The 122,810-nt window shown below is 45.9% G+C and overlaps 1 protein-coding gene and 1 non-coding gene across 2 annotated transcripts; one reads left to right on the plus strand and one right to left on the minus strand.

Annotated features, from left to right (window-relative positions):
* Positions 1–21,525: 21,525 nt before the first annotated feature.
* On the minus strand, positions 21,526–94,079 carry RAB7A (RAB7A, member RAS oncogene family). The gene is made up of 6 exons (XM_061197341.1): positions 93,876–94,079; positions 38,253–38,313; positions 35,044–35,170; positions 27,401–27,619; positions 25,797–25,925; positions 21,526–23,013 (listed from the first exon to the last, which is right to left on the minus strand). Exons 2-6 carry the CDS (start codon positions 38,303–38,305, stop codon positions 22,918–22,920), a joined length of 624 nt encoding a protein of 207 aa, XP_061053324.1. The 5' UTR covers positions 38,306–38,313; positions 93,876–94,079; the 3' UTR covers positions 21,526–22,917.
* On the plus strand, positions 68,212–68,318 carry LOC133095863 (U6 spliceosomal RNA). Its single transcript, XR_009701719.1, has one exon. It is a non-coding gene; the product is annotated as a U6 spliceosomal RNA (small nuclear RNA).
* Positions 94,080–122,810: the final 28,731 nt, after the last annotated feature.

Genomic DNA, 122,810 nt, shown 5'->3' on the forward strand with positions numbered 1-122,810 from the left:
TTTTGTTACTGAGTTGTAGAAGTTCTTTATATGTTCGGATATTAACTTTTGCTGCAAAAAAGTCCTTAATTTTGATGAAGTCCAACTTACCTATTTCTTGTTTCCTGTGCTTTTGCTGTCATATCTAAGAAGTCATTGTCAGATCCAGTGTCATGAAACTTTCCCCTGTGTTTTCTTCTAAGGGTTTTATAGTTTTAGCTATGACAGTTAGACCTTTGATCCATTTCCAGTTAATTTTTGTATATGTGTTAAGGTAAGGGTCCAACTTTATTCTTCTGTGTGGCTATCCAGTTTCCCCAGTACAATTTGTTGAAGACTATTCTTTCCCCATTAAGTGGTCTTGGCACCCTCGCTGAAAATTAACAGACCATATATATACCATTTCCAAGTGCTCTGTTCTATTCCATTGGTGTATATGTCTGTTCTTATGCCAGTGCCTCACTGTCTCGATTACAGTGGTTTTGTATTAAGTTTTGAATCAGGAAGTTATTTGTCATCTTAACAGTTATTAAACTTCCAATCCATGAACACAGTATCTTTCCATTTATTTAGGTCTTTAATTTCTATCAGCATTGCTTTGTACTTTTCAGTGTACAAGTCTTTCACCTACCTGGTTAAATTTATTCCTAATATTTTATTATTTTTGATGCTATCGTAAATGGAATTATTTTCCTAATTTTCTTCGGATTGTTTCTTGTTAGCATATAGAAATGCAGCTGATTTTTGTGTGTTGATTTTTGTATTCTGCGATGTTGCTGAGGTAGTTTATCATCTCCAATTATATTGTGGGCTCTTCAGGATTTTTTTTTTAAATTTAACTTTAAGCATTTAGTGTTTTTTTTTTAATATATTTTTCTTAACCATATTTGCTTATTTATTTATTTATTTTTATTTTATGGCTGTGTTGGGTCTTCGTTTCTGTGCGAAGGCGTTCTCCAGTTGCGGCAAGCGGGGGCCACTCTTCATCGCGGTGCGCGGGCCTCTCACTATCGCGGCCTCTCTTGTTGCGGAGCACAGGCTCCAGACGCGCAGGCTCAGTAGTTGTGGCTCACGGGCCTAGTTGCTCCGTGGCATGTGGGATCTTCCCAGACCAGGGCTCGAACCCGTGTCCCCTGCATTGGCAGGCAGATTGTCAACCACTGCGCCACCAGGGAAGCCCCTCTTCAGGGCTTTCTACATATAAGACTGTGCCATCTGTGAACAAAGATACTTTTACGTCTTCCTTTCCAATTTGGAGGCCTTTTATCTGTTTTTCTTCCCTAATTGTTCTGGAAAGAACTGCCAGTGCTCTGTGGAATGTGGTGATGGAAGGGGGCCTCCTTGTCTTGTTCCTCATCTTAGGGAAAAGGCTTTCAGTCTTTAACCGCTGAGTATGATGTTGACTGGGGGGTTTTCATATGTGGGTTTTATTATGTTGAGGCAGTTTCCTCCTATTGCTAGTTTACTCAGTGTTTGTATCACAAAAATGGGTTGAAGTTTTAAACACTGGGATATAATTGACACATACCATGATATTAGTTTCAGGTGTACCGCTGTTTGTATATATTGTGAAATGATCACCACAGTAAGTGTAGTCAAATCCGTCACCATACATCGTTACAAAATTTTTTTTTCTTCTGATGAGAACTTTTAAGGTCTAGTCTCTCAGTGAAGCTGCAGGGACTGCTTAGTTAAATCCATTTCACCTGTAACCTGCCTTGACTCATCAAGGCGGTTTTAATTGTTGCTACAAAAAGACCTGCGTGTCCTCCACGCAGCCTAACAGTGTCCGGAAGCCCAGAGTCAGCTGCACCCGGTTGGAGCTGAGCCGGTTGAAACCGGTTAGGACCGCCGGCCCTCCAACTGGGCCTGCGCAGGTGTCCCCGGGGCGGCCTTGGAACCTGCAGAGGCCGGTGGCCTAGTTCACACCCTTCTTCCGTCACTTTTCTCCACGCACCCCACGCGCAGACGCCGCCCTGCTTCCTTATTCCTGATCCCGAAACCACCCGGGCCCCTTGCCTGCCGGGGCGTTTCTCCTCCTGTCTCCTCGCTCGGCTTGCCGACCTCGGCGTCTCAGCTTGTGGCTTGCCGCGCGTCAGGTAAGACAGCTTGTTTCAGCTACTTTGAAATATGCAGTCGAGTATGATTAACCCTGGTCGCCATCCCGGACGTTACATTCCCAGGACCAACGTTGTAACCGGAAGCCTGGCCCTCTTGACCCATTTCACCCACACCCCCCCGCCAGCTCTGGCAACCTCCAGTCTGTTCTCTGTGTCCGTGGGTTTGGCTTATTTATTTTTAGATTCCACATATCAAGGAGATCATACAGTATTTGTCTTTCTCTGACTTACTTCGCTTAGCCTGATGCCCTCAAGTCCATCCACGATGTCATGAATGTCGGGATTTCCTTCGTTTCTTATGGCGGAGTAAGAGTCCATTGCATCCGTGTACCACATCTTCTCTATCCGTGTGTCTGTTGATGGACACCCAGGTTGTTTCCATGTCTAGACCGTTGTGAACAGTGCTGCGCTGAACGTGAGCGTGCAGCTGTCTCTCGAGTTGTGTTTTCACTTCCTTCAGATAAATACTGAGCAGTGGAATTGCTGGATGGGTTGATAGTTCTATTTTTTTAATTTACTTGTTTGTTCGTTTTACTTTTTCACAAACCCCTGTGTCGAGGGCCGACTTTCAGTAGATCGTGGCGAGGGAGCTGCTCTGCCGCGTTCGAGGCCCGACCCAGAAGCAGCTCGTCTACAGACGGTTCAGCACCAGGTTCCCTGCTAACGTGCGGTGCATCATTCTGTCTTTAATTTCTTGAGGAACCTGCATCCTCTCTTCCACTCCCACCAACAGTGCACAAGGGTTCCCTTTTTTCCACATCATCACCAACACTTGTTATTTCTTGTCTTTGATAAATAGCCATTCTGACAGGTGTGAGGTGATATCTCATTGTGGTCTTGACTGGTTTCCCTGATGATTAGTGATGTTGAGCATCTTTTCATGTCCCCGTTGGCCATCCGTGTGTCTCCTTTGGAAAAATGTCTCTTCAGATCCTTTGCCCGTTTTTAAATTGGATTGTTTGCTCTTTTGCTTTTGAGTTGTATGAGTTTTTTAATTTTAATTTTGGATTTAATTTAATTTATTTAATTAATTTTGGATTTAATTTTGGATTTAATTTTGGATTTAATTTATTTAATTTAATTTTTTAAATTTAATTTTGGATATTAAGCCCTTATCAGCTATATGATTTGCAAATATTTTATCCCATTCAGCAGGTTGTCTTTTCATTGTGTTCATGGCTTCCATTGCAGAAACTTTCTAGTTGAATTTTTTCAAATGCTTTTTCTGCATCAGTTGAGATCATGTTTTTTTGTCTTCATCCTATAAATGTCATGTATCGATAGACTTTCGTATGTTGAATCATCCTTGCATTCTAGGAATAAATTCCACTTGGACATAGTATATAATCCTTTTAATGTGCTTTGGCAGCTTCCTGTTTTCCAGGGAGAATAGCCAGAGAATCAGTGACCTGATAGGATTCTGATGATCCCCAGGGTAACCTGAGTTGATCTCAGAGTTGGAGGATCCTATCCCAGGGCCAGAAATGGGGGATGGCAGGCGGTTTCCCTGTCCTTCCACAACCCCTGGACAAGACAGCCCCCAAACAGTCCTTTCCAGGCGTGGAGCCATGACTGTAGAGAGAGCCAGGGTGCTTTGTTGTTGTTTTTTTTAAGATATCTATATATATTTTTTGATGTGGACCGTTTTGTTTTGTTTTTTGGGGTTTTTTTGTGGCTTTTTCCTCTTATTTTATTTTTTAGGATTTTATTTATTTTTTTATATAGCAGGTTCTTATTAGTCATCAATTTTATACACATCAGTGTATACATGCCAATCCCAATCGCCCAATTCATCACAGCACCACCCCCAACCCCCGCCGCTTTCCCCCCTTGGTGTCCATACGTTTGTTCTCTACATCTGTGTCTCAATTTCTGCCCTACAAACTGGTTCATCTGTACCATTTTTCTAGGTTCCACATATATGCGTTAATATACGATATTTGTTTTTCTCGTTCTGACTTACTTAACTCTGTATGACAGTCTCTAGATCCATCCACGTCTCAACAAATGACCCAATTTCGTTCCTTTTTATGGCTGAGTAATATTCCATTGTATATATGTTCCACATATTCTTTATCCATTCATCTGTTGATGGGCATTTAGGTTGCTTCCATGACCTGGCTATTGTAAATAGTGCTGCAGTGAACATTGGGGTGCATGTGTCTTTTTGAATTATGGTTTTCTCAGGGTATATCCCCAGAAGTGGGATTGCTGGGTCATATGGTAATTCTATTTGTAGTTTTTTAAGGAACCTCCATACTGTTCTCCATAGTGGCTGTATCAATTTACATTGCCACCAACAGTGCAAGAGGGTTCCCTTTTCTCCACACCCTCTCCAGCATTTGTTGTTTGTAGATATTCTGATGATGCCCATTCTAGCTGGTGTGAGGTGATACCTCATTGTAGTTTTGATTTGCATTTCTCTAATAATTAGTGATGTTGAGCAGCTTTTCATGTGCTTCTTGGCCGTCTGTATGTCTTCTTTGGAGAAATGTCTATTAAGGTCTTCTGCCCATTTTTTGATTGGGTTGTTCGTTTTTTTAATATTGACCTGCATGAGCTGTTTACATAGTTTGGATATTAATCCTTTGTCCGTTGAGTCGTTTGTAAATAGTTTCTCCCATTCTGAGGGTTGTCTTTTCATCTTGTTTGTAGTTTCCTTTGCTGTGCAAAAGCTTTTAAGTTTCATTAGGTCCCATTGGTTTATTTTTGTTTTTATTATTACTCTAGGAGGTGGATCAAAAAAGATCTTGCTGTGATTTATGTCAAAGAGTGTCCTTCCTACGTTTTCCTCTAAGAGTTTTATAGTGTCCAGTCTTACATTTAGGTCTCTAATCCATTTTGAGTTTGTTTTTGTGTATGGTGTTAGGGAGTATTCTAATTTCATTCTTTTACATGTAGCTGTCCAGTTTTCCCAGCGCCACTTATTGAAGAGACTGTCTTTTCTCCACTGTATATCCTTGCCTCCTTTGTCATAGATTAGGTGACGATAGGTGTGTGGGATTATCTCTGGGCTTTCTATCCTGTTCCATTGATCTATATTTCTGTCTTTGTGCCAGTACCATATTGTCTTGATTACTGTAGTTTGTAGTATAGTCTGAAGTCAGGGAGTCTGATTTCTCCAGCTCCGTTTTTTTCCCTCAAGACTGCTTTGGCTATTCGGGGTCTTTTGTGTCTCCATTCAAATTTTAAGATTTTTTGTTCTAGTTCTATAAAAAATGCCATTGGTAATTTGATAGGGCTTGCATTGAATCTATAGATTGCTTTGGTAGTATAGTCATTTTCACAGTATTGATTCTTCCAATCCAAGAACATGGTATATCTCTTTATCTGTTTGTATCATCTATAATTTCTTTCATCAGTGTCTTTTAGTTTTTTGCTTACAGGTCTTTTGTCTCCCTAGGTAGGTTTATTCCTAGGTATTTTATTCTTTTTGTTGCCGTGGTAAATGGGAGTGTTTCCTTAATTTCTCTTTCAGATTTTTCATCATTAGTGTATAGGAATGCAAGCGATTTCTGTGCATTAATTTTGTATCCTGTAACTTTACCAAATTCATTGATTAGCTTTAGTAGTTTTCTGGTGGCATCTTTAGGATTCTGTATGTATGGTATCATGTCATCTGCAAACAGTGACAGTTTTACTTCTTCTTTTCCAATTTGGTATTACTCTTATTTCTTTTTCTTCTCAGATTGCCGTGGCTAGGACTTCCAAAACTATGTTGAATAATAGTGGTGAGAGTGGACATCCTTGTCTCGTTCCTGATCTTAGAGGAAATGCTTTCAGTTTTTCACCATTGAGAATGATGTTTGCTGTGGTTTGTCATATATGGCCTTTATTATGTTGAGGTAGGTTCCCTCTATGCCCACTTTCTGGAGACTTTTTATCATAAATGGGTGTTGAATTTTGTCAAAAGCTTTTCCTGCATCAATTGAGATGATAATATGGTTTTTCTTTTTCAGTTTGTTAATTTGGTGTATCACATTGATTGATTTGCATATATTGAAGAATCCTTGCATTCCTGGGATAAATCCCCCTTGATCATGGTGTATGATCCTTTTAATGTGTTGTTGGATTCTGTTTGCTAGTATTTTGTTTAGGAGTTTTGCATCTATATTCATCAGTGATATTGGTCTGTAATTTTCTTTTTTTGTAGTATCTTTGTCTGGTTTTGGTATCAGGGTGACGGTGGCCTCATAGAATGAGTTTGGGAGTGTTCCTTCCTCCACAGTTTTTTGGAAGGGGTTGAGAAGGATGGGTGTTAGCTCTTCTGTAAATGTTTGATAGAATTCACCTTTGAAGCCATCTGGTCCTGGACTGTTGTTTGTTGGAAGATTTTTAATCACACTTTCAATTTCATTGCTTGTGATTGGTTGGTTTATATTTTCTATTTCTTCCTTTTTCAGTCTTGGAAGGTAATACCTTTCTAAGAAATTTGTCCATTTCTTCCAGGTTGCCCGTTTTATTGGCATAGAGTTGCTTGTAGTAGTCTCTTAGGATGCTTTGTATTTCTGCAGTGTCTGTTGTAACTTCTCCTTTTTCATTTCTAATTTTATTGATTTGAGTCCTTTCCCTCTTTTTCTTGATGAGTCTGGCTAATGGTTTATCAATTTTGTTTATCTTCTCAAAGAACCAGCTTTTAATTTTATTGATCTTTGCTATTGTTTTCTTTGTTTCTATTTCATTTATTTCTGCTCTGATCTTTATGATTTCTTTCCTTCTGCTAATTTTGGGTTTTGTTTGTTCTTCTTTCTCTAGGTCCTTTAGGTGTAAGGTTAGATTGTTTGAGAGTTTTCTTGTTTCTTGAGGTAGGCTTGTATAGCTATAAACTTCCCTCTTAGAACTGCTTTTGCTGCATCCCGTAGGTTTTGTATCGTCATGTTTTCATTGTCATTTGTCTCTAGGTATTTTTTGATTTCCTCTTTGATTTCTTCAGTGATCTCTTGGTTATTTAGTAATGTATTGTTTAGCCTCCGTGTGTTTGTGTTTTTTACATTTTTTTTCCCTGTAATTGATTTCTGACCTCCTAGCACTGTGGTCAGAAAAGATGCTTGATGTCATTTCAATTTTCTTAAATTTACTGAGGCTTGATTTGTGACCCAAGATGTGATCTATCCTGGAGAATGTTCTGTGCACACTTGATAAGAAAGTATAATCTGCTGTTTTTGGATGGAATGTCCTATAAATATCAATTAAATCTATCTGGTCTATTTTGTCATTTAAAGCCTGTGTTTCCTTATTAATTTTCTGTTTGGATGATCTGTCCATTGGTGTAAGTGAGGTGTTAAAGTCCCCCACTATTATTGTGTTACTGTCGATTTCCTCTTTTATAGCGGTTAGCAGTTGCCTTATGTATTGAGGTGCTCCTATGTTGGGTGCATATATGTTTATAATTGTTACATCTTCTTCTTGGATTGATCCCTTGATCATTATGTAGTGTCCTTCCTTGTCTCTTATAACATTCTTTATTTTAAAGTCTATTTTATGTGATATGAGTATTGCTACTCCAGCTTTCTTTTCATTTCCGTTTGCATGGAATATCTTTTTCCATCCCCTCACTTTCGGTCTGTGCATGTCCCTAGGTCCGAAGTGGGCCTCTTGTAGACAGCACATATATGGGTCTTGTGTTTGTATCCATTCAGCGAGCCTGTGTCTTTTGGTTGGAGCATTTAATCCATTCACATTTAAGGTAATTATCGATATGTATGTTTCTGTTACCATTTTCTTAATTGTTATGGGTTTGTTTTTGTAGGTCCTTTTCTTGTCTTGTGTTTCCCACTTAGAGAAGTTCCTTTAGCATTTGTTGTAGAGCTGGTTTTGTGGTGCTCAATTCTCTTAGCTTTTGCTTGTTTGTAAAGCTTTTGATTTATTCATCGAATCTGAATGAGATCCTTGCCGGGTAAAGTAATCTTGGTTGTAGGTTCTTCCCTTTCATCACTTTAAATATATCATGCCACTCCCTTCTGGCTTGTAGAGTTCCCTTGTATGTTATTTGTCATTTTTCCCTTGTTGCTTTCAATAATTTTTCTTTGTCTTTAATTTTTTTCAGTTTGATTACTGTGTGTCCCGGTGTGTTTCTCCTTGGGTTTATCCTGTATGGGACTCTCTGCGCTTCCTGGACTTGGGTGGCTGTTTCCTTTCCCATGTTAGGGAAGTTTTCGACTATAATCTCTTCAAATATTTTCTTGGGTCCTTCCTCTCTCTCTTCTCCTTCTGGGACCCCTATAATGCGAATGTTGTTGTGTTTAATGTTGTCCCAGAGGTCTCTTAGGCTGTCTTCATTTCTTTTCATTCTTTTTTCTTTATTCTCCTCCGCAGCAGTGAATTCCACCCTTCTGTCTTCCAGGTCACTTATCCGTTTTTCTGCCTCAGTTATTCTGCTACTGATTCCTTCTAGTGTAGTTTTCATTTCAGTTATTGTGTTGTTCATCTCTGTTTGTTCTTTAATTCTTCTAGGTGTTTGTGAAACATTTCTTGCATCTTCTCGATCTTTGCGTCCATTCTTTTTCTGAGGTCTTGGATCATCCTCACTATTATTATTCTGAATTCTTTTTCTGCAAAGTTTCCTATTTCCACTTCATTTAGTAGTTTTTCCGGGGTTTTATCTTGTTCTTTCATCTGGTGCATAGCCCTCTGCCTTTTCATCTTGTCTATCTTTCTGTGAATGTGGTTTTTGTTCCACAGGCTGAAGGATTGTAGTTCTTCTTGCTTCTGCCGTCTGATGTGGACCACTTTTAAAAAGTCTTTATTGAATCTGGTACAATATTGCTTCTGTCTTATGTTTTGTTTTTTTGGCTGTGCGGCATGTGGGATCTTAGCTCCCCAACCAGGGATCGAACCCTCACCCCCTGCATTGGAAGAGGAAGTCTTAACCACTGGACCGCCAGGGAAGGCCCCAGCGTGCTTTTCTGAACTGACAGCCGTGCTGGCTTCTCCAAGTAGAAGGAACAGATACACGTGCAGACCCCACTTCAGCCAGTTGGCCTTTCCTCCCCTAAAGCGAGGGGTTTATTGCAGCCCTTATCCTTCCTCCCCTCTGGCCTAAAGTAGGGACTAACGGTTCGCCCATGAGCTAGACTCGACCCTAAGTGGTAACGTACTTCCAGCGCTGGCTCCTTTCCCTGGAGCTCCGGCCAAATGGCGAGTGCCCAGCGACAGGGGCGGCTCTAGCCCTGCAGCACCAACTGAGGCAGGACTCCCGCCAGCGAGCTCGCTTCTCCCCAGACGTCAGGAAACTCGGGAGCGTGAGCCCGCCTGGCAGAGCAGCCCCGCCGCTCTCGTTCCGCCACACACCAGGGCTCCGGCAGCACCAGATGCCAGTCACACGCTTCTTGGCCAGCCCGTGCAAGTGGCACACACAGGGAGAAGGCAAGTGTGTAGTGTGGTGGGTCCTCAGTTAGTGATCCATAGGAGCAGGTGGAAAACTGGACTTTGCCTGGTGTCTTCCAATTTCAAAATACTGATGGGGGGACTTCCCTGGTGGTCCAGTGGTTAAGACTTACCTTTCCAGTGCAGGGGGTGCAGGTTCTATCCCTGATTGGGGAACTAAGATTCTGTATGCTGCAGGGGGAAAAAAAAATACTGGTGGGATGTGTGTAGGGGAAGTGGACCAAAGAATACGTGCAGGACTGCAGCCTAGTGGGGGTGGTGAGGAGAGCAAGTGCATATTTGAGATCCTTAATTTTTAAAAATCATTTATTTATTTATTTATTTTTGGCTGTGTTGGGTGTTTGTTGCTGCGCGCGGGCTTTCTCTAGTTGTGGCGAGCGGGCGCTACTGTTCGTTCGTTGTGGTGCGCGGGCTTCTCGTTGTGGTGGCTTCTCTTGTTGTGAAGCACGGGCTCTAGGTGCACAGGCTTCAATAGTTGTGGCATGTGGGCTCAGTAGTTGTGGCGCACGGGCTTAGTTGCTCCACGGCATGTGCGATCTTCCTGGACCAGGGCTCGAACCCGTGTCCCCTGCATTGGCAGGCAGATTCTTGGCGAGTGCGCCAGCAAGGAAGCCCCCTTAATTTTTTTTTGAGGCATAATCTTCTGTCTCTTAGGAACCAGCAGTGAGCCTTACACATACTTGCAGCCTATAACATAATTAGGGAGATATTTTTACACCAGTTTGACTATGGCTGCACATTAGCATCACCTGGAGAGGTTTGAAAAGGACACCTGGACCCCCAGCCCAGCAACCTAAAGTCCAGCAAAATTGGGTGGGGTCCTGGGCCTCAGCTGATTCACAGCCAGGCTTGAGAGAAAGGAACCTTCTCCCAGCCAACTCCAGGCAAGTGCTTAACTTGTTTTCTCCTCTTTACAGAGGGTAGTTCATACCTTACAAGGCTTTTAAGGATTAAAACCAGTCAGGAGTGGGAACCTGCCATTAAGCCAGCTTTAAGAAATAAGGCAAAGTTAGTGACAGACACGGGAGCTAGTACCTAGACAGGATTTGCTACGGGCTGAATGTGTCCCCTCTGAATCCACATGTTGAATTCCTAACACCAGTACCTCACGGTGTGAGTGCATTTGGAGACAGGCTTTTAGAGGGCAGTTAAGTGAAAAGGAGGTCACTTAGGTGCCCTAACCCAATATGACTGGTGTCCTCATAAGAGATTAGGACAAGACAGGCCCTGAGGGACAACATGAGAGGACCCAGGGAGAAGATGCCCATTTACAAGGCAAGGAGAGAGGCCTCAGAAGGAAACAGTGCTGCCGACACCTTGATCTCGGACTTCTAGCCCCCAAAACCATGAGAAAATAAAATTCTGTTGTTTAAGCCACTCAGACTGTGGTATTTGTAGCAGCAGCCCTAGCAAAGTAACATAGGACACGTCCAAGAAATGAGCGAAATGACAAAGAATAAAATGAGATCTGGAAGGTGACAGTAGTTTGGGATCCAGGAAAAGGCCCCTAGGAAGGCAGGCACATTATGGTCAGGATCAGAGTCGGCTTCGTGATCAAGTTCAAGGTGTGGCAGGTCCAGGATCATCAGCCACAGTGAAGGTGAGAGGGAGGATAAGGATCAGGGTCAGGGTTAAGGTCAATTTTAAGGACAAGATCCCTTCAAGGTTGGGGTGGTTCAAACTGTGGATGATGGTCTCTGTCTAAAGGATGGCTAAGGTCAGGGTTAAGGTAAAGTTCAAGGTCAGAATGGATCATTGTCAGTACAATGGCAGAATCAATACGAAGATGAGGTTATTTTGAGGTCAGTCTGAGAACGGTCAGGATGATCGTCAGTGTTAAGGTAAGGATCTAGAGCAGGCGTCAAGGTCAGGTTCAGAACAAAGGCAAGGCGTGGTCATAATGATGTTCAGGGCCAGAATCAGACTTAAGTTAAAGGAAAAACTCAAAGTCAAATGCACTTCAAAGTTAAGGTGGTTCTGGGAATTCTCTGGCGGTCCAGTGGTTAGGACTCCGCGCTCTCGCCGACGGGCCTGGGTTCAGTCTCTGGTCGGGGAACTAAGATCCCAGAAGCCATGTGGTGCAGCGCCCCCAGGAAAAAAAAAAAAACAAACCTAGGATAAGATAAGAATGCTGGTTGGCATCAGGATGAGGGTCCGGTAAAAGGTCTGAACAAGACTAGGGCTTCCCTGGTGGCGCAGTGGTTAAGATTCTGCCTGCCAATGCAGGGGACACGGGTTCGAGCCCTGGTCCGGGAAGATCCCACATGCCGTGGAGCAACTAAGCCCGTGTGCCACAGCTACTGAGCCTTTGTGCCACAACTGCTGAAGCCCACGCGCCTAGAGCCCGTGCTCCGCAACAAGAGAAGCCACCGCGATGAGAAGCCTGCGCACCAAAACAAAGAGTAGCCCCCTCTCGCCACAACTAGAGAAAAGCCCGTGTGCAGCAACGAAGACCCAATGCAGCCAAACATATATAAATAAAATAAAATTAAAACAAAAAAAAAAGGGTCTGAAGAAGGCTAAGGATTAGGGCCAGGGTCGAAGTTATTTTAAGTCTAGGGCAGCTCAAAGTCAGGATTATCACTAGTGAGAGGATGACAGATTCAAGGTGAAGCATAAACGTAGGGCATGACGTGACCAGGGTGATTCAGGTTCAAAGTCATGAAAAGCATCAGTGTCAGTGTTTGGTTCAATATCAGTCAAGGTGAGATTCAAGGACAAGTTAAAAATGAGGGCAAAATATGGTAAGGGTGGTTAGGGTGAGGACAAGGGTCAGAATTAGGGCCTGGTTCAGGACCACTTCTTTTTTTCCTTTTTTTCTTTTTTTTGGCATTTGAATCCAATAAAAATATCTTTACTAACCTTTTTTTTTTTTTAATTTTTATTTATTTTTTTGGCTGTGTTCCGTCTTTGTGGCTGTGCGCGGGCTTTCTGTAGTTGCGTTGGCTTCTCTTGTTGCAGAGCATGGGCTCTAGGCTGCGTGGGGTTCAGCAGTTGTGGCACGCGGGCTCAGTAGTTGTGGCTCGCGGGCTCTAGAGCACAGGCTCCCTAGTTTCGGCACACAGGCTTAGTTGCTCCGCGGCATGTGGGATCTTCCCAGACCAGGGCTCGAACCTGTGTCCCCTGCGTTAGCAGGCAGATTCTTAACCACTGTGCCACCAGCGAAGTCCCTTTTGTTTTGTTTTGAATAATAGCCATACTACTGGGTGTAAAGTGGCTTTGATTTGCATTTCCCAAATGACTAGTGACATTGAGCATCTTTTCATATTCTTATTGGCCACTGGTGTATCTTCTTTGGACAGATATCGAAGTCTTTTGACCATTTTTAAATTGCACTGATTTTTTGTTACTGAGTTGTAGAAGTTCTTTATATGTTCGGATATTAATTTTTGCTGCAAAAAAGTCCTTAATTTTGATGAAGTCCAACTTACCTATTTATTTCTTGTTTCCTGTGCTTTTGCTGTCATATCTAAGAAGTCATTGTCAGATCCAGTGTCATGAAACTTTCCCCTGTGTTTTCTTCTAAGGGTTTTATAGTTTTAGCTATGACAGACCTTTGATCCATTTCCAGTTAATTTTTGTATATGTGTTAAGGTAAGGGTCCAACTTCATTCTTCTGTGTGGCTATCCAGTTTCCCCAGTACAATTTGTTGAAGACTATTCTTTCCCCTTTGAATGGTCGTGGCACCCTCGTTGAAAGTTCATAGACCATATACATACCATTTCCAAGCGCTCTGTTCTATTCCATTGGTGTATATGTCTGTTCTTACGCCAGTGCCTCACTGTCTCGATTACAGTGGTTTTGTATTAAGTTTTGAATCAGGAAGTTATTTGTCATCTTAACAGTTATTAAACTTCCATTCCATGAACACAGTATCTTTCCATTTACTTAGGTCTTTAATTTCTATCAGCATTGCTTTGTACTTTTCAGTGTACAAGTCTTTCACCTACCTGGTTAAATTTATTCCTAATATTTTATTATTTTTGATGCTATCGTAAATGGAATTATTTTCCTAATTTTTTTCGGATTGTTTCTTGTTAGCATATAGGAATGCAGCTGATTTTTGTGTGTTGATTTTTGTATTCTGCGATGTTGCTGAAGTAGTTTATCATCTCCAATTATATTGTGGGCTCTTCAGGATTTTTTTTAAAAATTTAACTTTAAGCATCTAGTATTTTTTTTTAATATATTTTTCTTAACCGTATTTGCTTATTTATTTACTTATTTTTATTTTATGGCTGTGTTGGGTCTTCGTTTCTGTGCGAGGGCTTTCTCTAGTTGCGGCAAGCGGGGGCCACTCTTCATCGCGGTGCGTGTGCCTCTCACTGTCGCGGCCTCTCTTGTTGCGGGGCACAGGCTCCAGACGCGCAGGCTCGGTAGTTGTGGCTCACGGACCCAGTTGCTCCGCGGCATGTGGGATCTTCCCAGACCAGGGCTCGAACCCGTGTCCCCTGCATTGGCAGGCAGATTCTCAACCACTGCGCCACCAGGGAAGCCCGAGATCGTGTTTTTTTGTCTTCATCCTATAAATGTCGTGTATCAATAGACTTTCGTATGTTGAATCATCCTTGCATTCTAGGAATAAATTCCACTTGGACATAGTGTATAATCCTTTTAATATGCTTTAGCAATTTCTGTTTTTACAGTGAGAATAGCCAGATAATCAATGACCTGAGAGGATTTTGATGATCCCCAGGGTAACCTGAGTTGATCTCAGAGTTGGAGGATCCTATCCCAGGGCCAGAAATGGGGGATGGCAGGCAGTTTCCCTGTCCTTCCACAACTCCTGGACAAGACAGCCCCCAAACAGTCCTTTCCAGGCGTGGAGGGCTGACTGGAGAGAGAGCCAGGGTCCTTTTTTTTTTTTTTTTTAAGTTTTTGTTTTGTTTTTTTTTGATGTGGACCATTTTTTAAAAGTCTTTATTGAATCTGGTACAATATTGCTTCTGTCTTATGTTTTGGTTTTTTGGCTGTGCGGCATGTGGGATCTTAGCTCCCCCACCAGGGATCGAACCCTCACCCCCTGCATTGGAAGAGGAAGTCTTAACCACTGGACCGCCACGGAAGGCCCCAGCATGCTTTTCTGAACTGACAGCCGTGCTGGCTTCTCCAAGTAGAAGGAACAGATACACGTGCAGACCCCACATCAGCCAGTTGGCCTTTCCTCCCCTAAAGCGAGGGGTTTATTGCAGCCCTTATCCTTCCTCCCCTCTGGCCTAAAGTAGGGACTAACGGTTCGCCCATGAGCTAGACTCGACCCTAAGTGGTAACGTACTTCCAGCGCTGGCTCCTTTCCCTGGAGCTCCGGCCAAATGGCGAGTGCCCAGCGACAGGGGCGGCTCTAGCCCTGCAGCACCAACTGAGGCAGGACTCCCGCCAGCGAGCTCGCTTCTCCCCAGACGTCAGGAAACTCGGGAGCGTGAGCCCGCCTGGCAGAGCAGCCCCGCCGCTCTCGTTCCGCCACACACCAGGGCTCCGGCAGCACCAGATGCCAGTCACACGCTTCTTGGCCAGCCCGTGCAAGTGGCACACACAGGGAGAAGGCAAGTGTGCAGTGTGGTGGGTCCTCAGTTAGTGATCCATAGGAGCAGGTGGAAAACTGGACTTTGCCTGGTGTCTTCCAATTTCAAAATTCTGATGGGGGGACTTCCCTGGTGGTCCAGTGGTTAAGACTTACCTTTCCAGTGCAGGGGGTGCAGGTTCGATCCTTGATCGGGGAACTAAGATTCTGTATAATGCGGGGGGAAAACAGAAATACTGGTGGGATGTGTGTAGGGGAAGTGGACCAAAGAATACGTGCAGGACTGCAGCCTAGTGGGGGTGGTGAGGAGAGCAAGTGCATATTTGAGATCCTTAATTTTTTTTAAATTAATTTTATTTATTTTTGGCTGCATTGGGTCTTCGTTGCTGCGCACAGGCTTTCTCTAGTTGCAGCGAGCGGGGGCTAGTCTTCATTGCGGTGCGTGGGCTTCTTGTTGCGGTGGCTTCTCTTGCTGTGGAGCACGGGCTGTAGGTGTGTGGGCTTCATTTGTTGTGGCACATGGGCTCAGTAGTTGTGGCTTGCGGGCTCTAGAGCGCAGGCTCAGTAGTTGTGGCACACGGGCTTAGTTGCTTCGCGGCATGTGGGATCTTTCCGGACCAGGGCTCGAACCCGTGTCCCCTGCATTGGCAGGCGGATTCTTAACCACTGCGCCACCAGGGAAGTCCTGTACCACATCTTCTTTATCCATTCATCTGCTGATGGACATTTAGGTGGTTTCCATGTTTTGACTATTGTAATTAATCCTGTTGTGAACACTGGGGTACATGTATCTTTCTGAATTATAGTTTTGTCTGGGTAAATGTCCAAAAATGGGATTGCTGGATCATATGGAAGTCTATTTTTAGTTTTTTGAGGAACCTCCATACTGTTTTCCATAGTGGCTGCACCAACTTACATTCCCACAACAGTGTAGGAGGGTTCCCTTTTCTCCACACCCTCTCCAGCATTTGTTATTTGTAGACTTCTTAATGATGGCCATTCTGACCAGTGTGAGGTGATACCTCATTGTAGTTTTGATTTGCATTTTTCTAATAATTAGAGATGTTGAGCATCTTTTCATTTGCCTACTGGCCATCTGTATGTCTTCTTTGGAGAAATGTCTATTAAGGTCTTCTGCCCATTTTTAAATTGGCTTTTTTAATTTTTTAATTTATTTTTTAGTTTTAATTTTTTTACAAATTTATTTATTTTATTTTTGGCTGCGTTGGGTCTTCATTGCTGCGCGCGGGCTTTCTCTAGTTGCGGCGAGCGGGGGCTACTCTCCGTTTCGGTGCGCAGGCTTCTCGTTGCAGTGGCTTCGCTTGCTGCGGAGCACAGTCTCTAGGCTCACAGGCTTCAGTAGTTGTGGCTCGCAGGCTCTAGAGTGCAGGCTCAGTAGTTGTGGCACACACGCTTAGGTGCTCCGTGGCCTGTGGGATCTTCCCGGACCAGGGCTCGAACCCGTGTCCCCTGCATTGGCAGGCGGATTCTTAACCACTGCGCCACCAGGGAAGTCCCATCAGAGAATGTTTTGCCTACGATCTCTTCTAGGAGTTTTATGGTGTCATGTCTTATGTTTAAGTCTTTAAGCCATCTTGAGTTTATTTTTGTGTGTGGTGTGAGGGAGTGTTCTAACTTCACGGATTTGCGTGCAGCTGTCCAACCTTCCCGACACCACTTGCTGAAGAGACTTTTTTTCCATCGTATATTCTTGCCTCCTTTGTCAAAGATTAATTGAGCATAGGTGTGTGGGTTTATTTCTGGGCTCTCTTTTCTGTTCCATTGATCCATATGTCTGTTTTTGTACCAACACAACACTTTTGATTACTGTAGCTTTGTAGTATTGTTTGAAGTATAGCAGAGTTATGCCTCCTGCTTTGTTTTTTCCCTCAGGATTGGTTTGGCAATTCCTGGTCTTTCATGGTTTCATAAATTTTTGAATTATTTATTCTGTTTCTGTGAAAAATGTCTTGGGAATTTTGTTAGGGATGGCATTAAATCTGTAGATTACTTTGGGTAGTATCGCCATCTTAACAATATTCTTCTAAGAGCATGGGATATCTTTCCATTTCTTTGAATCCTTTTTAGTTTCCTTTATTAATGTTTCATAGTTCTCAGGGTGTAAGTCTTTCACCTCCTTGGTCAGGTTTATTCCTAGGATTTTTTTTTTTTTTTTTTTTGGTTCTATTTTAAAAGCTACTTGTTTTTTACATTCCCTGATATTTCATTGTTAGTGTAAAGAAATGCAACCGATTGTTTTGTTTTGGTTTTTTTGGCCTCACCTCATGGCATGGATAACTTCCCCAATCAGGGATGGAACCCATGCCCCCTGCAGTCGAAGGGTGGAGTCTTAACCACTGGACCACCAGGAAAGTCCCTGCAACTGATTTTTGAATGTTAATCTTGTATCCTGCTACTTTGCTGAATTCATTTACTAGATCTAGTAATTTTTGTGTGGAGTCTTCAGGGTTTTCTATATATAGTATCATAGCATCTGTATATAATGACAGTTTTACCTCTTCCCTTCCAATTTGGATTACTTTTCTTTTCCTTGTCTGATTGCTGTGGCTAGGACTTCCAATACTATGTTGAATTGAAGTGGTGAGAGTGAGCATCCTTGTTTCAGATTTTACCGGGAAGGCTTTTAGGTTTTCACTATTATTATATTGGCTGTGGGTTTGTCATAAATGGCTTTTATTATGTTGAGATATGTTCCCTCTCTTCCAATTTGGTAAGAGGTTTTATCATGAATGGATGCTGAATTTTGTCAAATGCTTTTTCTGCATCTATTGAGATGACCATTTGGTTTTTGACTTTTCTTTTGTTAATGTGGTATATCACATTGATTTTGCAAATGTTGAACCATCCTTGTGAACTTGGGATAAATCCCACTTGGATTCAAACTTGGGATCGTGGTGTATGATCTTTTTTTAATGTGTTGTTGGATTCGGTTTGCTAATATTTTGTTGAGAATTTTTGCATCTATAGTCAAAGATATTGGCCCATAATGTTCTTTTTTGGAGTGTTCTTTTTTATGGCTGAGTAGTATTCCAGTGTATTTATGTACCACATCTTCTTTATCTATTTATTTGTCGATGGATATTTAGGTTGTTTCCATGTCTTGGCTATTGTAAACAGTGCTGCAATGAACATAGGGGTGCGTGTATCTTTTTGAATTAGAGTTTTCTCTGGACATACACCCATGAGTGGGATTGCCAGCTCATATGGTAGTTCGATTTTTCGTTTTCTGAAGAACCTCCATACTGTTCTCCATAGTGGCTGCACCAACTTACATTCCCACGAACAGTGCAGGAGGGTCCCCTTTTCTCTGCACCCTCTCCAGCATTTGTTATCTGTAGACTTTTTTTTTTTAAGATCAGCTCTCTTTTTAAATTTTTTTTTTATTTTTTGCCCCCACACATGCAGGATCTTAGTTCCCCAACCAGGGATTGAACCCCCGTTCCCCTTGCAGTTGAAGCATGGCGTCCTAACCACTGGACCACCAGGGAATTCCTGTAGACTTCTTAATGATGGCCATTCTGACTGGTAGGAGGTGGTACCTCACTGTAGTTTTGATTTGCATTTCTCTAATAGTGATATTGAGCATCTTTTCATGTGCTTGTAGGCCATCTGTATATCTTCTTTGGAGAAATGTCTATTAAGGTCTTCTGCCCATTTTTCTACTGGGTTTTTTTTTGTTGAGTTGTACAGGGCCACTTTCAAATGTGAGGTCAAGTTCTTGCTTATTTGAAATTCAAGGAGGATTAAGACCAGGTGATTTTCAGTGCACAGGTTCAAGGTGAAGTTCAAGATCAAGCTGAAAAGAGCGAGGCACAGAACACTGGATCAAGGTCAGGTTCCAGCTTAATTTGAAAGCTTACCCAAGGTTGCTTCAAGGGGATTATGGTCAGGAACATCACGTATGAAGGACAAGATTGGAGTTGAGAAGTTCAAGGTTAAAATCAGTTTCTCAATGTGAGACATTGGCAGCATGATCTGGATCAGGGGTGAGGGTCAATTTCAAGGTCAACTTCAAGATGATCAAATTCAAGGACCAGTTCAGCTCTGACTTTGGTTAACGTGCAGCATCAGGAGGGTCATTCCAAGGTTGTAACATAAGTGTGACACAGGGTCAAGTTCAGGACAAGGTAAAAATTAGGGCAATTCACGAGGAACACATATCCATAGGGTGAGAGACTGGATCAGGGTCAGGCTCAAGGTCAGTTTCAAGGTAAACATCTGGTTTGAGGCAAAGTAGGAAGTCAACCTAAAATTAGGACATCATGTGGTCAGGTCATTTGGAAGGCAAGGAAGTGCCAACATCAATGTGAGGTCCAGGAAGATCTTTAGGATCGTGACAAGGCAAGAGGTTCAACCTCAGAGTGTATCTGGCTGAGAATCAGGGTCTGGGTCAGGATTAATGAAACAAGATGAATATACTCAGCAATATACTTTCACCTCAACAGCAAGCTCTTGCTGAGAGCTTGAGCCAATTAGGATGAGTCTAATTAGTGGTAATGGGGAGAATCCGTATTAGTGTAAGCAAGCTTAGTCTCAACCATTGCAGGTCAGCGTAAACCGTGACGGACCTACATTCAGCTCTAGGGCACATTCATCTAACTAGTGCTACTGGAAAGCACTACGTGCAGACAAGCTCAGCCTCAGGCATTCTTCTCACAGATAAAACCTTATTGCTGGTTAGTGTTAACTAACATGAACGGAAGCAATGCTACACACCTTCATCTGAAGGCATTTTCTTACTGAGAGGTAGGAGAAATTAGGACCAATCTGAATAGAGGTTTTGATAAGAATTCCCATCAGTGCAACAAAGTCAGTCCCAGACTCCTTACAGCTTGTTGGAGTGAACTGAACGCAAGCACAGCAAGGCACATTCACAGGGCGACAGTGGGTTTGGATCAAGCTGAGGAGTACTGCTGAGATGAATTTGTATCCGTGCAACGAATCATTCCCATTCTTCTCAAAAGTAACTTCCTCTTGTTAGAACAAAGTGAGATGAATGTAAACGCAGCAGCACACATTCGTCTCAATTCACATTCTTACCGGGAGGCACAGCAAATTCAAACGAACTTAACTGTGTTACTGAAAAGAATTTGCATTAGTGCGAACACTCCAAATCCCATTCTCCTCAAGAGCAGATCTTACTGCTTGCTGGAGCAAACTTGTTTCTCTCAGAAGCACCTGACTCTTAGTAGGATTATGGGAAAAGACGCTGTATTAGTGCAGAGTTCAGTCTCAGCCTTACTTCGTACTGTGGAGAAACCAAATCTAGGTAAGTGTAGCTGTATGTATAGAGTTTAGGTAAATAAGGTGAGATCAAGGTCAGCCAGACATTGGGCTGACGGGACATTACATGGATTAGTCTCAGGCTGGAGTAAGGTTGTCACGGTAGGTAGGGTTCAGTGTTAACTTCAAAGTTGGAATATGACAGGGTCAGGAGGAGGGTCAGATTCAAGGTCATTTCAAGGGGGACCATGTTTAGGATGATTGTCAGTGACAAGACGAAGCTGAGAACAGAGTCAAGGTCGGTTGAAAGTCAAATTTCGAATCAGCTAGCTACGGTTGGGATCAGGGCCACAAGGTTATGTTCAAGCTCATTTCAAAATAAAGCAGGTCAGTGTAAGGATGGTCATCAGTTTTAGGGCATGGTTGAGGTCAGAGGTCAAAGTCCATTTCCACGTCATGTTCAGGGTTAGGACCAGAGGGACCCGGTCTGAGAACAGCAGCCTGGTCCACACAGCACGGCCCAGCACTGGGCCGCCAGCTGGGAAGGACGCTGCTCCTCTCGAGGCCAAACAGCATACCCACCAAGCCCAGCCCAGGGTGCAGGGCCCCAGAAGGGGTGAGCCCCACTAGCCGCGGAGGCACTGTGGTTGTGAGCGCCTGAGGACGGTACTTCCACACGTCAAGTACGAGCCAAGAGCAGCGGGGGAAAGACACCAACTGAGGGGCTTGAGAAGTGGACCCAAGTAGAATCCAAAGGCTACGTCTGCAAAGCCTACACTGTCCTGCTGCGGGAAGCATGACTAGTTCCTACAGTTGGTTCTGGGCGGCATCTACTCAGTCCCGGCTGTTGCTTGTCTACGTTGGAACATGGGGCCGGTGCGGCCAGATCTTCCTGTCCTGTGAAAAATCAGAAATCCAGAACTATGTGATGGCCGACCATCACAGCATTAGCAACCACGCCAGTTAAAAACAAGACCGCACAAAGGCCGAGTCACACTCACAGGCTGTGGGTGGTCCGTGGGTCACCAGCAGCTCGTGGTTGCTCCTCTAAAGGGACAATGCTCTCTCCATGCAGGGCGCCCCCCCCAAATACTGTGATCAAAAATGCCAAAGACAAAAGCCAGGGACAGGCACTGCGGGGCTGGAGAGGAGAACGCCTTTCTGCCTCAGAGGCCTGCGGGCCCAGAAAAAGCAGCGGCAGTGATTAGCTAACAGGGTCTCTCCTGAGCCCGAGTCTGGAAGAGGGAAAAAAGACAGGGCGAAGACAGACGGTCTTTGTTCTTGTTACATTTTATTGGCATCACGTTCATCTCTTTACAGAAGAACTCGGCCCACACCCTAGAATGCAGGCCTCTGGAGAGAGGGAGGTGCTCTGAGAAGCAAGCTACAATGCGGGCAGGTCCTGGGGCACAGCTGCCTGGCTCCACACCCAGGACATGGGGAAGGCATGGCGGGTTGTACTGGGAAGAAGGAGAGGAGGTCTGCTCACCTAAGGATGCCACAGCCCCGAAAGGAGCGCCTTCCAGAACAAAGGTAAAGTCACTAGGACAGGTCTGGTAGGATTTTCCTTTTCCTTTCCCTCTTGTACGTGGATGCTGATCTAATAGGGGAGTTTCCAAGTGTGGAGCAGAGAAAAAAAAGAAAAATCAGAGTTTTATATTTCTGAAACAGCCGTTTCTCCACTGCACACACCATGGTATTATGCAAATCAACCTCTTGGAAAAATTTAGACACAGAAGGGAACTAGACAGTTTTCCCCCTGGAGAGATGAAAAGCTTTTTGGCTCCTAAGTCTTTGATTAAAAGGCGTACATGATTCTCGTGTCTACTGTACAGAATGCTGCCTCCAGGCGTACATGATTCTCGTGTCTACCGTACAGAATGCTGCCTCCAGGCGTACATGATTCTCGTGTCTACTGTACAGAATACTGCCTCCAGCTGGATTTCTGAAATCTGAGTGGCTGAACACTCTTGCGATCCAGACAGGCTTCAACCCTCCATCTCTACGCCTGCATCACAGGACTTAAACACGTAATCCAAGAATTTCTTACACTAATTTATACATTTTTAATTGGTTGCATATATTAACATGTACTATAAGATTCTTTTCTAAGAAGCATTACATAATAAATGGATACTGTAAAAAGATCTGATTAGTTAAAAGTAACAAGCATTAACAGATACATACAAAACTCAGCCTGATCAGACTGGGTGTGAGCCTGTAATGAAGCGCAGGGCACCCGCCTTCCCAAGTGGTAGCCTTCACGGGGGTGGGGTGGTGGGGGGGTAAAAAGACCACAAGACAGTTAAAAAAACCAGAACTAATTAGACACGGGTTGACTGTAAACAGTTCTCTCTCTCCAGTGGACAAAAAGAAGAAGCCTCCGAGGCCGACTCCAAACCGGAACGATTTCTACAGCCGGCCCATCCTGCTGCCATCGGAGGGCTGACGCAGGGACCCCGATGGAGCCATCACAGGCCTGGGCTGTGGAGTGAGTCTGTGTCAGGGGTGTGTGTGTGTGTGCAGGGGAGACTGTGTTTGGGGGTTCTTTTGGCAGCTGGATGTGAGAGATGACTGTTGGTGTGGAGAGGAGAGGGGCTCGTGGTGGAAGGCCTACGTGTGTTCTTGGATCGCGAAGGACTCTGTGCTCTGCTCTCTCTGCCACTTCAGCAGCTGCAGCTTTCCGCCGAGGCCTTGGCCCGGTCGTTCTTGTCCAGTTTGATGGGCTCAGGGAATTCATTGTACAGCTCCACCTCCGTTTCCTGGGCAGGGAGAGACAGACAGGCTGGTCAGTCCAGGCTCGGGGAGACTCCCGAGCTCAGCCCGGGCAGATGGGGGGCATGGGCACGGAGGAGGCCCAGCAGTGAAGCGAGGGCCCTGGCAGAAGGCGCTCAAAGCCAAGTGAGCGGAAGACGGGGCAAGGTGACACGGAGCAGGCAGGACAGGGCTGACGTGCCCTCCGTGTGACGTCAACCTGGCAGCCTGGGGGCCACCGCCTGCTCCGGAGGCCTCTACCAACGCCTGACAAGAAGGCAGACGCTCCCGTGGCCTGGATTTGGCCGCTCTGAGCCGGCATTTCCACAAGGTTCCTGGGCACTCCTCCAGCCCCCTATCTGCTCTCATCTTTCTGGACTCAGGGTCTAGCTTCCTTTTCTTATCTCCAAATCTGCACACGCAGAGCCCAGCCGAGGACGGATCCCTCTGTCTGTGGGGATCACAGGACACAGACTGGGGTCAGTTCAGTGGGACTTTCGCTGATTAGCATGTTTCCAGTGAGGAGCAGCTTTCTACTTCCTGATGCAGAAAAGTAATTTGTCACTTAAACACTGAGCACCTGTGCGTCAGGAACTGTTCAAGGATTTGGGAAAGCAGGGACTGGTTCTATCCATCAGAAGTTCTCTAGGAAAAATCATTCCATTCACAATGGCTATAAAAGTAACAACCTCTAGGACTACATATTTTTTAAAAAAGCTCCACTGAATACAGCAGTGTGTGCCGTGTTGTTTAGTATATTCAAAAGTTGCCAGCCGCCACGACGCCCTGATTCCAGGACACTTCTGTCACCCCCAAAAGAAAGTCTGCACCATCGGCAGCCACCCCGGAGCCTATCTGATGCCCTCAGCCCTTCACACACACTTAGCTACTTTCTGTCTTAACAGAGAGTCCTCACCGGAGATCGGATTTGCTGGCACCCTGATTATGGACTTCTGGCTCCAGAACTGAGAGAAAATAAAAGTCTGTTGCTTTAGCCACCCAGTCTGTGGTATTTGTTAAGGCACCCAGAGAGACTAATACAACGGTTGTACTGCAATTCCAATCAGAATCTCAATAAGGTCTTATTTGGGGGGAGGGTGAGGAAAGAAAAAGTTGTACCTGGAATAAAATGAACCAAAAATAGCCAAGAAAAAAGATACAATTAGTGAGGGGAGGCCTGCCTGATCAGGGGTCAGACGCAGAGGCAGCGAAATCAAGAGGGTCCAGGCAAGGAGCACGCAGACGGCCAGGACAGACCCCAACGTATGTGAATACTGGATACTCAACTAAAAAATACTCTATGGCCAAAGGAATTGAAAAAACCACTGCAGTAACAGGTAAAGTGAGGTTCAATTCAAAAGCGCTCTTGAGCACTGCGGGGTCCCGCGGGAGGGCTGCGTATGGGCTCTGCCGTGGAGAGTGTCAGCGGAGCTCCAGGGGGAGGCCCGCAGCGTGCTGGCAGGAACTGAAGGATTACTACTGTCCCCGGGAAAGCCAGGTGGCACTTGCCCGCAAAAATACACACACCTTTCAATCTAACCATCTCACTCCCGAGATGCCAGCTCATCACTATAACGAGGCTCTAGGGACAGCAATATTCAGAGAGAAAATCTCCAACAGTGATTGATGCCAGCCAACAGGGAACTGGCGAAAAGCGACTCCTGTACAGCCCGCAGGCCAGGTGCCCCGACTGCCGAGAAGCACGCCTTCTGTAAACCCGCGCCCAGGAGCTGCAGGACCACCCCACCCTCTGCAGCTGCCACAGGCCCCCTGCCTCTGACCGCAGCCCTCACCTGCCCACTACAGACGACTGACAATGCTGGGACCTGCCGCAACGCACCGGCCCCAACAGAGCTGCTGAGTCAAAAAGTCTTCAACTGGCACTTGCCAGCAAGAAACCACTGTTATTTCGGGGGAACAGTTGAATAAACAAAGTAAGAAAGAAAATGTAGGAAAACTTTATCCAAGGAATACAATTCCTAGAGCTTTGGGTTAACCTTTCCGGGGATCATTTAGGAGAATTCCAAAAGTCAGTGTATCTCATTTAATCTTCACAAGTGCCCCGAAAGCCCGCAGTCTCTTACAGCTCAGATATGATTAAAAAAAACAAACGGGACTTCCGTGGTGGTGCAATGGTTGGGAATCCACCTGCCAATGCAGCAGACACGGGTTCGAGCCCTAGTCCGGGAAGATCCCACATACTGCGGAGCAACTAAGCCCGTGCGCCACAACTACTAAGCCTGCGCTCTAGAGCCCGCACTCCGCAACAGAAGCTACTGCAGTGAGGGGCCCACGCACCACAGCAAAGAGTGGCCCCCACTTGCTGCAATTAGACAGGGTCCGAGCGCAGCAGCAAAGACCCAACACAGCCATACATAAATAAATAAATAAATAAATAATAGATAAATTTATTTAAAAAAACAAACTAGATCCAATGATGGGCAGCAGAGCTGGGTTTCGAATTCAAGTTTATCCCCTCCTCAAATAGAAGGACCAATCTGACCAGGGCCACCTGACAGCTGCAAAAGGAAAGAACAACGCAGCTGGTCAGACCAGGGAGACCTCGGCAGAGGTCTCTGTTGCCCCGCACGGTTGAGGTTATTCACAAATGAGTGGAATTTCTGGAAGCCTTATTAGCAGACCGTGCCATTACCTTCCGGGATAAATACAGGGGTTTCTGGCTACATGGAAAAGAGTCAGCAAGGAAAGAAGATAAAGGACAAGGCAGCCAGGGCGGGGCTGGCTCAGCGGTTCATCACCAGAGGGAGCCAGACCACCGCTGGACACCCACCTGCTTCAGTGCGTTCCGGGCAATCGTCTGGAAGGCCTGCTCCACGTTGATGGCCTCCTTGGCGCTGGTCTCGAAGTAGGGAATGTTGTTTTTGCTGTAGCACCAGGCCTGTGCCCGCTTTGTGGCCACCTGGAAGAAGAGGCAGGGCATGTGTGTGCAGGGAACAGCAGGAATCCCACCTGGGAAGGACTGTCCCCCCCACCGCCCCGGTCACCCCGCTGGCTACACACAGTAGAGCCAAGAGCCAAAGCACCCCGTCTACCACCCACAGCTTCCGACCCTCAGCTGCACTAAGATTAGAAGCAGCTTCTGAAGGGAGTAAGACGCCGGCCTGGGAAGAAGTAACCGTCCCTCCTGGGACCTCGAGGCCCTCAGCGCAGGACGGGCCTGGAAGCTTGGTCTTAAGCTCTGCAGCCCCTTCCGTTACTGCTCACGGCACCTCACCTGGCCACACACCTACGCACCAGAGCCCCGAGGCCCTCACCCTGCCTCCCATGTCCTGACCTTTCCCCACCCTAGCCCATTTTCAGGCATGAGAAGGACTAAGTCACTTAGGAAAGGGAGAAAAAGAGATGAGTGGTCAGAAATACACCTAGCTACAATTAAGAGTCTACATTCCCCAGAGAAATGCTATTTGAAAGAAACCTAGAGCAATTCTGCTCAAAGCCCAAAGCATCTCCTGTACACACGGGGATCAAGGGGGGGCCCCTGAGGCGCTGAGAGAGCACGTGAGAAGGTCACACCCGAATCCCCTCCTTCCCAGCGCAGAAAGGGAACGAGGCTCAGAGGCAAAGGTGATAATGACCCGAAGTCACAGCTGCAGGGGCGGCATGGGGATGTGAACTGGCCTCCTGGGCCCCGGTCCCCAAAGGCAGCTGGCCAGGAGATAGTGCACCCCCAGAGCCAGTCTGGGCTCAGCACAGAACCCTCCAAATTCACACGGTACCCCAGAAGCAGGGGGCTCTCACAGGAGAGGAAAATGCTAGAAAGCTCCTCCTGGGCACCGCAGCCCCAGACGCACTGTCATCTGGCATCTGAGTGCCCTCATCAGATGAACACAGCGTCAGACTCAGGAAGCATCCCCGATTTAAGAGCGCATGAGCCAGACTAAGTGTAAGTCTGCCTTTGCGTCCAAAAGACCAAAATATCCCACGGCCTCAAGGCAAATCACGTCACCGGGACCAAGGGGGCTGGCCAGCGCAGGCAGCTCCATGGGGTGGACTTCCTACTTTGTTGCCGTAATTCCCAAGGGAATACCAACCACTGCAGACTTTGGCTGCCCGCCTCTCCATGGGGAAGCCAGGATGTAGGTCTTTACAGGTTAGGGAGCAAGGCCCCATTCCAAGGGCTGGGCAGGTGGCTAGTTAGTTGTCTCCCACACCCACCCCCGCATGGGGCACATGCAGCCAGAGACATGGGGTGTAGATCCCTGAGGCACGTAGTTTTTTACCAGTCAAATCTAAAAACAGCACCTGTCATCCAAAACTTAGCTGCCCCTTTACAAGAAGGCCCTTCCTGGGACTCAGGAGCCCTAACCCAAGCGAGGGCAGGTGCTCAGGTTCTCAAGCCCCATAGTGACGATCCCCAGCATCGCTGGCACTTACTTGTCTGTTTTCGAGGTCAATCTTGTTTCCCAGCACAACGAAGGGGAAGTTCTCAGGATCCCGGGGACTGGCCTGGATGAGGAACTCGTCTCTCCAGCTGTCGAGGGTTTTGAACGTGTTGGGGGCAGTCACATCAAACACCAGGACGCAGCAGTCTGCGCCTCTGTAGAAGGCCACACCCAGAGACTGGAACCTCTCCTGTCCGGCCGTGTCCCAGATCTGCGAGAGACAAAACGGTTGTTCCTTGGGGCGGAGCGCCAGGAGTGGGGTGTGTGGAGGACGCCAGGGCCCCCCCCAGAGACAAGCACTTCAGGGTTCATCAGGGAACAGACTTCACCCGAGTGTCCAGAGCACCCCGACAGCAATGTGAGTGGACGTGCCCCACGAGTCTGGCGGATGCTAGAGAAATGTTCATCTTGGTCCAGGTGGTGGTCACATGGGTAGATGTTTATGTAAAATCTGCACTGTAAACATAAGATTTATGTACCCTGGGAACTTTCTGGGGGTGATGGACATCTAGGGAGGTGATTATTCATTGAATTGGACATTTATTTTTACTTTTGGCCGTGCCGTGCGGCTTGCAGGATCTCAGTTCCTCAACCAGGGACTGAACCCAGGCCACGGCAGTGTGAAAGCACCGAGTCCTAACCACTGCACCACCAGGGAACTCCCAAACTGTACATTTAAATGTACGCATTTTACTGTATATATAAAGTTGACCTAAAAAAACCCCAGTATGTTTTATTTATATTATACCTTAATTAAGAGACAAAGGAAACAAAAGTACCAGAAAGGGGGGGGGGGGCCGGGAAGGAGAGAGGGGGAGAGAAATAAAGGGACAAGCAATGCGAGAACACGCCATAGAGGACAGATCCAGGTCGCTTCTGATCAATGGACCACCAGGCGCTCAGCTCAAAGAACTTCCCACCATTCACTGCCACGCCAGGTCCAAGAGCAAGGATGCATTTCCTCAACGCCCCAGATTCCAACAGGGTCCCTGGTTTGCCTGGAGAGGACTAGTGTTCTCCAGAATGGCTGCACCCCCGCAGCGAGCCACGGTGCCGGGGTCCAAAGCAGTTCGCAGTTACTTCCAGCTGACAGGAGTCTTCACCTCTTGGCTCCACTGTCTGTTTGCAGGAAACCACTTAGCTTCAGAGCAACATGAGAATCTGGACCATCCTCATAACCCAAATAAATTTCAACCTTATGTCCAAAGCACCAGACAATGAGCCGAAGGCCTGCGACTTAGACCAACATGGAGTGTGGACTGAGCCACGACAGTTTCACCTCCAGAAGCAGCGTCTGCAGAAGGAGGGCTGAGCTCCTCCCAGGCAGCCCACAGCACTCGGGGACACGCCAACCCCACCGCGGCCACGGACAGCTTCCACTTCAGGTAGGAAGAGCCTCGCCGCCCAGAGTGCACACAGGATGCTTGCGCAGTGAGTGAACACACACGAGGTGATCCAGCAGCACAGGGCAGTATCACGGCAGTCGCATTTCTCTACTACTACCAAGCTCATGATGTTCTAATCCCCACAAAACCTCCCAGAATGTTCTCCAAAAGGAGCCCTGAAACGTAACATGCAAATGCTGAAGGTTGGTTTTCCCTTGGGGACGGGCTCAAACAACATCATGGCAGACAGGCGCAGGGCCAGGACTTAAATATTGTCTGGAAATATCTAAAGCTGCGAACGGCAGCATTAGAACCCCTTAAAGAAGTTCCCATAAAGCAGTGCAACTACACAGGCTAAACTCTGGCTCACAGACGGGCCAAGCACAGTGCATGTGGAAGGGGGCTGTTGTGGTCGCCCATCAGTGCAGGGCCAAGAGTGCCCACCCCAGCCCAGAGGTTACCCTCCAAGGAGGGCAGCTCTGCAAGGCCCACACAGCCCTCTCTTCCAACGCATGGGGCCCTCCACAATCAGCACACGACGCCACAGGCGACCAGACTCCGGGTCACAGCTCTGGCCGCAAGGGGCCCGACCACGGCAGCCTACCCCTGCCCCCGCGTGCTCCAAGCACTCTGGGAAGAACCTTCCTGAAAAGGACACGTCCTAGTGGCCACGGGGGCTCAGCGTGCCTGCAGGCGTGGAGTCAGGAGGCTGTGGTAATGTCCACGCGGGGCCTAGCGGTGCTCACACTACGCGGAAGGAAGCAGCCACTGGGAACCAGAAGAAGTGATGATAAGGCTGAAGGGCAATGAAAGAAACAAAGCGGAAGACTCTGCCTGCTCTCAGTGGGCAGGGAAGAGCACCGCCTGCCCCACGCGAGCAGCAGGGCACACGTGTGGACACAAGGTCTCTGTGGACAGCGCGGCAGCAGCCGGACCCTGTGAGGGTCACCTCTGTGCTCTCCTGCTGTCCAACGTCCTACCCTGAATGCGTGTCCCTGAGAGGAGAAAAGAGCCTTTTCTCATAAAAGACCAAGGTGGAGGGAGAATCAAGAACTCCGTCACAGCAGGTAAAAACTGACAACTACTTCTATAAAGAGAAACACAGGGAAAAAAAAATTTAAAACAGAATTAAATATAGGCTTGGACAACAGCAACAAAAAAAATTCCCATTAGAGAAATAACATTGTCACTATGTAAATATCTGGATAAGTAAAGCAAAAGCCAAAAAATGCCCCAAAACTCCTGGCGTTCTCCCACCCAGAGGGCTTCATGAGCACACGTCTTTGTCTAGGTGCCCGCGGTGCAGGGTCACTCACGCAGCTGCAATCTCAGTGCACAGGCCACTCCTCTCCGCCCCACGAAACACACAGCACCCTCCCCGGCGACAGCCCACATCCTTACTCTGCCCAACGGACTCAGCAAACCACTTCACTCGTTTTAAAAAAATATTGCTGCCAATTTTCCATAATTATAAGTAACTCAGTAATGAGCTTTAACACAGAGAGTCTTTCCCATATTTCAGATTGCTTCTTTAGGACAGGATCCCAAGAGCAGAATTACATAGGAACTTTATGACTCTTGGCGGAACCAAATGGGTATTTGGAACTCAGATACTGAGAAGGCAAAGTAAGGAATTAAAAAGAAAAGTTGAAAAATTGGGGGTTATTCTTAGCAAGTTTCCAAAATTAATTTAACACTTAGAAAAGTACAGTCTTGTGGCTATGATCTTTCAAAATTTGTAATATTTAACTGAAATACTTTATTTTCTACCTTCAAAATACACCCAATATATCTATCTACCCAAAACTCCAAGGTGACAACTATTAACACTGCTGTTTTTACATCAGTTCTTCAGGAAGAGAGTCAACCCTTCCTCACAGCCTTCCTTCCCTTCCCCCCCAAGAAATAAGCGGCTCCTGAGACCTGTATCACAGAGACAGTGTACGTAACATAATTACATATATTATGTACAAGATCCTCTGCATCTTTTTGCTGTTTTTTCTCCAGATGTTAACAGCTGCACAGTATCCCAGTGCCTTAAACCACCACCATTGCCTCCCTGGTCCTCCACATCATCCGTAGTTTCTCGTGACTGCACAGAGGCTGCAGTAAGCATTCTTCCTCACTTCTCGTCGGGCCCACAGTTTCCTAGGCTCTGAACCCAGATGCAGAGTGGCTGCTTGTCAGGGATGCGTGTGTGTGACGGTGAAGAGCCAACTGAAGTCTCCATTCGAAAGGCTGCACGGATATATTCCCACCATCAGTTTGAGAATATTCTACTTCTAGCCAAAACTCGATTTTGTCAGCCTTTTAAATTTGCAATTCCTTGACGTCAGGCCACAAGACATGGTTTCTTCTGAGAGTTGCCTGTTATCCACTAGGTCATTCTGCTGAATGGATACTATTAGGCATTATTAACAGTTTCTCCCAGTCTGTAGTTTGTTACTTAGAATCTTGTTATTCAGATGTTTACTGTGGTCTACTATCAATCTTTAACCTTTTATGATTTGTGCTTGCTCTATTTTAAATGCCTAAAGTTAAAAAAAAACAAAAAAAACTATTTTCATTTTACAGGTTTTCATTTTGTGCTTTTTCCATTCAGGTCTTGAACACTCTGGCTACTCCTCACCAAATGGAAAGCCACCGGCCCAGGCCCGTTTACAGTATGACTTGTCCTCTGACTTGTCCTTTCCCCATTCTGCAAAGCCACCTCTACCTACCCAGTGTCCAGCTAGGGGTGCCCCGTCTCTGTGCGCCCCGCCCCCTTGATCTGTGGGTCTCTGTGACAGTACCGTGCTGGTTACATTACTGTGGCCTCGTAAGTTACCTTTAGGTTTTTCACGCACACTTGACTCCATCTAATGTTTAATACCGACTGATTTCTAGCTTCTTCCTGAACAATGTAAGAAATTTTAAAAATGCACAACAGTCACTAATCTTTCCCCACACATTAAATTACACAGTTCCAATCCCAGTTTCCTTGTACTAGTTTGAAGGGTCATAATTCTAAAAACAGATGCATGCGTACAATTAAGTTTATCTCAGTTTGTCTTATCTCAGACCTTTCCACTTCTGCCTGAAGTGTCTCTCTCAGGGTTTCTGCCCCTGAGCCTAAGGAGGCGCTCGCTTTCCTTCCTGGAGGAGGGCATTTCCAGGGGGTCAGAGCACTCTGCCGACAACCCCCGAGCTCACATCCCACAGCCTGCCCGTTCCCACTGTCAGCCTCACCGCTGCTCCTCCAGGTCATTCTTTTTCCTCTGGCTGCCTTCAAGTTCATCTTAAAAAAAAGAATTTTTTTTCCGTATGATTTTTCTAGACTTCTTTATTTCTCCTGAGTCTGTGGATTTGGTGCCACATCAGTTCTGGAAAATCCTCAGCAAATACCTTTCACCTATTCGCTCGTCTGAGACTAATTAAGTCCGACCTACTCACTGAATCCTGTTTTTACCTCTTTTCCCCATTTCCCACCATTTTTCTTCCTTTCAGCCCTCTTGTGGTGTATCCTATCTGTTGCTAAAAACACTCTCTATATTTCCAAACTGTGGTTATTGTATTTCATTTTTAGAAGTTCTACTGACCTACACCACCTGCTTAGTTTCTTCTCCACAGATACACAAGATTGCCTGATTTCTTTAAATACAAAGACCACTCTGAATTGCCAGGGGGGTTTCCACTGGTTCTTGCCTTGTTGTCTTAATTTGAATTATCTTTTTTTGCAAGCTGCTAAAGGCCCGGGAAAAATAGGTGAGGATTCCTCAAGATCTATAATGATGACGCCTTTGTCCGGAGATGATGGTTTTCATTTAATTCTAGTCTTTTAAACTGGCTGCAGGAGCACAAGGGCCAGCCTTTTGCTTCAACCTGAGGACGATGTTCTTTTCTCCACCCTTTCCAGACTCTGCTTGGTGCCCTGGCTTCTCCAGATGGGGTTGACTCCAGGAAACTCCAAGATCCGAGACCATGGTACCTGTGGGGCTCTATCAGAATGGCCCCTGAGCCAGGAGGGGCTGGGTCTCGCTTCTCATCAGCCCACCTGGCTGTCAGAACCACAGCGTGGCTCTCCATCTGCTTCTCCTGCTACGGGACACGGGAAATCTTCAGGTGGCATTTGACCCCAGCACCCTGATACATCCCATTTCCCTTCTGCTTTCTGTTGCAGCCAAGAACTCATCTAACTGCTGTTCCTTTATCTGTAACCTGTCTTCTCTCTCCAGTTGCTTTTAGGATTCTGATTTTTGGCACTCCAGTTTTGAGTTTGCTCCTGAGGTAATGTGCTCAGCTTAATCTTGAAGTTTACTGTTTTCTTCAGCTGTGTTTAATCTGAGGTTTAACTGTTCAGTTTATTTCAGTGGCTATTTTTTCACTTCTTGAAGTTCTACTGAGCTTTCCATATCCTCATTTTTTATAGTGCCCCTTTTCATTATGGTTTCCATTCCAAGAAATCTCTAGTCATTGTGAGCATTTTCTGTAGGACATTATTTCCCCTTGAGCTCATCCTCTGTCCCTATAGGGTGGTCTTATCTTTGTTTTTGCCAGGAGTGACAGAGGATTATGTCAGATCCTCCAGACTCAACTCTCTGTGCCTGGCAGAGCAGAAACTGAGAATCCACACACGGGCACAGTGGGGCTGGGAGTCTCCAACCAGGAAGCAAGCAGCAAAGCCCCAGCCTGCACCCCACGTGCCAGCTTTGCCACTTCCGTGGGCTGAGGTTTTGGGTCCTGTTTTCACATCTTTCCAAGGTCCTAGATGAGTGTGTGTCTATGTGTGCAAGGGGGTTCCTAGATGAGTGTGTGTCTATGTGTGCAAGGGGGTTCTGAGTTCTGGGCCCGCACCTTGTGCAGTTCACGCCTCTTGTCCTTGATGACAGACAGAACTCAAGTCTCCGTTATAAATTCACAAATCACCATGGCAGGAGCCCCTGAGCTTATGATGAGCTTTCAGTTCTCTCTTCTTTCCTGTTATCTGGTAATTTCCTTTTCTCTCAAGCTTGGCTTATTCAAACTTTAGTTACACACACACACACACACTTACTATTAAAGTATAACTGACTTACAATATTATATTAGTTTCAGGTGTACAGCACTGTGATTTTTTATTTTTGTAAGTTACAAAAGGACCACCACGATGTCTAGCTACCATCTGTCATCACACAGGGTTATTACAATACTGCCGACTATACATTACCTCCCCAGGACTTATTTATTGTATGACTGGATATTTGTACCTCTTAATCCCCTTGACCTATTTTGCCCACCTCCAGCTGTACACTGAACACCTCTGTGTGTACGCTTGCGGTATGGGGGAGCCACATTAGCCCCATCCTGGAGGTTTGAGTTCCCCCCTGCGAGCATGTGACAGCTTGAGGTCAACACATGTAAAAACTATCTGCAACCTGTACCATCCAAACATTTCAGCGAGCCCGGTGCTCGCTAGGACCCCCCTGTCTTAGTCTCCCCAGGACATCATTTAGCAGAGAAAGTAAGGAACAACTGGTGTGGAGGTGGGAGCTTCCAAAGACAACATCTGGGCTGAAAGTTGGCGACTTCAGGATGGGTGCAGCTGCGTGACCAAAGGGCCTAGCAAGCAGAGACACATGCAACTACAGCTTTGTAAGAGCAGCACATGATTTGGAAGGACTGGCAGGAGATGAAAAAGTGAAGAACAGTTTGTAGCCGGAATGCGAAGGCTTTTAAAGAGCCATGTGAAGGAATCCGTTTTTATCCTAACTGTTGAAAGGGAAGCCCTTGAAATCAGATTAAGCTGATACATGAAAAACCAGATTGGCTTAATAGAAACACAACTTTAAGGGCTACAGATTAGGACAGATTATAAGAAGCCAGGAAAACTAATTTAACAGCTGCTGTAAGAACCTAGGAGAGAGACAAAGATTTTTTTTGGCCTAAAGCACTAGGCGAGGGTATTAGGAAAGAGATAAGTTACACATCTTGGAGACATAAGACAGGAACCTGTAGGTTGCCAAATTTACAGCAAACAAAAAAACAATGAAAACCAGGAAGTCCAGTTAAATTTGAACTCTGGAAAAAAATGAAAAATTTTTAGTATGTCTCACACAGTATTTGGGACATACTTGATGTCTTGCATTTTATCTGGCAATCCTACCTGTAAGCCAATTATCCATGAATATAATAGTGAGATCTAAAGAACAGGGAGGGGAAAATGCCTGGGCATGAAAAAGGGGTAAAGACGAATGACCAAGGCTTGGCTGGCAAAGGTGAGACATGTGCTTACCTGCATTGTAACTAGTCTGTCATCCACCATCACCTCCTTTGTCAGGAAGTCTGCTCCTATTGTGGCTTTGTACTGATTACTGAATTTCTTGTTCACATACTGGTTCATGAGTGATGTCTTACCGACTCTGAAATTGGAGAAAAACCACAAATATAAGTCAACTAGGAAGGCACTGAAAACTGACTCTGACGCCTGCAGCTCGGAACCTCCCCGTCCTGCGGGAGAACAAGGCCCTGCCCACCCCCATCAGAGGAGGAAAACTTCCCAGTTCACTCGCCTGACGACATGCTTTCTCCTGGGACAAAAACACAGGGTACAGATGTGGGCCAGATCTGGAAAAGCTGCTTCTAGGTTCTGGTATAGTTGGTAGAGCCTAGTATTATTATTTCTCTCCTTCCAGAAGCATGCCAACAAATACTCTCCTTCTAAAAGAAGCCCCAGCAATAAGATCGCTCCACTAGTCCAAAAATATCTCTGCCACCTTGGGTGTGTCTCCATTTAGTGGTTGCTATTCAGTCCAAGCAAATAATAGCCAGAGGAAGCCACTGGCTCCGAGCAGACATTTACACCAGTTAACCAATCTGCTGCTTCAAAGTTTAAAATCTGAAGCAGAAAAAAGCACCAATATTCCACCAAACCAGAATCTACCTCAAAGTATGCTCCTCCAGAGGTATTTTCCAGTAAGAAAACTCAGCAAGAGACAATGTGATTTTTTTTTGGTGATGAGGTAGTTAGGGCAGGCCGAAGACAACGCAAGCCTTCCTCACAGCCAGTAATACCTTCCTTTTCACAAAGGAACACATTCATTTCACATGTAGAGGGGACCTGGAAATACAAACAGCCCAAGGCAGTGTTCTCCACCCGGCCACGTGCACCAGAATTTCCAGGGGGAAAAGACAGGAAATCTGTAATCAGGCAAGTTTGGGTAACACAGGCTAAAAGCAGTACTTTCAATCCTGACAGCATACCAGCGGCACCAGGAGAATGTACGTGAGTGGAAGGGGGGACAGGGAGAGAGGAGGCGGGGGGTGGGGGGGAGAGGGAGAGAGAGATGAGTGCGCATGTATGTAAGCACTGCCAACCAGGTCCTACCCACTGGTCTGGGCAACTAATTGTTAAAAGGCTCCTCGGGTGATTAAAAAAGCCAGCCACGGCAGAAAAATCACTGCCTTTTAAAAAGAACTTTGGAATAAGGATGTGCACCTGCATTTATTATCACATTATTTTTAAAAATATGTAGCCTCCAGTCTGAGTTTTCATGGCTCACTTCAGATGCCAAGTCTGAAAAGCTCCCCCCGTAACCCCCTGAATCTTAACAGTGATGAAAGAACTGGTTAGTTACCCGGCTAGCGGCAGATCTGAGACCCGAACCCAGTTCTCCAGTCTTAGGCTCTCCTGACTCAGGCACAGCAGGAGGAGGACACAGGCGTCACTCACTTCCATGCGCTCTGCGCAAGCTGCGCTTTTTACAGACTGAAGGTCTGTGGCAGCCCTGTGTCGAGCTAGTCTATCGGTGCCATTTTTCCAATGGCATTTGCTCACTTCTTGTCTCTGTCACATTTTGTTAGTTCTCGCAATAGTTCAAACTTCTTCATTAGTATATTTGTTATGACGATCAGTGATTTTGATGTTACTACTGCAAAAATATTACGACTCCCTGAAGGCTGAGATGATGGTTAGCATTTTCTAGCCATAAAAGCATTTAAATTGAGGTGTGTACACTGTTTTTAGACATAAGGCTATTGTACACTTAAGAGACTACAGTATAGTGCAAATATAACTTTTATATGCCCTGGGAAACCAAAAAGTTCACGTGACTCCCTTCACTGCAACACCCACTTCGTCGCAGCGGTCCAGAACCAAGCCCACCGTGTCTCTGGGGTCTGCATGTGCTGCACAGCGCACCCCAAACCTCCATCTCGTGGACACGGCGCCAACGGCAACAAGCCTACATAAACAGCACTCCCTAGTCTAACCAGCTTGGGAAAGGGATTCCATGAATTTTTTTTTTTTTTTAATATGTTTTCTTTCTTTGTTTTTGGCTGCGTTGGGTCTTCGTTGCTGCATGCAGGCTTTCTCTAGTTGCGGCGAACAGGGGCTACTCTTTGTTGTGGTGCACGGGCTTCTCATTGCGGTGGCTTCTCTTGTTGTGGAGCACGGGCTCTAGGCACACGGGCTTCAGTAGTTGTGGCTCGCAGGCTCTAGAGTGCAGGCTCAGTAGTTGTGACACACGGGCTTAGTTGCTCCACGGCATGTGGGATCTTCCCGGACCAGGGGTCGAACCCGTGGTCCCATACATTGGCAGGCGGATTCTTTTTTTTTTTAATAAATTTGTTTGCTTGTTTATTTATTTGTTTTTTTAAAATAAATTTTATTTATTTATTTATTTATTTAATTGGCTGTGTTGGGTCTTCGTTTCTGTGCGAGGGCTTTCTCTAGTTGCGGCGAGCGGGGGCCACTCCTTCATCGCGGTGCGCGGGCCTCTCACTGTCGCGGCCTCTTGTTGCGGAGCACAGGCTCTAGAGCTCAGGCTCAGCAGTTGTGGCTCACGGGCCCAGTTGCTCCGCGGCGGCATGTGGGATCTTCCCAGACCAGGGCTTGAACCCGTGTCCCCTGCATTGGCAGGCAGATTCTCAACCACTGCGCCACCAGGGAAGCCCCTATTTATTTGTTTATTTATGGCCACGTTGGGCCTTGGTTGCTGCGCGCGGGCTTTCTCTAGTTGCAGCGAGCAGGGGCTACTCTTTGTTGTGGTGCACGGGCTTCTCATTGCGGTGGCTTCTCTTGTTGCGGAGCACGGGCTCTAGGCACGCAGGCTTCAGCAGTTGTGGCTCGTGGGCTTAGTTGCTCCGCGGCATGTGGGATCTTCCCAGAGCCACGGGGAGGGCTTGAACCCGTGTCCCCTACACTGGCAGGCGGGCTCTTAACCACTGTGCCACCAGGGAAGTCCCCCATGAAACTATCATTAATTGAATTCAAACAGCCACCCTTTTCCCCAAATCAGGCCCCAAATTGGGGAACAAAGGACTACCTGACCAGGGGTCATTCAGATTTTTGCTGTGCTCCTAAGAGCATGGAAACGTAGGGCCCTAATGGCACGGCTATTAGAGATGGAAGCAGCAAATGTCAGCACAGAGGGCATGAGCTCCAAGCGGGTGAAGTTTAAGGCCAGGCCAGCGTGCTAGCTCCAGTTCAGGAGGGACACTTACCCAGAGTCTCCCAGGATGATGACCTTCAGCAGCACTTTCTTCCTCGAGGTCATCCTTCAAGCTGGAAGAGAGGAGAGCGCATGTAAGCAGGAAGGGAACACCCAGGGGGACCACCTCCCTGGGCACAAAACGTCTCGGCAGCCCCAAGAGCACCGCGCCTGAGCCCTTCCGCCGGCTGCTCCCCGCCGTCCAGGGCCTTCGACAGAACACAGTATCAGTACTGGAACTCTGGACCCAAGAGCTCGGCCATCCCGCCCCTGGGAGGAGTCTGAAGGAATGATTCTCCCACTTGGATGCTGGATCAATGCTCCATTTACTCAACAGCTGGGTCCTGCTTCAGGCAGGTCTCTGCTCAAACATCACTCCTCGGAGGCGACCACTTTATGTGAAGTAAAGCTGCACACTCTCTCCCCATTTGCTGTCTATCCTTTTACTCTGCCTTATTCTTCTTCAGAGTACTTACCACTACAGTTGACTCTTGAACATCTCAAGGGTTAGGGGCACTGACCCTCCACTCAGTTGAAAATCGCTTATAACTTTACAGTCGGCCCTCCGCACCCGCGGTCCCGCATCCACAGTATCAACCAAGCAGGGTCGTGTCATTCGTGCTGTTCAAGGGTCAACTGTACTTGACATTTTAATGTATTATATTCATTTCTCTTCTCCCTTTCCTAATAATTTCTGTGAAAACAGTTTTATTCCCCACGGTTTTATTCTCCAGTGCCAAACAGAGAATTATCAAATACTGGGTTAATGCACAAATTAATATTTGACTTCGCAGCTCTTGAGACCACCTTTCCCCAGAAAGCCTTTCAGGTAGCCTTCCACAGCCTCGACCAGACAATATGTCAGAGGTCTAATCTGTGCTCAACTCCCTGCCACCACGTGACCGCCTGGTCAATTTACTTATCAAGACCGGCCTCCTGTCTTAATTGCCCCTCAGTCCTCAGGGCCTGACCCAGTAACTTTCAGAAGATGAACAACTTTCAGGAAAGCAGGAGTCCTAAATTCTGGACCCCAATGTCAGTGACTTAACCAAAAACTGCCAGAGGAGCACTCCTCAGGCAGCCGATCCCCAGGAGAGAGCTGCAACCTCCTCTAGAATCAGGAATTTATGATTGCATGTGAGCCTCAGAAATGACACCTATGCCTTCTGAGAACCTCTAGCCTTGGCCATTATCCTCAGGAGACGCTGAAGTAGCCAGGGCAGGAGACTACCACGAACAGTCACGGGGCAATATCCGACTCCTACCTTCCGTGGAGCTGGGGGAAATTAAGTGTTTATACTTAATCAAAGTACGGGCGGGATTAGATGGCGAGCCCTACGCTCCTGAAAGTGGTGTCTTCCACGGCTTCAGAAATGGTGTGGGAACGGGAGTCAGACCAGAGGCAGTTAGCAGGCGCCACGACCCAGCCTGGGGCAAGCTGTCTCAGAGCCCAAAGCCTCGTGTCTGTGCGGTCTCTGCAGACACCAGCTTCTGTCTATGAAGCGCTCACCAGTGCTAGCTGGGGGCGGCACAAGACAAGCCCGAGTTCTGCCTGCTTCCTTTAGTCTTCGATCAGATCTAGGGTTGGTGTTGGTTTTTTCTCTCTGCAGTTAGAGGTACACACCCCCAATCACCCATGATCACCCACGAGATCCACAGCCCTACCTTCCTCCCTAGGGACTACCTTGACCAAAGTTTAAGAGTCTCATCCCAAGGTCTGGTACCATATTTTGGGCTAGAAATCAGATTATGACACTTGGGACCAGTTTCAAATCCAAAGGGCAAATTAAGGAAAGGTATGAAAAGAAGGTGAGATTTACAAAGAAATTCTTAAAGAATATTTAAGCCACTGATTTTGAGAATGGGAAAAGGGATTTCCATGACCTGGTTTAGTAAGGTTCACGGTGCATCAAGTATTACTTCACATTAGAAGGAAACAAGAAACACACTTCACCCATCCTGCTCCCACACGACAGACCTCACGTTTGTGTCCCCTCAGGCTTCTGCTCACAGCGGTGGCAGGTGGGCCCGTGTGGCCACCTTGACCCTCCTGGGCACCAGAGCACGCCGCCTGAGTGTCTTTCCTCACCCGCACACCCAGTCACAGAAGCCCCAGCACCCAGCGCAGGGCGCGGCCGGGAAGTCCCGAGCCCCCATCGGAGCTCGCCCAGCCCCGCACACAACCCGGTATTCTGTCTCTGCCATGTTACTATTTAGCCTTGTTTTCCAGTACTTGCTGCCATGACAGTCTCAGTGTCTAATATTTCTTGGAGTGAATTAAGCATTTTAATAGCCATTCCTGCCTTTTGTTTAATATATCAAAAATCTGGGGAAAACAACGCTATAAGGAACAGCTCTGAACTTCCATTTGTGGGGTCATTTTCCTGGGCCGCAGCAATACCGCTGGGGAGGTCTCTTAGGCTCAAACTCATGAGACTATCGCAGGCCACGCCGGCCCTGAGGAACACGGCTCGCTGGCTGTCCTCGCGACAGCCCACACCGCAGACAGCTCAGGCACAGGGAGGCGGCCTGGACTCACCACCCTGACTCTGAGCCCTCATTCCTGGGGGGGCTCCCCACGGGGGACACGTCCAGCGCGAGAGCCACTGTGCTCCAGTGGGCCTGGGGCCCATCAGGTACTCACAGCCCCTCCCCATCTGTCAGATGCAATCACCAACCAGGAGACATTTTATCACAAACCGCGCTGCCTTTAGTGGGGTTCCCAGGGAAACAGCTAGAAAGTTAAACAAAGGGCAAATTCTCACTCACAGGAAAGGGTTTTGTCCACCTTAACCCACGGGTATTGTTTAGGAATGGGGTAACTGAGTCAAAAGTACAAACATTTTCATAACTTGTGCTAATTCACTTTCCTGAAGGATTTTCCAAATTTACACTGCAACCACTGTTGCAGTGATTAACAGCATACAGCATCTAAATGAGAAAAATGACAATTTTACTGAGACAAAATCTGAATAAATGAAGAGATACCTCCAATAGGAAGCCTTAATGTAAAGATATGAATTCTTCCCTAACAATTCCAAGGGTTTTTTTGGAATTTGATGAAGTAATTATAACTTTATTCATAAAAATAAATGCACAAGAGTCCCTCCCATTCCTCTCAAAAAAGAGTAATGACAGGGATTTGCCTAACAGTCTTGGAAAGTATGTTATAAAAATACAGTATGAACACCATGGGCTGGAATAAACAGAAGAGACTCCAGAAAGGAACAATTTTGGCATGTCCAGCGTTACAAAATTCAGCAGCAAAAGGATGAACCATTTACCAAGTGGTGAGAGCCAGAATTAACATCCTTAAACCTCACCTTCCACAAGAGATCCCCACAGGAGTAAAGCTGTAATGTAAGAATGGCTGTGTATGAAGCTGAAAGGAATACACACAAGATTAGCAGGTTTTCCTGGGTGGTGGGATTCCAGACGACTGCGTTTTCTTTATACTCATGTGAAGAGCATATGTCTTTTAAACTCAAAAAGCTATTTCCATTTTGGAGGAAAATGTTCACCTGCTGATTTTTCAGGTAAATTTTCTGCTTGCAAGAATATTCCTGGGGCTTCCTTGGTGGCGCCGTGGTTAAGAATCTGCCTGCCAATGCAGGGGACACGGGTTTGAGCCCTGGTCCGGGAAGATCCCACATGCCGCGGAGCAACTAGGCCCGTGAGCCACAACTACTGAGTCTGCGCTCTAGAGCCAGTGAGCCACAACTACTGAGCCCGCGAGCCACAACTACTGAAGCCCGCGCGCCTAGAGCCGTGCTCCGCAACAAGAGAAGCCACCGCAATGAGAAGCCCGCACACCGCAATGAAGAGTAGCCCCCGCTTGCCGCAACTAGAGAAAGCCCGCGCGCAGCAATGAAGACCCAACACAGCCAAAAATAAATAAATAAATTAAAAAAAAAAAAAAAAAAACAATATTCCTGTTCGCCATGAGGTGCACCTAAAGGCAGACTTTCCTCTTCGCTCGGTGCCTGTGAACACTCGGGCTTTTGCAAACGGGGCGCCGGCCCGGAAGAAACCCCCGGCTGGCTTCACCAGGACGCTGACGGCTTTAAACTGGCAGAAGCTAAGAGCTATGTTTTTGTACTTAATGTTCTCCAGGACCAAGAATGGGGCACTTGTTTCTAGAAAAGAGCTAAGAAAAAAACAAAACCAAACGAAACCTTGAACACAACTTTTGCCACAAGAAGCAGTGGCTTTAAAACCTTCACTGGCAGTTTCTGCTTTCTGTTACCTATTTCCATCACCACCTTCATGAATTTTCGAAGACTGAAATTACTTTTAAAAATCCTACCAAGTTAGAAATTTCTAAGTGGAAAACCATTCTTCAATGCACAGACCACTTCCTTTTACACTTTTACAGGAGAAAGGGAAGCAGGCAGAGAGAACGGAAGGAGCCGTATGAGGTCCCTAACCCCTGTTGCCTGGAAACAAACATTTTAGATAGCATCCATTAATCCAGGAAGCTCTCTAAAAGCCTTTCTAGAATAAGATATATTCAGAACACACTTCCTTCCTTCTGCTATCAAACCAAACTTGATCAGTGTGCTCTGGGGTGCATTCTTCCTTGGAAGAACAAGCATTTTTTTAGAACAAACACTAACTATTCCATACGCTGAATCGATTCTTTCCCTCACGTACAGTGTTTCCCGTGTAATGAATCAAAAACCAGAACTTCCCCCCATCAGCTGGAGTTGCCGCTTTCTTCATTGCTGAAGCACAGCAGCCAGCTGGCCATAAAGGCAGACAAAATAAGGACGCCCCAAGCAGGTAAAAACATCAGGAAAATACTGTTCCCAACTCTGGGCTCGGCACGGTCAGTGAGGACAGAAAGGGACTGACGGAGAGGGGTCAGCGGAGGGCAAGGAGGAAAAAGGGCTGGGGTGGGGAAGAGCAAGAAGCTGGGGGTCAGCGGGCCACCGCCAAGTCTGAGTTCTTGGAGGTAGGACGACTTTGCCTATGCTCAAGTGGAGGTGAGGCTCTACAGGGAGATGCAGGGCCAAGGAGGTGAGAGCAAAGTGTCTGCAATGCCGTCAAGACAACAGTGTAAAACGCAGGGGGTGAAACTGAACGGCGTGTCATCACGTCCAAGGTCACACAGCAATCCAGTGGCAGAGCTGGAGTTATCAGGTGTGCAAGCCCAGACCCAACACCTGACTGCCCTGCCACTCGGCAATACCAGCTTTCCCCTGGTTCACCAGGAACTAGGCATTTAAAAAAGCTCCCTCCGGGGACTGAGGTACACACACGAGGTTTGGAAATCAGTGACGTGAGGTCAAAAACTGCTGTTCTGGTTTACATGTGTGTCTGATACAAAACCAATGATGGCACAAAATATTTGAACAAGTGCTAAAGGTTCAACAAAGCTGGGACAGTTAAACCAATTGATTTTCTATAGTCTGTTAACATTTTTACTTGGTCTGTGTTTCCAAGTTGCCTACCTTTAACAGCTACAGCCTAACCAGACAGTTGACTTTTCTGCCCCCATTAAAGTACTGAATTGTACAACATTCAGAAAAGTACAAAAGAATGAAGCAAAGACAAAGGCCAAACACAGTTCCATCTCTTAGAAGCAATCACTATTAGCATCAGGGTATAAGTCTTTCCAGTTTTCCTTCCAACGGTTGAGATCATACTGTTCATAACTTTGCATCCCATTTTTTTCTACATTAAATATCTTCCCACGCTATTAAGGCTGATAATACTTCAGCATATGGATAATCCCACTCCTTTGTTATTAAGTGGTTGCTTTTAGTTATAATGAGATGAACCTATGTATACAATCTGATCAGACTCACAAATGAGTTATTACTCAGCTAAATAGTATAAGTATTTGAAAGGCCCTTGAAATACGCTGACAAATTAGTTTCCAGAATAACATTGCGCCAGCAATGAACTAGTATTCCAATTTCACCACCCCCAGCTATCATTAGCACAAATCACTGTTAATCAGATAGACAGCTAGAAATGAGGGTCAACGGGTTCTATCTGTACTCCTTACATTAGTAGAGTCAAACATCTCCACCACGTATTTCTCAGCTGTCTGATGGTCTCTGCCTATTTTACCTACTCGAATGTGATTTACTGCACACATGGTCTAAATATAACATCGCGAAGGAAGCAACACTGGGACACAGACTTCACAAGTTGTACGCTTCTGAGCAGAATAAAAGTACCATTCTAAACTTTAACCAGCATCCCACTGCCTTCCAAGAGTCTGGGCTCTGTTCCTGACCATTAGAGAAACCCAGCAGTCTTCTTGCTCTCCAAACTGATGGACTTCAAGGCTCGAGAGAGGGAGGCAAGCGATGTCTGCTGATAAAGTTTTGGAGAAGGTTACGTGGAGAGACGGGGAAGCCATCTGAACTCACATAATATTACCATGCTGGTCGTCAAGCTGAACAGTAGTGTCTGTTGTAGGCAGACTCTTTTTTTTTTTTTTTTTTAATCTATCTATCTATCTATTTATTTATTTTTGGCTGTGTTGGGTCTTCGTTTCTGTGCGAGGGCTTTCTCTAGTTGCGGCGAGCGGGGGCCACTCTTCATCGCGGTGTGCGGGCCTCTCACTGTCGCGGCCTCTCTTGTTGCGGAGCACAGGCTCCAGACGCGCAGGCTCAGTTGTGGCTCACGGGTCTAGTTGCTCCGTGGCATGTGGGATCTTCGTGGACCAGGGATGGAACCCGTGTCCCCTGCATTGGCAGGCAGACTCTCAACCACTGCGCCACCAGGGAAGCCCCCAGACTCTTTTTTCTAACTTTCCAAACTGAGGAAGCAGACTAGGACCTAAAGAGTGGAAGGGCACAGCCCATGAAACAGCAAGAAGCAAATTCCAGCTAGTGAACTGCACCCCAGGCCTCAGTGAGGTCGTCTACTTAATCCTCAGGACAAGCCCATAGGGTTGAATTCCCAGTTAACAGATGAGGAAACAGAAGCTCATAAGTGGTCACTGCATTTCTAAAAATATTCAGACGTAAGATTGGAGCCCAGGACTGATTACAAAGGCCTTCATCTCAGCCACTACACTGGGTTGATCACCAAGATCATAACAGCATTTCATGCTTCAAATAACCTACAGGGTGAGACCACGTGCACAGCCAAAGACGGGGGAGAGATGATAACTGAGGCTGAGTCACCGGTGGGAGGCAGGGAGGTTCATAACACTGGTCTCGTTACTTTTGTAACGCCTGAGATTTCCTGTAGTAAAAACTGTAAATGCAATTCACACTTTTAACACACAAGGAGTATCTGGAAGAGAAATCAAGACTTGATTAAGGCTTGGTAATCATCTCTGGCCATCTGTGATAATCAGCCTCTGGTTGCGGGGCAAGCAGGAGTGTTAGTTTTGCCACCGCAGAAATCTGAGGTTAGAAATGTCTAGCAAATACCACTTAAAAAGGAGGCCTAAATAAAAAATTATGTTAGGGTTTCGATAAGAGCAGGTAACTTTTTTTTTTTTTAAAGATTTATTATTTATTTATTTTTGGCTGCATTGGGTCTTAGTGGTGGCATACAGGATCTTTTGCTGTGGCACGTGGGCTCTTCGTTGTGGTGTGCAGACTTCTCTCTAGTTGTGCCATGCGGGTTTTCTCTTCTCTCGTTGTGGCGCGCGTGCTCCAGGGCGCACGGGCTCTGTAGTTTGCAGCACGCGGGCTCTAGTTGGGCACAGGAGCTCAGCAGTTGTGGTGCGCAGGCTTAGCTGCCCCGTGGCACGTGGCATCTTATTTCCCTGACCAGGGATCGAACATGCGTCCCCTGCATTGTAAGGCGGATTCTTTACCACTGGGCCACCAGGAAAGTCCCACAGGTAACTTCTTTTAACATCAGTTTGAGAGAGAAAAAGGTAACACAAATATGAATTTGGATTCCCATCCCAGAGGAGCTTAAGAAGGAAAGAGAAAAGTCAGAATGAGACCAGAATTTTCAACCAATAATACCACTCAGACAACTTCAATTCCAGTGGCTAAAAGGCACTGTGCAAGGGTTCTAAAGTATCAGGAAACAGCCATAAAATGTTGTAAGGTGAATAAAAAACGTCTCTCAACAGCACCTCCCAGCCAGGAGGCGGAAGGAAGGAAGTCATGCTGGTTGCAGAAGGGAGGTCTGCCTGACGGGCCTGGGGAACACAGGTCACAATCCATGAAGGAGGGCTAGTTACCCAGAGGCCTGAGCTCAATCAGACCATTTTGATGTCTGTAGTAAGCTCTCATCACCAACTGCTTCCCTTGCAAGCTCACTACTGACTGTCTCCAGGCTAATAAGCATTTTATCCGCTCATCTCACCTGGGGAAGCAGGAAGGTTAAGACAACTTAGTGTTGTTAAGGGTGGCCAGCGTGCCCTTGGGGATGGGAGTTGAAGCGTGGCCACTTTAACAACCCAAGGGTTAGCAAATCTAGGAAATATTCTACTACAAGAAAGAGGAAAAAGGACGGGGTGTGACAGACTGGCTTGGGTTAAAAATGAAAATGGCTTACAAGTTCCAAGCCCAGGGGAGAGGCAAAAGAAAGCATCACTGAATAATGTGTTGAAAGCTACAGAACTAAAACTGAAGTCATAACTTCAAACAGTAGCAAAAATGTCCCACCAATAAAGAAAGATCGAAACTGGAGATGTTTTGAAACTCCACGATCAGGTGGCACAGGGACCAAAAGCAGGTACAAGGAAGTGAAGGAGAGAAAAATGTAGGCGGCCAAGAGACACTTCTGTGGGATCACCCAGTCACTTCCGGGGCACTCAGGACAGTGCTGGTCTTCTAGGAACGGAGACAGGATTAGACTGGAACACAGAGCTCAGCAACGGGTCAGGACGATCACTACCTCTGAATGTACAACAGGCATTTAGGCAGTTAGGCCTCCTTTTTACTTGTGACTGGCCTTTGCCTTGTTTGCACTATTCTCCTCTCCCCTAAGTCATCGGCCTGGCCCAGCACACCTTCCGTGCCCTTCTACTGGCCAGTTCCCAATCGCCCTTCATTCAACACAGCTGTTTCAGAATAACCCTAAACCCCTAAATCTTGCTTATACACTCCCAGGGCACCAGGCTTTGTCTGTGGCGAGCTATTCCTCACTCCCTTAAGGTCAAATGCTGCCTTCACTGAGAAGCTTCCTCTGGTCTCCCCAGAGCCCAGGACACACTCAAGCCTCCCTCCCCTGTGTCCGCTACACTCTCCCGCACTGCCAGGGGAGGACGGGGCTCTACAGGGCCCTCTGGGTCGAAGAGGTCAACCCTCAGCGCATGGCCCTCTGATCACGTGGAAGCCTGCGGGCAGTGCAGGACAGGACGACAGTCACCTGCAAGACCATCTTCACCTCTGCCGCCGTCCTCGAAAGGCTCTCCGCCCTGGACTGCGGTCCTCTAACCAAGCACCGCTGCGCCGGTGCCATCCACGCAGGGGTGCCGTTTGCTCTGAGACACTGGGGTTATACAGTTTGAAATACGTGGTCTGCAGATAATGCATAACCTATATGCTCCAAGTAAGACTTCTACTGTAATGATATTAGCAAATAAGCTGCTGGTCTGATGTTCCATTTAGAACCACCACCTCCACGTGGGAAACTCAGCAGGAAGATGTTACTAGAAGCCTTCATAAGGACACTTTGAGGGCCCAAGGGGTGGGGACAGACACTCTTTCATTACACAGTAAAAATATCTAGTGAGAAAAGCACATTAAGGAGTTGCCCAACTATTTTAAAATACTACCGTGATCGAGACATATTAAATTAATTTTAAGGGTAATTACCTTAGTTGAGAGAGTCAGGGAAGGATTCCTCCAGGAAGATCTGCCTGAATCTGGATCTGAAGGAGGAAAAGCACGCCAAAATTTCCCTGGCAGGAAAACCAGCGCATGCAGCATGCAAAGGCCTTGTTGCAGGGAGAAACGAACACCTGGGGGTTGACGGCCAGATCACAAGGGACCTAGCAGGCCACGGCGGGGCCCTGAAACCAGAGCACTGAGAAGCCCACCCTTTGCGATTCTTACACAGTAGCGTTCATACTGTGAAGCCATCAACCTGCCTGCCATGGGGGGAGGGGGCAGTGTTGAGCAGGAGACCCTGCAGCGGACGGTGAAGAGGCTGCTGTAACCTCCAGGCAAGGGGGCTGCACCAGAGCCATGGTGACACTGAGGGGAACGGAAGTGCTCCCAGGGTCAAGAAAAGAGGGGCCGCACCAAGCGATGAACTGGACTCAGAAGAGGCAGGACACGAGGGGCGTGCCACGAAGTGCCCAGGTTCATACGCAGTGCAACGAAAAGCATCCTCGGACAGGGAACCCTGAAAAAGAGCCAGGCGTTTTCTGGAAGGGAATTATGTTTGATTTAGACATGCTAAGTTTGAAGTGACCCTGACATAAACAAGAGAAAGTCTTTACTCAATTAAGCATATGGTTTGCTTGGTTAATGCTCAAAATGTCTTTAAGTGGCAAATATATAACTGAGTGGAGGACAGACATGGATCAAAATACAGATGTGATAAAGAATCTGAGTAATAGTTACCTTTCACTGTAGGAAAACCCCACTAAAAGCAGAGATACTGCCAGTATCTCTGACCAACCCAGAATGGAATCTGCCCAAAGAGGGCAGATAAATGGCTGGGGGCAGTGCGCAAGACGTGTGGAATTTCCTGCCTTGCTGAATCAGTTTGTACTCTGCAAAGTTCAAGAGCCACTGCTTTAACTGACTCAAGGATCTGGTAAGGAACAGGTATTCTGAGATTCACATTCACCTAGTTCCATGTTACAGTTTACAGGGATTTCCAAGACTATGAAAAACATGAACTCAGTTGAATTTTATCATATTCCCCTTTCCTCCAATACTAGAGGGCCTGGGGTAATCTTGCAATCAAATCTATTTTTAAAAGATATGGTTGTACTTAGTTACATCTTAAGTTTCACTGTGAACTGTGCTGGATTTATGACTTCAGTCTACAGCCCTGTGCTAACACGGGCACATCAGCACTCCCTGGACAGAGTGCGAAGAACAATGCTGGTGGACCTTGCCTCCTAAAGGCTGCTGCCTGGTGGCAAGAAGACAAACAATACACAGGGCAGGACAAATATGGACTTCAAGACAAGAGTGGTGTAGAAGAGAGAAGCCAACCGGCAGAAATACCGAACATTTTCCAAAGCAAGACTGAACAAGTGCACGCGCGATGCGGCAGAAGGAGCACTCAGCGTGTCCGCACTGTCAGGACACTTCACTGTTCTCAGCTCCTCGTAAGCTTCAGAGGCAGTCCCAGAAAGCCCCGCGGAAAGTGCTAGGGGACTGAGATGAGAAGGAGCCGGACTGTGGGCCAAGACAGGCGGGACACGGGAGTACAACGTCACCGAGGTGGGAGGCCTGAGCTGCACACAGAGCCCAAGCACAGCCACCTCGCTGCTCCAGGCAATCTTTCGAGGGAGCCACCTCGTCTAACCTGGCAACACTGCTCCCAGCGGCCTCATCTCCCCCCAAATGCCCCATGTCTCAGGTGCGCCTGCCACTCCCCACGGGGCCCCGCACGTGAGGGCTTGGGGGACAACTCCCACGGGGCCGTGCACGGGCCTGGAGAGCAGAGCCTTCCCTGGTGGAGACACGGGTCCAGGGGCTGCCCCCGCGAGCGCCTTCTTCTAGGCTCGGCCCACACGGATGATGCCAAGCTTCCGAGCACAAGGCTAGCGCTTATTCACGTGAAGACTTTGAGCCTCCTGCCCGTCACTCAGCAGGAAAAGCCTGGCTGACCATTCTCACCAGGGCACATTCTCTGGATCCGTCACAGTATTAACTGTCGTCTGTGCGCTCGCTTAAAAGGTGGAGATGTTACTTTCTTGTGTGCAGTGATCTGTGATCCTTTAGCAGTAAAGGTTTAAGGAACTAGGCAAAAATCTAGACGGATTACACAAGACATAAAGAAATGCCTTGGCAGCTCCGTTTCCTCCCCAGGCCTGGATCATTTTCTTTTAAAGAATATTTATTTATGGCTACGCTGGGTCTTAGTTGCAGAACGCGCGATCTTCGTTGAGGCATGCGGGCTCTTTTTTTTTTTTTTTTTTTTTTTTTTAGTTGCAGCATGCGGACTCTTAGTTGCGGCACACGAGATCTACCTCCCCGACCAGGGATCGAACCTGGGCCCCCTGCACTGGGAGCGCAGAGTCTTCCCTCCTGGACCACCAGGGAAGTCCCAGACCTGGATCATTTTCGCGGCTAGCCCCGCCTCTCACTAAGGTCTGCCTGGGCCAAGAGGGGACTCGGTGCCCGCTCGCACACAGCGCTGCTCCGTTAGAGGCCTCCGCAGCCCTCGGTGCTGCTCCTCAGCTCTAGCCCGGGTAGATTATGTCCAACCATCAGGCAGGTAAAAGGAGCAGGAGGCACACAGCAAGCGTCCCCACCCCTCGGGCACCAGCCTCTGCCACAGGGAGAACTGTCCTGGCATTTGCAATGCTTTTCCATTCAGCTCGGGCTCAAATGGCAGCCTCTCCCTAGAACTCAAGACGTATACACACAGAAAAGTAAGGTAACTTGTCCAAGGACACACAGCTGGTCACCTTGGAGCCAGGATTTTTTTTTTAATATTTATTTATCTAGTATCTGGCTGCATCGGGTCTTAGTTGTGGCACACGGGATCTTCGTTGCGGCATGCGGGATCTTCCGTTGTGGTGCACAGGCTCTAGAGCACAAGAGCTCAGCAGTTGCGGTGCATGGGCTTAGTTGCTCCGTGGCATGTGGGATCTCAGTCCCCCGACCAGGGATCAAACCCACGTCCCCTGCATTGGAAGGCGGATTCTTAACCACCGGACCACTAGGGAAAGTCCCTGGAGCCAGGATTTGAAATGAGGCAGTCCGGCTCCAGAGTTCTTCCAACAAGAATCACTGGCTTCTCCAACATTCAAATTTTCACTGGGTATCTAAGTGCAAGGCACCAGGCCAGGTTCTATTTTATAGTTCTGCTCTGACTGTCCCGTTCCAATCTGCTTAAGGCACTTGCGACCACAGCCCCACTGAATGATAACCAGAAGCAGGAGCTCCCAAACTCTCAGGGAGACAGCTGAACGGTTACACCGAACACCAGCGAGAGAAGGATGGCTAGAGACTGACCAAGCGAGGCAATTTAAAGGCTACCCCTCCACAGGGGAGGCGCAATAGCCATGGGAAGACTATGGGCTTTGGGTCACAACCATGGGTTGAAATCCCATCTTGCACATTCAGCTGTGTGAACTTAAATGTGCTTTCATGTGAAAAATGAGCATCCCCTACAAATGAGATAATGCAGAGAAAGCTCTATCTGGCTCATTACATCTACTCAATAAGTGGCTATTATGACATGAGGGCTTTTCTAACAGTGAATAAAAACTTGTACCTAGTCAACTAGTATTACTTCACTTTCCAAATCTCATCACTACAGCCTCTCACACTACCTGTTTGACTTCTGCTATATTCGCATGTTAACCCACATAAACGTGTCTGAGATCCTAGTTACTCATCTAAGACAAATCGCACCTTCACTTACGTGCTTCCTAAAATCACACTGTATACCAGCACTGAGGCCCTGTGTCGTACATCAGCAAACACTGCAGTGGAGTCATATCTGGCACAAGACCTGTCACTGGAGGAAGATCCATGGCCAATGCCATGGAAGAAAAACCAGAACTGAGAAGTGGGCACTGGGTCACTAAGTGACTTACAATTTGAATTCTTGCCTCTGCTTCTACTGTTGTGCATTAACTGTATAGGCATGTGCGCCCTAGGAGGATGGCTCACTGCTCCCAAGATCCTGAGCCACGTCGATCAGACGACCTCAGACTAAAACATCCCATGTCCTGCAATCCCTCCTCCGTGCTTCAGACTTAAACATGTCCAATCACGTATCCCCATTTTTTTCAGAAACAGTGGTCACTAACCATGACCTAAGGGTAAGCACACCTAGTTCAGTTCAAACACCTGCTGAGGGTCCAGTAAGTGTCAGTTACTGGGTTGGAGGCTGGGATTTACCTACAGAAATCTACAAACACTTCTTATTTCAAAAGGAGGCCATCATAATTCTCTGTAAGCTGAACAAAGCATTCTGTTTTGCAGCTTTCAAGTGTTAAACTGGAAACTTCAGTGGCCAAATTCAGCTGGCTATTTCACAACTCCTTGCTGGACAAGGGGTTCTATGTGATTCTAAAAACAGTGAGGGGGCTTCCCTGGTGGCGCAGTGGTTAAGAATCTGCCTGCCAATGCATGAGACACAGGTTCGAGCCCTGGTCCGGGAAGATCCCACATGCCGTGGAGCAACTGAGCCCGTGCACCACAACTACTGAAGCCTGCGTGCCTAGAGCCCGTGCTCCACAACTACTGAAGCCTGCGTGCCTAGAGCCCGTGCTCCACAACAAAGACAAGCCACTGCAGTGAGAGGCCCGCGCACCGCAATGAAGAGCAGCCCCCGCTCACCGCAACTAGAGAAAACCCGCGTGCAGCAACGAAGACCCAACGCAGCCATAAATAAATAGATAGATAGGGAAAAGAAAAGTGAGGCCAAGTGTAGAACGAAGCCAAATCACCTTAAACTCAGCCATAATGGGTCCTTAGAAGTCATTTTATCCTGACCTTTTATTAGCAGAGACACTTCTTCCGTGGCACCGACACCTCGCCCAGTTCCTGCCTGCATACTCACAGTGACCATGAAGTACCTCCTGTGCAGTGTTCCGCTGTCAAAGCCTGCAGAGGGATTCAGAGACACTCAGACACTCCATCACCAGTGCCAACATCTTTTCTCAACTCCTGTCCATGCAACGTGGCTTCCAGATCACTCAACTTCCTGGTTGCCTACCTTTGACTGGATCAGATTCACTGTACTTCTTAAAATTCCTGCCTCTTTGTAAAAGTACTGTCCATTACTAACACATGGTGATGCCATAGGATGTGGAGAATTTTACAAACCTCTAAAAACTCACTCAGCTTTGATGTTCTTAATTGCACTCACAGGTACCACCAACCTTAGCAGTCATTGTAATTGTCCAGGAAGTGTACTGCCGTTGGGCTAAGCTTCTCGATAATGCCAACCCTTGGTTAGTCCAGGCCACACATTCCCAGCGGGGGTGTTATTAACAATGGTTTGTGGCCCTCTAGAAGCCACAATATAAAAACAGATAGACACAGTACATCCATGGCATTAAAACTTTACTGGGGCAGGGGACACAATTAGGGGAAACAAAATCTAAAAAGGCCTGGGGGGCAGAAGGGAGGTGCGATAATGAAAGGTGGCGGAGAAAGGCTGGCCTAGACCTGTGCTGTCCTATACAGCAGTCACTAGCCATTTAGATGAAATCAAATACAGCTCCTCAGCCACACCAGCCACACTTTAAGTGCTCACAAGCCACACAGCTAGCACCTACCGCACTGGCCAGTGCAGACAGAGAACATTTCCATCATCACAGTGAGTTTTATGGTATGGTGCTGGTCTAAACAACCCTGGAGAATTTTACTAGCATTAGTAGGCAGTCCTCAAACGTCTCAAATCTCTATTTATGGCCATTAATTACTGATTATCTAGCCCATCTTCTTTCACTCTTGAAAACACAGTAAAGATACTAGCTCCTCAAGGGCAAACTTTAGAAAGTATTAGTTAACATGCGAATTTTTCGTTAGAATACTACAGCAAGATACTGGCTGCATCATAACCACTTCAAAATATTTGGAGCCACTGGTCCAAACACTACCCTAGGTCCTTTGTAACCCACCGAGACTGAGGTTCAGTTAACTATTTGAAAGCAAACCATACTGTGCACAACACAAGGAGCATCAAGGACCAGACACAGACCACGCAGACCACGCAGACGACGCAGACCACACCGACCAACAGGCACAGTTCGCCTGCGTAAGGTAAAATTACGAAAATGTCAACCAAATCTTGAAATCCTCCTTTGATTAGGTGTGAAAGTCTTCTCCTGACAGTGTACAGAGTTTCATCAGATCCTCTTAGGAGCTGGATGCGATTGCGTAAGGTGGTCACATGTATTTTGTTCTCAAGCACCCTTGGAAGAACCATAGTGACTGAGGTGTCTCACACAACTAGACTTACATTTCAAAACAATTTCTTCCTGGCCATTGCCTAATCAAGAAGCTGAAAAAAAAAAAAAAAAAAAAAAGAAAATCCAGTCAGGTAAGTGATAATCTGTTTCCACACTAGGCAATTTTTAAAGCTCCAAAATAAGTACAGCAAACATTGCAGAATGTAATACGCCTGGTCAGGTTAGGTGCCAACAAGTTAATGCCACCGCTCAAGGGTCCATGTTCCAAAATTTCAGGCAGGGAAGCCCAGGTCACGTGATACAACATGCCACCAAGACAGAGGGAAAGAAGTCAGAGAGGCAGGCTGAGCTCTATCAGATGAAAAGCAAATGTGTCCTTCACCCTCCTAACAGAGGAAAGGTGGAAACCAATGGAAGACAGATTCCACCAGAGTCCACAGGAGGGCGAGGTGGAGAGCATCATTCACAGGAGGGCGAGGTGGAGAGCATCATTAGGCCAGCAGCCTTCCTCCCCAGGTCAACACAAGCTGTGGCCAAAGGCCAGGCTGCGAATGTGAAGGTTGCATTAGTGCTACCTCTCCTCCCCAGCGCTCCTGCTATTCTCCAGTCAACAGACCCCCAAACAGGACTCTCCCTGCAGGGCAGCCCACCCCTCCTCACATTTAACTGAAGACAATGGCCGCTGGCTGTCCAGGGTATGCAAGAGCCCTTCAGTTCCAAAGATTGGTTTGTTTCTTCCAAACAGTGAACTTCAATTTCAACTTTTGCACCATCACACCACCCAAATCCCTCCACCTCTCCAAAGAATAAGATCAAAGGAATACAAAACTGTGGCTACACGGCATTTACCCCTCCGACACTGAAGCGCGCAGGTGGAGTTACCCCCAGGGGAAATGCTAGTTAGAGCAGCAAACTCTTGCCCAAAGTTTAAGGGTCTACAGGCTCGAAACCTTGGGTATTGCTTCCAAGTCAGATACTAGGAATATAGGAGTACCAGGAGTCCCATACCTTGTCACGAGGGCCATCATTCTCAGAACGGATACTTGAAGAAGAAAATGTTCCCAAGTACATCAGCTTTAAAATAAAGACCATATTTCATATCATGTCATCAAAGTACATTAAACCTAATATGTAACCACGGGGGCTTCAATTCACAAAGCCTCCCCAGCAAAAACATTTTTAAAACAAGTGTTCAAAAATTTTAATATGAAAGGAAAGAAAGAGAGAGAATAGCATTATCAACTCATATTCTGTAAGGAAACTTGCAATTAAAAAGAGTATGGGGGACTTCCCTGGTGGTCCACTGGTTAAGACTCTGCGCTCCCAATGCAGGGGGCCCAGGTTCAATCCCTGGTCAGGGAACTAGATCCCGCATGCCGCAACTAAAGATCTCGCGTGCTGCAACTAAGACCCAGCACAGCCAAAAAGAAAAGAGTATGGGATGCCTCCAATGGGAAATGATGCACTACTTAGACTCTCGATTCTAGATCACTTCCTTGGGCTATTTCACTCTGGGGTCTCACTGCCCTTGACCAACTGTAGGTTGTAGGAATGATGGTAGAACAAATGGCTCTTGTCTACACAAATGAATTCTATCTGGACAAACTTCCACCATGGAAAAGCCAGTTGTGCGTCCATCTGCAGGTTCCTTGCAACATTACCAACTTCCATGTATGTCTGTTCTTTGTTCATTTCATATTTAAATGACAGTCATGATCTTACCTTTTCTTGAAAATTATCTTTTAACAATACCCATCACCTAGAGGCTTCCCTGGTGGTCCAGTGGTTAAGACTCCGCGCTTCCACTGCAGGGGGCACGGGTTCGATCCCTGGTCGGGAAACTAATACCCTGCATTCCACTCGCCCCCCCAACACCCCAAAACCAAAAACAACGACAAAAAACCCATCACCTAGACTTAACAGCCAACATTTCCAAAAAAGTTTTAAGCATTTTGGTTCATCTTCAGAGGCAGAAGCGCAATACTCTGAAGAGAACATGAAGAGTGACAAGATTCCTCCTAGTCTACAGCGGTCACACACAGGCCGGTCAGCGTGCTAGGGCTGCAGGGGCATATTCCCAATTCCTTTCCCCCAGAGGGGTCAGATCTGCTCCTCACTCACACGCAAGAGGAACTTGGGGGATGAGAGACCAACCAAGGGCTTGGGACCTGAAGGCTCTGGTTCAAATCAGGGCTCTGAAACTTACTAGCTGTGCAAGCTGAGGTAAGTAATTTGCTCTCCTTGGGCCTTACACTGAATTCCTGACTCTGTAAAAGGTGGGTGTGTTCCTGAGAAGATATGAGAATGAAGAGGCAGAGGAGCCAGAGACCAACGTCTCTCTATTTCTCAAATTCCTGTAGCTACAACTGCGTCCTGGTGAAATTAATCCAGTACAACGTTCTCCAACTCAGCGCGCTGTGGGGCTCCTTGTCCTATGACAGCTCAATTACAGAACCTATTTTAGTCTCCACCCTTCTTCCTGAGATGAGCCCCATGACTTAGGGAATCTTCCACCAAATACAAAACTTAAAATTAAGATATATTCTTTCTTAACATTTAAAGATACAAGAAACAGAGCAAGAGTCTAATCAAGGACTAAGCATCGGCAACAAACACACACAGCCCTCAGGGACACCAATAAGCCCCAGCTAGCCCACTGTGCTGAAGTACAACTCCAAAACACACATCCAAACGTGCGTCAACCAATGAACAGAGAACAAACTCCAAGTAAGCAAAATAATCTGGGCCCCCAGGACTAAAAAGTCAAAAGCGGAGAAGAGATGAGAAATCACGAGATGTCTCACCGTCACCACGCTGGGCGGGACAAGGATTCCCCAGGTCCTCCTGGGAGGCTGCCAGGAACCCTCCACCCACGTCCACGGGAACCAGGAGCAGTGCAGTGATGCCCCTGACCGCACACCAGGCTCCTGCTCACAGCTTCCCACTTCTCCAGATCCAGTTCCTTTCCAGCGCCTTCGACGCATCTACCTCGGACTCTGCCGTGACATGTTTTTAACTGGAATGACCTTCCTGCCCCTCCGCACCATCACTGCTTCTCACACCTACTCACCTATCCTGCCTAACCCAACCCAAATAACACCGGAGCACCTTCTAACGTGAAGAAATCTCTAGGTTCTCAGCTGGCCCCTCGACCTATACAGACACAGACGCAAAAACATCACGTGAACTCTTGTGTGCGCCACTGAAAAAGGCACTCAAACCCTGGCAGCTTCAATACACAGTAAACGTGTGCCCAACTGCATCACTCCAGGACAGGATCTGGACCAGTGGTTTAACAAACGAGTTTTGAATCAAGGAAACAGAATAACCACCAGTTGCTGAATAAAGTAGGACATACCAAGAAGCACTGGGAAAACACTGTCATGGGAAGCAGAAGACAGGACACTCATCAGGACAGCAAGTGTAAGATTGAACTAAATGTACCATACAATTCCTTTCTGCAGTCATGAATTTATAATCAGCTACCAAAAATGTTACAAAGTGTAAATTCTGATGAAGATTATTTCATATAATAATTCCTCAATCTGAAAGCCCATGATTAGAGAAAAACAATTAGTGTATCCTACCTTTTTAATAGGAATTGTAGGGCTTCCCTGGTGGCACAGTGGTTAAGAATCCACCTGCCAATGCAGGGGCCATGAGTTTGAGCCCTGGTCCGGGAAGATCCCACATGCCGTGGAGCAACTAAGCCCGTGCGTCACAACTACTGAGCCTGCACTCTAGCGCCTGACAGCCACAAATACTGAGCTCACGCACCTAGAGCCTGTGCTCCACAACGAGAAGCCACCACAACGAGAAGCCTGCACACCACAATGAAGAGTAGACCCCGCTCGCCGCAACTAGAGGCAGCCCGCGCACGGCAACTAAGACCCAACGCAGCCAAAACTAAATAAATAAAATAAATAAATTTATGGGGGAAAAAAAAAGGAATTGTACAAGTGGAAAAAAATTTGCCAGTTGACAAGTGGGAAAAAATTTTTAACACATGAATGCCAGTAGAAGGAACAGATGATAAAAAATAAGGACCTACTGTATAGTACAGGGAACTATATTCAGTATCTTGTAATAACCTATAATGGAAAAGAATCTGAAAAAGAATAGACAGATATATATCTGTATCATTTTGCTGTACACATGAAACTAATACAACATTGTAAATCAACTACTTTAATTTAAAAAAGAGAGTAGAAGGAACACAGAAGGAATGACTGAAACAGAATTTTAAAAAATCATTTTGGGGCTTCCCTGGTGGCGCAGTGGTTAAGAATCCGCCTGCCAATGCAGGGGACACGCGTTCGAGCCCTGGTCCAGGAAGATCCCACATGTCGCGGAGCAACTAAGCTCGTGCGCCACAACTACTGAGCCCGTGTGCTGCAACTACTGAGCCTGCGCTCTAGAGCCCGTGCTCCGTAACAAGAGAAGCCACCGCAATGAGAGGCCTGCGCACCGCAACAAAGACCCAATGCAGCCAAAAATAAATAAATTAATTAATTAAAAAAAAATCATTTTGTAATCCTTAATGAAAACAAGAAAAGTCAGGTCAAGATCATCAGTGATGCTAATACCGTACAGGTGAAGGTAGGTGGAAAACTAAAGATCCACATGGCGCCAAAATATTACCTCGCGGATCACTTCGTAGTCACAAAGGTTGGGCAGGAAGAGCAGTAATATGGCAGTGGCCATCATAATACAGTGATTAAACTTATCTTCACTAACAGTGGGACGATCAGACATTACGAAGTTTCTTGTCAAAAATGTATAACGAAATGTACTCAAGCTTTCAGATCTAACTTCCAGTTCACAAGAGGTACCAGGACTAGAGGAACACATTCAACATCAAAGGATGAGACCAGCCCAACCTGAAGTGCAGAACATTCTGTCAGGACACCTAGCTGGAGCCTGTCAAAATTAAAGGTAACGATATAAAAGGGGGGGAGGAGAGGAGACCACATTCTTGATGAAAAGACTCAAGCATTTATGTGTGAAGTGTCATGATGTCTAATATACTTTGTATTCGTTCAACCAAATATGCAGATAAAACAAATAGATAAAATGTTAGCTGCCGAAATTTGGTAGGAGTGTGTGCGTTCATGTACTATATGAGTCTGTTTACTTTTCATATATTTGGAATTTTTTCATAATCGAACATTTTAAAAAGAGACAGCTACCCCACAGGAGAGGGGTGGCTCCCTGACACAGTGTCACCAGGGCACCATCTCTGGTCAGATCATCCTCTGCTTAAACGGCTTCTGACCCTCGCCCCCAGGGCCTGTGAGACCCATCAGGGAAATGCCTCAAGCAGAACCTTCCAAAGAACTTTAGGTGTGCTGCACTAGGAAACACCCCTCCTCAAGCCAGAAAAGCCCTCACTACTAGATCAGATTTAAGTAATCCTTCAGGACGCTGTATAATTCCGTCCCATTTCTGTTTCTTGTTTTTAGAGGAGTGTGTGTGGAACACTTCAGAAAGTTCAGAGAAAGTGTGGGAGAGGTCTGTAATAAAGAATAAATGAGGGCTTCCCTGGTGGCGCAGTGGTTGAGAGTCTGCCTGCCAATGCAGGGGACACGGGTTCGAGCCCTGGTCTGGGAAGATCCCACATGCCGCGGAGCAGCTAGGCCCATGAGCCACAATTACTGAGCCTGCGCGTCTGGAGCCTGTGCTCCGCAACAGGAGAGGCCGCGACAATGAGAGGCCCGCGCACCGCGATGAAGAGTGGCCCCCGCTTGCCGCAACTAGAGAAAGCCCTCGCACAGAAACGAAGACCCAACACAGCCAATAAATTAATTAATTAATTAATTAATTAAATTTAAAAAAAAAAAAAGAATAAACGACATGGTTTGCTTAGTTTACTGTGCTGGGGGGAGAAAGGCTTGAAAGGAAATGAACGTTGGTAAACGTTCCTCCTGATTCTTGGGGAAGAGTGAACAGAAACCCTTCAAGTGTCCATCTCCCCTCCCCTGTCCCTCCCCCTTAGCCCTCTTCACCTTTCATCTTCACACGGCAAAACCTACCTGCCTCCTAGAACAAACCGACCCATCACTTTCAGCTCCCAGGTTTTCGAATTTATTAGCATAAAGTTATAGAAAGCATTCTTACTTTATTATAATGTATGTGCTAAAGTATACATAACAAAATTTACCATTTTAACCATTTTTAAGTGTAAAGTCAATGGCATTAAGTACCATGAAGTTTATTTTCAACAAGAAATTTTTTTTTTTTTTTCAACAAGAAATTTTAAATCTCACCGAAGGTGACCGGCAAAACCTGGGCGTATCCGGGCGGCCAAGCACGGGGAGGGGGGGATACGGCAAGGCAAAGGCCCCGCAGCTGCCGCAGAGCAGGAACACAGTCAGTGTCTGCTCATGAGGACGATGCCACGGGTCGACAGGCATCGCCAGAAATGAAATCTTAAATGCCTGACCGCTTTTCAGTAATGCCTAAGACAGTCAGTAATTCAGACGACTATTTCAATACACTGAGTTCTGTATACATAGACCCTGTTCCTGTAGTTTAACTAAAACTCAAATTATTTTTTAAAACAGGATTGTTGGTTGACAGCTGTTGCTCTAGAGTAGATGTGCCCCACTTTTCCAGAAGAGGAATCTACTGTGTAGAACCAAGTCTTGAAAATCTAAATAAAGGACTGCTGGCTCAGAGATCATGTCCATTTGGACAGATAGGCCTTGGTGCATAAGGCCTATTCAGAAGCTGGTGACCTTCGAACAGATTGATTTCTCAGGCGCCTGCACTGAGAGAAATGCTAGAGATACAAAGATGACTGAGCTAGTCTCCATGTCTCGAGCTCCGTTTAACGAGACACTTGGTAAGCAAACAGGAAGATATGTGCTAGGTCACAAGGATATAGTCAAGACTTCTTCCTAAGAGTGGGATATGAGGAGTGTACAGGACATTGACATCATATCCATATATATAAAATTCGCCTCCTTTGAAGTTTTAAAATAGCAAGCATATATAATTTTTGTAATCAAAAGAAACTCTCAACACAGAATAAGGGGGGGTAGGGGTGATGATGAATTTTCACATCTGCACTTCAATTTCTTTCCTCGTTGTAGGAGGACTTCCTGCCCACCTCCTAGGGCTGTCGGGCTCATCCCATAGGCAAATCAGTAAAGGCGCCTTATAAACAATAAAAGGCTTTACAGAGGTCCGCACCTTACCTGAAGTCACTGCGGGACAGGCAGTGGGGAACGACGTGGTTCTGCCTTGCTCCCTACAACAACGGCTAGACTGGAAAAGATCTCAGAGTTACCGCCAGTCCCATCTTCTCGACCCCATGTTTCCCACAGCTCTCACTAGCTTTTCATTTCTACCTCACACTTCTCTTCTGCTTCCTGGATGAACTTCCCCACTCGGACTCAAAGGACTTACCAATCAAAAAAGCCTGTTGGCTTGGCGACCGCAATGACCTTTTTGCCAGTCAGAGTACATCTGGCCATTCTCAAATCACACTAGTTCCCTGCATCGTAAGAAGTACTCATGAAGCAGAGGTATGGAAAAGAGCAGCATAATGACGCTCTGGGGCCTGTCTCCAGAAAGAGTAACTCTATTAACGCCAGATGTACTAGTTAGGGTTCTCCAGAGAAACAGAACCATTAGGATGAAGGAACAGAGCCTAATGGTTCTGTTGACACCATACATATAAGCCCATGTTTTACCAGTTACCTCTAAGTGACATTTAAAATCTGTTGTTAAAAATAAACTTCATTAAGCCAGAAAGAGATAAACAAATACCGTATGCTAACACATATATATGGAATCTTAAAAATAAAAAAGGTTCTGAAGAACCTAGGGGCAGGACAGGAATAAAGACACAGACACAGAGAATGGACTTGAGGACACGGGGAGGTGGAAGGGTAAGCTGGGACGAAGTGAGAGAGTGGCACTGACATATACACACCACCAAATGTAAAATAGATAGCTAGTGGGAAGCAGCTGCATAGCACAGGGAGATCAGCTCGGTGCTTTGTGACCACCTAGAGGGGTGGGATAGGGAGGGTGGGAGGGAGACGCAAGAGGGAGGGGACATGGGGATACACGTATACATATAGCTGATTCACTTTGTTATACGGCAAAAACTAACATAACACTGTAAAGCAATTATACTCCAAAAAAGATGTTAAAAAAAAAAGAAAAAGAATGTATACATAAACGTATCAGTGTCACTTTGCTGTACAGCAGAAATTTACACATTATAACTCAAGTACAATACAATTTTTTTGTTTGTAAAAAAATAAAATAAACTTCATATATATGAGATTTATGTTTATGTAACACTGTATGAGATTATATAATACATACATGAGATTTAGTACTTAGATTTAGTAAGGAAGTTCTCACATGATTATGGAGGCCGAGATGTCCCACGATCTGCAGTTTGAAGGCCTGAGAACCAGGCGAGCTGGTGGTGTCAGATCCAGTCTGAGATGGAAGACGGGAGAAAACCTGCAGAGTGAATTCTCTTCCTCAGCCTTTCTTTCTAGTTGGGCGTCCCAGGATTGGATGAGGGCAGTCTGCTTTGCTCAGTCCACACATTCAACTGTGAATCTCATCCAGAAACATGGCAAAGACACCCCCAGAATGATGCTTTAGGCAAATACCTGGGCATCCCTTGCCCGGTCAGGTTGACACACAAAATTAACCATCACACCAGGTAGATGTGAAAACCCAGCAGACTGCAGGGCTCAGGCAAAAGCCCAGCTCCTTAGGCTGAGGAGGAAGTGCTAAAGAACAGGATGTCAGAAGTTTCCAAACACTCTGCTTCCATTTCAAAGGTTACTATCCACAGGTTATTACTGAAGTATAGGTTTAAAGGGACTCAAACTGTGCTGGCAAGATTCTGGCAAAATAAAGATCCACGTGCCTCAGAAGATCACCGATGCACAGCTTGCTTCGGGTAACATTTAGGAATATCACTGCCAAACACTAACTCAAGGTGGAAACACACCAGTACCACGCTAAAAAGGAAAAGGGCCGCACAGTCTGTAACTAGGGCAGGTTTGCGTGCTTTTGCACAGGTCCACGCAGCGCTGAGCACACTACAAGGTGGTGATGAGTGGTCGACTGAGGACAGCAGCTCTAGAACAGAGATTCTCCGTTTCCCTACTGCTGTTTACCAACCTTGATGTAACTCCAAAATCACAGTTCAAGGTCAGAGGTCTGTCAGTTAAGATGCTGTTTGGCTTTTATTTGGGAGAAAGAACTTGTCAGAAGAGAAGATACTGATCTTAATTTCTGCGTGTGTTAAGAACATCACCCTGTGGTGCACGCATCACTGCTACCTACTTCCAGAACTTTTTCACCAGGGCAAACAAACCCTGCGCAGATTAAGCAGTAACTCCCCATCCCCGCTCCCCCAGCCTGTGGTAATCTCTAGTCGACCTTCTGCCTCTGAATTGGCCTCATCTAAATAGCCTTTGTAAGCGGGGTCACACAATATTTGTCCTTTCCCGACTGGCTTATCTCACTTGGCATGCTTTCCTTTCAAAGTTCGTCCACACTGCAGCCCACACCACAACTTCATTCCTTTATAGGGTGAATAACACACCGCTGTACCTAGGTGCCACATTTGGCTTATCCATTTACCACTTGGTGAGCAGACGGGCACTCTCTACCTGTTGACTGTTGTGAATAGTTCTGCCGTGAACAACAGTGCACGAGTATCTGTTTGAGATCCTGATTTCAAATTTTGTGGGTATATGCACCTAAGTGCCAGGACATACAGTACTTTTGTTAAATCTTCTAAGGAACCACCACACTGCTTTCCACAACTCCAGCACCGTATTACGTCCCTACCAGCAATACACGAGGGTCCCAATTTCTCTACATCCTCACCAACACGTATTTTTTGCATTTTTAAAAATAAGAGCCATCATAATCCATGTGAAGTAGTATATCATTGTTTTGAATTTCCTAACGACTAGTGATGCTCTGTATTTTTTGTGTGTGGATCAGCCATTTCTATATCTTCTTTGGAGAAATGTCTATTTGGGTCCTGAACCCATTTTTAATCAAACTGCTTGTCTGTTGTTGACTTGTAGGAGCTTTAAATATGTATTCTGAATATTAAGCCTCATCAGATGTATGAATTATAAACATATACTCCCATTCTGTAGGGTGACTTTTTACTCTCCTAATGCTGTCCTTGGAAACACGAAAGTTTTTAATTGTGATAAAGTCTAATTTACCTTTTTTTTCTATTGTTGCCTGTGCGTTTGGTATCATATCCACAAAATCACTGCTGAACCCACCTCTTGAAATATCCCTGTTTTCAACTTTTTTTTTTTTGGCCACACCACGTGGCATGTGGGATCTTAGTTCCCCGACCAGGGATCAAACCCACGCCCCATGCAGTGGAAGTACGGAGTATTAACACCACTGGACCGCCATAGAAGTCCCTCAAAGTTTTAACTCTTTAGATTTAGGTCTTTGAGATTTAAATACAAGACGTGACACCATAAAACTCCTAAAAGAGAACATAGGCAAAACATTCTCTGAGGTAAATCATACCAATGTTTTCTTAGGTCGGTCTCCCAAAGCAACAGAAATAAAACCAAAAATAAACAGATGGGACCTAATCAAACTTAACAAGCTTTTGCACAGCAAAGGAAACCATAAACAAAACGAAAAGACAACCTATGGACTGGGAGAAAATATTTGCTAACAATGCAACTGACAAGGGCTTAATCGCCAAAATATACAAACAGCTCACACAACTCAATAACAAAAAAACAACCCAATCAAAAAATGTGCAAAAGACCTAAACAGACATTTCTCCAAAGGAATACAGGTGGCCAACGGGCACATTAAAAAGAGGCTCAACATCACTAATTATTAGAGAAATGCAAATCAAAATTACAATGAGGGGGATTTCCCTGGTGGTCCAGTGGCTAAGACTGCGCACTCTCAATGCAGGGGGCCTGGGTCCGATCCCCGGTCAGGGAACTAGATCCCACATGCTGCAACTAAAGATCTCACGTGCCACAACTAAGACCTGGTGCAGCCAAATTAAAAAATAAAATAAAATAAAATACAATGAGGTACCACCTCACACAGGTCAGAATGGCCATCATTAAAAAGTCTACAAGGGGGACTTCCCTGGTGGCACAGTGATGAAGAAGCCACCTGCCAATGCAGGGGACACTGGTTTGATCCGTGGTCTGGGAAGATCCCACATGCCGCAGAGCAACTAAGCCCATGCGCCACAACTACTGAGCCTGTGCTCTAGAGCCCGCGAGCCACAACTACTGAGCCCACGCGCCACAACTACTGAAGCCCATGTGCTCTAGGGCCCGCGTGCCACAACTCCTGAGCCCATGTGCTGCAACTACTGAAGCCCACGTACTAAGAGCCTGTGCTCTGCAACAAGAGAAGCCTGCACACCTCAACGAAGACCCAATGCAGCCAAAAAAAAAAAAAAAAAAAAAGGCTACAAGGGACTCCCTGGTGCCTGGTGATCCAGTGGTTAAGAATCCACCTTCCAATGCAGGGGACGTAGGTTCAATCCCCGGTGGGGGAACTAAGATCCCACGTGCCGTGGGGCAACTAAGCCCACATGCCACAGTCAGAGAGCCCGCATGCCACAACTACTGAGCCTGAGCACTCTGGAGCACACATGCCACAACTAAGATCCTACATGCTGCAACTAAGACCTGACGCATCCATATAATTTTTTTTAAGTGTACAAATAATAAATATTGGAGAGGGTGTGGAGAAAAGGGAACCCTCCTACACTGTTAGTGGGAATGTAAGTTGGTGCAACCATTATGGAAAACAGTATAGACGTTCCTCAGAAAACTAAAAATAGAATTACTATATGATCCAGCAATCCCACTGCTGGGCACATACCCAGACAAAACTTTAATTCAAAAAGATAACATGCTCCTATGTTCATCGCAGCATTATTTACAATAGCCAAGATGTGGAAACAACCTAAATGTCCACTGACAGATGAATAGATACAGAAGATGTGGGGGGTGTGTGTGTATATATATATATATGTGTATGTGTATATATACACATAAATATGTGTGTACACACACACACACACACACACACAAACACACACACGCTCTGGAATATTACTCAGCCATAAAACGGAATGAAATAATGCCGTTTGCAGCAACACGGACGGACCTAGAGATTACCATACTAAGCACAGTAAGTCAGAAAGAGAAAGATAAATACCATATGATATCACTTACATGTGGAATCTAAAATACAACACAAATGAACATATCTATGAAACAGAAACAGACTGACACACATAGAGAACAAATGTGTGGTTGCCGGGGGGGGAGGGGGGTGGGGTAGGGATGGATTGGGAGTTTGGGATTAGCAGATGCAAACTAGTATATATAGAATGGATAAACAACAAGGTTTTACTGTATAGCACAAGGAACTATATTCAATATTCTGTGATAAGCCATAATGGAAAAGAATATGAAAAAGAATATGCATAACGAACTCACTTTGCTGTACAGCAGAAATTAACACAACATGGTAAATCAACTATACTTCAATAAAATTTTTTAAAAAAAGATTTAGGTCTGGGCTTCCCTGGTGGCACAGTGGTTAAGAATCCACCTGCCAATGCAGGGGACACAGGTTCGAGCCCTGGTCCAGGAAGATCCCACATGCCGCGGAGCAACTAAGCCCGTGCACCACAACTACTGAGCCTGCGCTCTAGAGCCCGTGTGCCACAACTACCGAGCCCGTGCGCCACAACTACTGAAGCCCGCGCACCTAGAGCCCGTGTTCCACAACAAGGGAAGCCACCGCAATGAGAAGCCTGCGCAGCGCAACGAAGAGTAGCCCCCACTCACCTGCAACTAGAGAAAGCCCGCACGCAGCAACAAACACCCAGCACAGCCAAAAATAAATTAATATAATAAATTTCAAAAAAAAAAAAAAAAAGATTTAGGTCTTTTATTGGTTTTAATTTTTTTATATGATGATAGGTCCGGGTCCAAATCCTTCTGCAGGTAGATGTTTTCTCAGCACCATTATCATTTGTTGAAGACACTGTGCTTTCACCACTGAATGGACTTGGCACCTGTGTCAAAATTCAATTCACCATGAATGTGAAGATTAATTTCTGGGCTTTCTATTCTGTTCCACTGGTTTATATGTGTATCCTTATCTCGGCACCACACTGTTTTGATTAGTATAGTTTTGTAGTAAGTTTTATTCCTTCATTAATTTTTTAAATATTTATTTATTTAGCCGCGCTGGGTCTTAGTTGTGGCACGCAGGATCTCCGTTGCTGCATGCGGGATCTTCATTGTGGCATGCGGAGTCTTTTACTTGGGGCGTGAGGAATCTTTTAGTTGCAGCATGTGGAGTCTTTAGTTGAGGCATGCAGGGTCTTTGGTTGTGGCATGCAAACTCTTAGCTGTGGCATGTGGAATCTAGTTCCATGACAAGGGATCGAAACCGGGCCCCCTGCATTGGGAGCGTGGAGTATTAGCCACTGGACCACCAGGGAAGTCCCCTGTAGTAAGTTTTAAAATCAGGAAGTGAGAGACCTCCAACTTTGAGCTTTCAAAATTGTTTTGACTATTGAGAGTCCCATATTTTCTACATGAATTTTAGGATAGGTTTTTCTATTTCTGCAAAAAACGTCACTGGGATTTTGATAAGGATTGCGTTGAATCTGTAGATGGTTTCTCAAGAATATTAACTTTTCTAATCCACGAATGTGACAGGTCTTTCCACTTATTTACATCTTTAACTTCTCTCAGCAATGTTTATAGTTTTTAGTTTACAAGTCTTTCTCACCTACCAAGTTAAATTTATTCGTAGGTATTTTATTCTTTTTGATACTCCTGTACATGGAATTGTTTCCTTAATTTCCTCTTTGGATTGTTCATTTCTAGTATTTAGAAATGCAGTTGATGGGGACTTCCCTGGTGGTGCAGTGGTTAAGAATCCGCCTGCTGTGCTCGCTTTGGCAGCACATATGCTAAAACTGGAACAATACAGAGAAGATTAGCATCGCCCTTGCGCAAGGATGACACGCAAATTCGCAAAGCGTTCCATATTTTTATTAATAAGGCAATTATATTAAAATATCTCACTAAAAAAAAAAAAAAAAAAAGAATCCGCCTGCCAATGCAGGGGACACAGGTTCCAGCCCTGGTCCGGGAAGATCCCACATGCCACAGAGCAACTAAGCCCGTGCGCCACAACTACTGAAGCCCGCGCGCCCAGAGCCCGTGCTCTGCAACAAGAGAAGCCACAGCAATGAGAAGCCCATGAACCGAGACGAAGAGTAGCCCCCGCTCGCCACAACTAGAGAAAGCCTGCACACAGCAATGAAGACCCAATGCAGCCAAAGATAAATAAATTAGTTAATTATAAAAGAAAAAAAAAAGAAAGAAATACAGCTGATTTTTTTTAAAATTTATTTTTATTTATTTTTGGCTGTATTGGGTCTTCGTTTCTGTGCGAGGGCTTTCTCTAGTTGCGGCAAGCAGGGGCCACTCTTCATCACGGTGCGCAGGCCTCTCACTATCGTGGCCTCTCGTTGCGGAGCACAGGCTCCAGACGCACAGGCTCAGTAGTTGTGGCTCACGGGCCCAGGTGCTCCGTGGCACGTGGGATCTTCCCAGACCAGGGCTCGAACCCGTGTCCCCTGCATTAGCAGGCAGATTCTCAACCACTGCGCCACCAGGGAAGCCTCCTGCAGCTGATTTTTGCGTGTTCACTTTGTATCCTGAAACTTTGTTGAACTAGTTTATTAGCTCTTAGCAGGTTTTAGTTTTTTAATTTTTTGGTATGAAATCTTTAAGGTACTCCACGTATAAGACCATGTATCTCTTTGCTTTCCAATTTGGATGTTTTATTTCTTTTTCTTGCCAAACTGCTCTGGCTAGAACTTCCAGTAGTGTTTGGAATAGAAGGAGTAAAAGTGGGCATCCTTGCCTTGTTCCTGATCTTAGAAGACAAAGTATTAGTCTTTCACCACTGAGTATAACGTTCACTGTGGGTTTTTCATACATGGCTTTTATTATGTTGAAATAATCTCCTTCTATTCCCAGTGTTTCGTTTTCATTGTGAAATGGTGTTGAATTTTGTCAAAGGCTTTTTCTGCATCAACTGAGATGACATGGGTTTCTTCCCTTTCATTCTGTTAATGAGGTGTATCCATGATCGCTGTTTGGTTGTGGAACCATCCTAGCATTCCAGGAATAAATCCCACTTGGTCATGGTATATAATCCTTTTAATATGCTGCTGAATTTGATTTGCTGGTATTTTGTTAAGGGCTTTTGCATCGCTGTTCATAAGAGATACTACTCTGTGGTTTTCTTTTTTTTGTAGTGTTTGTCTGGCTTTAGTATCAGAGCAATCCTGGCCTCATAGAATTGAGTTAAGAAATCTTCCCCCCTCTTCAATTTTCGGGAAGAATTTGAGAAGAACTGGTGTTATCTTTAAATGTGTTAGAATTCACCAGTGAAGCCATTAGATCCAGGGCTTTTCTTTGTCAGGAGGTTTATGATAACTGATTCAATCTCCTAGCTTGACAAGTATGATTTTCTTTTTTTTTTTTTTTTTTTAAATATTTTGAGAACATAGCTCCAGGTTTTGTGTATATTCACAGTGTCTCTTTTAAATTAATTAATTAATTTATTTATTTATTTTTGGCTGTGTTGGGTCTTCGTTTCTGTGCGAGGGCTTTCTCTAGTTGCGGCAAGCGGGGGCCACTCTTCAGCGCGGTGCGCGGGCCTCTCACTGTCGCGGCCTCTCTTGTTGCGGAGCACAAGCTCCAGACACGCAGGCTCAGTAGTTGTGGCTCACGGGCCTAGTTGCTCCGCGGCACGTGGGATCCGCCCAGAACAGGGCTTGAACCCATGTCCCCTGCATTAGCAGGCAGGTTCTCAACCACTGAGCCACCAGGGAAGCCCAGATTTTCTATTTTCTATTTAGTTCTGGCAGTTTGTGTGCTTCTAGGAAATTGTCAATTTCATCCAGGCTATCCAATTTGTTGGTGTGCAAATGTTCCTAAGACTCTCTTATAATCCTTTTTATTCATAGAATGGGTAGTAACATCCCCACTTTCATTTCTGATTTTACTAATATGAGCCTTTTTAAAATTCTTAGTCAATCTAAAGGGTTTTCTGTGCTAATCTTTTTTTTTTTTTTTTTTTTTTTAAATTAATTTATTTATTTTTGGCTGTGTTGGGTCTTCGTTTCTGTGCGAGGGCTTTCTCTAGTTGCGGCAAGTGGGGGCCACTCTTCATCGCGGTGCGCGGGCCTCTCACCATCGCGGCCTCTCTTGTTGCGGAGCACAGGCTCCAGACGCGCAGGCTCAGTAATTGTGGCTCACGGGCCCAGTTGCTCCGCGGCATGTGGGATCTTCCCAGACCAGGGCTCGAACCCGTGTCCCCTGCATTGGCAGGCAGATTCTCAAGCACTGCGCCACCAGGGAAGCCCTGTGCTAATCTTTGTTAGCATTTATAGTTATAAATTTCCCCCTTAGCACTTCTTTGCTGTGTCCCGTAAGTTTTATTTATTTTTAAAATTTTATTTATTTATTTTGGCCATGCCACAGAGCACTCGGGATCTTAGTTCCCCGACCAGGGATCGAACCCATGCCCCCTGCACTGGGAGCGCAGTATGTTAACCACTAGATCGCCGGGGAAGTCCCATGTCCCGTAAGTTTTAGTATGTTGTTTTTATTTTATCTGTCCCTAAAAAAATTTTTTTTCCACATCGCACGGCTTGCGGGGTGTCTTTGTTCCCCAACCAGGGATTGAACCCGGGCCGTGGCAATGAAAGCACCAAGTCCTAACCACTGGACTGCCACTGAATTCCCTGTCCCTAAATATTTTTAAATTTCTCTTGTGATTTCTTCTTTGGCCCATTAGTTCTTTAAGAATGTGTTATTTAACATCTACACATCTCCGGATTTTCTAGTTTTCCTCCTGTTACTGATTTCTAAACTTCATCTCTTTGTGGTCACAAAGGTACTTCGTATGACAATCTACTTTTTAAAACCTACTGAGACTTAAATTATGGCCCAACATATATTCTATCGTGGAGAATGACCCACGTCTACTTGAGAAGAATGTGTGTTCTGTTGGTGGTGGATAGGGTCGTGCGTGTGTCTGCTGGATCGAATTGGTTTACAGTGTCATTCAAGTCCTCCACTTCCTCACTTATCTTCTGTCTGGGTCACTCAGTATTATTGTCAAACTACTTCTCCCTTCAGTTCTGTTAATTTCTGCTTCATATATTTTGATGGCCTGTCAAACGGTGTGTAAATGTTTATCACTGTTTTATCTTCTTGTTGTACTTAATCTACTTTACCTCAGATTACTATAGTCGCCCTCTCTTTTGGTTACTATTTGCATGGATCTTTTCCCCACCCTTTCACATTAAACATTTTTATGTCTTTGGCTCTGAAGTGAGTTTCTTGTGGACAGCAAGTAGATAGATGTTTTTCTCTCCAATCTGCCAATCTGTCTTTTGGCTGGAGAGTTTAATGCATTTACAGTTAAAGGAATTACTAATAACGAAGTACTTATTTCGGTCATTTTCCTGTTTGTGTTTCATATGCCTTATGGCTTTTTTGTCCCTCATTTCCTGCATAGCTATCTTCTTTTGTCCTTAGCTGATTTTTTATAGTGAAACATTTTAATTCCCTTCTCATTTCCTTTCACATATATCCCATGGCTCTTCTTTTTTTCTGGTTATCATGGAATTACATTTGACATCCTAGTAACAGTATAAGGCCAATTTATACCAGCTTAACTTCAAAAACATACAAGAACTGTTCCTATACAACTCTGACCCGCCTCCCTTTCACTTACTGATGTTACAAAATTACATCTGTATGTTGTGTGCCCCCCCACAAAGGATTAACAATTGGGTTTTTAAGTAAGTTAGTCTCTTAACACCAGCTACAATAGCACCAGCTTTTGTAGGATGAGCCCCTTGCTGCAGGCAGGTCTGGTGGTAAAGAACTCTCTCAGCTTTGGTTTATCTGGGAAGGTCTTAATTCCTCCCTTATTTCTGAAGGACAGTTTTGCCAGATATAGGATTCTTGGTTGACAGCTTTCTCCTTCAATACTTTGAATACATCAAACCATGCCATCTGGCCTCCAAGGTTTCTGATGTGAAATCTACCGATAATCTTTATTTGATCTTTAGCTCATTTTTTCTTTTTTCTCATTTTTTTCCTGAAAATAAAAGATTTTTATTTAGTATCATTAGCATAGTTAGTCTTGTTAATATAATTAGTATTGTTACTGTAGTTCGTTAGCACAGGTAGTATGTCAGGCAGCTCAGATACTGCAGGTTTGGTGCCAGACCACTGCAATAAAGTAAATACCACCTTAAATCAAGTCTTTATATGCACACAAACTTTTGGGTGCATATAAAAGTTATGTTTACACTATACTGTAGTCTGTTAAGTGTGCAATAGTTTTATGTCTAAGAAAATGTACATGGCCTTAATTTCAAAATACTTAATTACTAAAACTACCAAACATCCTCTGAGCCTTCAGGGAGTTGTAATCTTTTTGCAACGGCAACATCAAAGATCACTGATCAAAGTTCACTATAACAAATATAATAATAATGAAAAAGTCTGACGTATTTTGAGAATTATCAAAATGTGACAAAGAGACCTGAACTGAGCAAAAGCTGTTGGAGAAATGGCACTGACAGACTTGCTCGACGCAGGGTTGCCACAAACCTTCAATTTGTAAAAAATGCATATTTGCTGAGCTATTTGTAATGAGGTGGATGGACCTAGAGTCTGTCATACAGAGTAAAGTTAAGTCAGAAAGACAAAAACGAATACTATATACTAACGCACATATATGGAATCTAAAAAAAATCGGTACTGATGAACCTAGTGGCAGGGCAGGAATAAAGACGCAGACGTACAGAACGGACGGACTTGAGGACACGGTGGGGAAGGGGAAGCTGGGACGAAGTGAGAGAGTAGCACCGACATATATACACTACCAAATGTAAAATGGATGGCTAGTGGGAAGCTGCTGCATAGCACAGGGAGATCAGCCCCATGCTTTGTGACCACCTAGAGGGGTGGGATAGGGAGGGTGGGAGTGAGGCTCAAGAGGGAAAGGATATGGGGATACACATATACATATAGCTAATTCACTTTGTTATACAGCAGAAACTAACACAACATTGTAAAGCAATTATACTCCAATAAAGATATTTAAAAATGCATATTTGCTAAGCGCAATAAAGCAAACTGCAATAAAACGAGATAGTTAGCAATGTTAGCATAATTAGCATTGTTGGTTAATATTGTCAGTTAGTGTACTTAGCAGGTGACCATGGTGCAGGGCCTCACTGAAGCCTCCCTGCTGACAAGGAGGCTCATATGGACTATTCGAAGCTCCTCAAAACCACTGGCCAAGGTAACTTCAGTAAAGTGATGCTGGCCCAGCTGGCCATCAAGGTCTTTAAAAAAAATCAACAGAGCTCCTCCAGCCTCCAGGTACTTTTCCATTAAGTCCACAGCATGAAGGTTTTTTTTTTTTTAATTATTTTATTTCTTGAAGTACAGTTGATTTACAATGCTGTGTTAATTTCTGCTGCACAGTAAAATGATTCAGTTATACATATATACCTTCTTTTTTATATTCTTTTCTATTATGGTTTATCACAGTATATTGAATATAGTTCCCTGTGCTATACAGAACTTTGTTACTTATATATTTTACATATAGTAGTTTGTACAATATATGTTAATCCCAAAGTCCTAATTTATCCTTCCCCCACTCCCTTTCCCCTTTGGTAACCATAAGTTTGTTTTCTATGTCTGTGAGTCTCTTTCTGTTTCATAGTTTCATTTGTGTCGTATTTTAGATTCCACATATAAGTGATATCACATGGTATTTTTCTGTCTCTTTCTGACTTCACTTAGTATGATAATCTCTAGTTCCATCCATGTTGCTTCAAATGGCATTATTTCATTCTTTTTTATGGCTGAGTAGTATTCCACTGTATATATGTACCACATCTTCATTACCCATTCATCTGTCGATGGACATTTAGGTTGCTTCCATGTCCTGGTTATTGTAAATAGTGCTGCTATGAACACTGGGGTGTACGTATCGTTTTGAATTAGAGTTTTGTCTGGATATATGCCCAGGAGTGGGATTGCTGGATCATATGGTAATTCTATTTTTAGTTTTTTGAGGAACCTCCATACTGTTTTCCATAGTGGCTGCACCAACTTACATTCCCACAACAGTGTAGGAGGGTTCCCTTTTCTCCACACCCTCTCCAAAATTCGTTATTTGTAAGCTTTTTTTTTTAATAGATTTATTTTTTTTAATTAATTAATTTATTTATTTTTGCTGTGTTGGGTCTTCGTTTCTGTGCGAGGGCTTTTCTCTAGTTGCGGTGAGCGGGGGCCACTCTTCATCGCGGTGCGCGGGCCTCTCACTGTCGCGGCCTCTCTTGTTGCGGAGCACAGGCTCCAGACGCACAGGCTCAGTAGTTGTGGCTCATGGGCCTAGTTGCTCCGCGGCATGTGGGATCTTCCCAGACCAGGGCTCGAACCCGTGTCCCCTGCATTGGCAGGCAGATTCTCAACCACTGCGCCACCAGGGAAGCCCTGTAAACTTTTTGATGATGGCTAATCTGACTGGTATAAGGAGTTCTGATTTGCATTTCTCTAATAACTAGCGATGAGCATCTTTTCACATGCCTATTGGCCATCTGTATGTCTTCTTTGGAAAAGTGTCTATTTAGGTCTTTTGCCCGTATTTTGATTGGGTTTTTTTTTGTTATTGAGTTGTGTGAGCTATTTATTCATTTTAGAAATTAAGCCATTGTCAGTCACACTGTTTGCAAATATTTTGTCCCAGTCCGTAACTGTCTTTTCATCTTGTTTATGGTTTCCTTTGCTGTGCAAAAGCTTGTAAGTTTGATTAGGTCCCGTTTGTTTATTTTTGTTTTTATTTCTATTACCTTGAAAAAATGACCTAAGAAAACACCAGTATGCTTTATGTCACAGAACGCAGCCTGTGTTCATTACAAGCAAGAGGTTCGTTATAGGATAACAAAGCACCATGAACCAGCCTGTGTGGGGAGTCAGAAAAGTGATAGGGGGTGTGCCCCCCCAAAGAGGCTTGGGGTCACTTTCCTGTATAGTCGAGTTCCCTGACTATAATACAGGAGTTGTATTCCACTGTGATTTCTCCTTTTTATAACAGTGGCATGGAGCAGCCCCTCTAAGAGGCTTGACCAAGGCATGGGCTGTTCAGCAGCTTGAGGTTCTAGGGGAGCTCCGCATGAGCCAGATATCCTGGGGGATCCACAGGGACGAGTCTTGATAACACACAGCAGCCCAGAGGGGTGGAGGGAATGATGGAAAGGTGCCTTTTAAAAAGCAAGTTCCAGATTCCCAGGAACCTGGTATTTCCATTTTTGGTGGTGAATTTGTGTGTCAGATGTCCGTCTGGGAGCTCCCGCGTGGGCTCCCGGGAAGCCCAAGGAACGCTGCGCGGCCCACCGGCGCTGTGTGTACAGCCTTTCAACGCTCAGTGACCCTGCCCATGAGTCTGCATCTGACCCATCAGAGAGGCTCCTCCTTCGTGCCACACCCTGAGAGCACAGCTGGGGAAGCAAGAGGAGGACTGGGACGGGCTGGGGATCTTGCTGCACCCCTTAATCTCCCCAGTTTTGGCTTTTTTACGCTAAGCAGCCCAATGTGCGGTCAACCAGTGTTGCTCTCCTTGAAATCCATCGCCAGCTTCCATCCCCTCCCCAGCGAGTCCCAGTTCCTTACTGGGCTTTCAGGACCCTGTGTGACTGGCCCCCTGCAGACCTTGCAGCACCGCCCACGCCTTGCACTTTACTCACTGAACTGCTCAGTTTCCCACTGACACTTTGCATGTGCGGTTTTCTCCCTGGGGTGCCCACAACCCAGGCCAAGCACCACTGGGCTCCCCAAGAGGAATCAGACACAGACCCTGCCTGAAGAGCTCCCAGTCCAGCTGGGGAGACGAGACAGGGGCCCAACTACGGTGCAGTCACCTGTTCACAGGGACCAAGGAGGACACACAGCACAGCCCATGCTCACCTGCGGTGGGAGGGGTCAGGGCAGCTTCGTGAAGGAGGTGAAGTCCAGCTGGGCCCCGAGGCGTGGGTCTGAGCACAGGAAATGGAGAGCAGGCATCCGGGCGGCGGGAAGCCGGGGTGTCAGGCACACGCAGGACAGAAATGGGGAGCGAGGCTGGGAGGCAGGGGCTGGACCACCCCCACTGGTGCACCGTGCTCAGCAGCTCCAGCTCAGGGCCTGGAAGCGGGCGGCTGCAATGATGGAGCGCTCAGCTCTCCTCTCCCTTGAGCCTCGGGCCGGGGCTGGGCCGGGGCTGCCTCTTACTTCCCTCATTAGTCCAAGCTAGAACAGGAGAGTTTAATCCATTTACACTCAGGCTGCGTTCCTTTCTCTTCGTTCTTTTCTTTCTGCTCCTCACACTGAGTAACTTCAGTTGTCTTAACGTTCGGCTTGCTGGTTCATTCTTCTGCTCACACCACTCCTAAACCCTTCTAAGAAGTTTCTCCTTTCAGTTACTACACTTTTCTGTTCCACAATTGTTTGGTTCCTTTTTATAATTACTCTTTCTTGATACCCTCCTTTTCTTCAGACACTGTATTCCCAATTTCCTTTACTTCTTTCCCCACGGTTTCCTTTGGCTCCTTGAGCATATTTAAAACAGTTGATTTAATGTCTGACTAGTAATCTCAACATCTGTGCCTCCTCTGGGATGGTTTCTATCAAATTCTTTTTTTTTTTTTTTTTTTTCCTGTGAATGGGCCACACGTTCCTGTTTCTTTGTATGTTCCGTAATTTTTTTTGTTAAGAAATGGACACTCTGAGTATTTCATAGTGCGGAATTCTGGAAATCTGATTCTCCTACTCTCCAAGGATTGCTGACTGTTGCTTGTTCAGGGCTACAACTGTCCACTTGTGAACCCACCACTCGCGTACAAAAGACCAGCAGACTATCCCCTCAGGAAGGCTTCATCCAATCAGGTCCTAGAGTTCCAAAACAGCTGATTCCAACCACTCTTTCCAGCTCAACGGCTGACCTGGTAGAGGAACCGGCCACTAAAGCTTCCTACTCTGTCATTTTGTGTGACATCACTGTGGCCTACAGTCTTTTAATTTAAATATCAGTAACTCAGTCCAATTTTTAGACCTTGACCAAACTCATTCAAGCCCTTGAATCACTGCTAATTCTCTCAGCAGAAAATGCCAAGTACATGCATATTCTCCAAATATGAGGTACGATTTGTTTTCTAGTTTTGGTGAAGGATCAGGATGAGTCACTCTTCCTTGAATGTAACTCCTTCCTTAAACCTCTTGTGACCACAGAAGACGACCACAGTAAGAGAGACAGTGTGTGGCAGCAGGCAAAGTCCATCTCATCTCACAGCACAGACCTCGGCATCAACCTAGTTGCTCCAGGGTTTAAGTACCGTTCAAAGCACTAGGGTGGAACGTAGTTATTAAGAGGTGGCTGACAAGGAGCATGACAAAGAATCTACTTCTAGAGTCTTTATTCCGGGGACAACTTCCGAGTGCCTGCGGCTGCAGCTGAAGTTAATACTTCCAACTCTGTGCCCTAACCCTAACCACATTAGGAGCCTGAACATTTGCTAGAATATTTACCTTCTTTTATCTTAATAGAAACATCTTCTGGAAACATACATAAGAAAAAATACAAAGAATGCTCTGTGCAGGAGAAGTACTTAGCTCTCACTCCAGAAACCTTCTCTAAAACATGCCTTTGGGCTTCCCTGGTGGCACAGTGGTTAAGAATCCGCCTGCCAATGCAGGGGACACAGGTTCAAGCCCTGGTCCGTAAGATCCCACATGCCGCAGAGCAACTAAGCCCGTGCGCCACAACTACTGAAGCCCGCGCACCTAGAGTCCGCGAGCCATAACTACTGAGCCCGCGCGCCACAACTACTGAAGCCCACACACCTGGAGCCCGTGCTCCCTAACAAGAGAAGCCACCGCAATGAGAAGCCCACGCACCACAACGAAGACCCAAAACAGCCAAAAATAAATAAATAAAATAAATAAATTTTTAAAAATAAAAAATAAAACACGCCATTTTTGAGGCAATTAATTTGTACCAGTGGGTAAGCCAGGGGATACGATGTGAAAAACCGATGTGCTAACAGCCAGCAATTCCCACCAAACAAGTTCCTCCAACAATAACAGGAAAACTGCACCAAGAGCTGGCCCTCAGGGGCCCTGAGCGTGACGTCATCACCGACGAGCAGCAAGGGGAAGCTGGGAACCTCTCCATGTCACTGGAAGCTGATACAGACCAGGGCAGCACAGCACGCAGCACTGCCTGGGCACCTCTGGTCCCTCCTTTCTTCGGGAGCACTTCGCCCTGCTCCCTTCCATCACCAACTCCACTGCGCTTGCCCCGCCCAGCCCCCAGCTACCCAACACCTGCCCAACAAGCTCTCCCGCTTTCACAGCCACAGCCATCGTCCTGGGCTGGGCTCGGGCGCTTCACGCCCCAGCTATTTCAGCTGCAAATCCTTTCACCCAGAATGATCTCCTCTGCGTTTTCTTGTCCTTTCCCTTTCGACATGTAAGTATGGATAGGCTGCCATGACAAAATGTGATTAATGTGAAAATAAGAGTACCACAAACCTGCTTTCAGTCCCATCACGTACTTGCTACCTGGGCTCTCGAATAACACAGCTGAAAAGCGCGAAGGCCGCCGCCCCTGAAGTCACGTGCGCAGCGCTGCACTCCAGGCCCGCTCTCAGTCCCGATCCTCCCCCCTCGTTTTCAAGGCCTACCACCACCTCAGTCAATCAGGCCCGGAATCTCACAGCCTGCTTCCAGGTTCTGTCACGTCAACATGTTTGGAAGGTCACAGGTCCACTTCTCTCCTCCCCTCCGTGCACTTCTCTCAGCCAAGAAATGACCCAAGTAGGAAAAATACTCTGCCCCTACTTCAAAATACATATTCAGAATACATTAAATACATACCAGGCAGACTTACATGTATTATTAATAGACATTCTAAAATGTAGTTAGATTTTTTTAAAAAGGGGTACAGAACAAATTATGCTTCCATTGTGTTTATTAGGTTGAAGCCTACGAAATGCCAGCTTTGAAAGTCAAAACCAAGCAATTAAAGGGCTCATGGTCATCTCTAAGCAGGAGGGATTGAGAGGACACACAGACTTGTTTTCCAGGTTTCCTTTTGGACTGATCAAGTACATCATCGCCTGTTCACCTGTCCGGAAGCCTCCTATCAAATCGTTCTTCATATGACATCATCCCCTTTGTAGGTGGCTCTTCTAATGTCACACAGCCAACAGGAGGCCCCCCCAGGACAGGAGCCGCCTCCCCCTTGGGCACTTCCCTAGCGTGGCACCGGCCAGGCGCAGCCTTTGCAAACTCAGGCGTCTACAGACCACACTTCCACCCCTGCACCACGGGGACAGGAAGCCAAAAACCAACTTAGTTCTCAGATTCAGACACGCAGGGTTTGACTCTGGCCTGTGAACAGTTACGGGTGAAGTTATTGGTTAACTGTGTGCCCAGAGAGGGGGTATGTGGCAGGACCGGCCCACATGAGCTCCTCCTCTCCCGCCCCGATCTGCCCCCACCCCCAGGGCTCTTGATTACGCAGCCTGGCCTCTCCACTGGGCTAAGAGGGGTCCTGGGCACCAGGCTTCACCCTCCTCCCCTTGCAGATCGTGGGTACCTGCAACACAGGAGACCACGGACAGGACTTCATATCACAACATGCACAAATGACGAGCTACACCTTTAGAAGATAACAAGCAAGAGAAAAAAGAAAGAACTGGTTGACCCAGTGTACTTTTTCTGTCAAAAAGGTAATTGTTTTTCCCAATTCAGACGGCTAACATTTCCTCAAAAGCCCTGAAAATAAAGACTGGCCCAATGGTCTACTCTTTATCTGTGAAAATTAGTAAAAAGAAACATTTTAATGCACGTCAAGCCTGGCACATTCTTATGGAATCTGCTATGAACAACCCTCAACTAAGAAAGACAGAGAAATCTAACTTGTCAAAGTTAGACAAGAACAGTTAACAATAAAAACCCATCCGGGGACTGCCGGTCCAGTGGTTACAACTCCACACGTCCACTGCAGGGGGCACGGGTACTAACCCTGGTTGGGGAACTAAGATCCAGCACACCACGCAGTATGGCATGGCCAAAAAATAAATAAAATTTAACAAAAAAATCCATCCAGAGTGCCGATTATGAACTAACTGTGTATGCTCAAATACTGCAAGAAAAGACCAGAGATGGCAAAACATGAAATGCTTAAAAGCATCATGAACACAGTTTAAAACCCAATACTTGCTTTCCAACCCATTACACAAGGCAACAGGGATACATACAAGGATGAAAAGATACGTACATTGCCCCCCAAACCCAAGGCTCTCCGGGGCTCAGTAACGAGGTTTTCTACTGTTTGTACAACTCCTGCTGTACGGGAGCTTGTGGCGCAGTAGGTGCTCCATAAAACCTGCTGACTGAATGAGCAAGTATATGGTGTTTGTCCCAGACACATGGCAGGTGGGTTGGAGGTAGCTCCTTCCCCCTACCAGGGCATCTTAGGAAAAGGCTTCCTCTAAATTTCCTGATAAATCAATCTGCCAGACAAACTGATCAAGAAAACAGGACAAGCGTAGGAGGAGCACCAATTTAATCAGAAGCAAACAGGTCTTTGAGCACAGCTTCAACAGAGTTCTATGAAAGATGGAAAACTGCCTAATTTATGAAAACGTATCATGAAGCAGAGAAGCAAGCAAGACAGCGGCACTGTCCCAGAAACAAAGAATAGAACAGAAGCATTCACAAAAGACACATGTAGGTGGGAAATTTGTGTGATAAAAAAAAATTTCTAGTCAGTGAGGAAAGGATGACAATACAATGAAATACTGGGGCAACTATGCATTTGGAAAAAAAAGAGTCTGACATCACATCATACGGAAGAATTCCAAACGTGCTAAGTACTAGGAAAAAAAAAAACCATTGTTTTTATTGTCCTAGGAAAGGAGAAGGCCTAAGTGTAATATGAAACCCAGGAAACAAAACAAATTGACAGATATGACTACAGAAAAGTTTCTATACTACAAAAACACAGCATCAACCAAACCAAGCCAAAAGAAAACAAGCCAGGAACACTGCAACATGAAAAAGGGTTGATATTCTTCCTATATAAAAAATACTCTTACTATCTAAGAACCATTCTTGATATATATATATGTTTTTTGTTTTTTTAATAAATTTATTTATCTTTTATTTCTGGCTGCGTTGGGTCTTCGTTGCTGCACACAGGCTTTCTCTACTTGCGGCGTGCGGGCTTCTCATTGCAGTGGCTTCTTGTTGCGGAGCACGGGTTTAGTTGCTCCGCGGCATGTGGGATGTTCCAGGACCAGGGCTCAAACGCGTGTCCCCTGCATTGGCAGGCGGATTCTTAACCACTGTGCCAACATGGAAGTCCCTTGCTATATATTTTTTAAACCCTCACCTGGGCTTTCAAGAACAAAAGCCAATTCACAAAAGAAAAATAAATGGCTAATCTTTTTTTTTTTAAGTTTAATCCATTTATCAAAGAAATGGAAATGTTAAACAATGAGGCACCATTTAAATTTTCCCCACTAGTTAAACTGGCAAACAGTAAGAAAGCTGACAATTGGCAACTATATAAATAGAATTCTCCAACTACAAATATTAAGTACACAACCTTCCTGGGGGTACTATAGTAATGAGTACCAAATTTTAAGTACGTATAACCACTACATCTCAGGGAAACTACCAGGTAAGTGGACAAAGATAAACAGTAAATAATTTTGTGACAGAGAAAAGGGAGACGTCACCGAAGTGTTCCCTGAGAGGACGGTCAGCCTCGGCCAGCAGCACACAGCCACGAGCGACAGCAGGCGCTGACAAGGACGGGTGCCGAGTGACGTCTTTAACAAGCAAGAGACACAGAGTGTGCACCGTATGACCCCCTTTAAACAGAAAAATGCAAGTCTGGAAGTACGGTCACCAAACCATCGGAAGGATGACAGAGAACCATTCACTTTAAGCCTTCTACACTGCTTCTGTAATTGAGAAACAAGTCATTCTAGGAAAAATCTAGCCACCTAGCAGTGAGGTCCCCCCTGCTCCTCTCAAGAAGTGAATGAGCAGGGCTCCACATAGGTGACAGCTTCTCCGTGGCTGAAAGGGTCCTTTACGTTTCCATGACGTCATCTTGCCGGTTAGGATACTGCACAAGCCACTGCAGTATGGGCAAGAGCCAGAGAAAATCAGGCTAGGAAGGATCCTGTGGGTACTCAGTCCCCCCTCATCCATGGGCGATACGGTCAAACCCCAGTGGATGCCTGAAACCACAGACAGTACCCAACCCTGTACATTCTGTTCTTCCTATACATACACACCTATAATAAAGTTTAACTTTCAGTCAGGCATGCAAAGAGATTAACAGCAATAACTAATAACAAAACAGAACAATTATAACAATATACTGTAATACAAGTTATATGAATGTGGTTTCTCTCAAAATATCTTACTGTACTGTACTCACCCCACCTCTTCTTGTGACGTGAGAGGATAAAATGGCGTTGTGCCACTGTTGGCCTTCTGACTACACATCTAAAGGAGGACCATCGCTTGGAGCGGTCCCAGATGGTGGGGCCATGACGGTGTCAAGGCCTGGACGTCTGGAGCGGAGAATGTGGACGGTTGGGGATTCCAGGTGGGAAGGAGCAGGACGGCGCGAGATTCCATCATGCTACTCAGAACAGCACGCAATTTAAAATCACAAATTGTTTACTTCTGGAATTCTCCATTTAATATTTTTGGACCATGGTTGACCGCAGGTAACCAAAACTGCAGAAAGTGAAACTGGGGATAAGGGGGGACCAGTGTACTTCCATTTTCCAGCAGTGGAAACTGAAGCTTAGCAGCTCCCTTGAGACCCACCCCGGGGCCCTGCTTGAGAACGCCTCTACCATCCTCCGGCTTCTGGTCCACCAATTTCCATCAAGCTGAGGAATTTTCAGCAGGGAGCACAGCAGATGTGTGTGTATATGTATCTATCAAAAGCCACTCGGGGAACTTATTTTTAGTTCTTTCTCTCATCCGGTTACCTTTGGAGGGAAAACATAGATTAGTCTAGGATGTGGGAGTTCCCTGGTTACCTGGTGGTTAGGATTCAGGACTCTCACTGCCGTGGCCCGGGTTCAATCCCTGGTCCAGGAACTGAGATCCCACAAGGTGCACGGTGCCCGCCCACCGCAAAAGGCTTATTGGTTTAAATAAATAAGTCTGGGATCTACCCTAAGACCCTCTCCTAGAGCAGGTAAAACATCTATAAAACGTGTTTCAGACACACATATACATGTCCCAGGGATTCAGTGAAAGGTGGGAATATAATGGGAAAAACTTAGGAAATGAAGCTGGTAGAGCCTGAGCAAGGCAGGACGCCAACAGACAGAACACAGAGATGAAGGGGAGCGGCAGAAACCAAACTGTAGGAAGCAGGGAACAAAGTGTGGTCAGGAAAAGGTTAAATACAGCAAGTCAGGGCAACACAGGGTCTGCATCAAAAGGACAAAGCCAGGAAGACAAGCTGGAGACAGTTTGTGTAGAAAAACATAGGGTTCTGTGGCCAGGGAAGGAATGGGACCTAAGGACCACTTCAAGACGATCTGGTAGCACTTCACAAGAAGGATGGGGGGGCTGGGCGAGGGTACTGACAATGTAGAAGGCAAGGGAGGGCTCACAATCAAATGTTCCTTTCACGCCTACTTCGTGCGAAGGATACTGCAAGGCACTCGAATTGAGATTATCCCACTTATCATTTAAAAGAAACAGATTTCTTACGATAGGAAGCTGATTTGTAAGAGAAGATTTATGGGCAACTTGGTATCCTTTTTTGCATTTAAATTACTAGCTAATGGAACAAGAATCTACAAATGAGGCACCTTCCCCAACAGCTATTACCCACGGAAGCCAGCCACTGTTAAAACTAGCACCATTTCTCCAATATTTCCAACTCTGTGCTTTCCAAGTCAAGTGCCTCTTGATCCCTTGTGCAGTGTGACTCACTCTAACCAGTGAGCTGTGAGCAGAAGTGACGTGTCATCTCTGGGCTGGAACACTTAACCACGGGAGCAAGACCCTCCAACAGTTCTCCTTTACTTTGCCAAGACAGCCAACAGCGTCCCACACTGTTGTGGCTGCTTCTTCAGCTGGAGTAAGGATGACACAGAGCCCCTGGAAAATCCATACTGAACACGCTGACCATTCTGAGATTATTTGTTACTATAGAAAAACCCAGCCAATTCAGTCAGATGCTGCTGGAAAACTCACTACCTGGAAATTTACATTTCAAAAGAAACCGAATAGTCAAAGCATCCCTCTTTTCAAAAACACTTTAAAAAAACACTTAAATAAAACCGATCACTAAAATTTACAAGGGCTGTTCTCTTCCATAGGAGGTGCTATTCTGGACTTCCCTGGTGGTGCAGTGGTTAAGAATCTGCCTGCCAATGCAGGGGACACGAGTTCAAGCCCTGGTCCAGGAAGATCCCACATGCTGCGGAGCAACTAAGCCCGTGCACCACAGCTACTGAGCCTATGCTCTGGAGCCCATGAGCCACAACTACTGAAGCTCGTGCGCCTAGAGCCCGTGCTCCACAAGAGAAGCCACGGCAATGAGAAGCCCGCACACGGCGACGAAGAGTAGTCCCCGCTCACCGCAACTAGAGGAAGCCTGCGCGCAGCAACAAAGACCCAACGCAGCTAAAAATAAATTAATTTTTTTTAAAAAAGTACTTATCTTTTAAAAAAAAGAAAAAAAGAAGGTGCTATTCTTCTCACCATTCTTGGGGTTAAAGACACATCTGCCAACCTGGAATATGGAGCGCTAGTCGGGATACTGAGTATGTTCTTTCAGGCTGGTCTTGCATCTGAAAAAAGATTCTGACAAAGCAAATGCTGCTTAGTTTGAACTTGGAAGTAAAGCATCAACAAGGTACGCGTTAAGCTCTACAAAATGTAAAGGGATTATTTGTGTGTGTGCATACATATACTTTGCTCAAGGTATCACATTCATGTGTGGGGAGGCGAAAAACTAAAGCCACTTTCTCAAAGAATCAAGTTCCTTGGAAAGCAATTCTTGTTACGAGGACTTTGCAGCCCCTGGAGCAATAGATTCTTGACTATGATGCTCCCACTGTTCTAAATGCAGGTGCCAAACCAAGAGCTAAGAGTCTGTATTAACAGACCACGACGACAGTGCCTTTTTTTTTTACTTGTTGATAAGACAGAATGGAAAACAAGAGAGAGTTACACACAACTGTTTTTCAATAGTTTGAACGTTTGATATGAACCCTAGATTATCTCAGGCATTTAGCCAATAAAACATTGCCCATAAACTGGTAAGGAGTGTCCACATGGGCTGGCTGGCTCAAGAAGAAAACCAAGCTAACTGCTCTCTTTCTCCAGCCCATCCCCCCAAACCAGCTCTTACTTTTAACCTGTGTTAAAGGCATTTCTCAGCAAGTACCTCTTTGAAGGTTTAAGCATGCCACCTGTATTTCAGTCCTAGCCCCACTCATCCCTTAATGTGTGTTTCTTCAGGTAAACTATAAATCCATAACTGGGACACCATCAGTCTTACCCAATAGGATTGTGAAGTTCAAGTGAAAGGATTACGCCCTACCCTAGCACCACCCAGTGAAGTACCACTTTGTTAAACATAAATCCTTCAACATGGCACTGGAGTTCGTCCCCTCCCCACCCCAGTCTGGCCCCCATACATACTGCCATTCCCCAATTTGAGGTACCATAGTCCCTCCATCTGCCCTACGTTCCCCCACCTCCATTCGTTTGCTATGCCATTCCCTCCAACTACAATGGCTTTCCCAAGTCTCCCCTCCATATCAATTCATCCAAAATCTACTCAGCACCACCTAACCCAGTCATTGAACACTTCTAGCATTTTTGTGGCTCTCACCTGTCTTGTTTTTACAATTATTCCTAAACCTCCAGTGTTTTTTATTTGATACTCCCCACAACTGTCAGCAGTATTTTCTTACAGTAGACAATAAAACTGTGTCAAATGAACACAGAACACATAATTTATCATTCAGGAAGGCTTTCCATATTAATCACTGGCCCAGAAGCAAAACTTACATGCTACAAATAATAAAACTGTGTCCAAAGTGAGAACTGGAAAAATATTTTTAAGTTTACTGAGTAATATTTCAAGATCCATGCTAGAATAATGATTCATCCCTGCCCTCAAGGAGATTAGAGTGGGGGAGGGGCAGGGGCATGTAATATTATTCCAATCAAACCAAGGTCTACAGTGGATGCACAAAGCTCAAGATCACGCAGCCAGAAAGCGGCTGGTCAAACACCAACTAATATCTAAATGGGCAGTCAGAACATGCATGCAAAACAGACCCATTCCTAGCACGTGTATGAGGGAATCCAATATTTTAAGGACGCTAGTGTCAGACCAAAGAAGAATTTCAATGAAAGCACTCTCTACCATGGCTAGATTTACACCCTACAGGTGACACTTCGAAGTCAATTCCATCCCCAGGAATGAGTCCAGATTATAAATGCAAAAACTAACCCATAAGGGCAACTAAGGGGGGCTAACTGCTCACTAGACTGAAGTCATTCTGCTTTTCTATCCCCAAAGGATTTAAAAAGCATTTACAAGAGGCAGTCTCAAGTTATGACACATCTGGCTCCAGAAACAACCTCCCCACCCCCTCAAGGGTTGCCCATGCTGGTACTGGAGGGAGGTACGATGCTAGCACCACAAGGGCAAAATGAAAATAAGCGTCAGCAAAGATGTGGAATATCTGGAACTCTCACATACCGCTGATGGGAGCGTAAAGCGATATACAGCTTCGGAAAGCTGGCAGTGTCTACCGAGGTGCAGCACATGCCATTACGGACTGAACTTTGTCCCCCACCCCACCGCCCCCCCCCAGAATTTATGAAGTCCTACCCTCTGGTACCTCAAAATGTCAAAATGTGACTGTATTTGGAGATGGAGCTCTCAAAGGGGTGATAAAAGTTAAACGAGGTCATGAGGGTGGGCCCTCATCAGACTGGTGTCCTTGTAAGAGGAGGTTAGGACACAGACCCCTACAGAGAAAAGACCATATGAGGACACAAGGAGAAGACGTTCACCTACAAGCCAAGGAAAGAGGCCTCTAAAGAAACCAACCCTGCCAACACCTCGATCTCGGACTTCTAGGCTCCAGAATCATGAGAAAATAAATTTCTGTTGTTTAAGCCACCCAGTCTGGGGTATTTGTTATAGCAGCCCTAGCAATATACAGATACACATGCTAAAACTTTCCACTCCTCAGTATTAACTTATGGAAATGTGTGCATATAGGTACCAGAAGACAAACCCAATAATATTCATACAGCATTTTTTTTTTGGCCGCACCGCATGGCATGTGGGACTTCCCTGACCAGGGGTTGAACCCGTGCCCCCTGCAGGGGAATCGTGGAATCTTAACCACTGAACCACCAGGGAAGTCCCGATACAGCATTATTTTTACCAGCCACAAACTACAAGCTACCCAAATGCCCATCGATAAGTTAATAAAAACACTACGGTATATCATATAATCAAATACTACTGAGCAATGAAAATGGAGTTACCACTGCACCCAAAAGAAAATCTCACCGGCAACAATGACTCAAAGCAACAGATACAAAAAGGTACACGGTGTATGATTTACACGAAGTCCGAATCAGACAAAATTAAACTACAGTGTTAAAAATCAGCAGGAGGAGGGACTTCCCTGGGTAAGACTCCAAGTTCCCGATGCAGGGGTCCAGGGTTCGATCCCTGGTTGGAGACCGAGATCCTGCATGCATGCCACGACTAAGAGCCCGCCTGTCACAACTAAGACTGAGTGCAGCCTAAATAAGTAAATATTAAAAAAAAAAAAAAAAAAAAGGTAAATGGAAAACTAGAACATTTTTAAAAAAAGCAGCAGGAGAGGATGACAATGACCTGAAGGAGGCACAAGGGGGCTTCTGAGTTTATGAAAACTCGACGCTGTTCACGTATCTGGACGCTTTTCATAGTGAACACGTATCTGTACGTGTCACGTATCACGTATCTTTTCATATGCCCTACTGCAAATTCAGAGTTTACTAAAATGTAGAAATGACAAGTTGCAACAACTTACTGATCCACTGTCACCACGGCAAAAAAACCCTATTATGGTACTGAATGCATCAGGTTCTTCACCTGTTGCCACTAAACATTTGAAAAATACAGCTAGTCTCCTGATCCCAGCTTCCCGCCACTGAGTGTTTATCTAGAGGGGTCCCACAGGTCAAAGGATCCAAAGAATATCCAGGGCCCTCCAAAATTAATCTCTCATACCATATTTTAAAAATTCAATCTCATTAAAGGAAGGTATTAAAGTATACATTCATAAGAATAAAATAACCAGTTAACACTCTGGTCTTCCTTGTAGTAGTGAACTGAATTTTTCTTCTTTTTACTTCCGTATTTCCCTAGCTTATATTTTTTTTTTAAAGAAATGACTCATTTAATAATCAGCAAAAAAGAAACGTCATTTTAAATAAAGAGTAGTGGAAGAAAGATACATTTTTATAAGGAGTCAAACGCTGAGTGCTTTACAGAAATCATGAATAATCAGAAAGCCAAGCTGGTGCATCAGAAAGAGCCTCAGCTGTGTTTCAGGAGACCCAGACTAGCATTACAGTAGCCGGGCCACCTGAGCACCCAGGCTCGGCCACCCTCTAAGCCTGCAGGGCTGCTGTGAACACCAGCTGAAATCCTATGTGAACTGTTAAGCACTAGGCAAACATTAAAAAACACAGAAAGACAAATACCATGTAGGAAAAGTTTCTACAAAACATGAATGCAGACTTCCCTGGTGGCGCAGTGATTAAGATTCCGCCTGCCATGGGCTTCCCTGGTGGCGCAGTGGCTGAGAATCTGCCTGCCAATGCAGGGGACACGGGTTCCATCCCTGGTCCAGGAAGATCCCACATGCCGCGGAGCAACTAGGCCCGTGAGGCACAACTACTGAGCCTGCGCGTCTGGAGCCTGTGCTCCGCAACAAGAGAGGCCGCGACAGTGAAAGGCCCACGCACCGCGATGAAGAGTGACCCCCGCTTGCCGCAACTAGAGAAAGCCCTCGCACAGAAACGAAGACCCAACACAGCCAAAAATAAATTAATTAATTAATTAATAAAAAAAAAAAGAATCCGCCTGCCAATGCAGGGGACACGGGTTCGAGACCTGGGCCGGGAAGACCCCACATGCCGCGGAGCAACTAAGCCCGTGTGCCACAACTAGTGAGCCCGCGAGCCACAACTACTGAAGCCTGCGTGCCTAGAGCCCGTGCTCCGCAACAAGAGAAGCCACCGCAATGAGAAGCCCGTGCACTGCAACAAAGAGTAGCCCCGGCTCACCACAACTAGAGAAAGCCCGCGCACAGCAATGAAGACCCAATGCAGCCAAAAATAAATAAGTAAATTTATTTTTTTTAAAAAAATGAATGCTCTTTAACAACCATCAACTGCACAGGACAGGTTGGAGGACTTTAACGTGGCTCTTAACCTGTGGGCTGCCCAAATGACCCAGAGTTATTTCTGGGGCCCCTGGACCTATAAGTACACAGAGAATTGTCGGTAGCCTGACTGAATAACACATGTAAGAGGCACTATTTTTCATAAAGTCTGTGCTGTTACAATCAGGTTTTTTAAAGGTTAATTCATAGTAGTTTTGTTGTGTACTCTCGAACAACTCAAACGGTAATAAATTTTTAAAATTAAAACTGCATACCAAAATTGGAAACCAATGATGTAACTTTTTACTTCACAACGGAAATTTTAAAGTATTCCCTAACTGAGCTGAGCTTAGTCCAGGAAAGGCAGTAGTAAGAACAAGCCCTCTAGCTGTGAGAGGGTGGACCAGAGAAGGCGCTTCCTTGCACCTGGCGGACACGCACGCAAGGCCACTTGAGAGCCAAGCAAGGTCCCTGCCTCCCTTGATGGGCTTGCTCAAACCTGCTCTGTCCGGACAGCAAGCAGTCCTAGACAACCAGGAAATGGACAACAGAATCAGTGAGACTGATCTCCGAGGCAGTGATGACATCACCAAAACAGAGAGCCCCGGGCGAGGCCTGAGATCCCCTGCATTAAGCCCTGCATCTTCAGGGAGACGAACAAGGCCAATACTGCATGTCACCACTGGAACCAACTCCCAAGCTCTCTTCCTCCCCCATGGAGACATTCTGTAAGTAGCTATTCTTAAATTGTTTTTGAAATCACAGCCTGGAGTACTAAAATTGAAACTAGTCGGAGACGATGCTAAAAAGCCTGTATGATTTCCCCCACCGCATCACTTTTACTTCTGATTCACAAATCACACTAACCCCAACCGCCATTAACAAGTTTTAAAACATAAGTGCAAACTATTTTTCTGTGTTTAATGCCATATGCGGGAAGAAAAAAGCAGAAAATACAGGGAAGGTGCGAGAGCAAATAACTGAACAGATCAATACATTGCAGCAAACTGCAGACAGAAGCACACAGCTCTAGCAGACGGCAGTCACAGACACAGGTGTGATCACGCAGAGGAACAGATGCCGGGAATACAACCGCCACCTTACAGGGGAGACAGGAAGCAGCAGAAAGCCAGGAGCAGCGAAGTGGGGGGAGCTAATCTCCCCAGCTCCAGCCTCCCTCAGGGATGACATCAGGGCCGGGTGAACCACCGTCTGGGCCTCATGCAGGAGGACACCTCCTGACTTCCCCGGACACCCGGCCTCTAACTCCCAGACCAACAGCCTGGTGAGTTCTCCTTAGCCACATGTGAATTACGCAGATGGAGAGCTAGACAACTCACGACAGTAATAATGGTAAATATTTACGTCAAATCTCAGAGAGAAATAGTGCATAAAACGACTCTCCCACGTGTGTGGTCTGGGTTTGCTACACCTTTGCATAGAAAGACTAACGCCAAACCTAAGGGCAAGGATGTTCTCAGTGCAGGTCCCTTTGGAAATTTATTAAAAGCTAATCAAACAACCAAAACCTTTTGCTTCGCTTGGTGGTGGGGTCAGGAATTGGATTCAAAGCCACACTGTACTATAAAGCAATGCTCTTTGATTATGGGGTTTGGAGCAGGGGGTTAAGCCTGGTTGGCACCAAGAAATATTTTTGCTCCATGAGGTTGCTAACAATTACCTGAAAAAATGTCCAAATAAAGCTGTTTTAGAGTATCTTCTACGTTCCACTCCCCCTTCTGTTTGTCTACTCCTGAAATTCTACCACAAATGCAAAACTCACGTCTCCTCTTAAAGAAGGGGAACCAGAGGACTTGTGGGACGTGGGGTGGCGGAGGGTTTTATCTAGGATGATACTGGTACTGAGACTGGGAGGCGGCACATGAAACTTTCACTGTGGGCTGAAGCAGCAGCCCCAGCCTGCTAAGTGCACCTCTGCTCAGACAGCCCCCGAAGCTGACATTCGCACTGTAAGATGACAGTGACACCAACCCCCTCCTTCAGTGAACAACAAAAAATGCTGGCGAGCAAAAGGTAAAACAAGTTTAGAGATGAAAATTACCCTTCAAAAAACACGACCAATTTAGAAACTGTGATATTATCTTCTACGAACTCTCTTCAAAAGCAAACCAAATCAAATGTTGTTGTTAAAATGAACAAAGCTTTCAAGTAACCCAGAACACCGTGCTGCCTGGATTACTCTGGATGCACTTGCTGAGATGAAAAATAACTCCTCTTTACAAAAAATCTCAAATTCTACCACCAAGCCATTCCACAAGAGAATTCCTGGCCATGATCACTCACCATCTTTCAATTCCTTGAGAATAGGAACTCAAGCCTATCTCCCTGAGTCAATAGGCAATGCCTGATACATGGTAGATACTCAAAACATCTGATGAATGGATGAAACGCTACTCATCATTACACTCCTCTAAATGCAAACAATACTTAAGGCTACCACACTTAATACCCACTTAAGTATATCAGGCTGGGTAACAAAGTTTAAAAAAAAAAAAAAAAAGAAATCAGACTACAACAGGGCTTGCACAGGATCTTCAGGAGAAATACAACTCATTTTCCAGTTCTTAGACTCAAATCTGAACAAACTCTCCTAAGTCTGAAGAGAGAAGCACACCAATAGGAGACTTTATCAATCCATGGATGAGAAGTCATGCGGGTAATCAGCTGCTTCAGTCACAAGGAAGAGACAAGAGCCTGTTCTTTTGGAATCCAAAGAGAAGATACAGTATTTTCAACAGGAAAGAACCAGCTAGCTGGACACCCATGCACTAAGGCTTCAGGAAAGGTCCACATGGCAGGACTGCCAGCCCAACTCATTTGACAAAAGACGTAGGTAACAAAAACTTTCAAACTTCAATTGAGTACTCTGCTATGATACTAGAGCTCCCAGTTTACTGGCGCTACACTATTTAAAAACAAGAAAGGGTGTTGAAACTCACAACTGCAAATGGAATATGTTATAATTTTAAGGCAGAACTAATGCCACCAGAAAAGGCTTCCAAAATGACATCACTAGAAAGAAAGGAGGCGGAAAGAGGCAGATACCAGGTGGCAAAAGATACTTCACAAGCTTCAGGGGCATGAGAAAGCAGTACAATCCAGAGGCCGAGCACAGTGCTCTGGAGTCTGGGTGCCTGGACTCGAATCTCCGCTCCATAACTTATCAGTTCTGCGACCTTGAGCAAATGACTTAACCTCTCCGATCTTCCAGTTCCCTATCTATAAATGGGCACAATAATGGTACTTGAGAAGTCTATTCGGAGAATTAAATACAATAATCGGTGCAGAAATACCGCCACGCTGCCTAACATGCAGTAACCGCTCCAATGTTTGCTACTGTTATTTTCAATTTTCCTAGTTTTGCGAACCATTCCTTTCGGGGAAGCCCGAACTGAACGCCCTAAGCGGGCCCCGCCGCGGTCCAAACCAAACACAGCTCTGCACCCAGCCACCGTCTCTCCCCCAGCAAGTTTGGAAACTTCTTCCACGCCTCACCGTAACGTCTTTGTGATAAAAATCTCCCAGTCGCGGGAGCCCGAGGCGCCCGAGGGAGCCCGGGGCACGTGACCCGGGTCTCCGCGGACTCGCGGCGTCGGGGACCCTCACCCGCGTCGGTAGGACCGGACGGCGAGCACGCGGCTCTGCCTGGCACCGGGGCAGGGTGGGCGGCGCCCCCGCCGCTGGTCGGCCGGCCCCCGCCCTCGGCCGCCGCCCCAGTGCCGGGCCGCCCAGACCAGGTCGCCTTGGCCGTCTCGGGCCTGGACGCCCCGGGAAACGGGCGTGCGCGGCGCCAGCCGGGGTCACACCCGGCGACCTCTGACACCCCCGGGGACGCTCGGCAGGCCTGCCGCCGGGCCCGAAGACACGGAGCTCCCCAAGAGGCCGGGCCGGGCCTGCCCAAGACGCGGACGGCGCGCACCGGCGACCCAGGGCCGGGAGGGGGATGGGGCCGGGCCGCCACTTACCGCGGCCGCTCCGCTGGGCTCCGGGCCGGGCGCGTCGCGAGGGCTCCGCCGAGGAGAAAACGAGAGGACGACGGGAGCGAAAGAAACTCCAAGCTCCGTTTCCGGCGGGCTCCTCGGCCTGTCCAAGCTTCCAACGCCGCCGCCGCCGCCTCGGGCTTTATGGCCAAGACTCCGGCTCCGCTCCCACTTCCGCCACCGCCGCCGCCCCGAGCGGAAGTACCTGTCACGAGACGCTCGACGCCACGGCTACGGGGGAGGAGCCCCGCCTCTACCGTGCGTCACGTTCAGCCGCCTCGGGCCCGGGCCTGGGTCAGGTGGCACAAACATGTCTGCCCCCAGTGGCTGCGGCCATTTTTGAGGCCCGGCCGGGAGCAGGGTGGCGCCATGCTGGACCCACCCGCCGATGCCTCAGCCCCTGAACTTAGCACCAAAAGAGAAGCAAAGAAATTGAACCCACTAGAGCTCTGCGGAGGGCGGGGCACCCTACCCAGCTCCAGCTCCACCTGCACACATTAGAATCTACTCAGAACTTTGGCTCTATCTTCAAAAACATGCTCCTCTTATAGCCTTTTCTTATTGGTTCATGCAAACTTCATTCTTTTGGTTGCTGGGTACAAAAACTTTGGAATCATTCTTGATCCCCGTAGTGGGTTGAAAAGTGACCCCCCCCACACATCCTGGAAGCCGTGGGTGTGACCTGATTTGGAAAAAGGGTATTTGAAGGTGTAATTAAGGATCTGGAGATGAGACCATCCTGGATTACCATGGGGGGGCCCTAAATCCAATGACAAGTGTCCTTATAAGAGACGCGGAGAAGAGAAGGCCACGTGGAGATGGAGTCAGAGGCTGGAGTGAGTAGCCACAACCCAAAGAATGCCAACAGCAAGGGGGCGGGGGAGAAACGATGTTGAATTTAGATTTTTCTATTTGAGAGAACATATTTCTGTTGTTTTAACTACCAAGCTTGTGATGATTTGTGACAGCAGTTCTAGGAAACTAACTCAACTCCCCTGTCTATCTCTCGGACCCCTCCTCCACAAGCTTCAAAAGATATCCAAAATGTGACTCCTTACTATCTTTGCCACTACCACCTGGTCTGAACCGCCATCATTTCTCACCTGGATTATGGCAACAACCTTGGTTTCCTGCTCCCACCTCATTCCCTATCCAGTCTTAACACAGTAGCCACAGTAATTCTATTAAAATGTCAAACCATGTCATTCTCCTGCTCAAACTATTCCCATAGGTCAGAATAAAAACTAAAGGCTTTACAAGCAAAAGGTCCTATCCAGGGAATTCCCTGGCAGTCCAGTGGTTAGGACTCTGCGCTTTCATTGCCAAGGGCCCATGTTGGATCCCTGGTTGGGGAATTAAGATCCCGCAAGCCACCAAAAAAAAAAAAAAAAAAAAAGTCCCGACCCCTTAGATACTTCTCGGACCTCATCTCCTTCTAACATCCCCTCTGATCAGTCTGCTCAAACTACACTAGTTTAAGAAAAGAGAAGGCACACGTGTAACTAAAGCCTTTGCAGTTGTATTTCTTTCAAACCGGACAGTTCTTCCCTCAGATATCTGTATGGCCACTCCCTCACTTTCTTCATGTTTTGACTTAAATGTCATCTTCGCAGTGAGAATGGCCTTCCCTAAATAAAACTGAAGTTCCCCTTCCTATCACACTAGACATAAAACATCCACTTGCTATCTCCCTTCCTGCTTTTTTGTTTCTTCGTATTGCTTTCTTGTTTGCTTTCTGTCCATCTCCCCCACTAGAATGGCAGTTCCGTAAGGGTAGGGATTTTGTCTGTTTCATTCATTGCCATATCCTTGGTTAGAACAGTGCTGGGGCACAGTAGATGCTCAGTGAGTACCATTTATAGAGTATTTAGGGCAATGGAAGTTGGAAATGGACTCAGAAGCCAAGAATTATGGTAATTCCACCCCATTCTGCAGCCATTCAAAATGCTAGGCTTAAAGAAACAACTATAGAACACAGAAAAAGGCAGAGCACAAAAATAAAAAGAGACCAGTGAACCCCCAGCTTTCTAAGAAGCAGACCAAGATGGCTATTCAAATGCAAACATGGCTATTTCTCATGAAAAAGAAAGGACTACTCCGAAGAAACCCATCAGCCAAGAAGGTGGAGTCAGGAGCTGCAGAGAATTATTCCCAAGGAGCAGGACTGGACCCTTATCAGAAAACTGACAACATGTGCCTAACTGGATCTCAAAATTGCTGTGACCCAGTGGTAGCTATGTCACTCCTGTTTTTCCCCTTTTGAACAGAAGGGTCTGCTCCGGTTGTCTTATGCTTGTCAACTCTACTTGTTGGCTCTGTGGAGAGTAGAAAACATGTCCGTAGCTCACAGGTCTTCAGATCAAGAGAAACATATTCAAGAAGCTGTTCTTGAGGAATCACAGGAACTTCGTATTCTGAGGAGCCTCATTTGCACCAGGACCTGATTTACACAAGATCCACTATGAGCCAATGATGTACTGGGATGAGATTTTTAGGGCCTCTGGGAGGAGGTGAGCATATCTGGCACACAGGAGAACTAGACAAAATCTGTGTCCTGAAGGTAGACCACGGTAGATTAAAAAAGGTGGTAAATTCTTTGTTCCTCCTTTCTTTGAGTTGTGGAATCTACTTCCCTTCCTTTTGAATTTGGGTTGGCCTTACTTTCTTTTTTCTCTAATAAATTTATTTATATATTTATTTTTGGCTGCGTTGGGTCTTCGTTGCTATGCGGGCTTTCTCTAGTTGCGGTGAGCTGGGGCTACTCTTCGTTGCGGTGCGTGGGCTTCTCATTGCGGTGGCTTCTCGTTGCGGAGCACGGGCTCTAGGCGCACGGACTTCAGTAGCTGTGGCACGCAGGCTCAGTAGTTGTGGCTCGTGGGCTCTAGAGCGCAGGCTCAGTACTTGTGGCACACGGACTTAGTTGCTCTGCGGCATGTGGGATCTTCCTGGACCAGGGCTTGAACCTGTGACCCCTGCATTGGCAGATGGATTCTTAACCACTGCGCCACCAGGGAAGTCCAGCCTTACTGACTTGATTGACCAACAGGATGTAGCAGAAGTGATATCCTGTGACTTCCACTGCTAGATTATCAGAAGCCTTACAGCTTTCACCCAGAACTCTTGAAATGCTCAGGCAGCAGAAGGCTAAGAAACCAGCCTCCGTGCTGTAAGAATCTCAAATTATGTGTAGGTATTCTTATCAACGGCTCCAGCTGAGCCCCTGGTAGGTAGCCAGCATCCACTGCCGGCCACATAACTGAGTCGTCTGAGATGTCCAACCATATTAAACTTCAAATGACTGCAGCCCCAACTGAAAAATGATTGCAATCATACAAGAGGCCCAAGTGAGAACTACCCAATTTAGCCCAGCCAATCTACAGAACCAAGAGATGCTAATAAATTGTTTTCAGCCATACGTTTTGGGCTGCTTTGTTACACAGCAATAGATAACCAGGATAGAGCCTATACGAAATGAACCTGGAAAGGAACAGTTATGTAAAAGACCTTTGGTAAAACAGGTTTGGTTGGTGGGGGGAAAGATCTCACGGAAAAGTTAGTTAAGGGAATGACATGATCACAGCTGTTATAGGAGTCCTCTAGTAACTCGGTGTCCTGCTGAAGGTGAGAGGGGAGGAACCCTGAGCTGGGGCTGTACATGAGGCTGGATGGAAAGCGAATGGCAGGGACTGTGTCTCATTGACCCATGAATACAATTCACTCAAGAAAATTTGTCCCCGCAATGGGACATGGATGGGATCTGGCAATATCTGGATAAGCTGGAGAGGTCAGAGGGAGAGAGGACTGGGGCCTAGAAGGAAGGCAGGCTGAAGGAGGCTGGGAGTGAGGAGTTCAGTTCTGGAAGCTGATTCAGAGGACCTTGGCAGGACGTCCAAGTGGAGATGCGGAGGAGGCAGCTAGGTATACTGGGCTGAGGCAGACACGGGGCAGTTGGGCATCTGGGTCCCTCAGATTAGCCTGGGTTGAAAATAGAGATTTCAGAGTAGTAAGGGATATAGATGTGAATAAGATAGCCCCTCAACGAAGTGCAGAAGTGCTTCATGCAATAAACTATTTACTGAGAATCTATTATGTGCGAGGCCTTGTTAGGTGCTGAGGACACAAGAAAAACAAGGCCTCTGCTCTCAAGGTCCTTACTACTTTGTGCAGCAAACAATGCATAAGTAAGCACACACATACACACACACATAAATGAGAATTTCACTCAAATTTCCTTCAAGACAGAGCTGGTGAAATAAAACATGATACATCCATCAATGGAATGCTATGCAACTATAAAGAATGAGATAATTCTCCATATATTGATATGGAAATATTTCCAAGGGATATTATTAAGTGATAAAGCAAGATACAGAAAAGTATACACTATATGTACCCTTTTTTTTTTTTTAATTAATTTATTAATTTATTTATTTTTTTGGCTGTGTTGGGTCTTCGTTTCTGTGCGAGGGCTTTCTCTAGTTGTGGCAAGCAGGGGCCACTCTTCATCGCGGTACGGGGGCCTCTCACTGTCGCGGCCTCTCTTGTTGCGGAGCACAGGCTCCAGACGCACAGGCTCAGTAATTGTGGCTCACGGGCCTAGTTGCTCCACGGCATGTGGGATCTTCCCAGATCAGGGCTCGAACCCGTGTCCCCTGCATTAGCAGGCAGATTCTCAACCACAGCGCCACCAGGGAAGCCCATGTTCCCTTTTTTGAAAAAAAAAAAAAAAGTGAGGGTGGAGTAAGAACAGTCTTCAGCAAATAAAAAATGTTATCTGGTATATGTGAATCAAGATGTAATCAGAGAAGGTAGACTAAGGCATTCATGGCAGGGTGAGAACTTGCACGTTGTCATGGTTGGTAGAAAGTCTGTGCAGGCTGTTGCTTCTGTTCCAGTGCTGAGCCCAACATCACGCACTACAGGTCAGCTAGACCAGCGGTCAGGAAGAAAAGCTGGAGGGGGAGGAAAACACAGCCACGCGGGACCCCATGAGGATAACTAGAACCCACGAGGGCCAACTGGAACCCATGTCTGTCTCTCACCACCTCCAGCTTCAGTGCCGTGTGTGAGTGACCTGTGCAGAGCGAGCTGCCCTGTACCCCGGAGCTGCACCCACGCTCGGCCCAGGATTCAGAGAAGCTGAAGGGGCAGGTCTGATGGGGGGCTGGAGGGCTGTGGGTCTGGAGGTTACTCCAAGGCCCCAAGACCAGCAGACCAGGGGCACCGTGCACAGGCGGTCCCAGTGTCTGGGGCCGGTCGTGGTTTTCAGAGCATAAACAACATGACTGCTGTTTGACTTCTGCCTTCCAAATCTCAGGCAAATGTCTCACACGACCAATGTGAACACAGATCTGTAGAGGGAAGAGCATTCTGGGAAATGTAGTTCCAGCGTGGCTGGTGCACAACAAAGCCAGCACAGCTGATGAATGGGAGGCGCGGGGGCTAGATTCTCAGTGCGTATCTTTTATATTATCTTTATTTTTATTTTTTAATTTTTTGGGCTGCGTCGGGTCTTCGTTGCTCCGCGCAGGCTTTCTCTAGTTGTGGTGAGCGGGGGCTGCTCTTCGTTGCGTTGCGCAGGCTTCTCATTGCGGTGGCTTCTCTTGTTGCGGAGCACGGGCTCTAGAGCGCAGGCTCAGTAGTTGCAGCTCACGGGCTTACTTGCTCCACGGCATGTGGGATCTTCCCGGACCAGGGCTCGAACCCATGTCCCCTGCATCGGCAGGCGGATTCTTAACCACTGGGCCACCAGGGAAGTCCCTATATTATCTTTAAGTTTTAACTATGGGACTGTATTAACTACCAAATATTTAAATTAGGGACTTCCCTGGTGGTCCAGTGGTTAAGACTCTGCACTCCCAATGCAGGGAGCCCACATTCGATCGATCCCTGGTCGGGGAACTAGATCCCCGCACGCGGCAACTGAAGATCCCGCACACGGCAACGAAGATCCCGCGTGCCGCAACTAAGACCCGGTGCAGCCAAATAAATAAATTATTATTTTTTAATTAAAAAATATTTAGATTAAAAAAAGAAATCCACAGAGTGATAAATGGGATGCACGCGATAAGATGGGCTTCTCGGACAGTGAGGGAAGTTGGAGGAGAGGTGATATTCGACACAGGTGGTGAGAAAGGCCCCCTAAGGAGGTGACATTTGAGCAGAGAGACCTGTTGACAAGATGGAGCGACCCTGCTGAGATTACCTGAGCAGAAGGTGTTACGGGACAAGGGAACAGCAGAGGCAATAGCTTTGTGCAGAGACAAGGTGTCCTGTTCAAGTGTGGTTGGGCAGAAGGAGGGAGAGAGTGGAGAGAGGGGGTGGGGAGACGGGCAGAGCCGGCTCACGCGGAATCTCATGGGTGGTGGGAAGGCCTTTGACATGTGTGTTGCGTGTGAGGAGAAGCCCGGGGAGGGTCTGAAGCAGAGTGTGTGCGTGTCTATGTGTGAGCTGTGTCTCCCTTCACAGGCCGCTTCACTGCGGCCCTTCCCCTGTTCCCACGGCGACCCATGGCCCGTCCAGGCCTGCCGCAGCCCCAGGACACTGCTTGCTTGACGTCTGCTGATTCCTTCCCTCCTCGTCCAGCCTGGGGACCAGCACCTGCCCTGGCCTGCCTCAAGGGCCCAGCACCCTCTGGGTACATGTCTGACCAATTCAATGCAGGGTCAAATGTTGAATTTTTCTATGTGATGCAGCTTTGCATGATTTATAAAGTTCTCTGAGATTTTCTATTCAAACACAGCTGGTTTGGCTCAAGGGTTCCAGCCTTGGCAGTTTTCACTAGTCCAGGAGTTAGGCTGGCTGGCCCTCCACCCCTGCTGTAGTCTTCCCTTGGTACTTCCCCTGACCCCAGCACTCAGCCTGAGCCCCTGTGCCTTTGAGGTACTCTCCTGAGCTCCCTGGGCCTCAATGTCCTCGTTCTGAAATGGTGTTGATAAGCCCACCTCTCTGGGTCATTGTGGGACTCAGATGTGAAAGTGACTTACAAAGTGCTCCATCACATGTGGGGGGAGACCAGAGTTACATGTCGGTTTCTGGGTGGTGGCTTCAGGCACTTTTCTTTAAGATGTGATCACTCATCCATTCATTCAAAAGTAATTAGGGACTGCCACAACTACTGAGCCTGCGCTCTGGAGCCCGAGAGCCACAACTACTGAAGCCCGCGCGCCTAGAGCCCGTGCTCCACAACAAAGAGAAGCCACCGCAATGAGAAACCTGTGCACCACAAGGAAGAGTAGCCCCCGCTCACCGCAACTAGAGAAAGCCCATGCGCAGCAACGAAGACCCAACACAGCCAAAAATAAATAAATAAAATAAATATATTTTTTTAAAAAATGCAATTAGGGACTTCCCTGGCGGTCCAGTGATTAGGACTCTGCACTTCCACTGCAGGGGGTGCGGGTTCGATCCCTGGTCAGGGAACTAAGATCCCACATGCCGCACAGCACAGCCAAAAAAAAAAAAAAAAATCAGCTTCCAGGTTGACCACAGGGACACAGAGATGAACCAGCCCAAGTCCCTGAGCTCCAGGACGTGCCAGTGGGCTGTGTGTGTGTGTGTGGAACACCCACAAAAAGACAACCACACATCACACTAGACCCTCCTCCTCCGACAACTAGCCACAGGCTGCTTTCCAGAGCCTTCCTGCCCACAAGGCTGTACTGCAGCCCTCTGCCCACAGTGACCCTTTCACGGACGGGCACTCGACCAGCTCCAGAGCATCACGGTCTTTTTTGGGGGGTGGAGGGAGCAGACCTGTTGGGAGAAAGAAGACTTTTTTCCCAGGAGAAAGAGTCAGCCAGGCCTAGACTTGCTGGGGACTTCCTGTCACCTGGAGAGCAGAGCCCGCCTGAGGCGGAGCTAGAATGTTCCTTGTTTTATGGGGAAATTCTCCCTCCTCCTAGAATTCCCCCTTCCTGAGAGCAGGGACCTTGTCTACCTGGTTTGCTGCTGTGATTCCAACGCCTGGAACAGTGCCTGGGACATGACAGATACTCAGCGAATATTCACTGAATGACTGATAAATTCATTGCTCTCCCATCCCCCTACTCCTCTCCTTTCACATAAAGAATTCCCCCCTTTCCTTTAAGGCTAGTTCATCAAGAATATATTAGTAGGGACTTCCCTGGTGGTGCAGTGGTTAAGAATCCGCCTGCCAACGCAGGGGACACGGGTTTGAGCCCTGGTCTGGGAAGATCCCACACGCCGTGAAGCAACTAAGCCCGTGCACCACAACTACTGAGCCTGCGCTCTAGAGCCCACAAGCCACAACTACTGAGCTTGCGAGCCACAATTACTGAGCCTGCGTGCCGCAACTACTGAAGCCCGCGCGCCTAGAGCCCGTGCTCCGCAACAAGAGAAGCCACCTCAATGAGAAGCCCGCACACCACAACAAAGAGTAGCCCCGGCCCTCCGCAACTGGAGAAAGCCCGCGCGCAGCAATGAAGACCCAACGCAGCCAAAGATAAATAAATAAATAAATAAGATTTTTTTTTAAAAAAGAATATATTGGTAAACACACCATCACAGTACTGTGTTACAGGAGGCAACCCTACCTGCTATAACAAATAGGCCTCCAAATGAGTCAGATGTCAAACAAAACAGAAGCGGGCGGCTTTCCTCCACACACTGACGTGGGGACCGGGCTCATTCTCCCCTGTGGCCACATCATTCCCAAGGGGCTTGTCATTGTCTAGATAGAGCTGGTAGCAGGGGCAGAACTTTGTGGAGATGGCACATCTTCTTCTTAATGCCTGGGTGTGCAAGGGACACATGCCACCTCTGCTCATGTTACTTTGGTAAGAGCTAGTCATGCTGCACACCTGGATGCAAGAGGACCTACGAAACAGGGGCCCAGGCGAGGCAACAGCTGTGCACTCCAGAAGAGGGAGAGCAAACCTCCCTGGGGAGCTGTCTGCCTCTGCCGCTGATACAGCGTGGTGATCGCTGGGTACAGGAAGTGGAGGAGCAAGGGTGGCCCAGGAGAAACACCTGAGGTAGCCCGGGAGGCAGAGTAGTCAAGGAGGGCTTCCCAGAGCAGGAGGTGCTGCGGTGACTCATGAAGGATGATTAAGAACCTGCTGGGCCAAGAGGAAGGCGACTGCTTGGGAGGGATAGCTGGGTGCGAACGTTCAGAGAAAAGAGAGCGCGTGACATAACTCATTCCAGAAATTGCTGACAGCTTAGTGTTCCTGGAGAACAGAGTTCAAGGGAAGGAGGCAAGAGCAGTAAGGAAACTCACGCACAAAGACTGGGTCGTGGTGGGTCGTGAATGCCTTTGATCCAGATATCAACGGGGCCTTTTCCTGTTTTCCTCGTATTGACAGCCAAGATCCAAAATTGAGGCAAAGAGCACGGAGGATCTGACACTTCGATGACTAGGACCTCGGCTGAGATGGGGGCATACGCACAGAGAAGCGGCAGGACTGGCCCCGCCACAACGACTCCCCTCCTCCCCTGTCCGCATCCAGCGGCAGCAGAATCGTGGGCAGAGGGGACAGAGGGAATTCTTGCAGTCACAGGGCCGCCGAGCCCAGAGTGCTGGGCTCCCCCTCCCCCGCCGTCGCCAAGGTGAGATGTAAAGCTGGGGTGGGGGAAGCAGGACGACTAGCATCTCATTTCCCAGGGGAACCTCTGCGTCGTCGGCAGCAGATGTGTGGATCCTGCCCTCTGTCCTTCCTGGCAGGGACAAGAGAGGGGCTCACAGAGGAGGCTGCAGGGCAGCTGCCTGCAACCCTGCTTGGGTAAAGCCACTAGGCGGGCCCTTCCCAGAGTCAAGGGGTTGGTCCAAAGGGCAGCAGGCTTGAGCCTCTGTATCAGCGATCTACTGCTACAAAACTAAACACCCCCAAACCTGAGTGCCATAAACTTGGGGTCATTTCTTATCTCATGATTCCTGTGGGCCAGGAGGTCAGACTGAAGATCATGTGCATGACTTACCTCTACTCCGTGCTGTCTGGGGCCTCCGCTGAGAGCCGTGAAGGCTGGGAGCTAGGATGATCTGAAGGCCTGCCTGGGGCTCGCTCACACGCTGGCCGGCTGGTGCTGCCCAAGAAGCTTCTTTCCATAGGGCTGTTTGTGCCCACACAACGCGGCAGCTGGCTTCCCCCTGAGAAAACTATCCAAAGGGCTGAGGTAGACGCTGTAACGCTGGATAGGACCGAGCCTCAGAAGTCCTATGTCATCACCTCCACAGAACTCAGCTGGTCACACGGGTCAGCTCCCATTTGGTGAGAGAGGGGACCACGGAAGGACGTGAACCCCGGCGGTAAGAATCACGGGGGCCAACGTGGAGGCTGGAGACCACAGCTCTCTCATTGGCTCCGCAGCCAGGAGGGCTGGCCAGGGACAGGGCACCTTAAGACGATGAGCCAGAGGGGCAGGAAGGGTTCAAGCCTGAGTTGGCCCTCCCTCATCACGGACCTGAGCTGTGGGACGGCCCCACAGGGCTCTGCGGCTAACTCACACGTGGCCCGTGCGGGATGCAGGCCCAACAGAGATGGCAGTGCTCACGGAGCAGCTGGGACCTGAAAGATCTGTTCACAAGATGGCCCTTTCCCCACTGCTCTCCAGTGTCACCTTTGCCATAAATCGGATGACTGGGTATTTATGGGTCTATTTCTAGACTGTCCTGTTCCACTGATCTGTTTGCCCATCTTTATGCCAGTACCACACTAGATTAATCACTATACTTACATTATAGATCTTGATATCTGGCAGTGTAAATCTTCCAACTTCCTTCCTCCTCTCCTGGATGGCCTTGGCTATCGTTGGCCTTTTGCATTTCCATGTAAATTTTAGAATCAACTTGTCAATTTCCACCCCAAAAAATTCTGCTAGAATATAGACTGGAATTGCACGGCATTTATACTCCACTCGGGGAGAATTTTATTGAGTTGTACACTTACTTATTATTTGAATGCTTTTTCCTATGTATGTTACACTTCAAAAATATTTAATGTCATTAAGACATCTGCTACCCAGAGCATATTTCATACTTATATTACAAGACATTGAGATTCGTCAACCAATTAACACTAATTTTTTTTTTTTAATTTTACATTTTTTTCCCAGGGGGTATGTGTTCCCTCAAATTCCACTGTTTACATACCATCTTCCCATGCCATCAATACTGCTATTTATGGAAAGGGAGTTGACTTAGAAATTTTTTAAACTTTTTTTTAAGAAAAACTTTGTATCACCATCATAAGGGGATAATGAGTCACTCTTGACATATATAGAAGACAACTGGCAAAATAAGCATAATGGAAATAAGCATTATTGAATTATAAGTAGATATTGTCTGCTGAAGGAAGCCTGCTCTTTCTTTGTTCAGAATGTGTATTCGCAAGTGTCAGAGAAATGCAACATACGCACTGCTACCATACTTAGAATTTCTCCTTGAGGCATTCAGAAAGATTGGAAAATAACTGGAAAAGGAATAATTCTGTCACTTTTCTCTTTTGGAGCTAATTGTAGATCCACAAGTAGGTGTAAGAAATAATCCAGAGAGATGGCTTGAACACTTTACTGAATGTCCCCCAAGGGTGACGTCTTTGCAAAGCTATAGCTCTTCAGTGTGAGGACACTGACATTGGTCATATTCAGAGCTCCTCAGTCTTACCTGTACTCCTTTCTGCGTGTGTGTGTGTGTGTGTGTGTGTGTGTGTGCGCCCATGCGCGTGCATGCTACGTGCTCTATAACTGAATCCCCTGTGTAGGTCTGTGTATCCACCACCAGAATATTTTTTAATTTCGTCCTTACTCAGGAACCCGGGCCGATGGCGCCAGCCTCCACCACTGCAGACCACCCGCTGCTGTGTTTGTTCCAGGGCGCAAGTGTGGAAACTCCTGCTCGCCTCTTCAAAGGCCTCTGCCCACATGTAAAACATGATGTCTGCATTCATGTTTCCTTAGACAAAGCCTATCACCTGGTCACAACTTCCATGAGGCAGGGAAGCACGATCTTACTATGACCCTGAAAGGATGATAATCTGAGTATTAATGAACAGCATTGAATATTTGGACAGTATTTGAATATTAATGACCATTATCACACCGTTTAGACATTTCTCTCCCACTGACTGCACTAGTGAGCAACCTAAAAGGCAAGGACTCTATTCCATTCTCGGAAGAAACAAGGCAAACAGAACACAAACTCTTACGTAAAACTTTCAAAATAACCTAATACAGGTATTCCCCACTTTTTGAAAGTTCACTTTATGCCACGTCGCTTTTACGAAAGACCTACGTTAGTACCTGTTTTCACTAACCAAAAGATCTCTAAAGAGGATTTTCACTTTTACGAGAAAAAGGCAAAAAGCAGAAATCGTATTCATCGTGTGTTCTGCAGCAAGCTGTTACAGAGGCAGTGCACCCTCTGAGCAGGAGTGGTCCCGCCAAGCTCCTTCCCCCAGCAACCACACTCAGGACCTCAGCGTCAAGCCGCCACAAGCTTTAAACTGTGTCTGCAAGCATCTCATCCTGATTTATTCTGTGCATCTGTGAGCAAGACGTGTCCTAAGGTAACTGCTCCTTCGCTTTATGCCATTTGGCTTATGAAAGGTTTCTTAGGAACGCTTTACTTTCGGATAGTGGGGGAAAGCTGTTATTAATAATGCTGAGAGAGTAGCCTCATTTTCCTTCTCCGTGTTCTCTGGAGATATCTCGAGTGTGGGACCGTTATCTGGATCATCTCTCTCTCTGCCCTTTCATTAAACCAGGCACCAGGATCCACCCATCTGGCGTCCTATTCCTCTCCTGGGTTCATCCTTTGTTCCATCCCAACGCCTGACCTTGCATCCCATACAGCACCCACCACGATTCCACCCTCCTACTGGGGCCTGGCCTCCACTCTGCCTCAGGGATCTTTCTTTACTTTCAATGTTTCAGCCGAATGGAACTCAATAATTAAACATTGTGATAACAATTAATTTGATATTCAAAACAGAGACTCCAAAGAACTAACTGTTTTGAGTTTTCCTTTCCAGGCTTTGTCCAGATGCAGATGGAATTTTTATGCAATAATATTAGTACACAGACTTTTTTTTTTTTTTTTTGGCTGCACTGCGTGGCTTGTGAGATTTTAGTTCCCCGATCAGGGATGGAACCCAGGCCGTTGGCAATGAGAGCACGGAGTCCTAACCACTGGACTGCCAGGAAATTGCCTATGGACCATTTTTATACTGCCTATTTTACCTAATGTTATACCAAATGCACTTATGTTACCAAATGGTTCCTAAGCATCCTAAAATCAGCTATCACTTTCACTTTTTCTCTGATTATGTAAACAACATATGTTCATTACTGAACATTTTAGAAAAATCAGGCATCTGTGAATAGGAAAATGAGGCACTAACAATCATCCCACCTAGAGACAACTGGTAAAACAATATGTGGTATATACATCATTTGTGTCTTTTGTCTATGTTTGATATAACACACTGCAGTAGTTACCTTCAGAAAATATCAAAATCACCTTAAAACTTAGCAGCTGAAAATGACAAGCCTTTATTATCTCATGGTTTCTGAGGGTCGGGAATCCAGGGGTAACTTGGCTGCGTGTATGTGGAGGCAGTTGACGTGCTGGCTGAAGCTACAGTCACCTCAAGGCTTGACGGGGGAAGGACCCAGCTGGATGCTGACTCTCGCGGCTGTTGGCAGGCGTAGGTCTGCACTGGCTTGTCTGAGACAGCAGTTCCTCCCCACCCGGGAGCTCCACAGAGCTGCTCAGGGCCTGGAGCCACTTCCCCAGAAAGAGGGATGCGTGTGAGAGGAAGGGTGATGGAGAGGCTCCATCTTTTTAGAACTTAGTATCAAAAGCGACATTTCATCACTTCTGCTGTGTTGTTTGCTACAAGTGACCCCCTAAATCTGGCCCGCACCAAAGACCAAGGGATACACAAGGGGATGAAAATCACTGGGGGTCATTTTAGAGGCTGCCTTCCTAGCACTTATATGAAACATTATTTTGTAACTTATTTATTTGAGATATAGTTCATATTCCACAAAACTTACCATTCACCAATTTTAAAGTGTACAACTCAGTGGTTTTTCGTTTATTCACAGGGTTGTGGAAATAGCACCACTTACTCCAGGGCATTTTCATGACCCCATAAAGAAACTCCATGCCATTCGTAGCCACTCCCCATTCCCTCTTTCCCAGCCCCGGAGACCAGTGATCTACTTTCTGTCTCTATGGATTTGCCTATTCTGAATACTGCACATAAATGCATATATGCAGTTATCTGGATATTACATATATGGATACATATGAGTTGCATATATATGCGGGCTTGTGTTTTGGCTTCTGAGCAATAATGTTTTCAAGGTTCATCCGTGTTGTAGTGTGTCGTCAGTGCTCATTCCTCTCTATGGCCAAGAAAGATTCCACTGTATGGAGAGACACATTTTGTTTATCCATTCATCAGTTGATGGATATTTGTTCTCTTTTTTGGCTATTAGGAATCATGCTGCTATTAATACTCACGTGCACATTTTTGTGAACCTATGTTTTCAACTCTCTTGGGTATAAACCTGGCTGGTCATACGGTAACTCTACGTATAATTTTTTGAGGAACTGCCAAACTATTTTCCAAAGCTGCTGCATCATTTTACATTCCCATCGGCAGTGTATGAGAGTTCTGATTTCCTGATATCCTGGACAATGCTTGTCATTGCGCATTTTTCTTTTCCTGTACTCATCCTAGTGGGTGTGAAGTGGTTTCTCATTGTGGATTTGATCTGCATTTTCCTAGTGACTAATGAAGTTTGTATATTTTCATGTGCTTATTGAACTTTTGTATACCTTCTCTGGAGAAACGTCCATTCAAATCCTTTGTCCATTTTTCAATTGGGTTGTCTTATTATTGTGTTTTTTATATATTCTGGGTAATACATCCTTAGCAGATATATGATTTGCAAATATTTTCTTCCATTCTGTGGATTTTTTTCACTTTCTTGACAGTGTTCTTTGACACATGGAAGTTTTAAAATTTGATTAAATCCCATTAATTTTTTCCCTTGGTTGCTTGTGGTTTAGATGTCATAGCTAAGAAACCATTGTGTACTCTAAGGTCATAAGTATTTGCATCTACGTTTTCTTCTTTGTTTTTTTTGGCCGCGCAGCTTGCAGGATCCCAGCCACCCGACCAGGGACTGAACCTGGGCCCTCAGCAGTGAAAGCGTGGAGTCCCAACCACTGGACTGCCAGGGAATTCCCACATTTTCTTATAAAAGTTTTACAGTTTTAGCGGTTACATTTGGGCCTTTGATCAATTTGAATTAACTTCTGTATATGGTATCGTTAGGGATCCAACTTCATTCTTTTGCAGTGGTCCCAGTACCATTTGTTGAAGAGAATATTCTGATCCCATTAAATGAGCTCGTCACCCTAATTGAAATCAATTGCCTGTAGATGTATGGGTTTATTTCTGGACTCTCTAATCTGTTCCATTAATCCACATGTCTATCGTGATGCCAGTACCACATTGTCTGGATTACTGTTACTCTGCAGTAGTTCTGAAGTTGGGGAGTGTGAGGTCCTCCAACTTTGTCCTTATTTTCCAAGGTTGTTTTGACTATTCTGGGTCCCTTGCATTTCCAAGTAGTTAGGATCAGCTTGTCAGTGTCTGCCAAAAAAAAAAAAAAAAAAAAAAGGCAGCTGGGTTTTGATACAAATTGCATTGTATCTATAGATCAGTTTGGAGTGGATTATCATCTTAACAATATTATGTCTTCCAATCTATGAATGCAAGGTGTGTTTCCATTTATTTAGATCTTCTTTAATTTCTTTCAACAATGTGTTGAACTTTTCAGCGTATAAATCTTGCACTTTTGTTAAATTTATTCCTAAGTATTTTATCCCTTTCAATCTATTACAAATGGAATTTTCTTAATTTCATTTTCAGATTCTTCATTGCTAGTGCACAGATATAAAACTTCTTTGTATATTTATCTTGTATCTAGCACCCTTGCTAAGCTTGTTTATTAGCACTGTATGTTGTGTGTGTGTGTATTTATTCCTTAGGAGATTCTATATGTAAGATCATATCATCTTTCTTTCCAATCTGAATGCCTTTTATGTAATTTTCTTGCCTAACTGCCCTGGCAAGAACTTCCAGAACAATGCTGAAAGGAAGTAATGAAAGCAGACATCCTTGTCTTATTCCTAATCTCAGGGAAAACTTCCTATTCTTTCACCATTAAATATGATGTTAGCCATGGATTTTTCTTAGATGCCTTTTATCCATTTGAGGAAGTTCTCTTCTGTTCTTATTTTGTTAAGTGGTTTTTAAAAATCATATAGAGTATTGGATTTTGTCAAATGCTTTTTCTACATCTACTGAGATGCTCATGTGTTTTTTTCCCATTTTGTTCAATTAATATGGTATATTACATTAATTGATTTCCATATGTTCAACCAGCTTTGCATCCTGAGATAAATCCCAGTTGGTCATGGTGTATAATCCTTTTTATATGCTACTGGATTCAGTTTGCTAGTATTTTGTTCAGGACTTCTGTATCTACGGTCACAAAACATACTGGCCGGTAGTTTTCTTTTCTTGTGATGTCTTTGTCTGGTTTCGGTGTCAGGGTAATTCTGACTTCAGAAAATGAGTTGGGAAGTGTTCTCATAATTTTTGGTGAAAACTGGACATTTTAAATAATTGAATGTACAGCTCTAGAAATAAGATTTTCTCTGTCCCCAAGGTCTGTTGTCATTACTGCTTGTCGTGGTAGTTAAGTAACTACCCTGAACTAATTCTATAGTGTCTGTATTCTTTGTCACCTAAGGTCACTGAAGTCTCTATTCAGTTAAGTTAATGGTCAGCTAATGACAGGACACAGATTTCTTTAAATGCCTGGAACAAATAAATCTCCCATTCTTTGCCAAGGGGCTGTGAGTGTGGCTAGGACAGACTTTCAGGGTGCAGACAGGCAGTTTACAACTCCACCTTAGACTTCATTTCCTGCGTGGGCAATGCTTCAAGGTCAACAAAGGTGAGAGCTTAGGGCTTTCTTAGTTCTTTTCTGAGCAAGTGCACATCCCTGGGTACACAGACCCACACGTGTGCGCGACCACCCAGACTTCCCGGAACACGTCAAAGCTTCCAAAGCCCTTATGGAACTCTATTCCCTAAACTTTTCTTTTAAGCTTTTTTTTTTTTTTTTTTTCCAGGTCTACTGTTTGACCCAACTCTTATCTGCTGCCTCTAACAATCACATAGTTTAAAAACTTGCCTGTAATTGTTTTTTTAAAATGTCCCTAGAGAGAAGACTTTTCACACTGAGAGAGCTCCAAGGCAGCCTTGCAACTGAGGGCTTCCAGGGAACCACCAGACTGATCAAATAATGGCATCCATTTGAGAACGTGTCTTTAAAGAGTTCTAGCTCCATTCTTCTTCCTCTGGTAGCTGCCATGCGGCACCAGAAATGCAGGCTGTTATTTTTAAAGGCTACTGTGGACCTGGAGAACAAAGGATGAGTCTAGGGCAAGTTAAAATGTCATAACACTCACTGTTCACCCTTATCCTTTTTTTTTTTCAATTTTTGAATTTTATTTATTTTTTTATACAGGTTCTTATTAGTTATCCATTTTATACATATCAGTGTATACATGTCAATCCCAATCTCCCAATTCATCCCACCACCACCCCCACCCCCGCCACTTTCCCCCCTTGGTGTCCATACATTTGTTCTCTACATCTGTGCCTCTATTTCTGCCCTGCAAACCAGTTCATCTGTACCATTCTCCTAGGTTCCACATATAAGCGTTAATATACGATATTTGTTTTTCTCTTTCTGACTTACTTCACTCTGTATGACAGTCTCTAGATCCATCCAAGTCTCTACAAATGACCCAATTTTGTTCTTTTTAATGGCTGAGTAATATTCCATTGTATATATGTACCACCACTTCTTTATCCATTCGTCTGTCAATGGGCATCTAGGTTGCTTCCATGACCTGGCTATTGTAAATAGTGCTGCAATGAACATTGGGGTGCATGTGTCTTTTTGAATTATGGTTTTCTCTGGGTATATACCCAGTAATGGGATTGCTGGGTCATATGGTAATTCTATTTTTAGTTTTTTTAAGGAACCTCCATACTGTTCTCCATAGTGGCTGTATCAATTTACATTGCCACCAACATGCAAGAGGGTTCCCTTTTCTCCACACCCTCTCCGGCATTTGTTGTTTGTAGATTTTCTGATGATGCCCATTCTAACTGGTGTGAGGTGATACACCTCACTGTAGTTTTGATTTGCATTTCTCTAATAATTAGTGATGTTGAGCAGCTTTTCATGTGCTTCTTGGCCATCTGTATGTCTTCTTTGGAGAAACGTCTATTTAGGTCTTCTGTCCATTTTTTGATTGGGTTATTTGTTTTTCTAAGGTTGAGCTGCATGAGCTGTTTATATATTTTGGAGATTAATCCTTTGTCCGTTGATTTGTTTGCAAATATTTTCTCCCATTCTGAGCGTTGTCTTTTCGTCTTGTTTGTAGTTTCCTTTGCTGTGCAAAAGCTTTTAAGTTTCATTAGGTCCCATTTGTTTATTTTCATTTTTATTTCCATTACTCTAGGAGGTGGATCAAAAAAGATCTTGCTGTGATTTATGTCAAAGAGTGTTCTTCCTATGTTTTCCTCTAAGAGTTTTATGGTGTTCAGTCTTACATTTAGGTCTCTAATCCACTCTGAGTTTATTTTTGTGTATGGTGTTAGGGAGTGTTCTAATTTCATTCTTTTACATGTAGCTGTCCAGTTTTCCCAGCACCACTTATTGAAGAGACTGTCTTTTCTCCATTGTATATCCTTGCCTCCTTTGTCATAGATTAGTTGACCATAGGTGCGTGGGTTTATCTCTGAGCTTTCTATCCTGTTTCACTGATCTATATTTCTGTCTTTGTGCCAGGACCATATTGTCTTGATTACTGTAGCTTTGTAGTATAGTCTGAAGTCAGGGAGTCTGATTCCTCCAGCTCCGTTTTTTTCCCTCAAGACTGCTTTGGCTATTCGGGGTCTTTTGTGTCTCCATACAAATTTTAAGATTTTTTGCTCTAGTTCTGTAAAAAATGCCATTGGTAATTTGGTAGGCATTGCATTGAATCTGTAGTGTTCACCCTTATTCTTGAATAAATGCTCTCCAGCTTGTTTCAAGACTTTGGCTAGTTTCCACACTTCTCAAAGAGTTGATTCTGACAATTCTTGCCAATTTTCTGGTTGACTTTACGGAGGAAGCAATTTCTGTAATCCTCACACCGCCATTTTCACTCACACCTACTTGTGTTGAAACTTGAAACTAAACCTTGAAATTTTTCAAATATGACTAATTATTCCAAAGTATGATCTTCTCATGACTGATTAGCATTCCGTTCTATGAATACATTATTGTTTATTTAACAGCCACCTCCCAACTGGTAGACATTAGGTGGTGGAAGCCTCCAGGGACATGCAGGAACAAGCTTGTGCTGACTCTGAAGAGCCACTTGTGCACATCTCTTCCCAATTCCCTCCTTCAGTAAAGTTCCATTGGTAGCTTGAAATCAGCCATGGTGGAAACGCCTACACCACAGAAACTGGCAAAATTACAAAATATTTCCCCCCACCCACAAATGACAGGCAGCTTTTAAGCATTTAACTGCACATCACTGGGTGCAGATATCATAACAGAGAGCCATAATAGGACCATGTGTTTTTTTGTTTTGTTTTGGCTGCGTGGCATGTGGGATCTTAGCTCCCCGATCAGGGACTGAACTTGTGCCCTGCACAAGTGCAGAGTCTTAACCACTGGACCACTAAGGAAGCCTAGGACCACGTTTTATTAATTTGTGTATCCTTAAGACTCAGCAGGAGGCCTAGTACACAGTAGGTGATCAGAACTTTTTTGTTCTTTTTGTGTACACACTTCCTGACATAGGTGGATTCCCAGTTTGAACCTTATTTTATAATCTTCCTTGATTTAGCATAACTTCAAAGCATATTATACTTAACACATAATTGTCATTATTTTAATGGCTGCAATTCTCCTTTGACTAAATGAATAATTATTTCTTTATTCCCTCCCATGTCGATTTATTATTACTTCATTTCCAGTATTTCACGGTGATGAACATCTCCATGAAATGAGCTTTCTTTATCTTGTTGAAACTCCTTTAAAGCTGGGAACAGGCTACCTTGCCAAAAGAACACCTGAGACAGAGTAAAAAACACACATGACCTCCTAGATGATTAATTCTTTTACACAGTAAATGTCTTTTCTGGGCCCAACTCCCTATTACAGGGACTCAGGAAGAACACACCTGCACCACACATTCACAAACAGGTACTACATTTAGGATTTTAATGCTGTGTACAGATTAAGTCGTATCTGCAAGACAGCGGTGCTCATCATATAACTGCATAGTTGCAAACCAGGAATAATCAGGATGTACTTTCAGCTGCTCAAATAGAACCAGAACACTTGTGCACTTGACAGGTTTCTTTCTCATCTATTAATAGCCCAGCTTTGCAGTATCAAGGAGCCAGGCTGCAAATATACATACTGTTGCTCAACTGTCCCTGGGGTGCCCCGGTCTGCATGGCCCAATGTGGCTGACTGCCTATTGGAAAAGGCCTCTTCCCTTTCAGGGGACCTGAAGTGCACAGAGCACTTGGTCCCACACCCCATAGCCCAGGCTTAATCATACGGCTCACACAGCTCCAACGGAATCTGGGAAATGTAGCATTTGATCTGGCTGACCATATATCCAGCTAAAAATTGAGGGCCATGATAACAGGAAAAGTAGAGAACTGATTTGGGGCAAAATTAGCATTCTCTCCTACAGTTTCCAATACCTTTTAAAAATGAATTAATACTTTTTTTCTGTACTTATTTTAAAAATACCCCAGTTATATTGCATCATCATTTTTATGTTAAAAGCGTTAGGTTGGTAAACTGAAACCTTTACACTGTACCAGAAAACGTGCTACCCTGTTTCAGTCTTCTTCTTTTTATATGCCAGGAGCTAAAAGGAATTGGCTCAGACCTTGCTCAGATGTGTAAACAAAGACAGGTGAGACCTAGTCTCTGCCTTCCAGGTCTGGTGTGGGAGACAAACATGTAAATAAATCATTACAGAAGGAAAACACAAGAAGCTATAGAAGCTGAGAACCAAACTTCTCCCAGGAGGAAAGAGAAAGCTTCTAAGAAGAGGAAATCCAAAGTCATCCAGAAAAAAACAAGAAAGAGCCTTCCGGACAATGGGAAAATCTTGAGCAAAGGCACTGAACGTTGGAGGCACACCAGCAACTCAACTGAACACAGGGTGGATGGTGGCTAGAGACGATGCTGGCCCCAGGTCTTGGAGGGGAAGGCGCCTCACTTGTCCGACTGTGGTGGTATGTGAACTGGCTCTCATCATCTGTTTCAACTTCCTCGTGTGCCTTCACAGGCTGCTGAGGCCAGAAAGCTGAAAACTACATTTCCCTGTCTTCCTTGCAGCTAGAATTCTGGATGAGTTAGCTCCACCAGTTAAGTGCACTGATGCAGCTAGGAGTGAGGTCGTGGCCATCTTTTTGCTTCTATGGTTGCTACTGCTGGCTAGCACAGCCAGGGAAACACTATGTTTCAGCAGCAATTCAGATTTTTAAAAAAAATAAATTTATTTATTTTATTCATTTTATTTTTAGCTGCGTTGGGTCTTCGTTGCTGTGCATGGGCTTCCTCTAGTTGTGGTGAGCAGGGGCTACTCTTCATTGTGGTGCGTGGGCTTCTCATTGCAGTGGCTTCTCATGTTGCAGAGCATGGGCTCTAGGCAGGCAGGCTTCAGTAGTTGCGGCACACAGGCTCAGTAGTTGTGGCTGGCGGGCTCTAGAGCACAGGCTCAGTAGTTGTGGCGCATGGGCTTCGTTGCTCTGCGGCATGTGGGATCTTCCCAGACCAGGGCTCGAACCTGTGTCCCCTGCACTGGCAGGCGGGTTCTTAACCACTGCACCACCAGGGAAGCCCAGCAATTCAGCTTTGTGTGAACTAAGAGACTGAGAGAGTTGCAGCCATGGCAGAGGCTCCCTTATATCTGGAACATAGCTCCAGTGACGCCCCCTTTTCCTGATTGTGGGAGAGGCTGCAGCTCCCCTGGTAGGCCAGTTCTGCTGTGTTGTTCTGGCTGCATTCTTGAAGGCCCACTCAGAGACATTCCTTGAGGCCCTCCAAAGACTTTGTAAGCATCTAACACCCTGGATTAAATCCCTTTCTGATTAAAATTGGTAGAATGGCTTGTTTCCTCTAACTGAACTCTGATTAATGCAGAGGCTTGCCGTTAAAACTGACTATTCAACCGCATTCCACCTAAAATGTGGCTCAAGTCCAGGCTCTGGCTTACATTCTGGAGAGCCTCTTCTTGTTATGCCCAAGAAGCAGCATGGACACCCCCACCACCACCAAAAAGCTCCCCTGACCTGGCCTGCCTCAGTGGAGAACAGACCACTTCTGAGAGCAGCTGAGGGCAAGCACAGACACAGCCTTCGCTGCAGGGATCCTGCTTCTGACAGATCTGTCCTCCTTCCACACCCAAAGGTAAGGGCTGTACAATCCTAGCCACTGCTCAGGCCAACTGAGTGTCTGCAACAACACATGGAAGGAGTTAAAATACCTATCATCATAGAGATTTGGGTCCTCCTTCATTTCCCTACCAACAAAGCCATGAAGTTAAATGGGAGACTCTGGGGAGAGGGTGGGGAAGGGGGACTGCTGGTGGTGTGGAAGCAGAGAGCAGGGACATCACTCTGCATCCATTACCTGACTGGTACACACGGGAACATTTTAAATTTTAATCATTGTCTACTTATTTTAAGGTAGAGTAGGAAAATATAACATGTGAAACAAACCCAATTTCATGAGCAGTATCTCTTCAGGACATGTTTAAAAGGCAAACCAATCGGGGGGATAATTAGGTAAGTAATAGTAGAACTGGCATGAAGATATGGCCAAAATCATGCAGGTGGCATGCCAATTCCTATGATTTGGAAACCCCACTGCAAGATGACATTTGGTCCCTGTGACAACAGTAGGAGTTGCTTAATTTTTGCCTCCACTTTAGAATGGAGAGGATCAGAAAATTGAAATGACCTGTCAGTGTCACATGGCTGCTAGTGGTCAGTGACAAAGTTGGGATTCATTCCCGGCTGGTATGGTCTTCACCCCACTCCCACCCCCACCTTATACAGACTCCGAAAGTCACCAGTAAGCATAACTTTGGAGAAGTGAAGAACTCTTCCAGTCTACTTCCTCCTGGCGGCCGTGGTCATCCACCAGGATCCCGGCTCCCCTCTGATGGGGCTGGTGTGCTGCAGGGAGAGCTCAGGAGGTGTGGCCTGGACATCCGAGCAGGCTGCCTCCTCCAGGGTGCAGGCTGGAAGGAAGCAGCCGCCTTCAGGTTCAGGGCAGAGGCGGCGGGGGGGCCCTTGCTGGATCTCTCATGCTTCTTCTTGGCCTCCTCTCTGGGCTGCAATTGATATCCCAGGAAAACAAACGAGAAAGTGCAGCTGGGATGGTGTGGGGGGTTGGGATGCTGCCTGGGCACAGGCTGAGAGTCCCTTCTCAAAAGCCGATGATTCGTGTGGCCCAGGTCTCAGGGTCAGAGCTGTTCTAGCCAGCCCTCCTGAGGGGCCAGTGGCCATTGGTGTTCCTCCTGTGCCCAAGGCTCCAACGCTGTCCAGGGCGCCAGCTGGGGGCCTCAGAAGCCAACCAGCAAGGAAGGCGAAGGTCTTCTGGGCACGGCTGCAGCTCACTGCTTTTCTGCAACCCAAACAACTTCCATTTCATCTGTTTTACATTCTGAAAACAGTTTGAGGGGGAATTCCCTGGCGGTCCAGTGGTTAGGACTTTGTGCTTCCACTGCAGGGGGCCTGGTTTCAATCCCTAGTAGGGGAACTAAGATCCCGCAAGCCGCGTGGTGTGGCCTAAAGACAAAAGACAACAGTTTGAGAACCACTGCCTTAGCATCTCCTAGGCCTCAGGTTTGAAGAACTGTGCACAGGGCCCACGCTGCCTCTGAAGATATCCAGGGCAGAAATGGATGGGATAGAGGAGTGATGGCAAGTGATGACCGAGGGGCCTGGGGAACCAGGTGAGCAGGAAGGACAGTGGGTTCCAGACGCTGGCCTTTACCAAACCCTCTTCTAAAGTGCTTCCTTGTCATTCCTGCCTAGCTTAAAAATACACGTTGGGAGAATGCCTGGGTAGCTCAGTCAGTAGAGCATCAGACTTTTTTTTTTTTTTTGGCCAGCCACGTGGCTTGTGTGATCTTAGTTCCCCCACCAGGGACTGAATCTGGGGCCATGGCAGTGAAAGCACCAAGTCCTAACCACTGGACCACCAGGGAACTCCCCTAGAGCATCAGACTATTTTTTTTTTGAATATTTATTTATTTATTTGGCTGTGCTGGGTCTTAGTTGCAGCACGTGGGATCTTTGTTGCTACGTGTGGGATCTTCTTTTTTAGTTGTGGCATGCGAACTCTTAGTTTCAGTATGTGGGATCTAGTTCCCTGACAAGGGATTGAACCTGGGCCCCCTGAATTGGGAGCACGAAGTCTTAGCCACTGGACCACCAGGGAAGTCTCCTAGAGCATCAGACTTTTAATCTGAGGGCCCAGTGTTCAAGTCCCTGTTCAGGTGCAAAAAAATAAATAAAATTTTAAAAATAAATAAAAATAAATAACCAATTAAAATAATAAAATTTGTAAACAACCTAAATGCCCATTGACAGATGAATGAATAAAGATGTGGTCGGGACTTCCCTGGCAGTCCAGTGGTTAAGACTTTGCACTTCCACTGCAGGGGGCACGGGTTCAATCCCTGGTGGGGGAACTAAGATCTCTCATGCCACGCGGCGCAGCCAAATAAATAAATAAATGACGTGGTACATACAGACAATGGACTACTACTCAGCCATCAAAAAGAACAGAATAATGCCATTTGCAGCAATATGGATGCAACTAGAGATTATCAGACTAGGTGAAGTCAGTCAGAAAGAGAGAGACTGGTGGACCGCCACTGTAACCAAATGGTCTCACGTAACATTGGCAACATCGGCATAAAGTAACACCACGGACCTCTTGACAAGACGAACAGAGACGGACCCAATATCACATACAGTATTTGTCAAAATTGCAAAGCCTGCATGTAACAAGAAGGAAACATCAGGCAGACCCAAACTGAGGGACAGTCTACAAAATAACTGGCCTATGCTCTTAAAAAACCTCAAGGTCGAAAAAGACAAAGAAAGGCTAAGAAAACTGTTCCAGATCAAGAGACTTAAGGAACATGAAAACAAAATGCAATGCATTGTCCTGGAATGGATCTTAGACCAGGAAAACACCACCACCACCACCACCATAAAGAGGACATTATTGGGACAATGGAAGAACCTGAATATGGGCTGTAAATTAGATATCAAGAGTGTATCAATGCTGAATTTCCAGATTTTGATAGTTGTACTCTGGTTTTGTACCAGAATGCCTCTGAATTTAGGAAATAAACCCTGAAGTTAGAGGTTAAACACAAAGATGTTTTCAATTCACTCTCAAGTGGTTTAGAGAGAGAGAGAATGATAAAGGCAAAAAATTTACCTAAATAATCCATGGCCAAGTCAGACAACAGAGCATGGAGGACAGGTGAAGTTTTCTCCCACACCCTTTGCTGCCACCTCCCAGACACAAGCACAATCTTTCACGTATTTCTCTGGGCTCAGATAATCATCTATACACAGATGCATGGTTTGCTGGAGTTTGGTCTCTTTTTAAAAACAGGGTCATAGATTACATGTTACCCTACAATTTGATTTTTAAAATAGTTTTTAAAGTTTGTTTTTAAATCAAAGCAATATGTGCATATGGTTAAAAATTAATAGTACTGAAGGGCTTAAATAAAAGCCAACTGCCCCACCCCTTCCTGACCCCAAGGCTACTTCTCAGTCACTCTTAACTGTTTGTTTTGCTGGTGCTTACCCCATAGCTCTAAATAACACGCTTATCCTGCTATTTCTGGGTATATGAATGGTACATTGACTTCCTGCTTTGCGTGAGGATTTAATTCACTTACACCCTCCTCCACTGTTTCCAAGGGTTTTCGTCACTGTCTGTAGTCCTTCTGTAACTTCCACTCCGGCCATATCTGAGCTCCAGCTCTGTACCTTTTCCTTCCCTCACCCTGCCACCTGTCTACTTCTGTTAACTATAACTTTACACTGTCAAACTGATAATGTGTTATGTTGTTCTGTAACCATAATTGTCTTCCTTGCTGAGTTGACAGGTGGACTCTCCATAAATATTGCTCATATGATTAGCACGATAGAAATATTATTACCTGCACAACCAAGCAGTGTACTATGGTTACATCTCCTTTCTTGGGCAGCCTTTGATTTTCCTTGCATTCAACTTCTTTTACTTAACAGTATATCAAAGGTCTTCCAATTTTTTAAATGACCATATGGTAATTTGAGTAGGTAGATTTAAATTTTAAAAATTAAACTAAATTTTTATAGTGGTAAAATATACATAAAAAGGCCATCTTAACCACTTCTAAGTGCACAAGTCAGTGATATTAAGTACATTCTCACTGTCGTGCGACCATTGCCACCAACCATTGCGTAACTTCTTCATCATCCTGCACTGAAACTGGCCCCATTAAACATGAACTCCTCAATCCCTGCCCCCACCCCCAGCCCCTGGGGCCACTGCTCTACTTCCATCTCTAAGACTACTCTAGAGATCTCATAAAAAATGGCATCACACAATATTTGTCTTTTGTCCTTTTGGCTTACTTCACTTAACGTAATTTCCTCAAAGTTCACCTATGTTGTAGAGTATGTCAGAATTTCCTTGCTTTTTACAGATGAATAATATTCAATTGTGTGTGTGGATAGCCAGCATTGTGTTTTCTATTCATTGTCCACTGAAGGGTATTTGCCGTGTTTCCACCTTTTGGCTACTGTGAATAATGCTGCTGAAGGGGCTTTTCTGGTGGAGCAGTGGTTAGAATCCTCCTGCCGATGCAGGGGACACGGGTTCGAGCCCTGGTCCCGGAAGATCCCACATGCCGCGGAGCAACTGAGCCCGTGCGTCACAACTACTGAGCCTGTGCTCTAGAGCCTGCAAGCCACAACTACTGAGCCTGCGCTCTAGAGCCCATGAGCCACAACTACTGAAGCCCGTGCACCTAGAGCCCGTGCTCCACTACAAGAAAGCCACCACAATGAGAAGCCCGCGCACTGCAACGAAGAGTAGTCCCTGCTCGCCGCAACTAGAGAAAGTCCGCGCGCAGCAACGAAGACCCAACACAGCCAAAAAGAAAAAGAAATAAATTTAGAAAAAAAAAAAAAACTGTAGTGAACGTTGTTGTACAAATACCTGTTTGAGTACCTGCTTCCAGTTCTTTTGGGAATATGCCCAGAAATGGAATTGCTGGATCATATGGAGATTCTATGTTTCTTTTTTTTTTTAAAGAAACCTCCATACTGTTTTCCACAGCAGCTGCACCATTTTACATTCCCACTAGAAGTGTGTAAGGGTTCCAATTTCTGCTTTTTTGATGATTCCTAATGGGTGTGAAGTGTTATCTTATTGTGGTTTTGATTTCTATTCCTTAATGATCAGTGATGTTGAGCATCTTTTCATGTGTTTATTGGTCATTTGGATAACTCCTCTGGTGAAATATCTTTTCAAGTCCTTTGGGCATTCTATTTAAAATTCATTTTTTAAATTGTGGTAAAATATTCATAACAAAATTAACTATTTCTCAGTGTACCAGTGGCATTAAATACATTCATATTTTTGTGCAACTCTTACCCATTTTTGAATTGGGTTGTTTGGTACTGCTGAATTTTAGTAGTTCTTTATATATTCTGGGTATTAATTCCTTATCAGATATGTGATTTGCAAATATTTTTTCCCACTTTATACGTTGCCTTTTTACTCTGTTGATTGTATTCTTTGATGCACAAACATTTTAAATTTTGATGAAGTCCGACTTATTTTTTCTGTCATTGCCTGTGTCTTTGGTGTCACATCCACAAAATCACTGCCAAACCCCATGTCATGAAGATTTTGCCCTATATTTTATTCTAAGAGTTTTACGGTTTTAGCTCTTACATTTAGGTCTTTGATCCACAGTATGCAGAGTTCATAACTTGTTAAATCAAAGCAATCTTTTTTTTAATTAATTAATTTATTTATTTATTTTTGGCTGTGTTGGGTCTTCGCTGCAGTGTGCAGGCTTGTCATTGTTGTGGCTTCTCTTGTTGTGGAGCACGGGCTCTAGGCATGCGGGCTTCAGTAGTTGTGGCACACGGGCTCAGTAGTTGTGGTTTGCGGGCTCTAGAGCTCAGGCTCAGTAGTTGTGGCACACGGGCTTAGTAGCTCCGCGGCATGTGGGATCTTCCCAGGCCAGGGCTCGAACCCGTGTCTCCTGCATTGGCAGGCAGATTCTTAACCACTGCGCCACCAGGGAAGTCCTCAAAGCGATCTTTAAAATGTAAATGCCATCATGTCTGCTCACAAATCTGCAGAGGTTTTCATCTCACTCAAATTACGAATCATTACCTGATCCTAGCCTACGGGGCTCCACCTGATGCGATTTACACTCCTCTGATTTCACACGACTCTAGGTGCACTGGCCACACCGTGCTGCCCCTCCCATGTGCCGAGCACATTACCACTGCAGGGCATCTGTGCTTGCTGGTCCCTCTTCCGGGAGATCCCTGATCGCACGACTCCTCAATGAGGTTGCTCCCGACCACCTTCATCTCTACGCCAACCCTGAGTTTGTTTTCTTATTAGCATGTATCACTGCTATCATTGTTCCTTTTGTTCCCCAGGAGACTATAAACTCTAGGAAGGCAAAGGTCAAGAACACATGGATGCTCAGAATAAAGCTTCAAGTGG

This window comes from Eubalaena glacialis, chromosome 7 (genome assembly GCF_028564815.1).
Source record: "Eubalaena glacialis isolate mEubGla1 chromosome 7, mEubGla1.1.hap2.+ XY, whole genome shotgun sequence".
Classification (NCBI taxonomy): Eukaryota; Metazoa; Chordata; class Mammalia; order Artiodactyla; family Balaenidae; genus Eubalaena; species Eubalaena glacialis.

Bases quoted from the DNA above. Each gene is read 5' to 3' on its own strand.
- RAB7A (XM_061197341.1), bottom strand. From the start codon at position 38,305: ATGACCTCGAGGAAGAAAGTGCTGCTGAAGGTCATCATCCTGGGAGAC. The intron at 35,171-38,252 runs GTAAGTGTCCCT...CTCCAATTTCAG, and splicing joins ATCATCCTGGGAGACTCTGG to AGTCGGTAAGACATCACTCA. The intron at 27,620-35,043 runs GTAAGCACATGT...TGTCTCTCGCAG, and splicing joins ACAGACTAGTTACAATGCAG to ATCTGGGACACGGCCGGACA.